This window comes from Mus musculus, chromosome X (genome assembly GCF_000001635.26).
Source record: "Mus musculus strain C57BL/6J chromosome X, GRCm38.p6 C57BL/6J".
In the NCBI taxonomy this organism is placed as follows: domain Eukaryota; kingdom Metazoa; phylum Chordata; class Mammalia; order Rodentia; family Muridae; genus Mus; species Mus musculus.
This window is the reverse complement of record NC_000086.7, coordinates 93,753,960-93,898,138: the sequence shown is the minus strand read 5'-3', so window position 1 is coordinate 93,898,138 and position 144,179 is coordinate 93,753,960. Positions and strand designations below refer to the sequence as shown.

The following is a 144,179-nucleotide window of genomic DNA, read 5'->3' as shown; positions in this document are numbered from 1 at the left end:
GTCTTCTCTGGTGGATACCCCAGAACAATGTAAGTGGAATCGTGTAGTTTGTCTTTCAGCAGCTGGCTTATTTTCCTCAGCACACTTCGTCCATGCTGTGGCACATGCCAGCCTCCTGTTCTTTCTCAAGGCTGCTTAGTATTCCTTCACGTCCGTCCACACACTGTTGCGATCAGGCCATGCCCTACTCCAAGTTCCTGCACATTTTATAAGCAACTTTTGACTTCATTTCAAGGGAGAAAGAAGGATGACTGTGGCCCTTGAAGGACCATCAACTGCGTTATGTGTCAAGCTGCACCCGCCCAGCACAAACTCACAAATGACTTCTTCTCGGGAAATAAAAAGGGAGCCACCTTATACATTTATTAGGAAAACCTAATCCCTGAGAGATGTGGACATCTTAAAATCATATCAGAAAAGCTAGGCCCAAGAATTTATCAGACATGTTGGGTGAAGGAAAGGGTATAACGTTCTTGCCTGGACTCTGAAGTGAGGGACACAAAACACTGCCATGTCACTGCCCCACACAAACTATTATCTGATGTATATTGTGTGTGTCAAGGAGTGACAACTCCCTGACTTGCACACATCTTCCTTGATGGAGCCCACGGGACTGCCTGCTTTTCCATTCCAAATGATGGAGCTGCTTTCCAGTCTGGACCTGGACCTGACCTATTGGCTCCTGCTTCTAACACAGTTTGGTCTTTTTTTCTTGAAGCTGAATTCAGCAGCTTCATGCTCAAACCTGAGTAGAGCAGCTCCCTCTCAGAACTACTCGGGTGAATTATCTTATCTACACAGACTCTTTATCAGCAGCTTTCTGAAGTCTCTTCAGCTCTGTTGCAGCCTTTATAACTTGTACTCATTCTGTAATGCACACACACACACACACACACACACACACACACACACACACGTTTACTGTTTGTGGTGTGCTGTGCAAGGTAAGAAATAACATTGGTAATTAAGAGTGGAATAAATAAAGACCTTGGATTTGCCTAGGCCAAGCTACCAAGTTTGGCAGGCTTTGTGGCAAAATGCTGTCACTAGTGGAAACATGATAGTTTTATGTCAGCTTGACAGAAGCTTACATCATCTGAGAGGATGGAACCTCAATTAAATGCCTCCAGAAGATGGGGCTATAAGCAAGCCTGTGAAACATTTTAAAAATGTATTCATTTTCCTTCTTTCTTTCTTTCTTTCTTTCTTTCTTTCTTTCTTTCTTTCTTTCTTTCTTTCTTCCTTTTCCTTTTCTTTTTTCTTTTTTTTCTTTCTTTTTTTTTTTTTTTTTTTTTTTTTGCTTTTCAAGACAAGGTTTCTGGCTGTCCTGGAACTCGCTCTGTAGACTTCAGTGATTCCTGAGTGCTGGGATTTAAGGCATGTGCCACCACACCCTTCAGTTTTATACATACAGTAAGGCATTTTCTTTCTTTTTTAAAAAAAAAGATCTATTTATTTTATGTATATGAGTACACTGTTGCTGTCTTCAGACACACCAGAAGAGGGAGTTGGATCCCATTACAGATGGTTGTGTGTGGTTGCTGGGAATTGAACTCAGGACCTCTGGAAGAGCAGTTGGTGCTCTTAACCACTGAGCCATCTCTCCAGCCCCGTAAGGCAGTTTCTTTCTCTCTTTTTTTTTAAATATTTTTTATTATTATGTGTTTTCCTCAATTACATTTCCAATGCTATCCCAAAAGTCCCCCACACCCTCCCCCCCACTTCCCTACCCACCCATTCCCATTTTTTGGCCCTGGCATTCCCCTGTACTGGGGCATATAAAGTTTGCGTGTCCAATGGGCCTCTCTTTCAAGTGATGGCCGACTAGGCCATCTTTTGATACATATGCAGCTAGAGTCAAGAGCTCCAGGTACTGGTTAGTTCATAATGTTGTTGCACCTACAGGGTTGCAGATCTCTTTAGCTCCTTGGATATGTTCTCTACCTCCTCCATTGGGGGCCCTGTGTTTCATCCAATGGCTGACTGTGAGCATCCAGTTATGTGTTTGCTAGGCCCCGGCCTAGTCTCACAGAGACAGCTATATCAGGGTCCTTTCAGCCAACGCTTGCTAGTGTATGCAATGGTGTCATCGTTTGGAGGCTAATTATGGGATGGATCCCTGGATATGGCAGTCTCTAGATGGTCCATCCTTTTGTCTCAGCTCCAAACTTTGTCTCTGTAACTCTTTCCATGGGTGATTGTTTCCAATTCTAAGAAGGGGCAAAGTGTCCACACTTTGGTCTTTGTTCTTCTTCAGTTTCATGTGTTTTGCAAATTGTATCTTATATCTTGGGTATACTAAGTTTCTGGGCTAATATCCACTTATCAGTGAATACATATCATTTGAGTTCTTTTGTGATTGTGTTACCTCACTCAAGATGATGCCCTCCAGGTCCATCCATTTGCCTAGGAATTTCATAAATTCATTCTTTTTAATAGCTGAGTAGTACTCCATTGTGTAAATGTACCACATTTTTTGTATCCATTCCTCTGTTGAGGGGCATCTGGGTTCTTTCCAGCTTCTGGCTATTATAAATAAGGCTGCTATGAACATAGTGGAGCATGTGTCCTTCTTACCGGTTGGGACATCTTCTGGATATATGCCCAGGAGAGGTATTGCAGGATCCTCTGGTAGTACTATGTCCAATTTTCTAAGGAACAGCCAGACTGATTTCCAGAGTGGTTGTACAAGCTTGCAATCCCACCAACAATGAAGGAGTGTTCCTCTTTCTCCACATCCTCACCAGCATCTGCTGTCACCTGAATTTTTGATCTTAGCCATTCTGACTGGTGTGAGGTGGAATCTCAGGGCTGTTTTGATTTGCATTTCCCTGATGATTAAGGATGCTGAACATTTTTTCAGGTCCTTCTCAGCCATACGGTATTCCTCAGGTGAGAATTCTTTGTTTAGCTCTGAGCCCCATTTTTTAATGGGGTTATTTGATTTTCTGGAGTCTACCTTCTTGAGTTCTTTTTATATATTGGATATTAGTCCCCTATCTGATTTAGGATAGGTAAAGATCCTTTCCCAATCTGTTGGTGGCCTTTTTGTCTTATTGATGGTGTCTTTTGCCCGTAAGGCAGTTTCTTAATTAGTGGTTGATTAGGAAGGCCTCAGCACATTGTGGGTGTTGCTACCCTTGGGCTGGTAGTCCTGAGTTCTATAAGATATTGGATGGAACACAGGGCCCCCAATGGAGGAGCTAGAGAAAGTACCCAAGGAGCTAAAGGGATCTGCAACCCTATAGGTGGAACAACAATATGAACTAATCAGTACCCCCAGAGCTCGTATCTCTAGCTGCATATGTAGCAGAAGATGGCCTAGTCGGCCATCAGTGGAAAGAGAGGCCCATTGGTCGTGCAAACTTTATATGCCTCAGTACAGGGGAACTAGGGCCAAGAAGTGGGAGTGGGTGGCGGAGCGTGTGGCGGACTTTTGGGATAGCATTGGAAAAATAAATGAAATAAATATCCAATTAAAAAAATAAAAGTTGAAAAAAAAAAAGATAAATAGGTTGAGTAAGCCAGTAAGCAACACTCCTCCATGGCCGCTACATCAGCTCCTACCTCCAAGTTCCCGCCCTGCTTAAGGTCCTGCCCTGACTTCCCTCAGTGATAGACTGTCACCTGGAAGTGTAGGCAGAAATAAACCCTTTCCTCCCCAGCTTGCTTTTTAGTCATGCTGTTTCATCAGAGCAATAGAAACACTAAGACAATATGTATGTATGTATGTGTGTGTATGTATGTATGCATGTATGTATTATGTATTATAGTCTTACTATGTAACCCTAGCTTCGAACTGAGAAATCTGCTTACATTTGCCTCCCAAGTGGTGGGAGTGAAGGCAAGCACCTTCATGTTTGTTCGACCTTGCTATGATTTGGGCTTTTATTTCTCTCATAATTTATGATTTGGGAAATGTCTATTTAAGTCCTTTGGATATTTTTTACTTAGTTTGCTTGATTTTTTTAAATAGTTGAGCTGCTTTATTTTGAATTTTAGCTAGTCAGTGCAATACTGAAAGAGAAAACCTCCATCACTTAGTTTTGTGGCAAAACCTAGTGCAATTCCCATGGCCTTTAAGGCCTGGGAATGAGGAGAATGCATTGTGCTAGGAGATGAGGGAGAAGGCTTTATGCTCTAGAACAGCAGTTCTCATGTCAGTCACAAATCTTCTGGGGGTTGAACAATCCTTTCACAGGGGTCACCTAAGACCATCAGAAAACACAGATTTTTACATTACAATCATAACAGTAGCAAAATTACAGTCACGAAGTAACAATGAAAACAGTGTTGTAGTTGGGGGATCAGCATGAGACAACACGAGGAACTGTAGTAAGGGTCACAGCATTAGGGAAGTTGGGACATATTGAAGGTTTCTGAAAGTAAAGAAGCAGAGCTATAGGCTGGTCTCAAACTACACCTCAAAAACTCTTCAAGATTCTCTGCTTACTTCTACCTCCCGAGTGCTTGGATTAAAGGCATGTGCCACCACTGCCTGGCTCTGTAGTACTTACAGTGTAATTAACCACATTCAAGTTGTCACAAAGGTCAAAAATTGAAGCAAACTAGATCCTTATGTAAGTGTTCCCAGAAGCAGAGCCTGAGATGAAGACCATCATGCAAATGGTTTACTAAGGATGTGTTCCCAGAGGAAGCAGGGAAGAAGGGAAGGGAAGGGGAGGGGAGGGGAGGGGAGGGGAGGGGAGGGGAGGGAAGGGAGATACAGGACAGAGAAAGGGAGAAAGCCAGGCAAAGTCCCTTCCCAACCTTCTGCAAGGGACTTTGTTCATTTGTGAGATTGGATCTCATGTCATCCGGGGTGACCTAGAACTCACTATGTAGTCTAGACCAGCCTTGAACTCCTGATCTTCTTGCTTACATCTCCCAAGTGTTGGGAGCTCTCCCTTGAGGGTCACTCAGATCCCAGAGAAGGAAGCTGATCCTTTACATGCTCATATATGTCATCTCTACCTCTCATGGGCTAAACTCCAGTCCTAAGCCCAGGCACCCATGCCCTCTGTACAGTTAAAGCATCGTCAGAAGCTGGAAAGGACAGGAGGATCCCCACTGAACTAAAGGGGGGCAGGATGGAAACAGGAAAGGGAACTATTGGATGAAACCCCCAACACTGAATTTTGTGTTTGGCCGAATGTATCTGGGCAGATAACTAATGGGCTAAATTGATTCTGCTGGTTGTTGACTATACAAACTTCAAATCAGTACACTGAAAATGTCAGGCTGATTAAGATTCCCCCCCAAAAACTGTTTAAAGTATCTATTCCTCATGTCTAGTATGCACAGAGGTTGACTTCCAGCACTAAAAGTAAACTAAAAAAAATGTTTTGTGTTCCCTGGCTTCATTTCTGGAATGCCAGGTATACTTGGCAAGACTGAAACAATCTTATTTTCCATATACATCGCAGGTAATTTGGAATATGGTGACCCTTGGGCAGTATCCTGAGACCTGATGCTTAGAGAGCCTGTAGAAGCTAACAGAGACGTGGAGAAAAGGAGTCAGAGTACCTTGTAAGCAGGGTCTTCCAAAAGCTCTAGTTATGAGCCAACATAGAAAATGAAAACTCTTCATGCTTGCCCTCCTGAGGAGGCACAAAACCAGCTAGCTAGTTAGCCTGGGGGTAGAGTACAGAATGACAGCTTCCCTGGAGCTGTCACGGTGCCTGTCTTCCAGGGAAGAGTGATCAAGGAATGGACCTTAAAGAGTTATAGGCACAAGAGTCTTTTACACTGAGCCCCCTTCCCCAGCTACCAATGGCCCTGAGAGTGGCTCTGAGAGCAAGCAGATTACTAGTGGTCATGCACACAGCAAGCATGGATGCAGGGGAGGCAGGATCAGGCCAAGCTGTCAATCAATGCCGAGTGATGGTGGCACCTGTGAACAGTGCTGTTGGCATCTATGAGTGGCTCAGCACACGGGGCAACAGGGATTCAGTCCTGCTGGGCTCATTTGGGGGAATACAGAGCACATGCCTCCAAGTTGTTCCATGTGGGTGTATTTTGACATCAAATCACTTTTGCTAATGGCCCAAGGCTGTTTGCATACCCTGGGTACGTAGGAAGTTCCAGGCAGAGCTGAGGTTGTTTGCAATGCACAGCTGTTAGCACTGTGTGGCTGGTAAAGCGCAGGGCGCATGCAGCCAGGACTTTGACAGCCAGTGCTTGCCAGGTGAGTGGGAATTGTTCATCTGGCAAATAAAGACAATGGCTGCCGACTGTAGGTGGCTGCTGACTGCAGGACTTTTGTTAGGTGGGGTACTTGGCTGCAGCTCTGCTCAGGCCTTTAGCTGATGCCTTCAGATTATATGTTCAGAATCCTCTGGTTCCTGAATACTCATGGCAGAGGAATAGTATAAGATCCAGTTTATGAAGTCCCAGAAGACATGTGGTGCTACTGGGTCAGGAATTAGTATACACAAGGTAAGAACCAGGAAAGACCTTCCACCCATTGTGATCTCATGTATTTCTGTTCAGTCTATTGGATTTGGCCTGAGCCCAAGAGAAAAATTATGAAACACACTCAGGCCTCCTGGAGTCCTTTCTACATCTGCTTTACGCATTTCGTCCTAGCCTCATCTCTGGCTTTAATCATTTGTCATGTCTCTTTTGTTTATCTCTCATTACCTTACAGTGTTGTTAACGCCCAGAGGAGAGTTGATAGACCAATCCTAATTATCGTCCATGAGGTGACAGGCAGGGGCGATGAGACGATGAGACGAGATGTAGAAGGACAAACATAATTGGGCATGCCTAAGAAAAGGATCTCCAGGAATGTGTGTGGAGTTAGGAAAGAAGATTGCAAAACTTCACCAAAATATACAGGCAAGAGATCATGGCCACGGAATCCAAGAGGTAGATGTGAGCAAAAGAGAATGGTGTCTTCGAGAAGAAACTGCAGAAGAGACGAACCGGCAGGCTAAAGCACCTTAAAGCCTGTGGTGCTACAATATCTCTGCTTTTAAAGGGCTGCACACCAAAAACAGGAATCTGACATCAGGAGACGCTAGACACAAAGTGTACTCTACACTTCGCAGAACAAAAGTCATAATGCTAGAAAAGGTTCGAGTTTGAGGCAAATTCAATTTAGCCACGAGAAGGCGTGTATGTTACATTTAAATCAGAAATACAGGAGGAATAGGCATGCTGGTATAAAGGGTGGGGTGGGGAAGAATTCCACACAGCTCAGAGTTTGCTTGCCCCCTCCCCCATCTTATTGTTGGTTGTTGCTCTTTAAACCGGAAAAGTTGAAAGTTTAACTAGAGAGAGGCAGACATATGAGTGTCTGTGTGTTTTGAATAAGTTCAAGTGAGGCAATCTGTAGGTGGAATAGGCTGTCACGGGGGAACGTGCATTTGGTTTTGTGTGCCAGATTTTCAAAGAAGCATTGTCTCCAGGGGGTGGGAGGGGAACCTGGGAACGAAGGCTCTAAGTACTATGGCAAATGAAAGCTTGTGGTGGCAAAGGAGATGTGTGGAAGAAGGGCACTGAGCTACTGTGGAAGCTATGTGAGGAAGGCCCTTGGAAGAAGGCTGTGCTGGGGCCAGTGTAGACAGTCCGCAGAATTACAGTCTGAGCTTCTGTATGCTTAGAACCAAATTGTCTTGAAAACCTGTTTCAGCATCGTAGGTTTCCTCACTAAAGCGAAGGCTGAACTCAGAGTGACTGATCTGCCAAGGCTATGGGAGACAGAATTTTTGTACAGGATATGAAGCTCTGCTAGGGTTCATATCAAATACTTGTACTGATATTTTAAAGTGTTTTGATCACTGTGTGTGTGTGTGTGTGTGTACCTAAAGTCCTTTTGCCAGAAGATGCGCTTTCAGAATTCTTTTCTCAGTAGTCCTTTGTAAATCTTTTCATGACTTGATACAGAAGAAATGAAGAAAAAGAAAACGTCCTGGATATAATGATTCATAAAACCAGCCAAGTGCACGAGCAGACCTGTTTCCCCGATGCATGCTTTCTGCCTTGTGGACTCACCTTAACATTTTAACCACATCATGACACCTATGTGTTTGATACTCAAAACACACCATTCCAATGCCAAGTCCCAAAGGTTCAACTTTGTAATCATGGAGGGACTTGATCCCAAGTTATTTGCTTTTGGCATCCTGAATCCTCAGCAGGGCCAAGCTATGTTGCAATACACAGAGGTACCACTAGGTGGCACCCTTGGGAAAGTCTTGCTTCTGCGAGTTGGTTTCCGAGCTCTGACGTCTATTCTAAACATAGCCTTGTAAACTGCTTGTGGAAGGGAGAAGAGGATCTATTATGGGGGAGGAGAAACAGCGCTGACAATACAGCCCTGGATCTTTCCTGTGCTTTGGTACACAGAGTCAAGCCTTGATTGCTTTCCTCCTCTTCTTAATTATCAGCTTTTGGAGGCAGACGCAAAGCTTTGCATAATACGTCAGCACATTTTTCATATACGCACATCCATTTTCCGCCTTTGCTGATTCTCCATGTGATTTAGAAGCTGCTCCTGATTTGGGGGAGGAGCCTGTTCTTCGGTGCTATGAGAGTGCACACTCGTTTTTGCATCGCTTCTGTCCCCTACTTCACTTCCAGTAAGCATAGTGGGTTCGCAGGGGAACATTGCAAAATGTGTTTCTAGAAAGGAAGAGTTTGATTGGCCCAGTGCTCTCTGCTTTGGCCCTCAGGCCAACTGGAAAGAAGATCAGAGGAAAGTTGGGGCGCAGCACAGTAGGGAGGCTGGAAGCAGAATTAGCCACTGAAATGGACGTCTGTCCAATCTTCTCTATTGCTCCCTCCACTTTACGTTTTCTTTAAAACACAATTTTAGAAGTGGCCGTTTCATGTGACAGTAAGCGTCACATTGCCCTGCTGCACTTCTCTTCGCTCGGCTGTCACTTGGTATGCCTCTTTGATAGAGAGAGGAACTTGTGTCAATTAGGGTACTGTTATGTGTGCTGAGAAAGAGCCCTCCATTGACTTGTGGGTTTTGGCAGGCAGCTAGCAAAAATAATAAGCTGCGAACAGATGCTATGTTTTCATGGGGTGCAGCTCTGGCCAGCCCTATTCATTTATGTACCCGTGAGTGGGAACGGGTGGCTTTAATGAGCCATGTACCCTGCAACACAAATGTCTGAGGTTGCTGAGTAGATGAAAGCAGCCATTAAACAACAACAGCAGCAACAACAAAACACACAGAAACACAAACACACATACACACATACACAAACACACACACACACACACCTGTAAGAAGAATCTCATTAAACTCCACTGAAAAATTCTTGTCTCCTTATATTTATTTCTGCTACAAACTGGCATTTGTGAGCAGAGGACATTGAAACAGAGTCATAGCCTGCTTACAGCTGTGGCAAGCAAGGCCCATAGCCGTTCAGGGCATTTGGCAAAGTCTGGCTTAGTGCTGTTGCTTCCTGAAGAATGCCCAAATGGGAGTGACTGTTCCTCTCCTCTGGGAACTTTCCAAGTAGGAAAGACATACCCACAGAGAGCAGAGACGCAGTGTTAGGCCTGGAATTATGGTTGAGTGTTAAGAACACAATAAAAACACAAGTCTAGTCCTGCTTGGCTGTGCATGGCCGCAGTAATCCGAAATGTGCTCAAATGCCAAATTGAGCAAAGTCAAATTGCCTTTTGTCCTGGAAATGTAAGTAACTGGCTAGATGTGGGATTTTTTTTTTAAAAAGTAGACTTATTTTCCTTGTAAAATTTCTAAAATAAGCATGTTTTGTCATTTGGCCTCATTGTAAAAGTGAGTGGGACTCTGAAGAGGAAAATGTAAACTTTTTTGGCAACAGTCATAATAATGTTGACAAAGGCAATCAGTTCCACAATGGTTACCATGGTGCCAGGTACTGCTGGAAGGGCCTTTATTTTAAGACAAGGTAGATAGACCAGGTTGAACCCAAAGTCTCAGAGATCTGAATGCCTCTGCCTCCCAAGTGCCACTTACCCAGCAAGGTCATTGTTATTGTAGTTTTTAACAACAGTGAAGACAACTACTGTAGTACATCTACAGCATGAAAGACAAGGGTCCTGGAATCGTATCTCAGAGTAGAGCTTCCCAGTGTATATGGCTATGCTGTACATGGTGATGTGTCAGAGTAGTTTCTTCTTTGTTTCATTGTTGTTCAGCTGTTACTGATTTGGCCATTTTTTATCTGCTTATTTTCTCTGCCATACACACCTGGAATCCATTTTTTCCCACTGCTATGGATGCTACCACGTTCATTCCAAAGGACAAAGGAGATCAGGGTACAGTGAACACAGACAAGCTTAGCAGGTAACCTGATCAGGACTGAAAAATCCCAACTTCTTACGAGCCACATGAGTGTGCAGAAATCCTCTGATGATTTCTCATTCACAATGTACTGATCACTAGTCACATTTCAAACAGTATTGTGCGGTTTAATTGACCAAGGTCTGAGCCAGCCTGTTTTATTTATACCAACTTGATACAAACCTGAAGTCATTTGGCCTCGAGGAGGGAGCCTCAATTGAGAAAATCTTCCCACCAGAATGGCCTGTGGCAAGACTGTGGAGCATTTTCTTAATTAGTGATCAATCAGGGAAGGCCCAAACCATCATGAGTGAGGCCATCCAGGGTTGGTGGTCCTGAGTTTCATAAGAAAGCAGGCTAAGCAAGCCATGATGAATAAGCTAATAAGCAGCACCCCTCCATAGCCTCTGCATCAGCTCCTGCCTCCAGGTTCCTGTCCTGTTTCAGTTCCTGTCCTGACTTCCTTTGATGAACTGTGATGTAGAAGTGTAAGCCAAATAAACCCTTTCCTCCCCAACTTGCTTTTGGTCACGGTGTTTTATCACAGCAATAGAAACAAACAATTAGACGAGGTTGTTAAAGCTCAATGTCATGCTGAACAGATAGAATACATTTAGTAGATTTTCTGGTTGGAAGACAATGTCAGCACATAATACTTTCTCTTGGATGGATTTTAGACCATTACTTTGAAATCAGAAAAGATGTATTAAAATCTGAGCTTGTTGATAATTCTGTTTTCTAGGAAGGTACAAGGTATCAGTCAACATCTCTTGAATTACCCTGTGGGAGAATCCAAACTAGTTCCTCTGAACCTGGAGGCCACCTATATTGTCCCACAACTACCCTGGGACTCAGCTTCTACTAGATCGTTTTTTAAAAATCATTTTATTCATTTACATTTCAAATGATACCCCCTTCCTGGTTACATCTCCCCATCCTGTCCTTCCTCTCCCCCTTCCTCTTTGTCTCTATGAGGGTGCTCCCCCACTCACTCCCCCACTCCAGCCTCACTGCTCTAGCATCCCCCTATGCTGGGGCATCAAGCCTCCATAGGACCAAGGGCCTCTCCTCCCATTGATGCCCAACAAGGCCATCGGCCATGGGTCCCTCCAAGTGTACTCTTTGGTTGGTGGTTTAGTCCCTGGGAACTCTGGGGGGGGGTCTGGTTAGTTCAAATTGTTGTTCTTCCTATGGGGCTGCAATCCCCTGCAGCTCCTTCAGTCCTTCCCCTAGCTCTTCCTTTGGGGTCCCCATGCTCAGTCCAAAGGTTGGCTGTGAGCATCCTCATCTGTATCAGTCAGGTGTTGGCAGAGCCTCTCAGGGAAGAGACCAGGCTCGCGTCAGCAAGCACTTCTTGGCATCAGCAATAGTGTCTGGGTTTGGTGTCTGCAGATGGGATGGATCCCCAGGTGAGGGAGTCTCTGGAAGGCTTTTCCTTCAGTCTCTGCTCCACTCTTTGTCCCTGTATTTTATTTAGACAGGAACAATTCTGGGTTAAGATTTTTGAGATGCATGGGTGGTCCCATTCCTCCACTGGGGGGGGGGACTGGGGGGGTGCCTACTGGATATGGGCTCTACAGGTTCTCTCTCCCCTTTGTTGGGTATTTCGGCTAAAGTCATCATCATTGGGTCCTGGGAGCCTCTTGCTTTCCTGGCATCTGGGACTTTCTAGTGACTACCCCCAGTTCCTCTTCCCCCACTGCTACATTCAATTTCCCAACTCTCTGTACTTCTCTCTTGTCTCTCCCCATACCTGATCCTGCCCCCCTTTTGACTCTCCCCCCTCTCTCCCTCCCAGTTCCCTCCCTCCCTTTACCTTCTGTGATTATTTTGTTCCCCATTTTATGTAGGATTGAAGTAACTACATTTTGATCTTCCTTCTTCTTGAGCTGCATGTGGTCTGTGAATTCTATCTTGGATATTCTGAGCTTTTGGGTGAGTAAATACCATGTGTGTTCCTTTGTGTCTGGATTACCTCATTCAGGTTGATATTTTTCTAGTTCCATCCTTTTGCCTAAGAATTTCTTTTTTGTTGTTGTTTTTGTTGTTGTTGTTGTTTTCCAATACAAAAGTAAGAGGTTTATTTTCCAGTGCATCGGGGTCGATTCTCAATTAGTCCCTCAAGGTGAGTGATGAGACAGCAACCCTGAATGGCTATTATAAGCAGTTTTTATACTTTTTAGGGGCACAAGTTACATCAGCAAGGTTACAGTTTAAACTTAATGGCCTTTAAATCTATTGCCTAGCAAGCACGACACGAATTTGAACTCTACCTGGGATTTTCCAGAGGGTCAGGTGACTGTCAGTACATTCTGAGATTTTTTTTTTTTACTCAAGAATGTTCCTGTGGGTGGAGAATAGAACTTGGTCTAGCCTTGACTCCAGGCAGGAGGCAGAAGCTGTAAGGATGGTGTGGGACTGGAAAAAGCCCTTAGGGTCATTCCCCCTTTTTCTTGTACAAGCTCCAATCCTGGAGCTACTACAATCATAGGTCTTGGGTAACTAACTCATATTCTTCAGGTCTCATTTTGTTGGTGCAGGACCATCAGCTGCACTGCTCCTAGTCTCTCTTTTATGAAGGCTATAAGCTTGTTCAATATTCAGGGTCCAAAGGTCAACAATAGCAGAAGAACAATTAGGGGTCCTAACAAGGTGGATATGAGGATGGTTAACCAAGGGGAGAAGTTAAACCAAGACTCAAACTAGCCCCGACTGTTCTCTTTCTCTCTTCCTCTTGGCTAGCCCTTCTCTCACCTTGGCCATTGAATCCTTAACTACCCTTGGAATGGTCTCTATATGTGCTTCCCAGTGTTTCACACGGCTAGGTAGCACAGAAAAAGTGGTTGGTCCCCTAACACTGATAGGCCTGCTGCTGGCTTCTCTCATCTTGGGGGCATAAATATATAGGGGTTTCTCGTAGGATGCTACTCAAATTTAGGTGTTCACAACCTAAGCCCCACCCTCCAAGTCCATTTCTGGAACACGATTTAGATTCAAAAGTTCCTTGTCCCCCACATTCCAGTAATCCTTTCCCCTGTGTCTTTAGAGTGGGGATATCTCAGGAGTCAAGGCCGACCACTAACTTACAGAGATCAAAGACAAGGTCCGGCCATGAGTTATAAGGTGAGTGTTCCACTGTAGTGGACCAAGCTACATCCCCAGTGCCTGAGAGTACCTGCCAAGTCATTTTGGTAGGGTTGTGGGGGGTGCTGAGGCTCAGCGGGAAGGAAGATACACCATAGCCATCTCATGGTTTCTCTGGCCTTGCTGAAGGGTGGGTGATCTTGAGCTTGAGGGGGTTGCTCAGGTGTCTGGCTGCTATCCAGTTGGTGTCAGACACAGGTACTGGTCTAGGGTAAATGACATGAACCCAGGGAGTTACTCCACCCACTTTAATGGTGGTCATGGTGGTCAACAATACCAGGAACAGTCCTTCCCACTTCCAAGTTTTTAGCACAATGCCTCTTTTTTAAAAGATTTATTTATTTTATGTATGTGAGTACACTGTAGCTGTGCAGATGGTTGTGAGCCTCCATATGGTTGTGGAATTGAATTCAGGAGTTCTGCTTGCTCTAGTCAGCCCCACTCGCTCCGGCCCAAAAATTATTATTAATAAGTACACTGTTGCTGTCTTCAGACACACCAGAAGAGGGTGTCAGATCTCATTACGGGTGGTTGTGAGCCACCATGTGGTTGCTGGGATTTGAACTCAGGACCTTCAGAAGAGCAGTCAGTGCTCTTACTGCTGAGCCATTTCATCAGCCCACAATGCCTCTTAACATATACCCAATCTTCAACTTAGTACTTGTGTGGAACCTCTGGGGTACCTGCGTTATACAGGGCGCACTAAATTTAGGCCACAATTCCTGGTGGCCCATCTGAAAAACTTGCAATCAAACCATAAGATCCTTGTCAGCCTGAAAAGTCACTCTGGGGGGCATCAAGAGCCGGGGTCAAGGGAGTGGGGTCCCATGCAGGATCTCAAAGGGGTCAGGTTAAATATTAGGGGATGTTCCAGGCTCGGAACAGGGCCAGGGGAAGGATCACCACCCAGTCAGCACCAGTCTCCAAGGACAATTTAGTTAGGCCTCTTTTAAGGTTCTATTTATTCTCTCTACCTGCCCTAAGCTCTGGGGATGGTATGCACAGTGGGGCTTCCAATTAGTCCCCAATGTGTCTGCCAATCCCTGACTTGCCTTAGAGACAAAAACAGGACCGTTGTCCTATCCTGGGGCACTCTGAACCTCTGGAAAATTTCCTCTAACATCTTCTTAGCTACCATGGTAGCTGTTTCCTGCTTGGTGGGGAAAGCCTCAACCCATCCAGAGAAAGTATCCACAAACACTAGAAGGTATTTGTAGCCATATTTTCCTGGTTTAACTTCTGTAAAATTGACCTCCCAATATACTCCAGGCCCTTCTCCCCTAGGTCTTTTGCCCTGTTTAGTCTTGGCCGCATAAGCATTTACTTGCTGGCATACCTTACACTGTCTTTCTGGCCCAAAACTTGAGGTCCATTATATATACTTTAAATACCCTAACTGCTTGGACAAGCTTTTTATCCCCGAAATAAGTTCATCTGTGCATTGGCCTAGTAAGTCTTTCGCTTGTTTTCTGGGGAGTATAGTTTTTCTTTCTTGTTGGTAGGGTGGCTAGCAATGTGAGTTCTTTCTTCTTCAGTATATTCTAAGTGAGGCTATCCCTTAGTCCAGTCCCATTCCCTAGCAGGTGTCTCTTGCAGGCCCATAACCAGGATAGGTTCCTGCATAGCCACTTCTCTAGCAAAACACCAACATGAATCAGCAGCTACAGTCTAGTCTACTCAGCAATTACCACTCATGAATCAGCAATGGCAGTTGGATCCAGAAGAAATTGAGAGGCTCCGCCAGTTGGCTGGAGTCCGCAGAAGCCACTGGAATATCATGAGAAGTTCTTTGGCCAGTTACTCTCTACAAAGTCACGACAAGTGAAGACCAGCGACACAGTGCAAGGACCAGTACCAGAGCGTCATCCATGAAGACAAAGCAAGGCCAGAGCCTCCTCCCACTGTCTGTAGGCTCATATTTACGTTCTTTCAACCATCTCGTGTCCTCTTATGTGTCTGCTACAGCAAAACATTCTTTCACCTGTATGCCCCAGCAAAACATCATATGACATAACTGAGTTTCCAAAGAAATCAAAATTTTCCACTTCATTCCTTTCTGCTCATTATTATGTGATTCCACTCAACACACACACACACACACACACACACACACACACACACACACACACCCCTACCTTTTAGATGGCAACATCTCCAAAATGGAGCACATTCTCTACCAAAGGAGTTGTCTTAGTCAGGGTTTCTATTCCTGCACAAACATCATGACCAAGAAGCAAGTTGGGGAGGAAAGGGTTTATTCGGCTTACATTTCCATACTGCTGTTGATCACCAAAGGATGCAGGACTGGAATTCAAGCAGGTCAGAAAGCAGGAGCTGATGCAGAGGCCATGGAGGGATGTTCTTTACTGGCTTGCTTCACCTGGCTTGCTCAGCCTGCTCTCTTATAGAACCCAAGACTATCAGCCCAGAGATGGTCCCACCCACAAGGGGCCTTTCCCCCTTGATCACTAATTGAGAAAATGCCTTACAATTGGATCTCATAGAGGCATTTCCTCAACTGAAGCTCCTTTCTCTGTGATAACTCCAGCTGTGTCAAGTTGACACAAAACTAGCCAGTACAGGAGTAAATAGTTGGTTTTTGGGGGGGGGGGCGGGAGGGGGAGGTGTGGGAAAGGATACTTGTTTTCTGGTTGAGCTAAGGTTTGAAACCCCAGTGACCCCGCAGGGGATAACCCTGCAAGGAATAGTAGGCGTTTTGCCGTGCTCCTGAACACCAGGCTCCTGACACGAGGCCACAGCTCCCCATAGGTCTGTAGCCATCAGTCACATAAGGGTAACGCCCCAAGCCCCTCCACAGGCATAGGACCTGACCATAGGTCATGCAGCCTCAAGACATATCTCCATTTTAGTGAGGTACCTAAAGGCCTGGAGGCTTAGCCAATAAACTCCCCTTCCCAGACACTCCTCCCTGCAAAAGGTATTTAACTTCAGGCCCACCCTGAGAAAGTGGGATACAGTTTTACTCATTGTCACTCTCTGCCATGACAATAAGTGCCTTAAAACCATGGACTATCTCTTTTCATCTGGATCCTCCATGGGGAGCAATGGAGTAGGTCTTTGCCTAGAGCCATTCTAATCTCCCATAGAAGGCCTCTCAGCACTCCCAGCCATGGCCTCCACTAAGTCCCTCAAACAAGCCAAGGACTCTCCTCCCTGTGGGGACCCAGCCGGAGCTCCTCTTTTCCCCCTTGGCCCTGGGCTAGATGCAGCCCGCCGGCCCCCACTTTGTTCTCACCTTTTTCACAGCATCCAGCTGCACCTAGGGTGCCCAAAAGCCTGAGAACCAGATGGTCACAGCCTTCATGTAGGCCCAGGGACCCCCTGAGCCCGCACAGGCTGTACCTGGAGACCTCAGACTACACTCTCCACCCCCAGAGTGGTATCCCGTGGCTTCACATAGCCTGACACCTGCCCAGTGCTGGCGTGCAGTAAGTGCAGTCAAATTTTCTAAGACTTAAGAGTGACCACTTACTACTGAATCTGTAGTAAACTCACCTTCTACTGTTTTAAAGAGATAATCCTGTCTTACTAAAATGTATTGCTCATTGCTCTGAAGCCCAGGGAGTGGGCCTGTTTGAAATAACCCGTGTCTTTCTACTTTCCTGCAGTATAAATCAATGAACAGTTAATAGGAGATCTTCACAGACAAAGTTGCGGGGTTCAAAGAGAAACAAGAGGGGTGAAGAAGCTGTAAAACACCAGCTCTAGGGTTAAAAATAAATGTGATCCAGAATGTTCTTTGAGTCTTCCCACCTTGATGCTACGATCTCCATCCCACTCACCCACTAAAAGAGAGAGAGAGAGAGAGAGAGAGAGAGAGAGAGAGAGAGATTATAGCTGGGAAATTTCCCTTCTTGTGCATTGTCTAGAAAATTTGTGACATGCAGGGTTTAAATATTGCTGATGGCAGGGGGAAGATGGGAAAACTTGCACAAAAAGGCCAAGGGCCTTCTGAAAGGAAATGCACGCCAATACCAAATCTCTCTGAGATTTAGAAATTTCGTCTGTTGCAGTAAATCTTGGGTGACAGAGAACAAATGCCAGGGGTAAGGATTAGCTCTAAGGATCCTGAAATGCCATCTCAATAGTGATGAGGGGCTGCAGCAGGAGGCCAGATGTGGCTTTGTATCAGGAGCATTGTTCCTAGTCTGTGTGGGGCACTAAATAACTTGTCCCATTATAGCTCACCTGGGGATGAGCTTAGGCTGGTGAAGTAGCCAAGTGGTTAGGCTCAAAGAGAATGTCCACTAGATTTTTTTTCTTTTCTCACATGTGGTGGTTTGAGTAGATATGGCCCTCATATATACTCATGTGTTTGAACACTTGGCCCATGTGGAGTGGCGCTATTAGGAGGTGTGGCCTTGTTAGACTGGGTGTGGCCTTGTTGGAGGAAGTGTGTCATTGTGGGAGGAGGTTTTGAGGTCTCCTATGCTCAAACTATGTCCAGTAAGACAGTCTCCTTCTGCTGCTTACAGATCAAGATGTAAAACTCTCATCTCCTTCTCCAGCACTGTCTGCCTGGGTGCTACCATGCTTCCTGCCATGATGATAATGGACTGAACCTCTGAAGCTGTAAGCCAGCCCCAATTAAATGTTGTCCTTTATAAGAATTGCCATGGTCATGGTGTGTCTTCACAGCAATGGAACCCTAACTAAGAAAACCTGGCTTCTTAATATTTATCTGCACTTTGGTACCCATGAGTGAGCTGGGTAGTCTTTTCAGTTGTTTTACTGTTCCTCTGATCTAATGTTCTGGCACACAACTGGATTATAGCATCTTCCAAAACTCCTCTAAGAGGAGTTCTGATTCCCTCAATGAAAAACAAGAATTTTTAGTTTCAGAATGGTAAAACTCTCAAGAGATTCTTAGCATATAAAACAATACAACACATAAGTGGATGCTCACAGTCAGCTATTGGATGGATCACAGGGCCCCCAATGGAGGAGCTAGAGAAAGTATCCAAGGAGCTAAAGAGATCTGCAACCCTGTAGGTGCAACAACATTATGAACTAACCAGTACCCCAGAGCTCTTGACTCTAGCTGCATATGTATCAAAAGATGGCCTAGTCGGCCATCATTGGAAAGAGAGGCCCATTGGACTTACAAACTTTATATGCCCCAGTACAGGGGAACGCCAGGGCCAAAAAGTGGGAATGGGAGGGGAGGGGAGTGGGGGGGGAGGGTAGGGGGGACTTTTGGGATAGCATTGGAAATGTAATTGAGGAAAATACGTAATAAAAAAAACAATACCAAGAGGGAACATGGAGGTATAGTAATGTAGACAATATTTAAGAGCCTCATTTGAATTGAGCACCAAAGTCCAACACTCCAGTTGTGCAAGGGGCAAGGGGCAAAGTCAGTATCGAATGTATTTGTTATATTCTCAGATGCCTTTGTCTCTAGGTTTGATGTATACCTTCGTGTTTTCCTTCCCTGCTCTCATCTGTCTGTCTTTCATACACACACACACAAACACACACACACACACACACACACACACACACACACACACATATATATATGTGTATATATACATGTATATATATATATATATATATATATATATATATATATATATATATTCTTTCCTATACTATATTCTAAGCTAGTCTGGAACTTACTATGTAACCTAGGCTGGCTTTAAGCTTATGACAATTGTTCTATGTCTGCTTCCCAAGTGCTGGCGTCACAGGTATAAGCCACCAGGTCTGGCTTATTATTATTATCATCATCATCATCATCATTTGAAGTACAGGAGTTTTTGTTCCTTTTATTGTGGTAAATTTTACCATCTTAAGTGTCTACAAAAATAACTCAGCAGTTAAAAACATTTAATACTTTTGCAGATGACTTAGGTTTAGTTCTAAACACCCACATTGGGTACTTATTACCATGTATAACTCTAGTCCGAGTGGATCTGATGCCCTCTTTTAGCTCCATGGGCACCTGCATATATGCAGTGCAGGCACACACACTCACACACACACACAAACACAAACACACACACACATTAAATAAATGATCCCTTTAAAAGTGCCACCTTAGTGGGGCAGTGGTGGCGCACGCCTTTAATCCCAGCACTTGGGAGGCAGAGGCAGGCAGATTTCTGAGTTCAAGGCCAGCCTGGTCTACAGAGTGAATTCCAGGATAGCCAAGTAGCCAGGGATACACAGAGAAACCCTGTCTTGAAAAACCAAAACCAAACCAAACCAAACCAAACCAAACCAAACCAAACCAAACCAAACAAACAAACAAAACCAAACAACAACAAAAAAACCCATAGTGCCACCACCTTAGTGATTTGTAAGTGTTCAAGAAAGAACGCTTTAGAACATTTTCAGCTTGCAAAATTGAAATTCTATAAACAACATCAATACCATTCCCAGCCTCTGAAATAACGAGTTTACTCTTTGTCTCTATAAATTTGACTAGTTCAGATAATCTATATAAGAGCAATCGTATGGTATTTGTCTTTTTGTGGTTGACCTATTTCACCTAGCATAATGTCCTTAAGGTTAATCCACATTGTACTATGTAATGGGATTTCTCTACTTTTTAATGCTGAACCATATTGCATTGTATGTTTATATCACATGTCATTTACCCACTGGCTCATTGATTGTTATCTGGGTTACTTTACCTTCTTAACTATTGTAAATAATACTGCCTTGTGCAATTTTCAATTTCCTTGAGGTCCTACTTTCAATTCTTCTGCATATATCCAGAAGTGAGATTGTTGGATAATATGAGAGCTGTATTTTTTATTTTTTTAGAGAAACCTACTGCTAGTGTTGGCAGTCAATAGCACACAAAGAACCCAAAATTTCCACATACTCTGGTTTTTGTGTTGTTCCCTCGTTGCTAGAGGCCATCCCAGTGGCCAAGGAAGGGGTAGTTCTCCTGCTTTCACTTCTCGTTTCTCTGATGGTGGATATCTTTTCACACGCATGCTGGGCCTTTACTTACCATCTTTAGAAATAATGGTTAAGTTCTTTGCCCACATTTTAGTAGGCTTGTTTGCTATTTTGTTGTTAAAGTTCTTAATCACATTTAGCAGATGATCCCCCTTCTCAGATGTTGTATTTGTACACACTCCCATTCTTTACGTTGTCTTTTCATTACATTGATTATTTCTTGGATAGACAGGAAATTATAAATATGATACTCCATCTGTTTATTTTAGTTTTATTGCCTGTAATCTTTGTGTTAGAGCTACATAGCATTAGCTTAATCATTAACAATCTCAATGTCATGAAGCCTGTCCGGGATATTCTAGGAGTTTTGTAGGCTGGGGCCTTTTTGAGTTTTTTTCATATATTTTATTCTTAACAGTATCTGAGGAGGTTTTTGTATTAATTTAGTCCCCAATTCACCACCAGTGCTTCCATTGGAGCAGCTAGAACTAAGAGGGACCCACTGAATGAGCATGAGCAAGGAGGAGGGCCCTTTCAACTGAAGCGCTCTCAGACCTCATGGAGGCTCTAAAAGATGTCTTAATGGGTAGTTATGAGAGTGAAGTGAAGGCACACAGAACGTGCTGAGCACAGGGCTGGCGGACTTGAAATCCACCGTGCCTGAAGGCTCCTGTTTAATACAAGGTGTTGAGAGCGCTAAGCTGTGAAGAAGGAGCAGCCTCTTGGCAGGTCCTAAATGTTGAACTCATTTTTTAATGACACAAATTAAGCTTCAAACTTCCTTCCTTTGCATGTGGGCATCCATCTTCCTAGCACCATTTATTGGTGAGACTATCCTTTGCCAGTTGAGTTGGTCATGGCATTCAATTCAAAAGCCGTTTGACTATGCATGCATGAGTTTATTTCTGGCTCTCTGTTTTGTTTGTCCATATGTCTGTCTGTATGCTAGTACCATTGTCTGGATTTTAGCTGTGTAAGAAATCAGGAAGTGGGAATCATACAAATTTGTTCTTTTTCAAATTTGTTTTGGATACCTGGGGTTCCCCAAGATTTCATATAAATTTTAGGATATTTTTCTGTTTCTGCAAAAAGAAAAAAAAGCCAATAGGGTTTTGGTAAGGATTGCACTGAGTTGAGAGACTGATTTGAGCAACACCAATGTATTACCAGTAGTAAATGTTTTAATCCATGAACACAAGAATAAGTTGTCTTTTCATTTATTTATGTCATCTTGAACTTCTTTCTTCAATAGCTTGAATTTTCCATGAAAAATCTTTCATCTCCTTAATTAGGTTGACTCCTAAAGATTTTTTCATAAATCCATTATAAATAGAATTGATTTCTTAATTTCCTTTTCAGGTATTTTAGTGTTAGTGTATAGAAACACATATAGAAAACTTGTATGTTTGTTTTTTACCCTACGAACTTGCTGAATTAATATTTATTATAAGAGTTTTTGGTGTATTATCCTTAAAGTTAGGGGGAGGCACAGAGTTCTTAGAAGAGCAAGGCAGTGTCAACTGGAGTTAGAAGTCTATAGGAGTGAGTGCCTATAAAAATGACCCAAAACTCGATTGGGGGGAATTTGTACAAGTTTCAGGAATCCTGAAATTCATGGCGTCATCTATTTCTCCCCCTTGAAGTTTAAAAAAGCGGGGGATACTGTATAATAGTTACCATTGTCTATTGTATAATAGGCGGAAGCAGGCAGACAGTGTTGGTCAGTTTTGTTGTAATACTCATGTATGTGACATCTTTGTTTTCAGTGACATTTCTAGCCCTTGAACCTTTTCTGATAACCATAACTAGGTTTTACTATGCTAGTGGAGGACCCAATGGGCTGTACCAGGGGTTCTGACTGCAGCGAGCAGACCGCATGGCAGACTGCATGTTGTTTCAGTCTCACGGTTACTGAGTTCACAGTGAGAGACGACGAGACCAGCTTGGAGGCTTGCAGTCATTTGGAGAGGTAAGTGCATGTGTGAAAGAACCAATGGTATTCTTATTTTCCTACAAATTGAGTCAAACTTTGAAAAAACCAAATCTTCTGAGATTGCTTTTTCCCCCAGTCCTTTGGGAATTGTGGTCTTCCAACGTCCATCTCAGCGTGGAGGAATGTGGGAGAGATAGGCTGCTGTACTGGACCAAGGCAAGTAGAAGGAAAGAGGCACTGGTGGGTGGCACATAGAGCATTGCTGGGCTCTCTTTGTTCATCATCACAGAAAGGATGAGGAGTACATTGTCTCCTCTACCCTTGCCTGACACTAACTAACTTGGGAACCCTGGGCAAACTGCATAGCCTCCATGGCTTCAGTAGACTGATTTTGTTGGTAAAATCCCCAGGGAAATGGGTATGGGCTAATAACCAATGCACCATCAGTCCTCTGTATCTGCAGGGTCTGCATATGTGGATTCAATGAAGGAGGTTGAAAATACTTTTAAGACTTTATGCCTTCGCTGAACACAGCCTCCTTTTTCTTGTCCTTATGCCCTATAATCTGTGCTTTATTTACATAACATTTATAATTGTTTTAGGTGTTCTAACTCATCTAAAGATGATTTAAAATATACAAGAGGATGCATAGAGTCCCATTGAAAAATTCTGTGCCACTTTATTTAGCCCAATTGTTTTTAGGTACACTAATTTAAACATATGTCTGCATGTGAAGGTCAAAGAAAGCTTATGGAAGTCAGCTCTTTCTTTCTACCAAATGGGTCCTGGGATTGAACACAAGTGCCCCAACCTGCTGAGCCTCCAATTTATATAAGGTACTTGAGCAGCCTCGGCTGTTGGTATCCCAGGAAGTGCTGGGTTCAGTCCCCTGCAGGTACTGAGGGACAGTGGTGTTCAGTGTTCCTTTAAATGCTTCCTGTACAGCAGCTCAGGCAGACAACTTTATTTGCTCTGTTTTATAGCTGAGGAGACTGGGTGGAACATCGCAGTGTGGATATGCTATTAATCGGGATCCAACCCTGATACTTCAGTGGGAATTGAGGGACCCACATGCTCCAGTAAGACCCATAATTGCCCACTGAACTCCATTCTGTTTGGTCTTGGCTCCATGTGGTGTAATGACACTTGTCCCTGTTTAACAAGGAAGAGTGTGAGAATGAGTGCAGGGATGATTGGCATGTACTTTGAATCTGTTTCATGAAAGCTTTGTCTCATAGGTTTCCACACACGGAAAGAATGACTTAGGAGGCAGAAGCTGATGCTCACTCTGAGCAAGGAGCATTTTGCTTTTAGACAGTGGTCTCATCAACCAAGAGCTATCATTTTGTTTAATGAGATCCAACCTGAATAAGCAGCATAACAAATGAGTCTCAAAATCAGTTAGTCAACCAAAAGGTAAACATTTTGTAACCGGGAGATAGGTTTTCTTTATAGCCTTTAAACAGTATAATCTTAGAGCACCCCTGCCATCTTCCCAACTGGCAGCATAAAATACATGGGTTTTAATCATTGTACTGCAATAGTTGGAGCAGCCAGCTGATAGGAAGCTTAAACCTGGTTTATTCCTGGGGGAGAAAATGAGCTTAGAACCATGCGGTGTGTTTATTTTATTTGTATGTTCTCAAAGCAACTTCGAGGGATTAAGAATTCAAACACTATAAACATGACAGTCAATAACACCTTATGCTTAAAATGATATGCTAAGCCCACTGGAGTATACAAACTCGGCCTGAGGAAGAGAATTCCAAAGTGAGGACCCGTTTCTTTACAGTTCTATGCTTAAAAGAGCCATCAAATGCACACTGGTCTGGACTTTGGTCCACTAAGACCAATGTCACCCATTCTTGAGATATTCACTGCTTTGGAGATTTTGATATATTTTCTCATATACTTCTCTATAATTTTTCATGATTGTTCTTAACATAGGCTACTCCCAGCATGCTATCACTTCCATGTAATAGCTCTAGTACCTAATCCAGAGTCAAAGTCGTAAATAATATTTGTGGATTTGTGTGCTTTTGTGTGAAGTGGGTGGCACAGAAAAAAAAATGAATGGGGTTTAAACTATCCTTTAACCTTTCATGCCTCCCTCTTCAGAAAATTGACATTGTCCAGTTTGATTTTATCTATCTATCTATCTATCTATCTATCTATCTATCTATCTATCTATCTATCTATCTATCATGTCTGTCTGTCTGTCTGTCTGTGCACATGTACATACCATGGCTGGCAACATATGGAGGTTAAAGGACAACTTACAGGGTCTGTTTTCTCCTTCCAGCATGTAGGCTGAAGGAATTAAACTCAGGGTTGGCAGCAGGTGCCCTTACTGTGCCAGTCTGAGTTTGACTTTTGAATTTAGCAATCTATGCTGTGGGAGTCTGCACAGTCTATAGAGAAAGTTCAACAAAAGTTGTCAGTACTTCATTCCTTGGCAAGAAGCCTTTTAGTGCGACTAGAAAGTCTGTAAACTTGGTCTTCCCTAAACCATAGGTTCATAGTTCAATGACAAGCTGGGATTTAGAGACAGCGAGAACCCAGTTCAAACCCAACTCCAGTTTCATTATGGGCTTCACAGTTTGAGGCGCTTGTGACAGCCTTGACAGCCTGTCACTCAGACCTCTTGTTTAGGAAAACTCCTGTGAACTCGTCTGAGTTGAGCTTTAGCTGAGACACTGGGGTGCTCCATCCCTAGCTCTGTTTCCTTCCTTGTCTTCCTCATAGGGGTGATTGACATTCAACATCAGATGACATCACTATCTGTGGCCTTACCCTGCATTCCCCTGTCCTCTCTAGAGACTCTGAGCCCTCCAAGGACCTTTCTCCTGTATATCCTCCCCAGCCTTTGCTTCATGCAGGGCCTGAAGAACTAGCATGGCTAGCCACTTAACTTCTGTGTGACCCAGTTTCCTCACCTGTAAATCAGGGCTATGATAGATAATCTGTTTTGATTGCACTGAATCAATGTAAATCATTTCAGAAAAATGCCTCATCCCTGTCGCATACAAGCTATCATTAATTTCTGGCTTTTTGCCTCCTCGTTGCCTACACACAGATAGTGTCTCTTTTTGAAATATTATGAGGTTGTTTTCTTCAGACTCTGCTTTACTTAAGGTTTTATTGCTATGAAGAGACATGGCAACTGAGGCAAGTCTTAAAAAGGACATTTAAGAGGGGCTAACTTACAGATTCAGAGCATTAGTCCATTGTCAGCATGGTGAGAAGCATGGCAGCATGTAGGCCACCATGGTGCTGGAGACAGAGCTGAGAGCTTTGCATCTTGATCCAATGGCAGCAAAGAAGAGACTGTGATCTAGACTGGGCAGAGCCTGAGCAAAGGAAACCTCAAAGCCTACTGTCACAGTGACACTTACCCAACAAAGCTACACCTTCTAATAGTGCTACTCCCCATTTGTCAAGCATTCAAACACTTTATGTCTATGGGGTACATACCTATTCAAACCACCACAGGCCCCAAGGTATTAATTAGTTTGATAAGCTCCCTACCCCATCTTGCCTATCAACCAGTGTAAATAAACTGACCACAAAGTATTTTTTTCCAACAGGGTTTCTCTATGTAGCTCTGGCTGTCCCTGTTTCACTCTGTAGACCAGGCTGGTTTCCAACTCAGAGATCCACCTGCCTCTGCCTCTGCCTCTGCCTCTGCCTCTGCCTCTGCCTCTGCCTCTGCCTCTGCCTCTGCCTCTGCCTCTGCCTCTGCCTCTGCCTCTGCCTCTGCCTCTCTGCCTCTCTGCCTCTGCCCCCCTGCCCCTGCCCCTGCCCCTTCGATGAAAGGTGTGTGTCACCACTACCAGGTGGCAAGCTGCTGAATACACATGCCCTATATGGTTTTCGTTTTTGTTTCCCATCTCCACTTCTCTTTCAGAACCTCCTCACCCAGCTCTCAAACTACTTGTACTCAAGTCTCTGTTATCAGATCTGCTTCTGGGAAAACTTAACCTGCAATTGCTCATATAAGAATAATGATCACTAAAGAATGTACTAGTCAGAAAATGTGCTACATTTACACAATGGAATACTACTCAGCTATTAAAAACAATGAATTTATGACATTCTTAGCAAATGGATGGAACTAGAAAATATTATCCTGAGTGAGGTAACCCAATCACAAAAGAATACACATGATATTCACTCACTGATAAGTGGCTATTAGCCCAGAAACTTAGAATACCCAAGATACAATTTGCAAAACACATGAAACTCAAGAAGAAGGAAGACCAAAGTGGATACTTCAATCCTTCTTAGAAGGGGGAGCAAAATACCCATGGAAGGAGTTACAGGGACAGTTCAGAGCTGAGACAGAAGGAAGGACCATTCAGAGATTGTCCCACCCGGGGATCCATCCCATAAACAACCACCAAACCCAGACACTATTTCATATGCCAGCAAGATTTTGCTGACAGGACCCTGACATAGCTCTCTCTTGTGAGGCTATGCCAGTGTCTGGCAAATACAGAAGTGGATGCTCACAGTCATCTATTGGATGGAATACAGGGCCCCCAATGAAGGAGCTAGAGAAAGTACCCAAGGAACTAAAGGGATCTGCAACCCTATAGGAGGATCAACAATATGAACTAACCAGTACCCCCAGATCTTGTGTCTCTAGCTGCATATGTAGCAGAAGATGGCATAGTCGGCCATCACTGGGAAGAGAGGCCCCTTGGTCTTTCGAAGATTCTATGCCCCAGTACAGAGGAATGCCAGGGCCAAGAAGTGGGAGTGGGTGGGTAGGGGAGCAGGGTGGGGGAGGGGATAGGGGATTTTCAGAGAGGAAACTCTAGGAAAGGGGATAGCATTTGAAATATAAATGAAGAAAATATTTAATAAAAAAAGAATGTACTAGTCTTTGGAGGGGGACTAGTCTTTGAAGGGGGGACTCTTCCTACTGCTTATAGGAATGAACTGTTTTTTAATTTTGTTTTTGTTTTGTTTATTTTTTGCTTGTGTATCTTCATTAGTACATTTCCCATTTTATGCACACTTGGTATGATTTGTATGGTTCTGTGGATGGAACCCAAAGGTTTGGATGTGCTAGGAAGCTGATCTATCACTAAGCTACTCTAGTGCTGTGATAAAACACCATGACCAAAAGCAACTTGGGAAGGCAAGGGTAATTTCATCTTACATCTTACAGACCAGCATCCATGGAAGTCAGGGCAGGATCTCAAGGCAGGAACCTAGAGGTAGGAACTGACACAGAGACCGTGGAGGAGCGATGCTTACTGACTTTCTTAGCTTTTTTTCTTACATTTCCTAGGACTACCTGCATGCATTAATCACTAATTAAGAAAATGCCCCACAGGCCAATCTTAGGGATTTTGGGGGTATTTTCTCAATTTTGGTTCCTTCTTCTTAGATAACTCTAGCTTGGGTCAAGTTAACGAAAACAACAATTAAAAAACCCTAAAACAAACAAACAAAAGCAAAACAAAAAGCCTACAAGATGGCTACATTCTTAGTCCTATGTGCAATCATTCATAAATGCTGTATAAAGGCTGTACCTTGGCTGTGATATAGCTATATTCCCAATAGATACTGGAATAATTTTAAATTCTTGAAAAAATATCTTTTCAGATTGGAGTAGATGGCCATTGTACATTTTTCTTCCTCTCACTTTAGTTCTGGCAAGGGCTTATTAAGAGAGGACCTGGTCCTGGCTAGCTATTTGCCCGGTGGTTGTCAGGATGTTGATTACCTCTTTCCCCTTTTCTCTTGTATTTAAGAACCCACTTGTACTTAACAATCTTACATAGCTTCATGGGGCACTGTCTATGTGTGGGAAAGCTACCACGTCTCAGATCATGTCTTGCATGAACTTGCTATGTCGACGAGGCAGGAACAAGTGTACCCTGCTTTCTTTATGTTTTTGATCACTTAATACCTCTGTTGAGGCCTGTGAACAGGAAGTGTCATACAGCCATCATTGCTTTGGGAAGGGCATTTTGCCATTGTTTTAATTGTAGTAGATCAAGAATGGCCTAGAAGAAGGAGAAGAAATACAACATTTATTGCATTATCAAAGGAGAAATCTAATGGGTTTTTTTTTGTTGTTGTTGTTGGTGGTGGTGGTGGTGGTGTTTGGTTATTTTTGCCCCATCAATTTTTTTTCAAATGAGGATTTCTTTGGGAGATGTCTTTAGACACTAAGGTTTCTAGGAACACTTTAGCCTTACATTTCCACATCACTGTCCGTTATTGAAGGAAATCAGAACAGGAACTCAAATAGGGCAGAAAACTGGAGGCAGGATGGTACAGAGGCCATGGAGGGGTGCTATTTTCTGGCTTGCTCCCTCTGGTTTGCTCAGCCTACTTTCTTATAGAACCCAGGACCACCAGCCCAGGGATGACACCACCCACAGTGGGCTAGATCCTACCCCATTGATCACTAACTAAGAAAATGCCTTACAGCCAGACGTCATGGAGGCATTTTCTCACTTGAGGCTCCTTCATCTCTGGTGACTCTAGCTTGTGTCTAGTTGACATAAAACTAGCCAGCACACTGCTCCTTCAAAACACTCAAGTTCAGTTCCTGCATCCACATCACATGGCTCACAACTACCCATAATTCTAGCTCCAGGAGATCATACACCTTTGGTTTCTGTGGGTACCCACACTTCTGTGCACATGTTCTCCCTCCAATTAAAACCAATAAAAAGAAATACCATATGGATCAAAGTACAGCTCAAATTAAATTGTGTTATAACCACTTAGAAAGCAACATATTGTTGTATACCTTAAATATATAAATAAATAAAATGTATAGAGAAATATACAATAAATAAAATGTATACACTTTATAAATAAATAAATATGTATAGAATATACATGTATATACATGTATATATGTATAGACAATAAATAAAATGTATAGAAAAGAGAAATTTCAAAATGAAATCCACAATGAAACATTTCACATCAATTAGAGTAACTATACTAAAAATACAAAGAGTAGCATGTACTGATGAAGATGTGGAAAAGCAGAGCTCTCATACACTCAAGGAGAGTGGATGTAAAAGTAGTGCAGGTACTTTGGAAAACAGTGTGGCCATTCCTCAAAAGGTTAAACATAGTTATTACATGATCCAGCAGTTACACTCTTAGGTATATACCAAAGACGCACAAAAGCAGGCATCTGTACAAAAATTCACACGTGAATGTTGATACCAGAATTATTTATAATGGCCCCCAAATGGAAGCAATACAAATGTCCATTAACTGGTGAATGGATAAGCAAAATGTTCTGCATGCACACAAGCATATATTGTTTGATATTAATATATGCTTCAGTGTGGATGACTTTCAAAACCTTATGTTAAGGGAAAAACTCCAGACCCATAAAAGAATATTGCATTTATTTGAAGTATCCAGATGGCATGGCCATTGTGCACATGAACTCACTGTAGCTATGATTCCCTGCATCAAACATGCACAAGATTGGGTCTGTCAACATTCTGTCATGGAAGGGTAAGGGGGGCAGGCTCCTGAGGCCAGAACCCTCCCTGTGGAACAACTGGCAGTTAATGGTTGGTAGGGGAGAGTGTGTTGTTTTCTTTCTTCTTTTTAAAAATTGCTTCATAGGCTCACTTTTTTATATTTATTTATTTCTATGTGTATGGGTGGGTTTTTTTTGCATGAAAGTCTGTATATCATGTATACATGGTCCCTTTAAAGGTCAGAAGAAGGGGTCAGATCCCTTGGAACTGGAGGTACAAACAGGTTGTGTGTGAGCCATCATGTGGATGATGGCGTTTGAACTTGGGTCCTTTGGAAGAATACACATTGCTATTATTATTATTATATAAGTACACTGTAGTTGTCTTCAGACACACCAGAAGAGGGCATCAGATCTCATTACAGATGGTTGTGAGCCACCATGTGGTTGCTGGGATTTTAACTCATGACCTCTGGAAGAGCAGTCAATGCTCTTAACTGCTGAGCCATCTCTCCAGCCCCACAACTTACTTTAAAAAACAAATATGTAATTAACACCATTTCTCCTTTCCCCTCCTACCTCCCTTATCCTTCCCACTCCTTTTCAAATTCATGTTTTTTAAAAAAAATTATTGTTGATTATATGCATGCATATATGCATAAATATATAAATGCGTCCTGTTGAGTCCATTCACCATTGCTTGTAAGTTTATGTTTTCAGGGCTGCCTGTTTGATACCGGACAAGCAATTAGTGGATCCTCCAGCAGATTTATGGCTCTTATATCTTTCACCTGTTCTGCAATATTCCTTGAGCCCTAGGTGTAGGAGTTGTGTTGTAGATCTATCAACTGGGGGCTGGGTATCCCATGTTCCAGTCAATACTCTCTCACTCATGCTCGTGTGAGCAACCATAATTAAACTCAGCAGATCACCAAGATATCAAAGTAGGAGGTAAAGTTCTTGGAAAGGATATCAGTGGGAGATGGGGAGTGAATAAATTATAATCTGTCATGTATATGTATGAAATTGTCAAATATTTTTAAAATGAATGTCCAGATTAGACAGAGACAGAGAGTAAATTAGTGGCCATCAGGGGGTAGAGAGTTGAGAGAATGAGGCGACCAATAATGAACACAACGGATTCTTTTTGGAGTGATAAATATGTTCTAAAATTGGACTGTGGTGATGGGTTGCTCAACTCTGTGAAGATACTAAAAAAAAAAGAGCAAGTCATATATTATAAGTAGGTGAATGCTGTGTGGCTTATGATATAGCTCAGCAAGACTATTTTTACTATGTTCTGCTTATTGGCCACAAGCCAACAAATACTAGCAAATGCCTGAGGTCCAACTTGCCCCTTTGTGTACTTTCCATCTAAAATGATTAATGTATTTATTTCAAGAGACAATGTAATATGAGGGTATGTAGTGCCCCCCTCCATGGGCATTATATGTGTGTGGTGCACATACAAACATGCAGGCAAAACACACATACACAAAATAAAAGAAAAAAAATTTTTTAGTAAAACATGCGGACAAGCACATCCTTCCTAATGTGCAGGTGGACATACTTCAGAAAGTGACTATACCATGTAACAAGCACCCAGCTCCAGGAACAACATGCCTGGCATTTCAGATGCCCTGTTCATGCCCCCTGTGTAACATGGGTGCTTTCATTTGAGCATCAGTTGACAGTGTATCAGACTGGTGAATTTGGAGCAGGGCCAGTGGCGATGACATACCACTGAATGTGAATTGAGGTCTCTCTGTTCTCTGTGCCTCGACTCTCCTGCTTTAAGTGTTCTGCTGTGTGGTAACCTTAACCTTCACCTGAGTGGCAACCCTATCTTGTACCTAGTTTCAATAACTGAGAGGCAACGGGAGGGTGCAATTGTGCTGGTCTGGCTGAGGGTTTGTTTCAGGCAAGTGAAGATCTTTCCCAGCCCTACACATCTGACAAAGATTGGAATAGAGGGCCTACCGAAGCAGTTGCAAACAAATGCCAGGTGTTCAAAACTAGTGACCATTCCCGAGGTTAGTGCCATGTTGAAATCCTTAGAGACCTAAAAATGTAATCATGCCTCGGACCCACTCTAGAGATTTTGAGTTAGTTATCCTTCTACATAACAATGGGCATTGAGATTCTTTTAAATATCCAAGTGATTCCAGTTTAGAGTCTTTCTTGTTTTTTGGTTTTTTTTTTTTTTGGTCAGGATGTTGCTCAGTGCCAACATTAGCTTAGTGTTAAATGTCACAATACAGTGACTCCATAACATCAGTATAACCCATGCATTTTTTGTTTCATTTTCCTTAGAAGGCCTGCACAACAATGTTGTAACCACATCCCTGTGTCATTTAGCTTAATAAGAATTAAGATGTTTTAAAAACAACAGTGAGCCATGAAAGTCAAATATTTGAGATGTTTTCCCATCGTTTCTGCAGATAGAATGCCTTGACCAAATATTGTTCATATTGGAAGAAATGATTGTTTCAGATGTGTAAATTACATGAGATATTTGCACAGCCACCATTTCTGACCTGTCTGAATTGGTCCCATATTTCCTACAGAGAACACGAGCCTGTGAAAGGGTGTCCAGGATATGAGGCTAACACCCAATAGAGGGTATAATTAGCTAGTTTACCAGTGAAGCAGTTAGCACATAGAAGTAGAGCCTTTGTGGGCATCAAAACACAGGAAATATGGACAAATGTGTTAGAGTAATAAATAATAGGCAGAGACACAGGGCCTTACCTCCTGATTCCCAGGAGATGATCAAGTACTCCTCAGTGTTCTCCTGGGAGTTCTCCTGGGAATTCTGATGCATGAGCTGGAGTTTCCAGACGCCCCATCTTCTCACAAGGCATGCCAGTGGATCCTTCTGTTCCGGCAGAGCTCAAAACTGATGATACATTTCCCCACGTGATATCAAAGCAGTGGTGGGTTCTGCCTTATATTTTTATAACCAACAGAAAGAACCTATTTTAGAGAAAACAGGCAAAGAAGGGAGCCGAGGGTAGCAATTTCTTAGCCTGCTCTGTAATTTAGTCTAGTATTCTCTGTTGAAGGAGAAAATCATCCCCATGTTAACAGACAGTAGAGGATGAGAGAAGGAAAGATCAGAAAGTTTGGTCCCAGAATTCTCAATTGAGTGCTGAGTAGGGAGGAAAATCTCTTTATATTTCAGTATCACACGAAGGCATTTGCCATTTATGGAGAAAAAACCAGATGCACAATTAAAATATCAGTCAACGGATGGATAGATGGATGAATGGATAACTGGTGAGAAGTACGGTAACAAAAGGTGAGAAGAAATGAGAGTTTTGATTAAGAACATGAAATTTGAAGCTTGACTATTATCTAGAAAGGCTCTCGGTTGGGTTAGACAACCTTTCTATGCTCCAGTGCTTGCCTCTGTAAAATGTGTGCACCTCATGATGCCTGGCACAAAGTAAGCCCCTAAAAGTTAGCTTTCATTCATGTTATGGTAGTATCCTTGTGATAGCTTCCCAAGATATTGCAAGGGGATAGAAGAGAGTTCTCTCTGCTAACTTGAAGTCATCATAGAGAATAATCCTTCCCCCACCCCAGGCCAGGGGACTTCTGGCCTAGGATGAAGCAGGAGTGCGAACAAGAGAGGAAGGAGACAGAATCACCATTAGTGGCAGAATAAAGGAGTTTGTGGGTGACAATCTGGGTCTAAGGAAGATTTTAAAAGGGATTTGGAGTTTTAGGTATTTATTTTAACATTGCTTTTTATGTATTATGAGTATTTTGTCACATGTATGTATGCATATTAGATGTGTGCCTGGTACCCATGGAAGCTGGTTACAGATGGTTGTGAGCTGCCATGTGAATGCTAGGAACCAAATCCAGGTCCTCTGCAAGAGCAAGTGCCCTTATTCTCTGAGTTGTCTCTCTATAACTATGATTTGTATTTTTGATCATAATTGCTTCCATGTTTGAAAGATAGACAACATGCTAGAAAGATATGTAGAAGGTGCAATTTTATTTTCAATCCACAGAAAATGACCACAATGGAATGAGGCTACAAAGATTTTGTGCTATCTTCAAGTCCACCTGGAAATTTAGAGATCACAATTTGGAAAGCACTAGCCTGTTTTCTGTTGGTATAACAAAATATCCGAGACTGAATAATTTATAAAGAATAGAGGCTGCTGTAGCTCACACTTTTAGAGATCTAAGAACTTCTGGTTGGCTCTAGGCTCCCCCTTACTGTATCATAGCATATTGGATAATATCATGATGGGAATACATGTAAAGGGAGGGATCACAGGAAACCAGAGAGTGATTCAGGGTCCAGGATTTCCTTCTTTCTATTTGAAATAAAACTAACTTTCCCCAAACTAACTTACTCCATAAAACCAGCACTAGTCCTTTCTAGGAGTAGTGCCCCCAATGATCTCATTTCAGCAGCCTTATCTCTAAATGCTCCACCACTTCAACACTACCACTTTGAAGAACAAGCTTCCAGAACATGAACATTTGAGTGTTACCAGAAAGCTGGTGGAGCCCCACACTGGCTGCAATATGCTAACAGGGAAATCGGAGTTGACTCTTTTGGTTCTCAGTCCCTTTAAGTGAAATAGCAGACTCACGAGGAAGTTTGAGGGACAGTTTAGTTTGTTATAGTTTAATAGAAAAACAACAGGGTGGGCAAGCTGTTTATCTTGGAAGAGAGGAAGCCAAGTTCCTTTGTAAGCAGCCACAAGGTAGACCAGCAGCCACATGGTCAAAAGGAGGGGTAGCTTCAGAGAAAAATGAGGAAGCTAAAAGAACTAGGGGAAGCATGATTAGGAAATGAATAGAAAGCAATGAAAAGGGAAACTTAGGCTTTTCTGAGAAAAACAGGCAGGCTCTTCAGTGCTATATAATGGAAGCTCAGTAAGTGACTGCACTGAAGGTGGGGCTCCTCGGGGGTGGAGTATACTATCTCATTAAGGGAGACAATTATTCCTCCCATCTCCTTAGCACCACAGCCTTCCTGAGATACTCCATTGGCCAGGTGATTGACAGTCTCAGATGGACTAACACTTAAGGGAGAAGACAACAGTATGTAATGTTCTAATCTTTGGAGTAAATCAGAATGTCCACACATGGTCAGAGGTAGATTTCATCAGGGAGCAAGTTATCAGTCACAGCCTTTAAAGATCCTAAAACATTCCCTACTTAGGAATGGGGACCCTAAAATCATTTAGGAGGTGTGTTGAAATTGAAAAAATTGGGACAAGCCACATTTAAATCACAGCAAAAATAATTGCTGTTGTCTCTGTATCTTAGATCCAGGCCTTTTTCCTTCAGCAGTGCTATCCAGATAGACAGATTTCTAACTGGCACCCTGGTAAAAATGACTGTTTAGCATCTATTCCCACCTCTTTACAGTGTACTTTGATATATATATGTATCAGAGTCTAGAAATAGAAAAACTACATTTCCCAGACTCTATTGCAGCTGTGCCATTTCAGTTCCACCAATTAGATGTGGTCGTGTGAGGTGAATTCAGAACCTGTTTTATTGAAGTGGACTAAGAGTCAAGGTAGGAAGCTTCCATTTGTAAGTACAGGTTACAACAGGTCTTGCGTAACTCCAAAGCCAATGGTTATCGCAGTGTGTTCCTCATCCCCAGATTACATCTGCAGGCAGTAATGCTGGAGCCAGACAATGACAGAGCACGTTCTTGATTTGCTTACACAAGTCCTTTCTGAGGGAGGAGACTTGCTATCAGGAAAACTGAGTTAGCATGTGTGTGCTGTCTACCTGCCATATTCTAGGTCCAGATGGGCAGGCTCTTTCTCAACTGCCCTACCCAGTACAGGGGTCATCTTCTCTTCTCTGACACTTAATCTATTATCTCTAGCCCTCTATTAGGTAGCTGAATTGCAGAATAGAAGTCTCTCTTACCTTTTACCCAGAAGATACCTGAGATTTTCCTTGCAAACCACGTACTCTCTCTGTACTAATGCAGATCTGGCTGTCCTTCTGCCCGTAGGCTTTATTTTTAGTTATGTTCATGTACATAGCAGGGTGGGGCTGCTAAGTGCATCTGAGTGCATTTTGTCTGCAGAAGGCAGAAGTGTGGGATACCCCAGGAGCTAGGGTTACAAGTGGTTGTGAGACACCTGCTGTGGGTACTGTGACTTGCACCAGGGTCCCCTGGAAGAAAACCACATGAGCCTCACCTCTGAGGCTTTTCTCCGCCCCCCCCCCCCTCTTGCTCTTAACTGGAGCATTTACCTGAGATGCCTCCATATGCAGTATGTAGGTGTGACCTGCACACAGACACTTGAGATCTAACTCATGTGCACTTGCCAATCTGGAGGCCCCATCACTGGGGTATATGTTCCTGGAGGAAGGAGTGCCTTTGAAAATCCTCTATAAGTCCAAGCATAATGGTGTATGACTATAATGTCAGCACTGGAAAAGAAACAGGAAGATCATGGGGTGCTGACATTATAGTCATACACCATTATGCTTGAACTTATAGAGGATTTTCAAAGGCACTCCTTCCTCCAGGAACATATACCCCAGTGATGGGGCCTCCAGATTGGCAAGTGCACATGAGTTAGATCTCAAGTGTCTGTGAACAGCCTAGTGCGGCCCTGTTTACAAAAAGGAACCCTAATGAAGGATTCACAGGAAAGCCCTGGTTCCAGGTGATGGGACAGAGAGGAGAGGCTAGAAAGCAGCCAGTGTCAAAGCCTCCTGGCACCCAGAGGGTGTGCCTTCCAACTCCCTCCAAGCCACAGAGGGCACAATTATGTGGAGAGCTGCTGGCCCAAGCTCTCCCAGCTCTAGTTTGACCTCTTATTACCAAACTGCACAGAAAGGCTAAGATGGCATCAACTCTGTTGCTGTTTCCTTGGCCAAGCATTTGCATGCCATAAACTGTGCGCAACAAACTCAGCAATTACCTCTTGGACTTTGAAAATTGCATAGGAAAGAATACCTCATCTCAAGAGAGGATGCAGTGTGAGAAGGGGAAGGGGACAAAAGTAGGAGACAATGTCCTCTGGGAACACAAACCACGGGTTTCCCTTCCAGAGTGACTAACAGCAGTTAGTCTTTTGTTCCTTGTCCAAGGAACACGTTGAACAAGTATAAAACCTGACCAGGCTGTTTATAGAAAGATTCTGAAGGCACCAGGCATGTTGGGCGGCGATCATGATCCACACCTTTAATCCTAGCACTCAGGAGGCAGAAGTAGGTTGATTGCTGTGAGTTCCAGGCCAGCTTGGTCTACAGAGTGAGTTCCAGGACAGCTAGGGCTATACAGAGAAACCCTGTCTCAAAACAAAACAAAACAAAACAAAACAAAACAAAACAAAACTGACAAAAAATAAATAAGGGCATCAACCCCTCCGGCTGTTATAGAAGCCCAGGGCACGTTTTCTTTTCTCCTGATCCCCATCCACAAAGAGCAGATACCATTAAAACAAGAGATGGTGATACAGGCCAGGATCCCAGCATTCAGGAGGTGGAGTCAGGAAGACCGCAAGTTCAAGATCATCTTTTGCTATATAGTGAGTTCAAATTCAAAGATGGTTTAAGCCATACAAGACTCTACGTCAACAAATACACGAAGAGAACTGCAAACAGTGCCTACCAAGGCAAGTCAGAAGCTCCTTTGGCCTCACCCCACTACTCACTGTGCATAGCCTCCAGGCAAAAGCTGAAGAGAAGTCTGTGTTGCCTGTAGCACAGGCCCAGCCTCTGTGCATGCACAGGCAAGAACAATGAATATCATGTCAGAGAAGACTGTAGTAAAAAGGCAGCTTTTGGTTTGCTTTGCTTTTTTTGACACTGGGCCTCAGTATGAAGTCCAGGCTGACATTCATTCGCAGTCTTCCAGCCCCAGTCTCCTGAGTTTTACAGGCATGGACCACTAAGCCTCCTTGAAGGAAGTTCAACCTCAAATATGAGTCATGAAAACCATTTTAAAAAAAAAAGCATCAGGGCTCAGTTTGTAAAGTGTGTGCAATGCAAACACACGGTCCTGAGTTCAAATCCCAGAACCTATGTGAAAAAGGTAGGTGTGGTGGCACATGCTTGCTATCCCAACAACAGGGCAAGAAGAGGCAAGAGCATCTCTATTGCTCACTGGCCTTCCTGTCTAGCCTAACTTGTGAGCCCCAGGGAGAGACCTTATCTTGAAGAGCAAGGTGGGTGACTACTGAAGAATGACACCCAAGGTTGTTTACTGATATCCATATACATGCATGCACACATACAGAGAGAAGAAAGAAAAGAAAAAAGACAGACAGACAGACAGACAAAGAGGGAAAGAAAGAAGGAAAGAAAGAAAGGAAGGAAGGAAGGAAGGAAGGAAGGAAGGAAGAAAGAAAGAAAGAAAGAAAGAAAGAAAGAAAGAAAGAAAGAAAGAAAGAAAGAAAGAAAAGAGAGAGAGAAAGAAAGAAAGTCAGAAAGAGGAAGGTAGGAAGGAAAGAAGGAAAAAGGAAGTCAGCAAATTAAACTCAAGTCTGTCCCCTCAAACTTAAAACCTTTAGTATGTCGGTACAAACTAACTCAAGCTCTTACAATCAAGGAACAACCTTTTCCGCCAAGAGAGCAGGCCTCAGGTAGTTCCCCTTTTCTTAGGTAGGGTTCTCACTTGTCACCTGAGCGAGCCGCACCTGACCATGGCGGTAGCTTACAAGACAACAAACAGTGAGGTAGGTCCTTCCCTTTCCTTCCTTGTCTCACTCTTCCACTGCCCTGCTAATATTTCCAAACCTCTCCCAAAGAAACTACTCACAGCCATTGGACATGCCTGCTAGGCCCTTCCATATAATTAAGGCACTTGGTGTAAAGTCTTAAAAATCTTTTTGTATCTGAAGAAACTTTCCCAGATCTTTGATTTTTATCATATTACATGTTTGCTCTGGTACTAGAATCATACCTGGACCACAGCAAGTGACCAAGGCGACTTCTAGGAAGAAGAGTTGATTTGGGTTGTGGTTCCAGAGGGTTAAAGTCTATCTTGGTGGGGAAGCATGGTTGAAGTGTGGCCAGAGCAGGAGAACAGGGCACAAGTGGCATGAGGCCTTCGATCCCAAAGTCCACCCCCAGTGACATACAGCAAGGCTGAACCCCCCTCCCTAACAGGGCTACCAAGTGTTCAAATGCCCAAGACTATGGGGACGTTTTTCATCAAAACCACCACTGCAAGCTTTCATTTGATAAATATATTTTCTGATAACTTAAATACCAGTAGGGAGGAGATATTTTAAATATATTAGAAAGAGTTCTAATTTGGAATCTTGGTATGTTTTTTGATACTTGACTACAAACCAGGGGCTCAGATCTATGATCTCCCATCCCACCCTTCTGAGTATGCGATTGCAGTAGCATACCATGACTAGCTGGGATTGTCTTCCTCTATCCCCTCCCTTCCCTCTTTCCATTATATATATCATATGTACCCATGGATGTCAAAAAAGAGCATTCGATTTCCTGGAGCTACAGTTACAGACAGTATGAGTCACTGTGTGGGTGCTGGGAACCAAACCTGGCTCCTCTGCAAGAGCAACAACTGCTCTTAACTGCTGAACTAGCTCTCTAGCTCCAATACCATTATATTAATAGGTATTATAAATAAAACTTAGCATAATTTTGTGTTATAACATATTTCCTCACTGGTCTTTCCCAATACTTGTCTTTGGATAATGGGTTTACCCCTCACTTCCATCTATCTATCTATCTATCTATCTATCTATTCCATATATTCATATATGTGTGTATATATTCCATATATATTCATATATATTCCCTATATTCCATATATATATATATATACTTTCTCTGTGCAGGGCATTGAGGGGACAGGAAGAGCTTAGACTCTGGAAGGTGAGAAACACATTACAGATAAGTAAGAAATCAAGGCAATGTTACAGCGGTACAAAGAACGGTTAGCGGTTCAGTAATAGAGCAATTGCCTACTATGTACAAGTTCCAGGTCCCCTATCCCACGTTAGAAAAGAAAAGTTCCAGAGCATTAAAGATGTCTGAAAGTACAGCTAAGCAGGGTAAGTGTGCAGCTGAGGCAAAACAGTAACGGCAGCATCTACCCCTGAGGAGTACCTTCTTTCATTAAATTACATTTTAAAAATGAAATATGCAAAATGGTGTTCTCCCTGCTTCCTGCATCAATCTATTCTTTTAATGTCTAAAATATTAAGAACTATTGTCAAGAAAAAGTGCGATTTAATTTTGTTTTTGTTTTGTTTTGTTTTGTTTTTGTCCCCATGATTCTACAGAATTGTATGTTGGGGAATTCATTTTTGGCGTGACAGTAACAAGAAAGATAATTTTCTTAATTCAAAGGATTGGGCCTGGAGAGATGGCTCAGCCATTCTGAATACTTGTTCCTCTGGCAGAGAACCCAGGTTCAATGTCCAGCACCCACATGGCAGCTTCCAACCATGTGTAACACCAGTTTCAGGGAATCCGGGGCTTTTTTTTTTTTTTTTTTGCCTCTGCAGGCATCAGGCAGTCATGTGGTGCAAGATATGCATGCAGGGGAAACACCCATACACATACAAATAAAAAGAAAAAATTAAAATGCAAAGGAATGTGAATCACAAACAGTCATTCTTTTATCAATGTTATGTTTTAAGATCTGTAATACGGTTTTGGAAGGACAGCTCACTGTACTTCTAGAGGACTGAACTTCTATTCCCATCAACCGATTTAAGAAGGCTTAAAAGCTTCCTGTAATTCCTGCTCCAAGGAGATCTGAACCCTCTGATCTCTGCCCCCATTCACTCACTTGGACATGTCTCTCCCACATACAGATAGTAAAAATAAAATATATCTTTAAAACTTGCTACATCTAGGTAGTGGTGGTGCATGTCTTTAATCCTAACACTACGGAGGCAGAGGCAGAGATAGAGAGATCTCGGAGTTTTCAAGGTGGGGTTCCAGGAAAGACAGGGCTATACAGAGAAACCCCATTTCAAAAAAAACAAAATGAGGCAGGGGGGAGGGGGGGGAGAGGTCACCCAGAGGCCAGCCTACTGCTACTCCAAGCAACAGAGGTGAGCAGAAAACATCTAGAAGCCAACCAGTTGTCATATGGCACCGGTGAGCCGTAGATGCCCAGAGACTTCTCACCACCATGCCACAGAGCGTGAGCAGGGGAAGACACCCAGAGGCCTGCCTGCCTGCTGCATGGCCTGCCTGCAGTGGGAGCCACTACTATGTGCAGGTATGTAGTAGACGGATGAGAGAGAAAGAAAAGTGGAGCAGTTTAAGAATTATAAAGCGAAATGGAACTGGAGGTGCAAGGGCGGTGAGAGATAGCCTGTGGTGAGTAGCCTGCCCTGCCACCTAAGGCCATGGTGAAGTCCCAGCCCATGCTGCTGCGGAGGACCATGTCTGTGCCCACGGCCTGGCAGCAGCAGGGGTCTGTGTCCATGTACCTGGCTCACATTACCACTAAAGACCTTGTGGATCGCTGCTCTGCACTGCCACCTGGGACCGTGTTGATATCCAAGGATTGTGCAGAGCTGACCCCACCCCTCAGCTGCTGTAGCACTCAGGAGTGTAGGCATGTGCCTCACCTAAGCAGCACAGTAGGGCTGGCCCTGGTGGCAGAGGTATGGGAGAGCTGCCCCTGCCACTTGTCTGCTGGGAGGTGCTGTGGGCACAGGGGAGATACCCTCCTCCCTGCCTCTAGTTCCTTGCCACCTGTGGCAGGTTGTAGACCTGACACTGAGGTCTCGAAAGCAGAGTGGGAGAGCTGGCCCTGTCCCTCACTGGCTGCAGCACCCTGGAAAATGCACCTCAACTGAGCAGCACAGTAGAGCCAGTACTGGTGGTATGGGTGCAGGTAAGCTGGCCCTGAGGGTATAAGAGCAGGGGCACTGGTCCTGCCCCTTGCCAGCTGCAGCATTGGGAGAGCTAGCCAGGGCTCACCCTGGTAGTGTGTACATAGGAGACCTGACCGGCTGACTAACTCAGCTACCACCCAGGCCCAAATCCAGGGCTTTGAGTTGGTCCAACATCTACACCATCTATAAACTGCTAGGGCAGGTGAAATAGCCAGTCCTGCAGATCCAAAGCTGCATGATCTCCATGACACAGGGCAACAACAGGGTAGCCAGAGGAGTTAAAACAGATCAGTGCTTCATTGCAGTGAACCTTTGCAAGTAACAGTGTGTGGACAAAGGGTATATTGTGGGACACACTGACAAACTGCAGCTTCTGCATCGATGGCGTGTTTTCTATGCTTTGTTTTGTTGTTTGTTTGTTTGTTTAATTTTTGATGGGGGAAGGTTGCAAGGGCGGAGGGTGGATGTGTAGGGATGGGGAAATGAGCGGGATTAGTGTGTGTGATGTGAAACTGAAAAAGAATCAAAAATAAAAGCAACATATTCCATTAAGATGTAGATGCAACAATTTTGAGATTATTTTGGTTGTTTTTAATTCTTTGACTGGTACAAATAAAGTTGTTTTTGTCAGTTGTGAATAAAAACAAAAACCAAAAACCTTTCAAATTCTACTTTTATTACTGTGTTGCATAGGACTGAAAGTAATATACTTTGAACAACCCCCAACCCAGGCCCTGACATCTTCTTTTCTTCTCTCTTGCTCCATTATTCCTTTTGTTCCTTCACACACTTGTACTTCTACATTCACATCATCTGTATGTGATGTTATGTATCCATGTAGAATCTTAGAGAGACAAGGACTCACTATGTGGCCCAGGCTGGCTTCAAACAATCCTCCTGCTTCTATCTCACAAATGCTGGACTTATAGGCCTGGGTCATCCCATCTGACTGTAATTTCTTTTTTAACTTTAAATTGTAGCTTCTAAATGAGAGGTGATGCCATTTATGTTTGAAAGAATTTTAGAAATCTATGATGGCATCAAAAAAAGTCATAACTGAAGAAAACTGTTGTAAAAGTGTGAGGCCAAAAGTTGGAAAGCATCCTACTAAACTTTCACACAGGTGACACTTGGCACTCAGTATTCCACCAGCACAGACACCATACAAATTGAAGGATGCTTGTACTTCCTTCTGGTTAGAATTTTCCCAGAGTTGTTCAGCATGTCGGGAAATCTCAACAACAGGGGCAGTAGTATTTTTTGTGATCAAAGCTGCCACTGAGCCTCACCTACATCAGTCTACATCTTGAGCTGTCACTTATAGTGATGCTATGATAAAGCGATGGAATACTTTATTATGTTCTCTGATATTGCTATACCTGAAGGTTTGTAACATCAAACTGTGAAACTCTTGTTATTTTATTAGGTATTTCTTTTAGTTGTCCTTTCTATTAATCATACCACTTATTACAACTATGTGCAGAGGTATATGGTATCACCTATAAATTTCATTTCAAGCTGGTACAGGAGGCTACTAAATACATTAAAAAGAGACCGTCGGGTCTTAGACTTCAGTTTTAAATAACTAAGCCTTAGCATATGATAATATATCTTTTCCAGTCCCAAAGCAGTTATTCTGTCTGCCTACTATGTGATAAAAGAATGATTATAATATTCACGTGGCTTCAAGACTAAAAAGGTTGTTCAACCCTGCCTTAGTCTCTGCCATCTGTGGTCTACAATAACAATTTCATCCATTTTCACGATAACAGTGCTGAGAGCTTGGTCGTTCATTCTGTGGAATATTTGATGCCCTCTTAGAAAAAAATAATCAAAAAGGCCAGTGAATCAAATCTTGAAGAGAATTTCAAAGAGAAGAGAATCCAAGTTGCCTTGAGTTTAGAATTTTCCCTGGAGGAACTTGGAAGCAAGCATTAACAAGCATACCTATTTAGTGCTAAGTCATACACACTAAATCATTAAACATCTCAGTAGGAAAAGAAGCAGTTACTGGGATGCATACAGTACCAAAGAAATAAATATGTGGTTTAAGCTTGTTTCAAATATGAACCTACATATCATGTTGTCAGCACAGTCAAAAAGGAAAATTGTGTCATCAGAGAGAAACCCTATAATAAACACACAGGGTTGACCGTTGGCAAGATTGCAAAGTAGCTGGTGTTTGTTTCTAGTGCTTCCATCTTTCTCTGGTGGCCTTTTCTATCCATAACACCCCTCACAACTGCAAGCCAGAGGCCCTCAGTCAACATGGAAGTAGCAAGCTGGTTTTGAGATGAGAGGCAGAGATAGAAGAATGGCCTAGAGTCTTACAGGACAGCAAAGCTGTAATACACAGCTTCAGAGACATCCTCCCTCCAAAACAAAGTAGAAGGAAATAATTGACTCCTGAGAAGTTTTCACACATACATCATAAACAGAAAGACAGATGGACACACACACACACACACACACACACACAAAGTAAAACAAACAAAAACTATAACAGTTCTTGTATGGGAAAACAAATTTGTAAACCACAGGCCTTCTCATTAATCAAAGCAAAAGTATCCAAGATTTAGTGGAGGCAGTAGTTCAGCAGTGAGCCTCAATCACATAATTTCTTACTTTTTGGGAGCCCTCCAGTTAATTCTCAGTTACTAAAAGGCATGATCAGGCCAGAACAATAAAAAGCCTGAAGATTATTTCTTAAATAACAAATTTTATTGAAAGTATATCATGAGGATAAGTATCTAACAAGATGATTCTAGATTAAGTTTTACAATGTCTGTTTTAAGAGTTTATTTTATAATCAGAAGATGCCTATAACCTCTGTATTCACAAGGGTGAGGCAGGAGGATTGCTGAGTGCTTGTGGTCAGTTTGGGAATAGAGAAGTAAGGACCACCCTAGGCTATGTAGCAAACTCCCATCTCAAAAAGAGTCAGAATGGTTGCATATAAAGGCAAATGACCTTTCAACATTTTACTTTGGAAACTTGCCTAAAACATTAAGAGATTGTATTAGTTATTTGTCGCTGTGCTGTGGCAAAATACCTGAAAAACACAACTTAAGGGAGAAAGGTTTTATTTTGATGCACAGTGCAGAGGTTGCACTATTATGGCAGGGAAGGGAAGATGGCAGGAACAGGAGATGGCTGGTCACAATTGCATCCACAGTAAGGAAGCAGAGAGCAATAAATGTTGATGCCTATCCAGCTTTCTCTTTTTTTATGCAGTTCAAAACCCCAGCCCGTAGAATTCTGTCACCTACAGTTAAGGTGGGTCTTCCCACTTCAATCGATATAATCAAGAAAATCCTTTATAAGCATGCCCAGAGATTTGTCTCCTAGGTGATTCTGGATCCCATCAACTTGGCAACCAGGATGCACTATTGCTGAAATTCTATTTATTTAATTTTTAGAAGATACTTGGCGTGTGTCTTTTGTTGTTTTGTTTTGACACAGAGTCTCTGGGATGAGATAGAATCTGTGTAGCCCTGGTTGGCCTTGAACTCACCTTGTAGGCCAGGCTGGCTCTGAACTCAGAGATCCACCTGCCTCTGTTCCAGGATGCTGAAATTAAAGACACGCACCATTACATAGGGCCTCTGATTTTATTTTTATTTTTTACATTTTCATTTATTTTATTATTATGTATGGGTGTTTTGCCTGCATGTAAATCTCTGCAAAATGTATGTGCAGTGCCCACAGAAGTCAAAAACTGGTGGCAAAATACAGAGTCCCTGCTGCGGTCACGGTGCCTTCATGTGTGTGCTGAGAATTAAACCTAGGTAGCGTGGAAGAGCAACCAGTACCCCTAACCACTGAACCATCGTTCCAGTCCCCTTTTAACTCTCTTGTAATTTGATTTTGTGGTCCTTGAGCAAAAACTTTCTTTTTACAATAGTATTTGACAAACTTTTCTTTCATGGAGGGTTTCAAATAAACTTTGGTTAGCTCAGGCTAAGTAATTACAAAACCTTAAGGCAGTGAGGAATATGTATATTCTGTGTAAACATGTGTAATTCTTACTGGCTGGACAGGCAGACTCTTGGTTTACTTTTTTATGTTCTACCAAGGCTGGCAACAGCCCTAAGGTGTCCACTCAGCAGCATCGGCTTCTATTTCATCATCATCTCCAAAGAAGAAGGCAGACCAGCTGATCTCCAACCCCTTCCTGAGGTCTAAATTGCCAAAGTAGATTTTAATATAGGTATGTTCCCTATCTCTGGATTAGAGGACGCAAAATACCCTATGTAGAGTTTTCCTTGACATTAATGTTTTTACTTTAATAATTATAAACAAGAGGACAGTAGAAAATGTTTCTGTTTTTTTTTCTCTTCCCATAGGAAATCTTTTGTGGGTAAAATATTCACCAGGTAGGTAAAGCTCAGAATATCCACAAATTGATAAGTTCTTGGGAAGAGCAAGGATTAAGGCATTGAGAGTTGGTTATTGGAAGGAGAGTGTATGCAATGAAAGGCACATTTGTCTCTGCCTCCACAAATATCTAGAGTGTGTCTGTTGGGAACAGGAGTTGTTCCCAGTCAGTATACTCAGTGCTATCTGAAGTGGTGCCTTCTATTTGATTTCAGGAACTGTCAGGAAAGTGTGTAACGGCAATTGTGACAATTGTGACGTGAAATGAGAGTATTCCTAAGCTTGACTCTTCCCATCCATGCAAATTTGAGGTGGATGCACATTTTGACCCATAGGTAGCACTTTGAGAACCAGAGTACTTTAATTGTCATGCTGACTAAATGAAGTTTTCAAAATGCAGATCATTTGCGTAGTGAACACCTTTGGCTAAAGAAGTAGTATACTTTCTGAACATTGCCCAACAATTATTAATGTATCATCTAAAATGGTTCAACTACAGTTTCTTGATAAAAATCCTGTAGCCTAAGACGTCTTGGGACCACTCCCTTAGCAGTTTTTGTTTTTGAGAAAATGACATCTTAGATGGGAAACTCGGGGCTATTAAAGGTACACAGGCAGGTCCCTTCAACTGCGTGACTGGATCTCGTTTGTGCCTTTTGTGCCTTTGTCTCCCTGTCTTATTTCATTTTTTGCTGCTACGAGAAAGTAGCCAAAGCTGGGTAAATTAGAAAGAATAGAAGTTTAATCTGCTCCCAGTGCTGGAAACTGGAAAACCCAAGAACATGGTGCTGGCATCGGTTCTGTAACTGGTGTGCTGTGTCAGAACACAGTGGAAAGTGAAAGGACAAGGGCATGTGGACCCGAGGAAGAGGCAAAACAAGGAGAGCCTTGATTTATAGCAGCCCACTCTCCGGGTAATTAATCTAGTTCTTCAAGACTGGGAATTCACTCCCATAAGAATCACCCACTCAGACCTCTCAGAGCTTGTTACACTGCAGACCACATTTCAACATGAGTTTTGAAGGGGGACAGACTACAGCAAATCCTGGTTAAGAGGGCATGAGTCTGGAAGGATATTCTAAATATACCTGAAGGCTGTATTTATGTGGTCACTATGGAGTATATGTATACTTTCAAGGAAGGACTAATGGAAATAACATACAAGAGAGCCTAAAAGACCCAGTAAATCAGTACCATCATACATATGAAGTGCACATGGTAGCTAAATTCAGAAATCATTCTGGAAAACTGCAAAGAATCTACCCTCTGGAACATGGGAGGTGACACAGACTAAATAATGTCCCTCCTCCATCTTAATCTATTTTGTGCTGCTATAACAAATTATGTGGGACTGGACAATGTATAAATAATGGAAATGTATTCCTTATAGCCCTGGAGGCTGAGAAGTCTAAGATTAAAGCACTGGTGTCTGGCTCCTGGTGAGAAACCTGTACATGAATCCTCCTTTGCTGCAGACCTGAGGCAGAGCAGCAATGTCATGACAGAGGATAGCTGCTCACATCAGAGCATCTAAGAACCAAAGATACTGAATGACGGGTCTGAGGCAAGCTCTAGCTCCTAAGACACACCTCCAACAATCTGCGTCTTTCACTCAGGGCTCATCTCCTAGTTTGTATGCTCTCCCAATAATGCCATCAACTAGAGAATACTTCTATGGATTGATCCACTGATGAAGGCAGAGTTCATGGCTGTGTCTTTGACTTATTAACTTAGGGACCAAGTCTTCAACACTTGAGCCTTTGGGGAGACACTTCTTATGCAAACTACAATAGCCAACTTGCTGTGCTGAGTTCCAGTGAAGCAGAAGGTGAAAAGTGAAAAAAGAAACAATGTACTGATATGGAAGAAGAGCTGAAGAAAGTACGCTCCTTTTATGCTGACATTATTAGTCCATTTACAAGACTGGAGGTAAAGAATTTTCAGGAGACCACACTTTGCAATACCATTGTAATGAGGATTAAATTTTGGAACCAGGTATTGGCCTGTGGGCTATGGGAACACGCAGACCACAGCAATCCTTCCAGATATTCTTTTCCTACTGCCACAAACCTGTCTCTGCATTCTCTTAAGGTGGCAGGAGACTTTGCAGATATGATCAAGTTGGTGATCTGGAGATGGGAAGATGTTCCTGGATCACGTGGATGGACTCCAAGTCCTTATAAGAGGGAGGCAGGAAAGTAAGGGTGGGAGAAGCTGTGACATGGTGGTGGCTGTTGGAGTGGCGCTGGTCTGAAAGGAACACAGGCAGCCTCAAGAAGGCTGCAGTCTTAAGGTTCTGCCCCCTTCTTCGGCAGCATTTGATGGAGGATTTTTTACACATCTGTGAAATAAACCCAATTGCTTTTTTTTTAAAGTTGTATACCATGTTCCAAGTTTCTGGCCAAAATTATGTAGAATAGCTTAACCATCATTGCATTCTATTAACTAATATGAATACATTTCTTATGCACAATTATGTTGAAATAACGTTCTAACAGTAAACAAAAAACGAAACAAGTAAAAGAAGTCTGCAGTTATAAAGGTGGAAACCCCTCAGCTGGTTAGCTGTCAACCTGACACAAATTAGAGCCATCTGAGAGGAAACAATCTCAGCTGAGAAAATGCCTCCATCACATTGGCCTATAGGCAAGCCTGAGGGGCATCTTCTTGACTGAGTATTGATACAGAAGGGCCCAGCCCTGGGCTGAAGTCATTGTTTGTATAAGAAAGCAGGCTCAAGAGCCACAAGCACCAAGCCAGTAAGCAGCACCCCTGTGTGGCCTCCCGGTTCCTGCCTTGTTTGAATTCCTGTCCTGGCTTCCCACAGTGATGTGGTTGTGAACTGAAATAAATTCTTCCTTTCCCAATTTGCTTTTGGGCATTTTTATTATTATTATTATTACTGCAATAGAGCCCTAACTAAGACATTCCCCAGAACTTCTAGAATGAATAAGGTCCTTTGTATTCCTCGATATATTTTTAAGTTTATTTTATTTTTATTTAATGGTAATTGTATTATAGGTACAGTGTGATGTTTTGATATGTGTATGTACCATAAAATGATCAAATCAGAAATTTAACATTTCTTCTAGTTAAAACATTCAAAATATTTATTCCCTCAAAATATGTATCTATTTTGACTTGCTCCATTTCTGACCTGAGCTAGTTCACAACCTCTTTAGGGAACCTGGTACAGCCCCCCCCCACACACACTCTAAGGAGGTCACCATCAGGATGCCAAACATAGTGCAGACACATAGTGCCCTGCAGCCTAGAACTACTGGATTCAAGTGAGCCTCTTACCTCAGCCTCCCTAGGACCTGGAATGCCATCATGGCTGGTTCCTTTAGCTCCTTTGAAATGTAAAATTTATTATTATTATTATGCCCACTGTGCAGTAGACCATCAGAAAATACCTACACTATGTAACTGGCATGTAACTGGCACTGTGTGCCTATTGGCCGTTTTCCATATGCTTGTTCACAACCTTTGATTTTAGGTCTTCTGACCTTCAGAACTGTGAGATAATAAATGTCTTGATTTATAAAAGCCATCAAGTTTGTGGCCATGTGTTATAACAGCTATCAGAAACTAACACAGGAGGAGTAAACAGCGGCTTCCTGAGACCACTGTAGATAATGGTTGGTAGAAGTGTTCAAAGACTCAGCCACCTACTTTCCTACTATTGGCTGGAAGTGATCCTAGGACTGACTCCCTGGTGAGCAAATGGGCAAGAGCTCTTCCAATATGGAATTTATAGGCATAAGAGAAAGACTGGCACTAAGCCAAAAGAATATTCTCTTGAAGGTCTCAATGTGCTGGAGAGGAGGAATATATAGTGCTACGAAAGGAATTAGAAGGAGACCCAGTTCAATCAGGTAGTTAGGAGAATTCTGAGATGTGATGTTTAATTCTAAGTATGAATAGGGATTACCAATTTTGTGATTGAAGGTGGAAAGAGTATTTATGTTTCTGACAGAATGAAGATCATGTCACTGATAAGTGGATATTAGCCCAGAAGATCAGAATCCTTCTTAGAAGGGGGAACAAAATACCCATGGAAGGAGTTACAGAGACAAAGTTTGGAGCAGAGACTGAAGGAGTGACCATCCAGAGACTGCCCCACCCAGGAATCCATCCCATAAACAACCACCAAACCCAGACACTATGGCAGAAGCCAACAAGAGCTTACTGACAGGAGCCTGATATAGCTGTCTCCTGAGAGGCTCTGCCATTGCCTGGCAAATACAGAAGTGGATGCTCACAGCCATCCATTGGACAGAGCACAGAGTCCACAATGAAGGAGCTAGAGAAAGGACCCAAGGAGCTGAAGGGGAATGAAGCCCCATAGAAGGAACATCAATATGAATTAACCAGTAACCTCAGAGCTCCCTGGGACTAAACCACCAACCAAAGAAAACACATGGTGGGAATCATGGCTCTAGCTGCATATGTAGCCGAGGATGGCCTAATCGGTCATCAATGGGAGGAGAGGCCCTTGGTCCTGTGAAGGCTGGATGCCCCAGTACAGGGGAATGCCAGGGCCAGGAATGGGAGTGGGTGGGTTGGGGAGCAGGGGAAGGGGAGGGGATAGGGGATTTACAGAGGGGAAACTAGGAAAGGGGATAACATTTGAAATGTAAATAAAAATCTAATATATATTTTATATTCATATATTATATAATCATATTATTATTATATTTATATATATGAATGAAGTGATCTAATTAAAAAAAAAAGAATGACGATCATGGCCAAAGGCTGCAGGTGGGAAAAGCAGACGAGAAGAATTGGAGCCATGAGCAGGATGATGACAATTGGGATGAGGAGAAGCAGAGGACTCAGGAGAGGGACAGGAAAGAGAATTGGGAGCTCTGATGGTGGGTAGAATGCAAGGAAGTGACAAGTGAGGTTCCAGGAGTAATGTGTTGGTTCTTATTTTACATGCCTGGTCAGCAGAGCCCCGGTTCTTGGGAAAGGAGCTGTCCTGCAAGAGAAGGACATAAGGAGGAGCACAAGAGCACAATTTTGGTCATGAATAGCTTAAGGGAATCACTGAGGCATTGGCAAGGAAGTAGCCCGAAGTATTTGGAAGTCTACGAATCAGCAAATGGCAAAATGGAGTTGGAGGAATAGTAGGGATGGTCCTAACTGCCTATGGAAGTCAGTTCCCTCCTGGCTGCCTTCTGATTAGGATGCAGAACTCTTCCAGCACCATGTCTGCCTGGACCCTTCCATGCTTCTTGCCATGATGATAATGGACTGAACCTCTGAACATGTAAGCCAGCCTCAGTTAAATTTTGTCCTTTGTAAGAGTTGCCTTGGTCATGGGGTCTCTTCACAGTAATGGAAATCCAAACTAAGACAGCATCTACAAGGAAGAGCAGCACAACCACGGAAGGACTGCACATGTGTGCTAACCCCATCAAGAACATTCTGTCTGTCTCCATCTCCGTCTCTGTCTCTGTCTCCTTTTGGGCTACTGGGACAGAATACTAGTGACTGCATTGCTTATAAACAACAGCATTCACTTCTCATAGTTCTGGAGGTTACAAGCCCAATGTAAATGTGGCTTTTATTTCTTCAGATGAAGTGATGAGATAAAAGCCAGTTGAGCCCAGAGCATTTCTTTCTCTGTTCTAACTATCCATAGGCCTAGGTCTGGAAGCTTCTAGCCTCTGAACAACCTAATTTTCTTCAAGCTAGGACCTTGATGGCTTTGGCTATCAGACTCTATCTACTAACATAGGCCTAGAATGTTTCAATCTCTGACACTACTAAATAAGTTAATTCTTTCTAGCTTTCTGAACTCTGCCTGACTGCTTCAGCTCAGCTGTTTAGGCTCAAACTTCTCTCCAATCTGACTGGTTTAATCTGGTTTCTCTCTGGGCCTCTGACTGAATTGCTGTTTAGAAAGACTACCTCTGAACTCCACAAACTGAACTGCTCTGACCCCACTGACTGCATGAATTCAAGTGAACTCAACTCCCCATCTCTCCCCGCAGTGCTCTTAAGTAGCCTCTCTTTCCTGTGTGTTCTTGTGAGAGTTGGGTATATCCTATTTCTGACTCATTCTGTCAAATCTTTCTCTGATTTGTCTCTTTGTCTGCCCCTCAATTAGAGATCATTGTTTAGGATTAAAGGTGTGTACTAAAGGTGTGTTTGTATTTCATCCAGGGCAATGAAAGATCTTTACAAGGGTTTGTCTATATTCTAGCTGGATCACAGAGACCTAGATTGTTGGATGTGATCCCTTGCCAGGGTAGCCATGTTGCTGGATTAAAATTCCTCTACCTCCAAGATCAAGGTGCCAGTAAATCTGGTGTTTGAGGAGGCCCTGGTTTTTCACAGGGTTGGGTTTCACAGACAGAGCTAAGTTTACTCATGGTGAAAGGGAACTAGTAGCTGTCTAGGGTCTCTTTTACATGAACACTAATTACAGTCATGAGAATTCAGACTCTGCATTACACTGCAGGTGGAGACTTCAGCATATGTACTGGGGTAAAGGCACAGCCGTTCAGACCATAGCACCATGCCTCCCTATATACTTGTCTTTTTCCAGACCATACCTGGTTTTTCTACTCCTCTCTTGCTGCCATGTCTGCCAGGTCTTGGTTGTTCTAAGCTGTGTTATGAACTTACTTGCTCTGTTGCTGTCCTTTTTTCATTCTCTTGGTATTGGTGGAGAGACTGTGTCTCTGGGGAGTCTGAAGTAATAAAAATTCCCTGCTATTCATTGGGAACATGGCCACACCTGTGCAGACAAAGGACAATTGGATGTTCATGGAGAAGTGTAATAAAGGTTAGCCTCCTACCTGTGAGAGGCCAAGAAGGCTGTCAGAAAAGTCCTGGGTTAAAGGTTAAGGGAAATAGACAGTGTTGTTGGTTTTTTTTTTCCCACTGAAATTCAGCTTGTGTTTGGTCCAAACCGTGCATATGAAGTACAGGAGTGAAACGTTTCTGTGCTAAAGATAGCATAATATAAGAATGGGAGCAGGTTCAGCTTGGGTTATGATGTCAAACAAAACTTACGAAAGTGACTTTCTTCTCACTGGAAGCAGTGACAACAGAAGTGCTCAGAAGAAAGGAAGAAAGGGTCAGAACAACAGGCTATGCTTTGTGTCAGTGAAAAAGAGCTGGAGGAATTGCAGAGTAATATTCCAGTAATGTTCCAGACTTGGCTTAGAATAAGAGCTTCAATGCAAACATAGCTTTTCTTTGTGCATTTTGCAGCAGGTATTTCACCTGCCCATTACTTTCTTTCTCCTCTGTGTTTGGAATTTAATCCCTCAGATAAAATAAAATGACTTCTTCCTATTCCCTTGGACTTTACCAAAGTCTTCCCTCTGGATCTGTTGAATAAGTTATTGCCTAAGGAACAATAGCCTCAGGTGACACCACTGGCACCAGTAAATAATTTATTATTGCAGTCAGTGCCCTGCTAATAGACCCACGATCTCCTCTTCAGGGGTCAGCTGAGGGTCAACCTTCTCACTTTACAAGTGAGGATAGATGGAGGAAGTGTTCCAAACTTAGAGCCAGGGTGGCAGATCTATAAGGGGCACAGCAAGGTCAGATGTTTGTCTACGGTTTGTCTATGGTTTGCTGCTTGGATATGAAATCTGGCTGACCGCTGACTTTAAACTCAGAATAAAGAATTCATTTCTCCAATATCCCATTTCCAGATGAGAGAGTTAAGACTCAGAGAAGTTATTAACATATCTGTTGCTGCAGCATCAGTAAATGGTAGAGCTGCTTAACCTTGTAGGACATGTAGGGATTATGTGTATTTAGGGCTGGTCCTACTCACTACCAGTGGGGCTCACTAGCAGCCTACAACATGGACAAAGGTCCGTCCAACCAAAATTATCAACCTGACTCCTTCCTTGTAGTGGCTAACAGCTGCACCCAGAGTCACTGCTAGAAAGAACTAATATGTGGCAATGGGGCTCTGAAAGGTTTTTTTGTTTTTTTGTTTTGTTTTTTTGTTTTTTGGGATTTTTTTTGTTTTTTGTTTTTGTTTTTGTTTTTGTTTTTTGTTTTTTGACTTTTTTTTCTTTTTCTTTTTTTTTTTTTTTTTTTTTTTTGAGCAGTGGAAAGGGAAATGATCAGAACTATTGGATGGCTCAATAGGATGATACTAATCAGGTAGAGACCAAAACCTAATCTCTGAAGAATGAAATGATACAATGAAAATACATACTGCCCAGCTTAGAATTGTCTATAGAATGAGGGCTGGAGGGACAGTTCAGTCAGTAAAGAACTTGCCTTGTGGGCATGAGGGCCTGAGTTTGATCCCCCAGAACCCACATAATAGAGCCTGGTATGGTAATGTACACTTGGAATCTCAGCACTGGGAAGGTGGAAACAAGTGGGTCTCTGGAGATTGCTAACCAGTTAGCCTAACTTATTTGGTGGGTTTTAGGCAAATGAGAGAATGTGTGTGTGTATATATATTTGAGGAACAACACCTGACGTTCACATTGTCTGTAGAATGGGTGGGTCTGCATCTTCATTGGGCTGTGATGTTTTTGAAACTTGATCAGCATGCATTTATAAACCTGGATCAGTATGCCGTGACTGTATTAATTGGGAAATGAGACGATAGCTGAATAGAATTGATTCCATAATAATCTTAGACTTGGGATACACAGGTTCATGCCTGGCCTGCCTTAAAATAATGTGTGGTGGTGGTGGTGATGATGGTGGTGGTGGTGGTGGTGGTGGGTATACCCTTAGAGGCAGAAGGTGATGTTGGGTGCCCTGGAACTGGAGTTATAGGAGGTCATGAGACACCTAATATAGGTACTAGGAACCAAACTCTGGTTCTCTGTAAGAGCAGCAAGTGCTCTTAACTGCCAAGCCATCTCTCCAGTGCCTGCTTTAATAAATGAATGTGTTGTAGCACCTGGGCGGACAGATCCCTATGAGATACAACCCCTAATCTATATAGTGAGTTCTAGGCCAGCCAGGGCTACACAGTGAGACCCCATCTCAGAATAAGATAGATCATAGATAAGTATGAATATCCATGAAACCAACATCTAACCAAAAACTAAAAGTATTTGATGAAGTGGCCTGACAGCATCAAGCCTTTATAAACATGATACAAACAGATTAATGAAATCTCATATTGACCTTAGCAGAAGGTAGTTTGATGAATTTGTAGATCTAAACATTTTCATATCTTTTGATCTAACCATTCCATTTCTTTAGAAACAATATTCATGGTACCGCTGTCTACTATTTGTAGTAGCAAAAGGATAGAAGATGAATAGATGATAGATTAAAAAGAGGATGGGAGGAAGAAAGAAATGGAGGGAAGGAGATAGGGAGAAAGGAAAAGAAGGAGAGAGCTAAACCAGAAACAAACGAAATGAGCCTGTATTTACACAGGTAACATGGCATGACCCTTTGTAATGCTGAGTGCATACGCTAGTTTCAGAAGTCTTCTGACAGTAGTACTCTTTTGTGTGTGTGGCAGTACCAGAGATTAAACCTAGGACCTTGTACATGCTAGGCAAGAGCTCTACTACTGAGCCATACCCCTAGCCATTTTGTTTCTTTGGTTTTGTTCTTTGAGACAGGGTCTCACTATGTAGCCTTGGCTGGCATGGGACTTGCTACATAGACCAAGCTGACCTTGAACTCACAAAAATCTGCCTGCTTCTGCCTTTCTAATGCTGCAATTAAAGGCATGCACCGTTTTAAAATTTTTTATCTTGGGACAAGGTTTCATGAAGTTGCTCAGGTGGGCATCAAATTCATTCTGTAGGTTGAGCAGGCCTCAGGCATGTAATCTTCCTGTCTCAGCCTCCTGGAGTAGCTATAATTGTAGGCCTGCACCACAACCTTCATTTATCCAGTCCAATTACTTAAATCAAATTACATAATCATATATATGTGTGTTACAAAATTGTATTGCAGAAGATTTAAAGAAAGGGGAAAATTCAGAAATGCTTGGGAATTGCCTTCCTCTTTGAGGGCCTGGCCTCTCATGTGGGATATGATATTCCAAGTTACCCAAAAGGATGAAGTCCCAGTGACCTATGGGAGCTTATACGGATATACGCCATTGGACTGCCCTCCTACTCTACCAGCAGTGTGTTTTACCACCATCTCTTAAGCAAATCTCACAGAGGGTTTATATCACTCAGTTTTCTCCTACTGCAACAAAATAGCCTAATAACTGAAAAAAAGAAAGTTTTTTTCTGGCCATATAGATCTGTGGTGGGGCACAAGGCTCTGGGTTCAATTCTCCACCCTGTAAAAATGATAAAAGAATAGAGGAAGGAAGGCTTATAGCAGGAGTGGGGAGGCAGATTTAAAGCAAGGGCACCGTGTCTACTAAGAGGACACTTACCACTGAGCTATACCCCTAGCTCAGGAAAAGATTCTTTTGTCTCACAACTACGGAGTGGTCAATCTATGGTCAGTTGGCCTGTTACTTGTGGGCCAGTGGTGAATCAGTTCTTCATGGTCATGGTAGTGAATGGTGAAGGAGACCTCATTCATGGCTAAGAGTGAAGAAAGGAAAAGACCAGTATCCTCCAATCCCCTGTGAGAACTCGCCTGCTTGTTACCTAAACCCTCCCCCTTGACCTCACTTCTGAAAGGTTTCACCAAGCTCAGACTGGGGGTGGTCTTTACTATGTGGGCCTTTGGAGACCACTTATAAACCTATAGTAATCTGCTTCAGGGAAAAATCAAGGCACTTTCTCCTACCACAGAACCCAATGATGACACTTTCCATCTAGACACATGGAACTCCAAGCAAACTACAGAGCCAGTATTAAGTATTTAAAATTGAAGCTCAATGCTGCCAACATGGCTCAGTAAGTACAGAGTTTGCCATGCAAGTGTGAGGTGACATAGTTCAGACCCCTAGCACCCATATAAATGTTGGGTGGATATGGTGGCCTGCCTGTAAAGCTAAAGCTTAGGAGATGGACACAAGGGCTGACAAGTTAGCCTAGTTGTATCAAATTGGTGAGCTCTGAGTTCAAGTGAGAGATTCTGCCTTATTATATAAAGGAGACATGGATTAGAGAAGACTGATGACAACCTCTGGTCTCCACATGCAAAAAAGACAAATAGAGGCTTTCATTAACAATTCAGTATTATATATCATCGAAATGTTAGCTAGGGGCCCTTGATGGACCAAGGTGAAAGTATCCCTCCCCAATTTCATTCATTTGCCTTTTCCTGCTCTCCCCAAATCTCAAAGCACACAATACAAAACACACGCAGTGTGATATGCTTATAGGCTCCTGCACTGCCTGGCTCTTTGTCTTCTACTGAAAGATTCTTAAAGCCCAGCCCCTTTTACCCTCTTCCACGATTACTCTGAGAGGCTCCAAATTCTGTCCACGATTCCAAATCCTGACTTGCATATCTAAACCTATCAAGTCATCCTTTGAGGAACAAGGAAATCAAAAGGTAACTGAGTAAACATTACTTACTGCCACACTCAAAACTAAAACAAACCTATCTTCAGCCAGGTGCTGGTAATACAACCTTTAATCCTAGCCCTTGGGAGACAGAGACTGGCTATATCTTTAAGCTCCAGGCTAGCTTGGTCTACAAAGCAAGTTGCAGGTTAGCCAGGGCTATACAGGAAACCCTGTTTCAAAAAACAAAACAAAACCAAACCAAAAGCAATACCAAAAACTATCTTAGTCTCCTCTTCTTTTGCTACTTCCTCCTCCTTTTTGTTTTTTTAAAATTAGGATTTTACAGCTGGGGCTAGCCTGGAACTTGTTTCATATCTAAGGTTAGCCATGAATTCTTGGTCTGCCTGCTTCCACCTCCCAAGTGCAGGAGTTATAGGTGTACATCTTCGTGCCTAGCTCAGGAATCTTACTTGAATGGGGAGAGTTAGGGTTTTTCCCAGTACTCACTCTGAAATCCTAAGGTGTGTTAGATAAAGGAAAAGTAAGACCCTGTCACTTGTCACCAGTCATGTGTTTGTAAACTTAGCATCAAGGATGAGGGCGCTGGAGTTATAATTTTCCCATGAGGCTCCTCTGTGCAAAGACATTGGAATTCTATAGAACATGCCCACTCTCTCTCTTTCCACTTAGTTTGGCATCCTCTCCCCTCCACACACAAGTCTTCAGATCATTCCTGGCACACAGAAAATCCTTGGCAACTGGCTGAGACCTTGAACAACAATCCAGTGTTGAATTTATTGGCAAGGTTAATGTAAGGATTAAAAGCACACCTACCACATTCTCAGCACAAAGAAGTCCAGTGCAACGCCAGTTACCTCCCTATTTCAGAGAATAGCAGGTAGTACATTTTGGCACACTTTATGTAGCACTGTCCCATAGAAATCTAATGTGAGCTCTAATGTGAGTTGCAGATATAATTTAACATTTTCTAGAAGCCCCACACTTAAAAGTGTAAAAGAAACAGATGAAATCAGTTTAATAACATATTTGCTTAAACTAACAGATCCAAAAGCTTATCATTTCCACTTATAGGTGACATAAAAATTAACAAGAAGTATCTTATTGTTTTCATTCTTTTTCATATTAAGTCTTTGGAATCCTTGTGACAATTACACATATAAGACATCTCATTTTTGATCAGCCTCATTTCAAAGCCTGAGTACCCCCTTGTGGGTGACGGTCTTGTACTGGGCAGAGCAATTGTGGCCTTCCTAATGACACTGCATCTACTTACATTTTGAAATCTGGCCCTTTATGGTCTATTTTATATCCCACGTCAAACTGGGAATGACTCAGCCCTGGTCCTGTTCCATTCATATCATTCATGTATAGTAGTTTCACAATACAAAGTATAGACTATTCTACAATAGGAATTACCAGATTTATTGTATGGAATGACTTTGTTTTCATAAAAAATTTCAAATATCCAGAAAATTAGAGTAAGTGGAGGGTTCAGCATAGTGAAGAAATGAGAAGGACAATAAGTGTCTAGTCTCCTGAGACCCTCCTGGTATCCGAGTAACCCTCCTTGATGGAAATCAGAGAGACTTGGCAATTAAGTTCAGTTCCTTCCTTCCTTCCTTCCTTCCTTCCTTCCTTCCTTCCTTCCTTCCTTCCTTTCTTTCTTTCTTTCTTTCTTTCTTTCTTTCTTTCTTTCTGGTTTTGTTTGTTTGAGGCAGGTTTTCTCTATGTAGCCCTGGCTGTCCTGGCACTCACTCGATAACCAGGCTGGCCTCAAACTCAGAGATCTGCCTGCCTCTGCCTCTCAAGTGCTGGGATTAAAAGTATACATCAATACTGTCTTGTCTAAAGTTCAATTTTAATGGTCAGGGATAGGAGTGGTGGCAGTATCTAACAAAATTAGGTGGATGAAGATATCATTAGGTGGTTGCCAAGTTTTTCAAGTAGCAGGTGACAGAAACACCCATTTACAGGTAAGAAAGCAGAGGCTCAAGAAAGTTAAGGACTTGTGTTGTGGCCATTTTGCTCTGTATCTTTCTATACCTTTCCCTATGAAAAGCTATGTGCTTTCTTCATAGATGAGCTCAAATGAAAATTAATGCATAATTTTGTACCTTGCTTTTTCTGCTCTTAAAAAGGCTGTGTTTTATACAATGAATCGTTAAGATATTTTTAAAAATTATGCATATATGTATATGTGAGTGTCTGCGCATGTGAATGAGGTGTCCCCGGAGGCCAGAAGAGGATGTAGGATCCCCTGGAGCTGGAGTGACCGATGGTTGTGAGCCACCTAACACAGGTGCTGGGAGTCAAGCTCCAGTGCACTGCAACATCAGTATGTACTCTTAACTGTGAAGCTATCTCTACAGCCCATACAGTGAATCTTTGGTGATAACTAACTGTTATTGAGTGTGTGTGTCATGATTTATTTAACCAATCTTTTATTGTTTTTTACATTTTAAATTTATTTTGTGTGTATGAGTATTTTGCTTACACGCGTGTAAGAGTTCCAGTGCGTGTGGAGGCCAGAAGAGGGTGTAGGGTCCTCCAAAATGGGGGTTTTATAGGTGGTTATGAGCCTTCAAGTGGTTGCTGGGAGTTGAACTAAGGTTCGAGAGCAGCCAGTGTTCTTAACTGCTGAGCCATCTCTCAAGTACCCTCTCTTATAATTTTTCTTTTTGTGGATATTACAGGATATGATTTTGTTCTATAGCTCAGGCACAAGAAGCATTATAGTACTTTATTTTTAATCAAATTAAACCTGATTTAAATTCTTATGTGCAAAGTAGGAATAGAGAAGGCTTCTGTGACAACCTCTACCACCACCTCAACCCCCACTCTCCCACCAAAAGTTAACAGCCAAAAATGGAAGCCATCAAGGAGAACTCTTAAAAACCGTGATAAGGATGCTAAAGTGTAGCTCTCCACAACTGATGGCTTCTGGTGGGGGTGGAGGTGAGGAAGGACCCAGTTTTCTTTGTTTCTTTCTCTCTTTCTGTTTTGTTTTGAGACAGGGTTTCTCTGTGTATCCCTAGCTATCCTGGAAGTCACTCTGTAGATCAGGCTGGCCTCAAGTTCAAAAATCTGTCTGCCTCTGCCTCCTAAGTGCTGGGATTAAAGGTATATGCCATCACCACCCTGAAAAAAATTTATTTATGTGCAGTTGATGTTTGCCTGTATATATGTCTGTATGAAGGCATTGGATCCCCTGGAACTGGAATTACAGACAATTGTGAGCTGTTATGTGGATGCTGGGAATTGAACCCAAGTCCTCTGGAAGAGCAGTTGGTGCCCTTAACTGTTGAGTCCTCTCTCCAGCCCCTCCAGTTTTATTTAGGCTGACCCCTGGGTATATGGACAACACAAATTTGACATGGGTTGGTTTTTTTTGTTTTTGTTTTTTTTTTAAATCTTGTTGAGGGGGTGAAGTGGAAATCATAAAGGAAATGAACTGGCCTTTATATCTGAAAGTTCAGAGAAAGTTTGATAGTAGCCTTACATCACCATTTCAGACATTTTTTCTTCCTGCTTCTGTACTATTTTCTGGAATGTCAGCTTCCTTCTAGTCTCAAGATAGATGCAAACTGCTACTACCTGCTTCTTTGTTGGCACTCAGATATGTAAAGAAGGTAGAAAGAGGGAGAGTGGAAAGTAACTGGACTGTTTCAGAAGCTCCAAAGCCTTAGAAAGTATTTCCTCCTTTCACATTGGCTTGACTTTCAGTAGGTGTTGTGACAGGGCAAGGGGTACAGAGGTTCCTCCACCTTCTATTCTTCTTGAGGGGATTTACAGAGGTTCCTCCATCTTCTATTCTTGTTGAGGGCATTTGAGTTTAACTAGAATTTGATCTGTTTGATTGGAAGCCTCAAGGAAAATTACCCAACCTGAGATAGAGACGCTCCAGCTCACTTCTTTTAGCTTCTGTTAAGCAACTTGCTTGTGCAGAACCCCCACATCCTCTAGCTCACTGCTTGTCTAAGTTTCTGTTAAACTGTCTGCTTGTACAGGCACCCCCTGCCCCCAGCTAACTGCTTAGCTTCTGTTAACCTGCTTGCTTGCACAGAACCACCCCTGCAGCTGCCAATAAAGATATTAGAATGTGGTTTTGCCTTTTAAAACCTCTTACTTGATCTAGGTGTGATGGTGCAGACCTTTAGTCTCAGCACTTGGGAGGCAGAGGCATGTGGCTCTCTGGGTTCAAAAACAGAACAAAAACTCAACTGACTAGATAGACTGTGTCTATATGGTCTTCTCCAGTGTGTATCTCATAACAATGTCTTATCTTAAACCAAGAACTACAGCAAAGAATTAGACTGAAGCTCATCAGTTTTCAAATTGGCCCATATTTCTTATTATTGCAACTAATATGGGCTATTTTCCCTCCAAACGCAATTTATGGAGAAGTGAACTAAAGTGAGAATAATTACCAATAAAGGAGACAAATTTTTATAGAGATTATCAAAAATGTGTGTTCAGTTACCCATAGAGGCCAGACGAAGGCATCTAATCCTCTGGAACTGAAGTTACAGGTGTTTGTGGGCCCTCTGATGTATAGATAGTCGGAATTGAAATTGGGTCCTCTCGAAGATCAGGAAGTGCTCTTTTTTTTAAAATACATTTTTAAAGATTTTATTTTATGTATGTGAATACACAGTCATTATCCTCAGACACATCAGAAGAGGGCATCAGATCTCATTAAAGATGTTTGTGAACCACCATGTGGTTGCTGGGAATTGAACTCATGACCTCTGGAAGAGCAATTAGTGTTCTTAGCTGCTGAGATATCTCTCCACCCCCAGGAAGTGCTCTTAACCACTGAGCCATCTCTCCAGCTCCAGTTTTGTTAATTTTATCGATACATATTTGTTGTGACTTTAAATAGTGACAGGTACTTATGCAGAACACTGTCCAGTGTGGAAGAGGACATTAATCATTGTATAGGACAGTGTTAGGAAAGTTAAATTGGAAGTACTATTTATTACGGAATCATGTAGCAAGGGAAATGGATGGACTTCTAAGACAGAGAAGGCTTCTGTTCACGTTTAAGTGTTTAATTGCAATCTGAGGCATTTGGTAGGAGAAGTGTAGAGTTAGCGTTCACACATCAGAATCCTGGAAGGCTTGTATATGAATAACTTTTTGTTGCATCACAGATCATCACCAGCTTAGAAGCTGGAAACAAGGAGCATTTATGGCAACAAGCTCTGAGGATTTGGGAGCTTATCTCCCTTGGCTGAATAGTTTTGATACAGAGTCTTTTAAAAAATACAGGGGGGCTTGAATCAAGGCCTCAGGCCAGAGCTATGCAGCTTCCAGTTTATATGGTGTGAGGATCCGCTTCTAAGCTTTGAGGGGGAGGAGAGAAAGGGGTAGGTGGAGGAAGAAAAAGCAGAGAGGGAGGAGAGGGTGGGAAGGAGGGGAGGAGATGGGAGAAAGAGAAGAAGGGGTGGGGGAAGAGTGTTAGAACATGTATTCCAACTCATTTGGTCCGAAGTCCAGAATACCTTAGTGTTTAATCTAATATTTCCTTTTCTGTCCCAGAATCCCATCCAGTACATTATGTTAAGTTGTCATAGCTTTTCAGGTTTCTCGATGCTATGCCAGCATCTTTGGTTTCCCTGCTTGGGTTATTTAGTGAGACACAATAGCTTTCTAAACTAACCTCTGAATGTAATCTCATCACTTGTGACCATAATCTGTTAGGAGCTAATGCTAAAGCTAACCCACATCCAGTAGGAGGGGAATTAAGCTGTAGCTTTTGAAGACAGAAGTATAAAAGAATTTGTGGTCAAGTCCTTGGGCCCTACCTCCAAAGTGTTGGTTTTAGTAGGGCTGTAGTGGAATTCAAGAGTTTGCATTTCTAACAAGCTTCCAGGTACTGCTTCTGTGAATGAGCTAGAGATTTATCTTAGGGTTCTTTTGCTATGAAGAGACACCATGACCAAGGCAACTCTTATAAAGGAAAACATTTAATTGGGGCTGGCTTACAGTGTCAGAGGTTTAGTCCATTATCATCATGATGGGAAGCATGGCAGCATCCAGGCAGGCATGGTGCTGGAGGAGCCGAGAGTTCTACATACAGATCTACAGGCAGCAGGAAAAGACAGTGAGCCACTGAGCCTGACTTGACCATCTAAAATCTCAAAGCCCATCTCCAGTAACACACTTCCTCCAATAAAACCACACTTACTGCAAGGCCACACCTCCTAATAGTGCCACTCCCTGAGAGTCTTAAAGAGGCCATTTTCATTCAGACCACCACAAGATTTCAAGAACCACAGAGAGGCCTATATAAAACCTTATGTGCATAACAAGCTGGAAAACCTTTGAGAAGATTTAAACTCAAGAGATCTAATAATAACTACTACTGAAATCAGCTGACTTTAATTTCTAGGCTAACCATTATCATGTACAAAATAGGACCAAATGTGCCTTATATTAGGTATATTTATTTTATTTTATTGTCACAAGTAAAGGGAGAGAAGTCATACATTTTCACCTGACATTAAAATAACTGAGACACAGAAAGGCTAGTAGACTAGTCTTAGGTCACACAGCTTGCTAATGATAGGGTCAAGTTTAGAGCTGTGTCCTTTGAGTCGTGGTCCAGCACAAGTTTTCATCACACAGGCCTCTTTCACATTTCCTCGACTGTTAGGACTGTGCCACTTTTTAGGAAAGCATAAAATTAGGCATATTAATTTGAAGTAATGAAAACATCAGAATAAAAGAATTTAAAGTAGGAGTTTGTGCAGCAGGAAAGGAAATTATGAAAAAGTTGATGGGTGAGTTTGGAAGGTTCAGCAGTGCTGTGCCACATAGGTGGAAAAAGTCTCTCCCCACCAACTCTCGGGGATCTTCATCCATAACTGCTACCAGTAAAACTCCACCTGTGGGCAGCACCCAAGAAAATGAGTAGACAACCTTAGGCCACTCCTTTTTGTCTGCCCACACACTCCCAACTGCAGTCAGTGTTCTGCTGTGTTGGTAAAACTGCCCTTTCCAAAGGGTGTTGCTAAGTCTCTTTAGGCTTTGCTTCGAATGGAAAAGGCAAAGTAGCCCAGGTATGTTATGTTGTACCTAAAAATCTGGAAATGTGGGAAGAGCACAGGACGTCTCTGAAGGCACGTGCTGTTTTTCTTTCAATTCAAAGAGCAGAAGCCCAACAGTTTCATAAAGCAAAGAGGCGCTACATAGCCAAATGAAGGCATGAAACTTTCCACTAATAATCAGACCAAGAAGAACTTTTACCTTTTTTTTTTCTAGTTGAGCTTTACACATTAACAAAAATTAATGTTTTGTGGTAACAGTTAAAAGCAAGCAGTAGTTCCTATATCCACATTAGGAAATACTGATTTCATATACTGAGCCATGAATTTAAGCTCACTGTCATAGAAAGACAATCTAGCACAATGTAATATATAGATTCCTGCACCAAAGTGGTAGTAGTGGTGAAACTGAGTCAGGGTTTTGTGATGGGGAGGGGTTGTGAAAGACACTGGTCAGTGGCTCTAATTTTTTTCCCTTCGTTGTTTTTTTTTGTTTGTTTGTTTTTTGGTTTTTTTGTTGTTGTTTTTTTTTTGTTTTTTTTTTTTTTTTTTTTTTGAGACAGGGTTTCTCTGTGTAGCCCTGGCTGTCCTGGAACTCACTTTGTAGACCAGGCTGGCCTCGAACTCAGAAATCTGCCTGCCTCTGCCTCGTGAGTGCTGGGATTAAAGGTGTGTGCCACCACGTCCGGCTCAGTGGCTCTAATTTGAGCCTTTCCAATGGATGTGTATGTTTGGGCAATTAAATATTTGTTACTAATCCCGACAACTGTCTCGGGGCAAGTGGATCTAGGTTCATGGAAACCAAGTGTTAATGACCTTCGTTTGTAATGGATTCCTTCAAAGGTCTTAGTGGTGAGAGAGGCATGAAACAGTGATCTAAGGATGCTGTTATTGGCCCAGTTGGTAAAGAGGGGTCTAGGACCAGGAACCACAGCCAGTGACGTAACAATACTGTTTTGTAACAATCCTGTCCAAAGGTATTCACCCGGAGTGAAGGTGGGCAGTCAGTGAGTAGAGCTTCCGAGGACAGGTTAATTGCTAATATACTGAATCCTGTCGCGTGTAATGTTTGTGTGTGTAGGGGGAGGTGGGGGTGGGACCAGTAGCTTCCACTTAATTCTGTAATTAATTGTTGGAAGCGTAGGACCACATGGAACAACTTAAAGCTGAGGAGTCAGCAGATCTGAGGAGGGCCTTCCGGAAGAGGGGCCTCGGGTTGGGGAGGTCTAGAGCCCCTAAAAATAGCTCAGGCGTGGGCTCCCAATGGCCTTCAAGTCTCGGAGCACTTCTCAAGACTTGATCCGGGGCGGGACCTGCAGGAACGGAGCTGGCTGGTACCAGCCCGAGACCCAGGAGGTTTGTGTGCGTGTTACCGGGGCTTTAAGGAAGCTTAGGCGGCGGCGGCAGCCAATCAGCAGCGCGCGCGTGCAGCCGCGTACCCCTTAGCGCCCCTCACATCCCACGCGCGCCGCGTACGTGCGGCGGCAGATCCCGCCTTTTTCAGGCGGGGCTTGGGAAGCCGCGGGCAGCCGGCCACGGCCGCCCAACTGCTGCCCGGTACTTGTGTAGGTGTCGCGGCAGGCGAGCAGCTGCTGGCGCCAAGGCCGAGCCCCAGGTAGAGGTAAAGCCCCGCCGGCGCCGCCTCCTCCTCGCGGCTAGGCGGCGGTGACCGCCTCGGCTCCGGTCCCGGACGGCTCGGCGGATCTGCACACTGCTCTAGTGAGGATGCGGCTCTTCTACCGGCTGCTCAAGCAGCCGGTCCCCAAGCAGATCGAGCGCTACTCCCGCTTCTCCCCGTCGCCACTGTCTATCAAACAGTTCCTGGACTTCGGTAAGTCTGACTCCTTGGAGCCACCTCCAAGGCCCCACGGGAGTGAGGGAGACGCCATCCTTGTCCTGCCCGTAGTTGGGGCTCTTACTTAAGCTTCTGGGCAAATTCCGTGAGAAGCTCCGGGAGGGGTGATGGGGATGCATGCCTGAGGGCCCTCCTGGGGCATAGGTTTCGGGTTTCGGGAAGTGGAGGGGCAGGGCCTGACACCCTCACGCCCAGCTTCGTCCAAGGACCCTCATTCCACTCAGAACTCTCCAGCTATTCATTACGAGCTTCAAATCTACTTGACTCAAACCGCACTCTCCTGAAAACTTCAGAAAGAGAACTCGTAAACGTTTTTATTTTTAGGCGTTTTTAATGGTTGTGTAAGATGTGTTTAGAAACACCTTGAGGTTGAGTAAATCACGTAGTGGCGTTTTGTTCAAAATTTTCTGCTGAAAGGTGTTGGGTAGCCTTGAGTGGCAGGACCTGAACGCCATCATTATGATTCTGACTTCAAAGCAGTCAGAGTCTTGGGTAAGAGCTGACCTGTGGGCTCCTGGCTACAAAGCAGGGGTTCTAGGACAACTCCAGCCTAAGTGTGAGCACCTTTCCTTACACCCTTTTGGCAGCTGGGCTAGTACTTCATTTTACATGGATTGGGATGGGAATGGAGAGGACCCCCAATAAAGTCTGAGGCCTACTTAGATGGGAATAGGTTCTGCCACCTTCCATGAACTGATCAATTATGTTTCCCCCAGAGAATGTCATTCTAACTCCAGCAGGCCGAATGCGGTTATGAAACACCTGAAATAAAACAAATATGGAACTCAGCATCCCCCCAAGGAAACTCAAGATGACTTAGGCTCTCAAAGCCTAGATCTGTTGAATTCATATGATTTAAATGTCATGGGATGGTATCAGTTGGATATAAAAATGCAAAATAGGTACAACCTTCTGGGAGGACCAGATATGCAAAATATGGTGTTGTCTATATTTGGGGGAGCAACACAGGGGATGGAAAGAGGTACAGGTTAGAGGTTGAAGCTGATGCCAAATTAAGTTTTAGAAGCTAAGTTACCAAAGATAGATGATGAAAATCTAAGGTGAGGGTGAAGTTGGCCTTTGCATCTTAAGTTTCATTTTCAAAAGCTTTTCAGTAGTTGGACTCTACTCCCTCTGGCTATGTGTAGAATTTATGTATTTATTCTTAAACATTTTATCTATGCACGAACTTGTTTGTGTGGCCACACGTATCATGGTGTATCTGTAGGATCAGAGGGGAACTTGGGGGAGTTGGTTCTCTCCTCCTGGCATGTGGGTCCCAGAGATGAGACAGGTCCTGACTTCACAGCTTAGAATGAAAACGTTGCTATTGCTATCAATAGGCATGTTTTCCTAACTTAGGGTTAGAGATGATTGTGAACACAGGAACCTTTTGTTAGGGTAAACAGACAGATTCACTCTTAATTGAAAGAACAAACGAAATGGCTCACTCCCACCTGCAAAGTTTGTGAAAGTTTGAATAGTAAACCTGAAATTTCAGTTACTTTATTTCTATGGCAGTATCTCCCATGTTTATAGGCAAGGATGTTATTTGAATAGGGAAACTGCTGTAAGGATATTGTTATGGTGGGTAATCTTATGTGGTGAGTATCTAGAAACAAATGTTTACTCTTTTAAAGCGTTGAGGTCAGGGCTTGGGGCTTGGGGCATGGAGTCGCGGGCACCCCGAGTCCTTCCAAAGCATCATCAGGGCTAGAAGCCATTAAGTAGGTGTACTTCTGGTTAGTCTGCTGCCTCCCTTTGTTCTGTATGGAATACTTGTTTAAGCCCTTTAAAAAGAATAATTTCTTGAATCATCTTTACTGGAAATGAGGTCTGCAAGAATACCAAGTATTCTAAATGGAATATCAATTTACAAAGATAGTATTGTAGCACCATTCCCAAGGGCAAGATTAAAAAAAAAAAACAGCAACAACATAAAAATTTATATTTTCTCTTTTGGCTCAAGATTACAGTTACATGATTCCAAATTCAAAAGATGTAAAAGGACCTATGCAGAAAATGTCTATGTCCTACTTCTGTTGGCTACTCTTTTTGCATAAGTTGCACCATATAGTTTTATTTCTATCTTGCTTTTTAAGCTTAATATGAAAGAACTTACTGTGTATGTACTTGTAAACTTCCTTTCCCTTTTTCTGACGGCTGAGGGTTCATATGGGTGTAGTGTAATTAGATACCTCACAAGTGACAGCTAGTGGGATATTTGAAGACTTTGCACAGTACTGCAGTGAAGTATTGTGTACATTGTAATTTCACATATGTCTGGGTATAGATAGGAATTCCTGACGGTGACCCTTTTTTTGTTTCTTGTTTGTTTGTTTGTTTGTTTTTTGTTTTTCCAAACAGGGTTTCTCTGTATAGCCCTGGCTGTCCTGGAACTCACTTTGTAGAACAGGCTGGCCTCCAACTCAGAAATCCGCCTGCCTCTGCCTCCCAAGTGCTGGGATTAAAGGCATGCGCTACCACCGCCTGGCTGATGGTGACCTTTTACATCAAGGAAGATACGCATTTGTAATTTTGATAATTGTTAACAAATTCCTTTCCATCAGAGGAATCTATTCACCCACCTATGGGGAGTTTCTGAGATAGAGTGCCTGCTTTTCTGTACTCTTGCTACATGGTTATCTGGTTATCCCATTTTAATGGGTGAAGTCATGTTTACATAGAAAGGTTTTTTTTTCCTCAAGTAAACTTTATCTTGGCTTTTTATTTTGGAAAATTGTATAGCAGTAGAAGAGATAGTTTGATAAACTCTTGGGTCGTTATACTGAGACCCTTGCGTTATTTGTAGATGTTTGCATATGCAGGCTGTTAGGTTTTATTTGGCTTTCTTTTTTTCAAAAGTTAGGCTTGTTTCAGAAAGATAATTTTTTTCTCCATTAATACTGATTTATTCTTTTGCATTAACTGCTCTTTAAAGATTTGGTCTAACACTCCTATGAAACCTTCCACAAGTTTCTATATTCTATGGTATTGGTCTGTGTAGATTTTCTGAGTCATTTGGAGTCCATTTGGATATATTTTTTTCTACAAAATACTCATTTTCATTGATTTTTTTTTTGGCAAGTTTGAATAGATTCCCCTCTCTCCCATCTCTTGTTCCATTTAGGTGCTCACTTTTTATTTTGTGCTTTAAAAAAATTTGCTTGTCTTTTGGCAGGTTTCTTACGTATATAATCCATTCTCACTACTTTCTCCTGCACTCCTCTCTTACCCATTTCCCATCCCTATCAACACACACACACACACACACACACACCACACACACACACACCCCGACCCTTCCTAGATTCATGGCTTTAGGTTTAGTTTTATGACCTTGTCTGACCATTGGATTGGAGCATTGTAGGGCCTTACTTATTTACTAAAACAGGGTCTGGAAAACCCTCTGTACACTAGGCTGGCCTCCAACTCAGAGTTCTGCCTGCCTCTGCCTCCTCAGTGCTAGGATTAAAGACATACAACATATCCAGTTGTATTTATGTATTTTTTTTGAAACAGTCTTGCTATGTAGCCTAAGTGAGCCTCTAACTCCCAGTCTTCATCTAGTCTTCTGAATGCTACAAGTAGAGGTATATACCACTGCATGCAGCTTTAATAGTATTGTCTTAACAGTCTTTTTTTTGTCTTTTTTCTCCATCCCTCTCTCCACCTTTATTTTAGATAGGGGTTCGTTCTTCTGGAACTCACTGTGTAGCCCAAATTGACTTCAAACTCTTGTTGATCCCTTTCTCTCAACTTTTTGGAGTTCTGGACTTACAGGCATGAGGCACCACTGTCTTCTTGATTCAGTTAGTAGGTGGTTTATTTGCTTATATTTATTTCTTAGTATGATGGCTTTTATGTGTGGTTCATGTTTACCTTGACCTTTCTGAGTCTCTCTGATATCCTTAGATTAATTTTGTTTTTTCTTTTTTTTTTAAGTTGGATACCGATTTCTTTTTTGCCACTCCCTTTTACTTCATGTTTTTTTTCTATTTTAATTTTAATTTTATTTTATGTATATAGGCGGTTTTTCTACGTGTATTTCTGTTGACCACTTGCTTGCCTGGTGTATGTAGAGGCCAGAAGAGGAAGTCAGCTCTCCCAGTTACAGACTGTTGTGAGCTACCATGTAGGTGCTGAGAATTGAACCCAGGTCCTCTGGAAGTGTAATGAGTGCACTTAACTGCTGAGCCATATCTCCCACCCCTTTCAGTTTTAAGGCTATTAGCTGTGCCTCTGATCATTTGACCCTTACCCCCATCTCTTCTATATCCTGGAAGATGTTTATTCTCTTATGAATTAAGGTTAGCTTGAGAGTGCTGAAACTTCCATTGCAGGTTTATTATGTCTATTAAGTATCTTTAGTTTTGTTGCATGAGCACAAAATGTTCATTTGTTTTTGTTTTGTTTTTTTGAGACAGGGTTTCTCTGTGTAGCCCTGGCTGTCCTGGAACTCATTCTGTAGACCAGGCTAGCCTCAAACTCAGAAATCCATCTGCCTCTGCCTCCTGAGTGCTGTGACTAAAGGTGTGCGCCACCACTGCCCGGCCACAAAAATGTCCTTTATCTTCAAAGACAAAAATTGATGTATGTGATTGTTTATACCTTGCTAAGGTATAAAAACACTTAATTGGGTGTGGATCAAACATGAGAGATATTAAAGTATTTCAATATAATTCTGTTTTCCCATATGTCTCCAGTTTTTGTCATGTGACCCTTGATACATATTAGCTGTCATGTCCTCATGGTGAGTTGTCGCCTTTACCATTACTAGTTTAATGCTTTTTGGTCTGGATTCAGCCTTATTTGATGCTGAGATCTGTATTCTATCTTCTCATTGGCTTTCTTATTTTCAGTTTTTCTGAATTACTTTGATTTAAATATTTCTTCAAATGTAAAGCTGGTTTTGCTTTGTAATAATTGTTTTCTTTTATATGGTAGGTTTAGCCTGAATATACTTACTGGTATAAATCAATTGATCTGTCATACATAATGGTAAGCATGTATAATTGTTCCCTTTTGTTGTTAATGCTTTAATTTTTAACCTTGTCACATAATTTATTGCTTTATTTTACCACATTTATTTTGGTTAGTACTTAGGCTTGAATTTTTATTTCATTTGTTATAATTTTGACTTCCTTTCTATATTTTTATTTTATATGTATAAGTGTTTCGCCTGCGTGGCATGCATGCGCATTGTGTGTGCACTTGGTGCCTTCAGAAGTCAGATGAGGGGGCCAGATTTCCTGGGACTAGAGTTAAGGTAGGTTGTGAGCCACTGTGTGGGGGCTGAAAATGGAAAATGGGTTCCTCTGCAAGAACAACAATTACTCTGATCTTCCAAGTCATGCAGCCCCACTTTATTTCTTTAGACCAGACCTTCCTTTGTCTGATTGTGGTCACTGCCTTGCTAGCTCATGGGCCTTTTGAGGAGTAGAAATGTGGCTAGCATGGCTGAGAAACTGAATTGATTTAATTTGAATTCGGAACAGATTTGATTTGGTTCATTTTAAAATTGTGTTACATGTAGGTATTCGGATGTATGTGTGTATATGGTGTGGAGGCCAAAAGATAACCTTGGCTGTCCTTCCTTAGAACTGTCTTATTTTGTTTTCTTAGATAGTCTCTCACTTACTGTGGGGCTCATCAAGTAGATCAGAGAGCCACAGGGATCTGACTTGTGTCTGCTCCACCAGCAGGAGAATTATAAGTCTAAGCCAGCATGCCTGAGTTTTGGTGCTTGTTTTTTGAGACAGGATTTCTCTGTGATTAGCTCTGGCTGTCCTGGAATGTGCTTTGTTGAGTGGGCTGTCCTTGAACTCAGAGATCCACATGCCTTTGCCTTCTGAGTGCTGGTCTGGAAGGTGTGAGTCACCACTGCCCAGCTGGCTTGCTGACATGTTTATATCTGTTCTGGGAATGTAACTCGGGTTCTCATGTTTGAGAGGCAAGTACTTCACTCACCGACCTATCTCTGTATTCCTCAGTTCATTTAGAATAATTTGGAAAGAATTTACCTTAACAACCATAAACTTTATGGACTTAGTTATAGGCCATTTCTTCATGATAGAAATTCAGCTTCTAAACTGTGATGTGTGGTACATGTAAGATACATAGCAGATAACAAGGAATTCATCTAAAACCAGCATAATGTCTTTTCACATTTTTGAGGTGCTGAGGATTGAATCTAGAGCTTTGTATATAGTAAGCCAGTGCTCTATGACTGAGCTATACTCTCCATCTTTCATATTGATTGTATATTGAAATGATATTTTACATATGTCAGGATAAACAAAATTAAAAATCTTATCTATTTTTGCTAATGTGACTAAGAAGTTATAAATTATATATATAATTCATATTCCATTGGCATATTCAATGTGGCTTCAAATAGTAATTTCTTAGTGGAAACACTAATATTACATTTTATGTACAAAAGAAGCTTATTGATTTTTGTTAACATTATGGTGGCTCTTATACCATTTGGGCAACCCTTCAGTTCTGTCTCCTAAGTATTGTTTCTTTGAGTTAATAATTCTCTTAGTGATTTTACCTTATGATTTTTCTTTTAGCTTTTGATTAAGAAAAGGCCAACTTGGACTATTACACAGTAATTAAAGATACATTCTTGTGCAAGTTGAGTGAGTTTGTGGGAACACCGTTTTCATTTTCATCAGTATTTGCGTTTTCTTTTGGCCTCACTGCCTGTTTCTGATCTTCTCGCTAGCCATTTTTGTCCCTTTCTATTTGTTTCTCATTTACAAGCTTCACTTGTAATTAAGATCTTTTCGTTCCTTTTTCTCTTTATTTCATCCTGTCCTCTTTCCAGAGTGTGGATGCTTGCTCCTTTGTAGCCGCCTGGCTCCTCAGCTCAGTTTTCTCTGCACAGCGAGAGTGGGAACTCCACAAATGCCATAGAGGTCATCACAGATTGCTCACTTTAGTCAGTTACAGACGTTTAAACTTGCAGAAAAATACAGCGTCTCCCAAATAAAATTGCCGGAAAGCAGACTGTTGTACACACCTCCTCTGTCTTTTCACGGAATTCCATGCTTTGATTTCTACCCTCAACATGCTGGCTCTGTGAATCTTCCAGGTGTTAGCTGTTAGACAGCAGCAGCCAGTCCCCTTGTTCTTGCTAGTCTTGAGGTTTTAAGGGCCCAGCTGCCTTCAGTTTTGCTTTTGCAAATATTTTAAGACTCCATTAGCCACTGAGACATTGACTTCAGTGCCAAGTGCTTGCTCTCTGCAAAGTCTCAGGTTTTTAAGTCATCTCGTTCGTTCTTTGACACTTGGTTTCCAATGGATAGAGCTGTGATTTCACTCGTGGAGAAGTTGAAAGGTGTTATTTAAAGATTGTGTTAGGAAAGGGGAACCAGTCTCACCCTTCTTCCTGAGCATGTTTATTCTGCCACTTTACATGTGCACAACAGGTCTATTCTATGAGTAGAAAAGGTCCAGCATTGGGAGGGATTGTCAAGAATTAGAGCAGCCTGTCTAGAGACAGAAGCCGGCTATTTACAGTTAAAAGGGGGGAGAGCAATTTAGTTTAAGGTCTGAATCTCATACTTAGCTTTTTGCATCTTTGCTCAGTAAAGAGAACTAGCTGTTAGGCCTTTATGATCTGATAGGGCTGGGTTTCCATGGAACTCATTTATTGGGCTCTGGGAAACCTTGAGGCATCTAGAGTTGAAGTTCTGGCTTTGTTCCTTTTAGAGCACTTGAGTGTCTTTCATGAGCTTTATTAGTTTTTTTTATTATTATCATACAAGTTAAATTTCACTGTAGCATTTTCATATATATTTTCATAAATATATTCTGTTGTGTTGGTTTCCTCTTCCCACTGCCCTCCTCCTGCTAGCCCTCCTCCTCTTCCCATCTGCTTTCATGCCACATCTGTCCTGTTACCCATTTTTTTTCTCTGTCCTCCACTAACATGGCCTTCCTCCTCATAGTCACCTTTCTAGTTTCATGACTAACACATGTGTAACACACACATATCCCTAGCATCTGCCTACAAAGTAAATGTGGGGTTTTGTTTTGTTTTTGCTTAGTGTCATTTCCAGTTCTGTCCATGAATATCATGATCTATTTTTTCTTTATGGATGATTAAAATTCATTTGCATATGCATACATTTATCCATTAATTCTTTGTGTCCCTTTCCCTTCTTGTTTGGCTGTTTATAACAGTGCAGCAATAAACTTGTGTGTGTAGCTATTTCTGTGGACTTGAGGTTCTTTGGCTATACCCAGGAGTGGACTAGCTAGGTTATATGCTAATTCTATTTTTACTTTTTGAGGCACTTCCATACTGTTTATCATGGTGGTTGGCCTCCTTTGAATGCACACTAGCAGTGAATAAGCTCTTTGAAGAGGACATGGTGTCACTTGCTGACCTTGTTCATGGCTGGCTGCTTTCCTCCTGGTAAGCTTTTGGAAATTGATTAAACTGTTGGCAAGAATTAGGAAACCTTAGCTTTGTTGCTGGATGCAATTACAAAATATTACCACTTTCATTTTTTATATTGTATATACAATTAAATTGTTGTACTTCAGTGGTAGTTCTGTCTTAGAGTTGGGTAGATCTCTCCTTTTTTGAATACCTTTATCTATCTCTGATCAGAGCCTATGCTTTTCCTCATTTTTAAAATGAGTACATGTTTAAGAGTATCTTTCGATGCACAGCAAAATTCTGCAAGTGCAGAAAGTACAGACTTCCCTTGAGCATCCCAAATGCAGCCTAAACTGCCTTCAACATCCTGTACCATGTGAGACCTTGAGGAGCTGCCAGTAACCATTGTTGCAACTAAGAAACCATCATCAGCACCAAAAGTCCATTGTTTATACTAGAAATGGTTCTTTGTGTGTACTCTGAGTTTTGATACCCACAAATAATGCTTTACTGGATCGTACACATGCTCATTTGTTACATACAGTCTGTAGCTTTGGGTTCCTCCCCAACAGCAGAGTTGCCTTGTTGCCAGAAACTGTATGTATGGTTCACAAAGCCAAAAGTGCTTATTGTCTGGTCATCTAAAACAAGTTCACCAACCCCTGATCTAAGGCAGTTATGTCCCCTCTTTAAAGAGTGAGCACTATTTTTCTGAAGTTGCAGTAAGTATAAAGTTGTCTGTCTCTTGCTAACACTCAGCACTGCTTATGTGGAATGTGATTTATTGGGTGGCTTAGACTTTTCCAGAGAATCTGGTATTTACTTATAGTGTCTTATTTCTGAATAGGATCTCCATATGAATGGCTTTGAAAGATTTTATAGGTTCAGTTTACAAAACTGACAGTACTTGTTTCTCTACAGGGTTGCCAAAATGAGGTTTTGGGATTAATTGTAATGCCTAACATAGGCACTACAAGGTTTTTTTGCCTGATTAGGTATATTGCCTGGAGTTTTGTTCTGCATGCAGTGTCTTTGAACACGTAGTACCTGGAATCTGGAGTTTGAATCATTTGCATACATTCCGTGTATGTTTCTGTGTTGGTAGTCAGTGAAGAACATGTTGACTAACATAGTCTCAAAAATATGTCAGTGGGACTGTGGCTGGGCCACCTGATAGTTGAAGGCGTTCCATCTTTGTCGTGGAAGATGGCATTGAAACTAGCATTAAAGTATCTATACGCTTTTAGGGCAGGGAGGGCTAATTTCCCTTTATAGTTCTTTAACTGGCCGAACAGAACTTGGTCATGGCTCATGTTAGGTTCCCTTCATATCCCCTTTGTTTGTTTGTTTGCTTGTTTGTTTGTTTTTTTCACCGGCGACAAGGTTTCTCTGTACAACACCCATGGCTATCATGGAACTTTGTAAACTAGCCTGGCCTCAAACTCAGAGAGATCTGCCTGGCTTTGCCTCCCCAGTGCTGGGATTATAGATGTGTGCCATCATATCTCTTTAAGAACCCTGCTCCTGATCATTGGTTCATCTTCTCGCTAAGATTGTATCTTCTGCCATAATGAATACCATACAATTGTAGTAAGTGATTATATTTCACAAGTCAATATTGATATATTCTCTCTAACTGAACACTTTGGGTTCTAACACAATGGTGCTTTATTTCCCTAAACATCATTCTGGCAGCAACAGTTGAATTTCATTCTTAGAGTTGATCTGGGACTCCGCCATAACATTTGCTTTGCCCCTGTAATATCTTTGGAGACCAGTATATAGTAGTCTCAGTATAAGTGATCAACTCTTCCATGTTTCTCCACACCATGAAGTTTAATACTGTCCCATGTGGTATTAGAAAACAATAGGGCCTTATGTGGTATACCTATCTTTCTGCAATAACTTATATTTTGATAGACATGAGTATGTATAAACTCCTTGTAAGTGTAGGAATTACAGGACTGTGCCACCACACTGTATATGAACTCTTTCTTGGATAAGCTCTAGTAACATGAAATATTTCCTTAAGTTTGGTAGCAGGTATTTCTTGATCCATGACTTTGGTTTTATACGGGTTAATTTGTTTCCTGATTCAGCCAGTTAAATAGAAAGTGAAGTGGTCATTGTTCTGTTACTAATCGTGTACTTGTCACATAATGTGCTGAAGGAGAGACACTTTTTGGAGTAACCCCTTCTGGAGAAGGCTTCACACTGAATCCCCTACTCTGTAGCAATTGTCCTTCTGGGCACTACTCATCTTTGGCTAGTGCTCGTTACACATTGTAATGTCTTGTACATTGTAGATGTCTCTGTGCAGTATACTCAAGTCTTTCTGTTTTAATCTGAAACTATTCCAGTAGGAAATCAGGCTTTATATTGCAGTTGGAAGAGAAGCTGTTGATGCCACGAGTATTTAGAGAGCACTTACCCAAACTCAGTGTAACATGTGGTACCATTTGGTTCTCAGCAGCTGTACCCACTTTACAAGTGAGGAGACTGAAATTCTGAGCAGGGGAGAATTACACTTGCAGTAGGCAGCAGCTAGGTTTCTGCTCACCTGCCCATCCTACCATTTTGTTTGTTTGTTTGTTTGTTTGGTTTTGGCTTTTTGAGACAGGGTTTCTCTGTGTAGCTATCCTGGAACTCACTCTGTAGACCAGGCTGGCCTCGAACTCAGAAATCCGCCTGCCTCTGCCTCCCAAGTGCTGGGATCAAAGGCATGCGCCACCACTGCCCGGCTCCTACCATTCTTTATAGCTTAGAACAGAGGTGCTGCATGATCGAAATGGGGGAAAGTTCAACAAGTGCATGGTCCTCCCTTGTCAGACATTACCACATTGTCAAGTACAGCTCATTTCCTTAATGAATTTGTTCAGCTTTCATCTTCCATTTGGGGTCTCCTAATAGCGAAAGGGGAGAAAAAAAGAGGCATACAGATTGAAGGTATCCGTGGTCAGTTTTCTATGAGGCTGAAATAAAAAAAAGACTTCAAACCTGAAAATAAAGACTAAAATGTGTAGGTAGCTAAAATGCTTTCAAATGCTCCATGTCTGCCATTTGAGCCTGAGGGATTCTTTGACTCACGTTTCCTCACTTAGTTGTACGTGATTAGATGCTAGCGTATGGTTCATGGTTCTTGGGAGTGCCTATGAGCTGATAGTGTTCCCCCACCTAAGCCACTTAATATTCAGTCTCTCAGAGCGGTGTCTAGGTGCTCGGACTTTTGAGTTAACCGGTGAGTATACTGTTCTTCAGGAGCTAAGAACTACAGTTAGGAAGTAGCAATGGAAGTAATCTTACGGGCAGGGGTCACCACAGCCTGAGGAACTGTGTGTGCTAAAGCTTTAGGAAGGCTGAGAAGCTCTAGAGTCTAGCTGATCACAGCTCCTGGGGCTTCCATATTTCTTCATACTCTCTGATGCATCCGACGCACTGTGTGGCCTTATTGCCACTGTATTATTCAGAAGAGGGTTACTAGGTCATCTGATAGCTCTGTACTTGTGCATGCATGTGTGTCCATGAGTTCAGAGGCCATAAGACAGCTTCGGGCTGTTGTCTCTCTGGTGCAATCCATTTTGTTTTGCTCACCAGGGAGGCCCCTGCCTCCTGTGCTTGGATTGCAAGTGTGTGTTATCATATTCTGAGATTAAAGTCTTATAAATATTACTAGAGAAAAGAACATGTCAAAGAGCTACCCTAAACCTATATCCTGGTAAAATTTATCCACTTTAACGTGGTTAATGGAAAAAAATACATCATCAACTCCAACTTTTACTAGACAGTCCTGGGAAAACGCAACCTCTCATGGCTGAGCAGGGTCATTCACACTAGGGTTTCAGGCCTCACTAGGACTTTCCCTTTGTTCTCCTTTTTCACTCACTTGTCCCTCCCCCTGCTACTCTGTAACCGACCCACACCAAGTGGTAGAAAGGTGGAGATGGAGATAGCCTTTAAGAATCCAGTGAGATAGATCATGGAAGATATCCTCAACATTCTTCTTCAATTATAAAATGCTCATTATCAGGCCATTTCATTAACAGAATATTTTTTTCTCTCTCACCTGTAAATTATTTGAAAACAGGGTTAAAGACACCAGCTACTATGGAAAAGTCTTGTCTGGGAACCCTTGCTCTCAGGTGGCTGGACAAATACTTCTTGATTCCTCCACAAGAGGACTCCCCAAATTTTAATTTTTATGCCTATTCTTCCGATACCTTGGTAAACAGAAAGCTATAAGGAGCCATCCTAGACCAGGGAAACTGTAGGGCTTTCTGCACATGAATAGTTGTCTCAAACTTTCCAGTGAAAGACAGAGTATAAAAACACAAAGACACTGAGTGGGAGAGGACGTGGACCTCTAACTTTAAATCCCCAGCATTGAAATGAAGCAGAAACAAGAGACTCAGAGGCTTATGAAACCAGGAGAAAAGCAACCCCTGGGACTAGGGTTTGCTGAGTCAATTCTTCTCCAAGATCCTCATGGTTTCCTCTCTGTCATCTTCTAAATGGGTATTAGGAAAACTTTAACTGGCACATCCAAATAATAGGAAGCATATAGAGAAATGTAGAAATAATACTGTTGTTCATAAATAGAAAATAAGAAGCAGGGAATGTAGAGAAGCCAAGTGTGTGGGGGAGGGAGGAATGGAATCAAAGAACTGGAAAGAATAGCTGGAAAAGACTTGTGGAAGTGACTCCTTTGAGAGGACAGCTATTAAAAACCAAGGAGGTTCTGATACATTTATTATAAAAGTGGCTAATATAACCCCTTGATAAGTATTCAACATCTAGGATAAAATATCTTTAATGTATATGAAGAAAGCCACAGAAAAGTTGTAAAAATCAGACATTTATTTTTAGATCGGCTAATTAACTAACTAAAAAGACTTATGCTCCTGTTTAAGCTGATGTATAATTAAGGTAGCTAAGTACAAAGAATTTGTTCTTGGAGCTAAATTAGAATGTAGGAGGAAAAACCTGGGAATTTTTAGCTATTCTGCATTAAAAATGTAAACCTTTGAAAGCATGATCGCATCTTCCAAAAAGTCATTGAGCAGCTATAATAGGCAAGGTGCTGTGATAGGTGTTCTGGGGGGGGGGGATATAAGACAAATTTCTCTCCACGGGTTTTAACAATCTGACAATCCAGTTCCACGAGAGTCCAATAGTTTCTGACACCGGTTCTCTTAGATCCTACCGACAGGTGATAGTGCAGAGTTGCCTGCAGTGCCATCTAGGACTTTTATTTTAAAATAGTGGGTCCTAGGAACAGTGAACACACCTTCATGGTTTTTAAAGTGATGTAGAGTCGTCAGATGAGCTGGGGAATCACACCAGTCTAGAATAGAGTCGTGCTCTGAGGACCGACGGGGCATGTAGCAGACAGTTTGATGTCGCTCCCCATGGCTTTGAACTGTTCTGCTTGGTTATCACCAATCATTTTTGTTTGCTCTTTAATGAACTCTACTTCTAAGATTAAAGAATGTGTCAATGTTCAGTGTTAAACACCAGCCTTCACTAAACCTCTATGAAGAAGGTGCTCATATTTTATGGATGGTTGAAGTATATGAGATAGAGAAGACTGAAGAAGTCTGTGAGCGCTTAAGATTCAGACCCAAGTACATTATTGCCGTTCTGTAGGGCCATACACTTTTATTGGAATCGTGAAGTTCAAAAGTTCTGAAAATAGAATTTTAAGTTTTAGTGCCCCACTTATTCTTTGGTAGAATCTAATTTGAGCTGATTTAAAGAATAGACTTTAATCTATTTAATGTAAATGTTCATATATTTCACTGTAACTATATTATATCTGTATAGCATTCCATATAACATCAGAATAGCATAGATTCTTTAATTTTTAAAAGGTGGAAAACCTTTCAATTCTGGACCATCTAGTCCCATGGGTTTTAGAGGAGAGACATGGACCTGGTGGTTAGCTCTTGCTTATTATAGCCTTTACTTCATCCTACCCTGTTCTTCTAATCTGTTGCTCCTAACCAGCTAGAGACTAGGAAATTTTAGCATGTAAACTTTTACTACCCTCCCCCCAAAGCTCCTCAGGGTTTTAAAGTTTTTAGTTCTACAGATAGTCATAATTCCAGCTATCAATACAGGGATGTTTTATTTCTTCCCCATTCCAGAGCTTTCTTCCCCTTGTGAAGGAATTATTAATAATCTTTGTTAAAGATGGTATGGTTTGAATGGAACTAGAATGGCCCTGCTGGAGGTAGTATGTCACTAGGGGCATACTTTGGAGTTTTAAAAGCCCATGCTGTTCCCAGTGGCTCCCTCATCTTAGCTGCCTGGAAGTCAGTATTCTGCTAGCAGCCCTCAGATGAAGATGTAGAACTCTTAGCTCCTCCTGCACCATGCCTGCCTAGATACTGCCATGTGCTGCCTTAATGATATTGGACTGAACCTCTGAACCTGTAAGCCAGCCCCATAGAAGTAAGTACAGCAGCAGGCACACATGGCACTGGAACAGAAACTGAGACTCACATCTTGATCCACAAACCCAAGGCAGAATGAGGGTCTTAAAGCTCACACCCACAGGGACACACCTACTCCAACAGGGCCACACCTTCTAATAGTGCCACTACCTGGGTGGAGGATATACAAACCATCACAAACCATAAGCCCCAAATTAAATGCTTTCATTTAGAAGTTGCTTTGGTCATGCCATTTTTATCATAGCAATGCAAAAGTAACTAAGACAGATGGTAGGGAACTCTGTTCATGAGTGACCACTGCAGGGCGATTTTATAGTAGGAGAGAGAGATTGGGCTCAGCTCTCGATGCACCATGGACAAATGGAGATTTATAGCTCAGGAACAGTGTTATGTGTGTGTGCCTGGGCAAAGGGCCCCTGGCCAGGAAATTAGTAGCAGGGATCAGTGCTTGGGGAGGCTCTTACTAGAGCAACTAGAGCCCTGCTGAAAACTGTCTGGAATGTTTAGATACTTAGAATAGGGAGTGAGGAATTTGATCAGTACCAAGGGAAACCAGACTTTTGCTAAAGGCAAAGGACTTTTGCTAAGATGGCATGCAGATTCTTGTTACAATGTTCTAAGCAAGTCAACCTAGAGCGCAAGGTTGAGCTGTTCAGAGAGAGGTTTCAGAGGAAGCTTGATTGAAAGCTGGTCTTCAGTAGCCCACAGTGACATTTTGTGTGTCTGTGTGTGCTTAAACCAGTGTATTTTTACCAGAATCTAGAGTATTTCTTCTGTCCTGTAAAAACCCAGATTTATATTTTAACTTAAAATAGATTAAAGTATTATTTAAATCAGCTCAAATTAGATTCTACCAAAGAATAAGTGGGGCACCAAAACTTAAAATTCTTAATAGTCCAATATAATTATAATTATAATATATATGTAATATATATTAACCAATATAATTAACTATGGCAATACTAGTATCTTTGTGCATATGAAATTAAAATTATATGCATCAATAGGAGCAATATATTTTTGAAGCAAAACTACCAAAATCAGCTTGGTGAAGTAGCTGTTGGCTGCTGTTTCTGGAGTATTATACCCCTTCCCCTCTTACCTGGGAACTAATGTCAGAGGGCTAAGGGTGAGTGAAAGAATCAATCGTTAGGGATTTTCCTACCAAAGACCTTCAGTATACTCATGGTGAATGAAGAAAACAATGATTTGAGAGCAATCTTTCATTCTAATTTGTTTAAATATGGAAATGGGGTCCAGGTTGGTGAGGAAGAAAAGAGCCACAGATGACTTTCAAGAATGACTCTTTTTTTTCCCAAGCTTTATTTTGTAGAAAGGAAAGGGAGAAGTCAGAAAGTGGATGGAAGCATTAGAAATACCATGTGTGTAAACCTTTCAGTTGCTGCCTTTTTTATACAGGGAAAGCTTAAGAGAGTTTGGAAGGCAAAGTGTTTAGAAAGCTTCCCTCCCTTGTGTCTGGTCTTGACTCATTCCAGAACAGCTTCCAGGGAGTGGAGCATCAGGGAGGCCTAGCCAGTGCCAGGGAGACAGGATAGACCCACGAGGATCACAGAGTGGAGGACCACGGTTATGTGTGGGTTACATGTTGCCTTTACAAAGATTGACCCCCCGCCTTCAAGATTAGGGTAGCTAAAGTTAAGAGGCGTAGTAAGCCTTAACCAATGTTTCACACGCACAGGATGGCTGACTCCGGTCCAGAGGGTGTTTCTCACCCCAAAGCTCATATACTTTATTTCACACCTCTCCCCAGCCATAAGTTTGTAACAGGTTTGGGAAAGTGTTCTGGCCACAGTGAAGTTGGGAAAAGGTATCCGCATGCCTTTTCTGTCATCCTGCTATTCATGTGAATGGACACCCATCTCCAGAAGATTTCCTCGACCACGTCTTGTCTTTTACTTTTGGGAAAATCTGATAGGTGATAACCTACTCTTGTTTATATTAATCATAATGGAGTGGTATAAAATGTTCAGTACATGATAATAGTTTTATAATGTTAACATCAGGTTAAACATAGTTACCTCATTAAAAATTTGGTCCTTTCTCTGTGTCAAACTTTCAATTTTCTTCTAGTTTTGGGGAAAATGCGGTATATAATTGTTAGCCATATTGTACAGCATTACACCAGAACTTACTTCTTCTAACTTCAGCTAGGAGCTCTTAATAAAGCCCCACCCCATCCCCACTGACCCCGAGCTCAGAGCCATTGTTCAGGTCTCGATTTCTGCTGTTCCACATGCTCACGTGCTGCCTGATTTCTATGCCTGCCTTAGCTCACTGACCACCTATAGGGTAGCTTTTTCCTTCTTGGACTTGTCACAGTGGGTCATTCACTGGGAGTACATTGTAAGCTTTTTGAGACGTATTAGTTGTGTGACTTAGAGCTGCTCGTTTGGAATCACAGAGTTTCTGCTTCCAGGATGGCAGAGCCATGCGTTTCTTTACATTGGAAGAAAACTCGTAACAAGTGGTTGGCATGCAATAGGCGCATTTACAGAAGGAACGGATCATGCTGCCTCCCCGAAAACCACTATGAACAATAGTAGATTTCAATATCATATTGTTCTGTACTTGGCAGTTTCCATACAGTGTTTATTTGAAAGCAAACTCAAATTATATCCCAGGTCACTTTTATGTTGTGGCCAGCAACACTAGGTACCTATTTGTGTTAAGAAAAAAACTGCTTTCAAAGTTGCCTCTTGGAATAAATGTTCTTTTTCGCTTCTAATTAAGCTGTTTTCTTAAACTTGTTATTTTGGAGAATGAAAATTTAACTAGACATCATTATATTACTTAATTTCCTTTTTCTTTTTCTAATTCTGTGAACATGAGAGCATTTTATGTCTCTAGATGTTAATTTTATGGAATTTTTTCATCTCTTAATAGGAAGGGATAATGCATGTGAAAAAACTTCCTATATGTTTCTGCGCAAGGAACTTCCTGTGCGACTGGCTAACACCATGAGAGAGGTTAATCTCTTGCCGGATAACTTGTTGAACCGCCCTTCCGTGGGATTAGTTCAGAGCTGGTAAGTAAGTGCTGCGAACAGTTCTGCACTGGAAGCATTTTGCACAGAAGTGTACAAACTGTCTGTCTGGGAATGAGGCTTTCAGGAGAGCTAGGCTTTCCGTGCACTTAAGCTTTCAACTATTCGTTTAAAAATTTTAATGTAACTATTTTGAACCATAAGACACTTCCTGAACCTTTCATTTTTTCTTGTTAGAGACATGATTGCTTACTGAAAAAAAATAGAGAATAAAATGAAGGAATGACATTACAGTGACCAGTATCAGTGGACCTACTTTGATAAAGAAAGAAATTGAGGCAGTGTCTCTTGCATCCCAGACTGGCCATGAGTTCCATTTGTAGCCTAGGTATCCTTTGCACATCTGATCCTCTTGCCTCCTGAGTGCTGAGGGCACACTGTGTGCCACCATGTCCAGTTACTGGGGACTGAAGCAGGGCTTTGACAACAGAGGCAAAGCAAGCACTCCTAATTGAGCTACGTGCCTAGCCCATTTGCCCTCCTTTGGATAGAGAGATGTTTTCAACCTTTAGTAAGTCTCAGCCTTGCCTCTTTTATTTTTGTTTTAAAGATCTTTCATGAAGGAAATACTTTTTAGACTAAGTCCTTTATAGGGGAACCTCATGTGGAAAAACCAATCATGTCCCTGCTGTGCTGTGCCTGCTCTATGCAAGATCTTAAAGCAAAGTTAAATCAGTCAGAGCTCTGACTGTAAAGCCTGCATTCTCTGTCAGAGGAAGTGGAGTCTGCGATGATCCCCCACCCGCCGTGAGGTCACTGAGTGGGAGGCTGGAAGAAAAGGTGGCATGTTTTTAGACAGAGATTTGCATGTTTGGTCTACTCTGCTATAAAAAGCATGGCGGAAGCATGTGGAGAAACCTGGAGGACTGTAAGGACCAGGAGGCACACTGTTGCTAATCAGGAACAGTGTTGAGAACAAAAAAGGGGCAGAAAACGCTAGCCATGGCCTTGTACTGTTCCTTGATGGGTGGGTGGAGTTGACTAGTGTAGAGGACCATCTTAAGAAATCACCAGCTTAAGAAAACTAGCTCGAATTCAGAGGGTTTGTGGTGGCTTGGCTTCTGATAAAGAATGAAGAATTCAATGGCCATTCCTGAAGAATACGTTTTTGTGAAAAGCACTGTTTTATGCAATAACCTTGCATGGATTAGGGGTTGACCTAATTCAGATGACAGGGAATGAAGAAGTGATAGCTCACATATAGAAAAGCTGGAGTTGCCGGGCGGTGGTGGCACATGCCTTTAATCCCAGCACTTGGGAGGCAGGGGCAGGCGGATTTCTGAGTTCAAGGCCAGCCTGGTCTACAAAGTGAGTTCCAGGACAGCCAGGGCTACACAGAGAAACCCTGGCTTGAAAACAAAACAAAACAAAAAGGAAAAGGAAAAAGAAAGAAAAAGAAAAAAAAAGAAAAGCTGGAGTCGAGTGAGCCATGCATTTTGATGGACTTGCACCATCAGAATTAAAGACACAGATTTATGGTATATAGCTGAATAAGGTGGTAAGTTTAGCTGTTCTAGGTAGGGAGACTCTGTAGGCAAACAGTCTCAGGCTGTACATACCTGGGAGGAGGAAACTTGAGCTGTAGATAGTATAAGCACTGTCAGGGACACTATGATGAAGGTCCTCGGTAGGCAAAGTCATGTCCTTTGATCCATTAGGTTGCAGCAATTAACCAGTTTCCATTGCTTATGCAGCAGTTACTTCAGGAACTTCAAAGTAAATTACTGCCTCCGAACTGTTTTCCAACATGAGCCAACTCTGATTCTCCAGACACCAGCTGAGTGTTCAGCAACTGTTCAGTCCTGATACTAAGTATCTGAAGTCAGCAGAGGCCCCACAATTTCAGAGCTCAGTCTCCAGAGACTGACACCATACATTATGTGTCAACTGCAGGTCCTGGATCTATCCATGCCTTTGACTGACTGATGCAATTGACTGGCTGTACATTGAGTTTCCATGGCCCTCTTCTGAGGTTTGATAATTGGCTAAAGTGGATCACAGAATTCAGGAAGGCACTTTGTTTATATTTGCAGGTGGATAGGAAAAGAAACAGCAAAATGGAAGAAATATATCAGACAAGGTGTTGGTGTAACTTTGCAGCATCCATACCCTCCCTGTGTGTGCTCTGTTGGCACCTCCAGGGGTTCAGTACAAAGCCTTCAGCATCTCTTCATTCAGGAGTTTTTATAGAGCTTCATTTTCAGTCCTCATGCCTCCACAGAGGTTGGGAGTAGACTAAAAGTTTGAGCTCTCTAGTTACTTGCTCATTGTTTTGATCAAGATCATGTTGACACTGTCTAGAGCCCCACTCTAAGTGACCTTATTAGAATAACTCAAATGTGAGCGATAGGTGCTTCTTCTGAGTAACAAGAGATACTCCTGTCATTCTGGAACTTTAAGGCTTAGGAACTGTACCAGGAAGCAGGAGTGAATACTAAATTTATTTTTGTGTTATGCATATAACACTGGCAAAGTGAAGTATAGACTCAGATTACAGTGTTAAACCTTCCTTTGTATCCTCTGCATTGTCCGTGTCTACTTCAGACTGTGCATGCCATTTCTTTTTGTTCATATACATTCTATTTTGAAAAAAATAATTTCCTACTTAAGAATTACAAGACTAGTAGAAAGAATTGTCATATACCTTCATCTAGCTTCACTGATAACATTTGACTATATTTGCTCTTTCATAATTCATGTTTATCTCCTCTCCCACATTGAATGGGGAGAGATAATATGAATATATGTGTGCATGTATATATGTATATAATATGACATACACATATGCATGAAAGAAATGTAAACATTGTCAGGATCAAAATGGAATTGGTAGAGCTAGGGAGTTACTAAGGACAATTTCTTTTGCATGGTTGTTACTATTAGTGACTAGCATGAGATTCTAGGTCTACACGTTCATACGGAGGCTCTTGCAACCTTATGACATCTGTAAGACCATCCGGTCAGCAAGTCTTCAACCTCCAGAACATTCTACCCTTGGTATTAATCATTAGAATCGACAGTTCTTGATTTCAACTATCTGGTATGATCATTTTTCTTTAGAAGTCCCCTTGCCTTGGGCCTTTTCTTTTCCTTCTTTAATCATATATTACTAACCATGCCTTAGGTATTAAAGAAGCAGCAAGATGAATAAAACAACATCCCTGTTTAACAAGGAACCATTAGAAAAGAAAGGACAAGCTGGTAAGGGGAGTCGAAAAGGAAGTGTGTTGACACAGGAGGGATTTTAGAAGTGTAGTCAGGGAATCTACAAGGAGGTGCTCTTTTGAACACATGTGTGGCTTCCTGTAGCATGAACACATGTGTGGCTTCCTGTAGCATGTCCTTTTTCTTTGAAAATGCTCTTTCCAAATAAATATCAGTAGTATTTGAGGATATAGTTCAGATTGTTCCTTTTACTGGTTGACATCATACAAAAATTCATTGCTTTTCCTGAAACATTTGAATTGATGTTGACATTATGTTTGTTCCTTTGCCCCCAAATAACTTTAACACGCATCTCTGGGGATAACTCTTAGAAAACCATGATATAAATATTCACATTTAGAAGTTTGTCATTGATCTAGTAAATGTTTCCTAATAGGTAGTGCTTGTTATTATTTTACTAATTGTCTTAATAATGATCCTTTAAAAAAATTGTCAGGCATGGTGGCGCACACCTTTAATCCCAGCACTTGGGAGGCAAAGGCAGGCAAATTTCTGAGTTCAAGGCCAGCCTGGTCTACAGAGTGAGCTCCAGGACAGCCAGAGCTACACAGAGAAACCCTGTCTCAAAAACAAACCAAAAAAAATTGTCTTGATTTAAGAATCCATATTAGGATCATGTATTTATTTATGTGATCCTGTCATTTGCTTTTACAAGTGACTTGCATGTGAAACAGGGACTCCACTGTTCTCTTAGTCACCCTGTAGTCTTCCCGTTTTCTTTTCATGCTACAAATCTTAGTATGATCTTGGATTCTTCTGCATTTATAACTTTTCTCTTTAAAGGATTACTGCTTTGGGAAAAGGCTGGAGGCCCACCTAACTTGCTCATGTGTGGCACATCTTATTAAGACTTAAGGATTTTATAATATACACAGTTTTTTCTTGTATTGGCCTTTATTGAAAACTATCGTGATCAATTTAGAATCTTTTCCTGATGTGCATTTCTCTAGTACATACTGATGAAGTTAATTTTACTGTAAGAAATAGCCTTCTTGTATTCTTGGTGTATGCTTCAGGATCAAACCAGAGTGCTTCTTAAAATTTTGTGATCTTTTTGCCAAATGTGGTGTGTATGCCTTTAATCCCCGAATTTAGGAGTTAGTAGCTGATAGATTTCTATGAGTGTAAGGTAATCCTGGTCCTCATATTGACTTCTAGGCCAGCCAAGGCTATCTAGTGAGACCTTGTTTCAAGAAAAATTTATGTGCTTTTAGAGTAATCAAATTGTAGACTTGGAGTATGAGTTAGGATGCTGAACCTGGCTTGTACAACCAGAAGGGTCAGTCATTGGATGAGTTCTTCCTATTAGTTTGAATCAGAGACACACAAAGCTATCAGAGCTATGCTTTTTGGCAGTGTTGGCTTTGTTTTCAGGTGAGCTTCCTTCCAGGCGGAAGACTGGTTGTAGAAGTTGCAGATTTCATACACTGTACCAAAGCAGAGAAGGCAGTATGCTTAGAAACCTCCAGCAAGTCTTCTATGTATTTCTTTCCGTTTGAATTGAAGCCCTAGACCTGTTCCTGAGTCAGTGCCTGTTTCAGGGATGCATTTGGTTCTTAGTCTTAGCTATGGACTGTGGGACTAGAGAGTAAGTATTGATGAGAGAGAAGGGCTCTTCCTACATGCTCTGGAGGAGTCACCTCGGCCTGAAGCCCTGAAGCTGCAGATAGGAGTGGGGTAAAGGCTGAGTGAGGAGGGAGGGAGCAGGCAGGTAGCTCACGTGCTGACTTGTGTTTTCTAGGTACATGCAGAGCTTCCTTGAACTTTTAGAATATGAAAACAAGAGCCCAGAAGACCCACGAGTTTTGGATAAGTAAGTATGATGCCAATTACATGAAAGTAAAAATACCTCGGCAAGAGAACATTTCAGTGAAATGGAACTCATGTTAAGACTAGAGAGTTATAATTCAGGGCTACGAGATGGCTCAGTAGTTAAAGTGCTTACTGAACAAGTGTGCAGACCTGAGTTTGGATGTGCAGTTGTCAAGTGGGTACTGGGCAGGCATGACAGCCTGCCTGTAATCCTAGTGGTTGGAAGTCACCCTGGGGATCCCCAGAGAAGCTGCCTAGCTAAATGTCCTGAGTAAGCGAGCTCTAGGTTCAAATGAGAGACCCTGTTTTGATAAATGAGGTAGAGAGTGACTGAGGAAGACAACTGATACTAACCTGGAATCCTCATGTGTGTGTACATTTGTGTGCTCAAGTTTTAACACGAATACTCCCACATACACTACACACACTTTTGAGAACATAAATAACTGGAATTTAGACAAAGGTTTTAATTTTCTTGTGGGTAATAACATAGTTGTTGTTTTTTTTAACTTAAGAATTTAGCATAATTCACAAAGAACAATGAAACTTCAATTAATGCTTCATGACCCAGTTCTTAATATATGTGGTCAAGGTAAAATAGACAGCAGCTTACTATAAGCATTGTTGGGAATGTTCCATCTAGTGGTAGTTTTAAGAATGCAATAGCCTCCATATATACAGCAAGTATCTCCCTAATCCATCAACTTAAAATACTTTCTAAAGTAAAATACTTTTTGAGCTTAGAAAATTGTAGTGATTTTGTTTTGGAGAAGCGTAAAAGTGTTTTTTTTTTAAATATATATATATATATATATATACATACACACACACACAACTGTTGGATTCTATTGCTGTCACTGTGCACAAAGACTATGGAATTCTCATGTTACCAGAAAGTATTTCTGTTTTCTATTTTTGTTCTCCAGTAAACCATAACCTCATCTGTGAGTAGAGCTTTTTCCCCCCAAGAGAAATTAAGTATCTCCTTTAGCCTGATTTCTTCCTGTTGGGGATCTACACAGTGAATACTCACGGCATCCAGTTGTGCTGAGGACTTTCTTTTATCATAGGCTTAATCCTCATAATCATGAGACAAACACTTGGCTTGGATGAGCTCCGTGAATAGAAGTAGGGAAACACTACACCACACAACCAACCTTGGAGAGTTTTAACCCAGGAAATCTGGAGGTCAGAGGTGTGGAAGGATGTGCTCAAGGTTGTGACAGAGCTAGACCCGTGAGTCATTGTTCCTTTTCCATAGTATGCTGGTCCTCTGCAGTGTACCATACAGCCAGAAATGCTGCTTTCAGGCAGGAGAAGGGAGCTCAGGGTCAGTTGTATCTTATTGAATGGATCTGGTGAATGTGAAAAGTACAAGCATTGGGTTAGAGCCACACATATAGTTGTTTCCTTGATACTAGCTAGCCACTGCTGTCTGTAACTCTTATTTTTTCAAACTCTATTTTTAATGATGGTCCTTAAACACTTTAACCTCCCTTATAGCCCACCACCCACCAGAGGTAGTGGGAAAGAAAGGATATGGGGGAAGTAAGCCTGCTTAGAAAGGTTCTTTGGAGCAACTCTCATCAGTGTTGTCTGGAAATCAGCAGTTCAGTTTACAGGTCAGCAGGCGGTGGAAGCTCATACACTCGAAAACACTTCATGGATACACCGGTAGTCCATGAAGTCCATGAGTTGGGTCAGCAACAGCAGTGACATGACCTAGCAGAGACAGCCAGGCCTCAGCCTCGGCTCCAGTCAGCAGGAGGGACCAACAGGAACACCAGGAGAAGTTCTCAGCTGTGCCTCTCTCAGGGAAGCGAACTGGTGGTGCACAAGTGCTGCACAGCAAGCTCAGCCTCCCTCTGTCACTGTCCATTGAGTTCTTTTTATAACCTCCAAACATCACGTGTCTTCTAAGGGTTGTGCCTCAACACGTGCACCCGTCTCAGCTGACAATCAGCCTGAGTCCAAGGAAGCAGGAAGCTGCAAGAAACTGCAGCACACCACCAGAAGGGTTTTTTGCTTTTGTTTTTGTCTTTGTCTTTGTTTTTGATTTTGTTTTTGTCTTTGTTTTTGTTTTTTGTTTTGGCTCATTTCTCTCTGTGGAGTCTTGACAAATGCAGCTCAACTACTCAGTATATGGTGAACCGATGCATTTGTGTCATTAGCAAAAATTCCTTTCACGTGTTTGGTTTAGCAGAACATCCTTTCTCCTGTGTCTGCTTCAGCTAAACATGCCTTCGTGAGTCGGCTTTAGTCTTTCACACCTGTGTCCGCTTCAGGACACACCTTCACATGTTTGCCCCAGCAAAACACAATATAGCATAATTCACTTTCCAACAAACCCGTAAGGTTCCACATCAACTGTTATTTAACGTGTTGACATTAAATGGATTGAATCTAGGAGCTTTGTTTTCTTACGTCATTAGTTGAGGACATTTGAAATTCTCAAAATGGAGCTAGCCTCTAGGTGTACACTTGAAGATAAAGATTTGGAGAAGTACACAATTATTAATTAATTGCTATGGTTTTTGTAGAGTCCAAACTCTAACATTATTTTCATCAGGACCAATTTAAGTGAATGGACAGTGCTGAATCGAGTGTGTGCTAGGTCTTCATGGCAGTAGCTCTTACTCAGTGAATTTCGATAACTTGCTGGCTTTATGCAGCGGTTGGAAAGTTGAGATTTGAGTTGCCTCGTGCTGTTAGTAAAGGGAGGGGTGCGAGATGAGTGTGTATCCTGGTAACAGCCTTCTCTGTTCAGTGAGAACATAAATTCTGCCATACGTGGGGCCACTAGCTGGAGAGTCATTTATGTCAATCACATTGGTCCTCATGATGGAGATAGAAAAGCCCAGGAGAGTAGGGAGGTGTTCTGAGAATTCATCCATTTAAATAAGCCTCTTTCCTTCAGGTGAAGATGTTTCTGCACTATAATGAATTGTTTCATTTTACAGATACTTAATTGATAAATACATTGGAAAGAGGTACATGAAAATTTACCCATTGTAAAAATTTCTTGTGCATAATTGCAAACTTGGGCTTTTTTTGTTTTGTTTTGAAGAAGGGCTTCACTGTGGATTAGCCTGCCTATGCTTCCTGAGGGCTGTGATTAAAGGTGTGTGCCTCCAAGCCTGGCTAATTGTGAGCTTCTAGTTTCAGAGTTTATTCATCTTTGCTTTCATTGTACGTACATATTTGTTACAGAAAATTTTCATTGAGGAAAAAATAAGACGAGATAAGTAAAAGAAACTTATTCCAAAATCTCATTACTAGAGGACAGCCTCAGCTAACATTTTCTTCTGCCGTTATTTTCCCCTAAGCATTCATATTGTATGAGTGTGAAGTTTTTTGAGACAAGGATTCTCTATATAGCCCTCATTGTCCTATAATTCACTCTGTAGACCAGGCTGGCCTCCAACTCACAGAGATCCACTTGCCTCTGCCTCTGCCTCCCAAGTGCTGGGATTTAAAGGTGAACACCACTGCTCAGCAATTTTTGTGTTTACAATACAGTTCTTGGCCACTTAATAGTGGCCAGTAATTTTATAATACAGTCATGGATCACTCAATGACAGATACCTTAGAGAAATGCTTTATGAGGAAAAATTGTTTATGTGAACACTGTAGAGTATCCTCATAGAAACATAAGAGGACTACAACCTTACCAGGTGACATAATCTTTTAGGGACACTATTGTGTACAGTCTGTCACTGAAATGTTATTGTGTAGCATGTAGCTGTCAGTACTCTCTCACACACATACATGCACACACACACACATGCAAATTGTCTTGTTGGGTTGTTTGTTTTTGTTTTTTTGACACAGGGTTCCTGTGTAGCCCTGGCTGTCCTGGAACTCACTCTGTAGACCAGGCTGACTTCAAACTCAGATCCGCCTGCCTCTGCCTCCTGAGTGCTGGGATCAAAGGCCTGTGCCGCCACCACTTGGCACTTACTTATACACCACTTGGCACTTACTTATATTATTAATTCTACAGATAGGTCATGCTATTTGACCCACTAATGTTGGCTTTTATCCTGGTTTGTAGTTTTCAGTACCTTCTCCTGTGTGTGAGTCTATGATCCATTGCATAGGTGTTTGTGTCTGAGAGTACCGTGTCATGCTGTGGATGTGGAGATCTGATGACAGTGTTGGGTGCTGCTCTTTGCCTTCCGTTTCCAGGGATCCACAGTCAGGTCAGCAAGCTTACACAGCACTGCATTTACGCAGCAAGTCACCTTACTAGCACAGAGTGCTCTAAAAACAGCTTTTGTTTTCTCTTTCTCTTCCCACACTTGCATTCTCTGGGTATGATGTATGCGTTTGCGTGTGTGGAAAGCAGTTTTTAAAAACAGCTATTTACCTTGTCCACTTGTTTCCCTAGCGTTGATCCTAGAAGTGGAATTATCTTCTTTGGACTTCAGATATATTTGGTTAAATTGCCCTTAGAAAATGTTCCATTTAGCGCCCACACGCAACCTTCACTGGTTATTATTTGCCATTCTAATAAATAATGTTTTCCTTTGCTTTTGTGCTGGTAAATTGATTGGCACTGTGCTTGAGTTTTTCATAGATTTTCCCACTAAGATCCTTTCCCTAGTTTCCAGTGGGATGTTCATCTTCACTAAGTGTATGGGCTTTTATTTCTTCACTTACTCATCAATTCCCCAGTTATGTTCTTTGTTTCTTTGCATTGTGTGTTTCTGCCCTTGGTAATAAGCCGAGAACAGCCGCCTTTATCCCAAAGGTATAGACTTAATTCAGCTGATTTTCTTTTATTATTTCTGTGATTTCACTCTTAACATTTTTGTCTTTTTAAAAAGAAATTAATTTTGTGTATGTTTATATGGCTTATGTGTACATGTGTATGTATGTGTGTGCACTGATGTGTACATGTGTATATATGTGTGTGCACTGATGTGTATATGTGTGTGTGCACTGATGTGTACATGTGTATGTGTGTGCACTGATGTGTACATGTGTATGTATGTATGTGCACTGATGTGTACATGTATATGTATGTGTGTGCACTGATGTGTACATGTGTAGTGTATGTGTGTGCACTGATGTGTACATGTGTATGTATGTATGTATGTGTGAGCACTGATGTGTACATGTGTATGTATGTGTGTGCACTGATGTGTACATGTGTATGTACGTGTGTGCACTGATGTGTATATATGTGTGTGTGCACTGATGTGTACATGTGTATGTGTGTATGTGCACTGATATATACGTGTGTGTATGTGTGTGCACTGATGTGTACATGTGTGTGTATGTGTGTGCACTGATGTGTACATGTGTATGTGTGTGTACTGATGTGTACATGTATATGTATGTGTGTGCACTGATGTGTACATGTGTATGTATGTATGTATGTGTGAGCACTGATGTGTACATGTGTATGTATGTGTGTGCACTGATGTGTACATGTGTATGTACGTGTGTGCACTGATGTGTATATATGTGTGTGTGCACTGATGTGTACATGTGTATGTGTGTATGTGCACTGATATATACGTGTGTGTATGTGTGTGCACTGATGTGTACATGTGTGTGTATGTGTGTGCACTGATGTGTACATGTGTATGTGTGTGTACTGATGTGTACATGTATATGTATGTGTGTGCACTGATGTGTACATGTGCATGTGTGTGTATGTGCACTGATGTGTATATGTGTGTGTGCACTGATGTGTACATGTGTATGCCTGTGTGCACTGATGTGTGCATGTGTGTATGTGCACTGATATATACATGTGTGTGTATGTGTGTGTACTGATGTGTACGTGTGTGTATGTGTGTGCATTTTCATGTGCCTATCAGAGGTTGATGTCAGATGTTTTCTGGATCACTCTCACCTGATTTTTTCAGACAGACTCGCTCACTAACCAGGGACCTTGATGTTTTGACTAGACTGGCTAGCCAGTACTCCCCGGGGATCCACCTGTGTCTGCTCCCCTGGCTCTGGGCTTACAGAGATGTGCTACCATACCTGGCTTATATGTGGCTACAGATCCTCGTCACTTTACCACCCCCCCAAGCCAGCTCCTCACTATTATTCTTACATTTCTCATTCTCTTGGGGCTTAAGGCTTGAAATTGGTATATATGGTTTAAATTGTTAGCCCTCTGGCCCCATCAGTTCAATTATTTCCTTATTTCCTTACTGATTTACATTCTTTTAGTAAAAAATAAAAAAAAAATATAGAACCTCCAAGTGTCAGCACATTCCTAAAAAAGGATTTGAACTGTTTTTTAACTTCACTAGACCCTTTTACTTTGTGTGTCTCCGAAAGAATGCCAGTTGTAAGTTTCACTAGGTTTTAGCGTTTATGCTTACTTCCTTTTACTATCTAGTGAGAGGAATGTTTCTACTTATAAAGAATACCAGCAGGTAACTAGATAGAGGTGGGGGATGGCTTTCAGCCCGTGAAATGTAAACTTACCACATTGTATTTCCTTCCCACACAGCTTTCTCAACGTTCTGATAAATATCAGAAACAGACACAATGATGTTGTTCCTACAATGGCCCAAGGCGTGATTGAGTACAAGGAAAAGTTCGGGTTTGATCCGTTCATTAGCAGTAACATTCAATATTTCCTGGATCGGTTTTATACCAACCGCATTTCTTTCCGCATGCTTATTAACCAGCACAGTAAGTTGGGTTGTTTTCGGTCTAGTTTTGAACAGGTAACCATATTGATTTTTCTGAAAAGTTTTCCTTTTGCTTCACTTTAAGTTTACTGACTTAGACTTTGGCTATAGAAATTTCATTTCTAGTTCAGTTTTTTTTGTTAAGGGAATCCTTCCTATTATAAAAATCTGTTTGGCTGGGTTGGCGAGCAGGGGGAGGGATAGGGGTTTTCAGAGGGGAAACCAGGAAAGGGGATAACATTTAAAATGTAAATAAAGTAAATATCTAATAAAAAAAATAAATAAATAAAATCCATTAATCGATATTCTTGCATAAAAGTTGTCCTTGGAAGGCTTTGTGATGCTTATATTATAGGCAGGGCCACTGCCTGCCTTTCAAAGGCTCTGCTGTTACCTTTCTGTGGAGTCAAGGGACTGGCTTGAATGGCAGCCACATTAATTTCTCAATGGTTTTAAAAGCACCAATATGGGAATATTGAATGAGCATGTTAGATATATAAGCAATTTCCTTGATTGCACAGTGATAGGTAAAATCTGATTTTTAATTAGTCCATGATGCTGCACTGAGAGTTTAGTATATTCAGTTCTTTCAACACAATGAACTTCTTCACTGATTTCCAGTACTGTCACCTTGGTTGATTTTTTTTTTAATTCTAAGGAAAAGCATGTACATATTTGGAGTTGTCCTTGCTGAATCAGAGAGGGAGCAAAACTTTATTTATTTATTTATTTATTTATTTTGGTTTTTCGAGACAGGATTTCTCTGTATAGCCCTGGCTGTCCTGGAATTCACTTTGTAGACCAGGCTAGCCTCAAACTCAGAAATCTGCCTGCCTCTGCCTCCCAAGTGCTGGGATCAAAGGCATAAGCCACCACTGCCCGGCAAGCATTTTTAATTCATTTGATTTACTTAGATAAGCAAATGTTATGGAACTGTTAATATGTACTTATAGCCGGGCAGTGACAGCACATGCCTTAATCTGAGTACTCGAGAAGCAAGAGACAGGGAATTTCTAGGTTTGAGGCCAGCCTGGTCTACAGAGTGAGTTTCAAGATAGCCATAAACCCTGTCTTTTAAAACAATGTATGTATTTATTTATATTTTTTAGAAACATGTATGATAATTTATAGAAAAAAAAAAAGGAACCTAAATACAAGCCAGCTAATTTACTGACATAGTGGCAATTTCCTTATCTAAGCATATTTGTGTTCACATAGATATGCATATGTTTTGTTGTTGATTAAACTCATGCACCTCTGTTTTTTTTTCTATTTTTAATAAGTTAGAACTTTATGTACTGGCATACACCTATATTTGTCGTTTTTATAATCTCAAGTCATTCCTATTTTGTTTAGATATTTATTCTCCTGTTGTGGAGTCTAAGTTAGTCCCCAGGTTTGATTGATAGGTTTGATAAAGTATACCTATAAAAATTTAGCTTGCGTTGCTTTTTTTCTTTTCAGCTTCTTTAGGCTTTTATTTGGGAATAAAAATCTGCAACTATTGTGTAGAGTAAAGTGGAATAGCTTTCTAAAGATATTTGAACAAATACGGTTTGTGTACATAGAACTGCAAAAGATCCTGCATGGTGGAGGCGATTGCAGTGCTACCTGTGAGGGTTCTTCACCAATGGCCCATGCTGCATGTCGGAAATACTTAGTGACTGCAGTAAATGGCTGCAAGTGTTGAGCCCTCAGGGAGATAGCCTGTCAATCATTAAGTGTCTTGGTCTAGTTATCATCAGAAGAGGAAGAAAGGCCTGGGCCCCTGACATGCACTGCTGCTATAGGATCTACTACCTGTGCCTGATGGGACTTAAAGTACACCCCTCCCCCTTTTGCCTGATGTATGTGCTCCCTCATAGAGTATTGCATTGCTCAAAGTCATTGTGGATCCCGAAATGATTCTAAAAAGATCGTTTTGACAGTTAGGACTTTATTTCTGTGCTTGACCATATCAGCTGACTGTGTTTCAATCCCTTTCCTTCTCTTTTGTGTTCATTTAGCACTTCTGTTTGGTGGTGACACTAACCCTGCACATCCGAAACATATAGGGAGTATCGACCCCACCTGTAATGTAGCTGATGTGGTTAAAGGTAAGGATGCCAGGCCAGCGGCACTGACCGTGGCAGAAATAGCATTGGGGTTTATTTGAGGCAGCTCAGCTGTGGGGTCATGTTGCTGTGTAGTCTGTGGTTCATCACAGACCATGTTAGGCCTAAACCAATTAATCCAAATATGAAATCTTTCTAGTTCAGGGAAAAACGAATAATTTCTAATGCTCAAACACCAGTTTCTACTTTGTTGGTTAGGGTTGTACTTGTATTGCTTTCTTAAAGAGTAAACATTTCAGGAACGTCTAGATTTGACTTGCCATCATTTTTAATAAGAATTATACGTTATTAAATGAGTCTGCATTTACAGTTGCCAAAGCTACATTTCTTTCTCTTACATAGCCCTAGTGTTAGAAGCTATCCAGCCAGTGGGCTTAGCTGCGTGGATACTAGTCAGTATTCCCAGAGTAGAGGAGGTCAGGTACTCATAGATAGATCCCTGGTCCACGGGGGACTTGGCGTTTGAATAGGTGGATCTCATTATCTGATTAAAATAAATGCTGAATGCTATGTCAAGAAAGCTTGACTGCCTGTGACCCACCAGGTTCCAGCACTTCTCAGTTTTGACTTTGTGCAGATTCATGTTCCGAACCTGTCTCCTTCCCCAGATGGCATTTCCGGCTCTGCTTCTCATCTAGCTTTAAACACTTAGCTGGCAAGCTTTGCGTGATCATACTTTGTCCCTGGTTTTCATCAGGGACCTTGGTTGTTCTTAAGCGACCACGGCTAAGGACAGCCTGTGCAGTATATTTTCCAGGTCTGCACGTGACTCTCTTTGGCGAGAAGACATTTCCTCACATCATTTCACTTTTAAGGCAACTGGGTCTAGCTGATATGTATGTGCCTTTTCTGTTGAGCTATACTTGGTGTAAGGCCAGGGAATATGTCTTTTCTTGCTTGATAACTTTTATAGAACCCTGAGTGTCTGTAGAAATAGAAGATCTGTAAATAATCTGTGGCTTGATAAATTTTAGACATTTAAAGTTGTTAAATTTTATTATTAAAAAATGTGGATGTCTGGTCATGGCAGCACACACCTTCAATCCCATCACTCAAGGAGGCAGAGGCAAATGGATCTCTGTGAATTTGAGGCCAACCTGTTCTACAGAGCAAGTTCCAGGACAGCCAAGGTTACACAAAGAAACGCTGTCTGGAATAACCAAACCAAACCACACTAATAAACAAAAACAGCACCACAACAAAAGAAGCCAAACAAACCAAAAATGGGCTGGAGAGACAGCTCAGCTGTTAAGAGTATTCACTGTTCTTGCAGAGGACCCACATTCTCTTCCTGGCTCCCACATAGCAGTTCATAACTGTCCAGTTTCAGTGCCCTTTTCTGACCACCTCTTCTGACCACATGTGTTGTATGTGCATAAACATCCATGCAGGCAAAACACTCATATACATGAAGTAAAGTTTAAAAGGTATTTAAGAAGTTGTAGGGGGCTGGAGAGATGGCACAGTGGTTAGGAGCATTCTATCTTCCAAAGGACCCAGGTTCAATTCCCAGTGCCCACATGGCAGCTCACAACCTGTAACTCCAGTTCCAGGGGATCCAACATCCGTGCATACATGCAGACAAACCAGCAATGCACATGGGATAAGAATAGTTACATTTTTAAAAATAAAAATAATTTCAAATAAAAAATACCACACACTGGAATGAATTAGTCCCAAAGTCTAGTTTCTTAGGTGTGATATTGATGTGGTGGCTACTTTTTACTCATAGCTTTAGAGATAGAGCTTCAAGGGATATTTTTAAATGTCTGTACATGGTATGAAATAAGGGTCTGCTTCAAAATCAGAAGTTGGGGAATAGCAAAAGACACGGCCTGTGTAAAGAATCGTTGAGGCTTTGGTGAGTATGTGCGGTTCGTTATACTGTGCTTGACACTGGTACGTGCTTGAAATTCTCGTGATAAAGTTTTGAAAATTACTTTGTTCTGTTATCTCATTATTTCTTTACAATATAAAGTCTTTGGCTAATTTTTAGGGAGGATATATCGGAGGACCAGTGGAATTTGATAAGTATTAGGAGTTTTATGAAACTTAACAATTTATACCGTACAGAGAGATTAAACATTGCTACAATGCATCAAAGATCTGTGTCATTCAAGGCGAACTTCTCCTGTGGCTCGACTCTTAAAGCTGAAAGAACTTAGTTTATGACCGTTACTGTCAACATTATTCTGTTATTTAGTGTGTATTAACTACTGATATTGTTAGGTGATCTCTAACCTATGCTGTAAACGTCTGCATCATTCTTAGTGACAACTTTTATACCAAAAACTTACTGGAAGATTATTCAGGATAGTGTAACACGTGTGTGAAAGGAAATGAAAAGCCCGAAAATTTATGCCTGAGTCTCCTCATCTTGCTCTGTCAGCCATCTTTCTATTGCTGGGAAGCAAAGCCTGAGGAAATCAATCTACTTATGGGAGAAACGATTTATGTGGATTCAGTTTCAAAAGTTTCAGTATACTGTTGCTTGGCCCCATCCCTGTGGGCCTGTGACAGTGTGTAATATCATGGCAGTGAGTGTGTATGCCAGAGCAAAGCTACTTGTTTCATGGAAGCTGGGAAACAAAAGAGAAAGGGGCCAGAGCCCCAATATCTCCTTCAAGATCAGTGACCTAACCTCCTCCCTCTTGTCCCCGGCCCTCCTAGGTTCTGTCCAACAGTACCACAAGTGAGAGGCCATTTAATGTCCTTTAGGGGACGTTTAGGATTCAAAAATGTAAAATATCAGTTTTCTTTGTTTATTTTATTTACAGTTCCCGTCTCTCCTTTTTCTTCATCCTTCCAATACTCACAGCTTATTTTTGCTGTGCTGGGGATTGACCCGTGGCCCTTCAACATGGTGGGCAAGCACTTTACCATTGACCATTATTCCCAGCCTTCTGTTTACTTTTTATTTCAGAATAGGGTTTAACCATGTCTACCAGACTGGCCTTGAACTCACTCTACATGGACTACAGAACTTGTTGTGATCCTTCTGCCTTGACTTTCTTAGTGGCTGAGATTATAGATCTACCTACACCACCAGGCACAGCCCACTCAGCTTCATCTTTGGTCTTTTCAAATAGAATTCTTTTCTTACATCCTGACCTCGGTTTTCTCCCCGCCCACTCCTCCCAGTGATCCCCACACCTCCCCTCTCCCCCGGACCCTGTCCTCCTCCATTTCCCTTTAGAAAAGAGCAGGCCTCCCAGAGATATCAACGGAACATGGCGTATCAAGGTACAGGAAGACCAGGCACAAACCCTCATTAAAGCTGGATAAAGCAACCCACAAGGAGTCAGAGACAGCATCGACTCCCACTGTTAGGAGTCCCATAAAATGCCAAGCTGCACAGCCATAACATATAGGCAGAGGACTTAAGTCAGACCCATGCAGGCTCTGAGCCTCTATGAGCCCAGCTTAGGTGATTCGGTGGGACTCGTTCTCATGGTGTCCTTGACTTCTCTGGCCTTTACAGTTTGTTCTCACCACTCTGCCACAGGATCCTCCGAGCTCCACCTAGTGTTTGGCTGTGGGTGTCTGCATCTGCTCCCATCAGTTGCTTGATGAAGCCTTTCTAGGCATCGGTCTATGAGTATAGTGGAATACCATTAGGAATAACTTCATTGATTGTGTTTTGTTTTGTTTTGTTTTGTTTTGTTTTACCAATCAGTTTTGGGTCTCTGAGCTATCTAGCCTTGGGTTCCTGCCCATTGAGGCCGTCTACCCCTCCCTTTAACTTTCTGCCTAGTATGTTGCCAATAAGTTTACTATATTCACTTGTGTGATTTGGGAAGAGGCATAACTAACTAAAGCCCAGATTCTTGGGGAAAGTCTATGTTGTGACTGGGACTCCCCATGTTCCTCTCTCATTCCACTTCCCCCAGCACACACACACATATGCACACAGACATGCACACATACACACATACACTCACACACACATGCACACAGACATACACACATACACACATACATACACAGACATGCACACATACACACATACATACACACACACACATATGCACACAGACATGCACACATACACACATACATACACACACACATGCACACAGACATGCACACATACATACACAGACATGCACACATACACACATACATACACACACACATACATACACACACTCTACCACCATACTTATGAGGTGAGGCCGGAAGACTAACACAGTCTCTGCTCCTCTGTAAATCTTTCAACAGTTTTCATCTTTCAATAGTCTCTTTCCTAAAGTTAAATGGCATTGGAGGGTGGTTTCAGATCCTAAAGGGTACACTGCTGCAAAGTCACATCCACAGAAACCTTTATAGCAACCTCCCTTCACATCAAGTGCTTTCCAAGTATCTACATCTAGAGAACTTTGTTTTATAATACTAGAGACTGAACCCAGGTCCTCACATGAAAACACTCCACAAGTGAACTATATTCCAACCCTCTTCTTGTTTTTGATTTTGGAACAGACCTTGTTAAGTTGCCAGACTTGCTCTGCCCTCAGCTCTATAGCCCAAGCAGGCCTCAAGCTTGTCCTTGTGTAGGAGCCTCCAGAGTAGCTGCTGTTAGAGGCCTGTGCCACCAAAATGCTTTTTTTTTTTTTTTTGCTTCCTTAGCTGTGAAGAGCTTGCATGGTTTAAGTGTACTTATATGTCCATCCCAAATGACCCTGTGTGTGTGTGTGTGTGTGTGTGTGTGTGTGTGTGCCTGTGCATTCAAGTCCTTGTGTGTGTACACGTGTGTTTTACAGCCTTCACAAGTCTTAACTAAAACTGATCTCATATTTAGGCCCTTTGAGACAGACTACAGACAATTTTTATGTAGAAGGGTAGGAACACTATTTTTTTTTTACTAGAAAGTTGTATAAATGTGTAGAACTAGGGTTCACCCAGCATAATAGTAACTGAATACATAGACCTCTCTGAATGCATGCCTCCTCAAGGCAGGCATAGTCAGAACATTGATTTCTACCTTTATACATCTATAAAATACAGTCAGTAGTGAATGCTAGAATTACTGTTTGGAGGCAACTCCTGTTGTCCTTTGGGAGGGACATTCTGTACTGTCCCTTCTTCCTCCTTTCTATGTTAGAAACAAGACAATCAAATGGACAATCCTGTAATGAGAGTATTTTAAAGATACAAACTTATAGCTTTCCTATGGTACAAAAGTTAACTTTTGCAGTCTTGCTAAGTTTTCTATGTCACTTTTATATGTTATTATTGCTTAGTATGATAGCATACAAATGACCTCCTGAGTGTATGGTATTATTTTGGATTAGAAATAATATCCTATGCTCTCAATGTGACCTCCTTAGATTGCAAGTAACAGACTCATTCTAGCTCCAGAAATAGGTTTATTAAAATAACTGAGTAGGTCAGGACATGAAACACTTTACAGTCAGTGCTATAGATACTGGAATTGGGAAACAAAATACCAGGCTATTTTCTTAGGTATCTGGAGTTGTCAAGTTATGACCTCTCTGCTTGCCTTTTTTTTTTTTTTAATGCTCTGGTTAACTTGACTGAACCCACTTAAGACAATGCCAAGCACTCTATGCCTTCTTACATTATGATACTTCTCAGTGCCCTTTTGACTTATGGTCATTCCAAATAACCTATCTTGAGTTTCCAAAAAGTAGGTTTTCTTGCCTCAGTTCATCTTGGTTTTACCCGTGACTACAAGTTTTAATAGTCTGGGTTGCCTGGGGATTCATTATGTTAGATGTTTTGCCTGCACTTCTGCAGCTTGGTTTATGACATTGGAGAATCTACTGCTTTGGAATGGATTTTGGGTAGGAAAGCTAATAACATATATTGCTTTATATTTCTTTGTAACTTAAAGAATTTCTAAAAAGTACCATATTGGTTCTGGAAATTTCTTTCTAAGGGAGCACAGGGGTCAGTGTGGTCTATTGTGAACATTCACCATAGGTGGCCAGGCTCCAAACAGTGCAGCCGGTGAGGTATATGTAACGCATCAGCCTCATCTTAGGATACTTACAAAGTGGGTTCCAGTTGAGGTGTGGCTCAGGGAGGAGGTGCATATGCAGTAGGAGAGCCAAATTGTGTTTACTTTGGTTTTTGTTCAGGTTTTTCAAGAAAGGATCTCATGTAGCCCAGGATCGCCTCAAACTTGGTATAGCCTAGGATAATCTTCAATTCCTGATCCCCTTTACTTCACTTTCTAAGAGCCGGTATTCCAGCTGTGTTCCACCACTCTCAGCTCACATGGGAGCATACAGAACAAAATTCATTTTACATTCGTAAATTATTGTTCTTTTCTGTGTGTGGGTATATTATACATTTCTGTGCATCACATGAGTGCCTGGTGCCCACAGAGGCCGGAAGAGGTTATTCGATCTCCTGGAACTGGAGTTACAGATAGTGACGAGCTGCTATGTGGGGTGCCAGGAATTCTAAAGGAGCATCAGTTAAGAAGTTGGCCGTTTTAGGTGACTTTGCTTTGGCAAGGAAGTTTGAAAATGCCTGCTTATGTTGTTTTGCTTACCTTATATTATTACACATGAAAATAATGGTGTGGTATTGTTTTTGTTTTAAAAAAAAAAAAGAAAAGAATCTTGAGTCTGGGAGGCTGGAGAGATAGCTCAGCAGTTTAAAGCACTGAGTGCTCTTCCAGAGGCCCTGCTGGGTACAACTCCTAGCACCCACATGCTAGCAACCATTTGTAAAGCAAGTTTCAGGGGATCTGATGCCCTCTTCTGGCCTCTGTGGGTACTGCATCACAGCATGCCCACAGTACACTAGACATACATGCAAAATAGCCATTCACATAAAATAAAATAATAAATAAAACATCAGAGCTGGAGAGATTGCACAGTTTATAAAAGTGCTTGCCATGCAAGTATGAAGGCCCTAAGTTCATGTTCCCAGAACCTGTGTAAAGCATCTGTCTCAAACAAGGTAGAAGGCAAGGACTGACCCTTGAGATTGTCCCCAGACTTTCCTTTGTACTGAGGCATGTGTGTTTGCACCCGCACACACACACCACACATAAGATATAAATAAAAATGTTATTTTATGACTTTGTAATCTTTTATGGCTATTTGTGAGTACTTTGTTCTGATAGGAATTTTAAACTTGAGTTTCTAAGATTTTTCTTTATTCTGTCAGACTTAAAGTTATTGTCTTTGACATGTTTATTTCAAAACTCTATTTCTTTATGCCTGTAAATAAATAATCTATTCTTTTGGATCACTCTTTTCGGAAAAGAATGAAAAAATGTCAGCACTCCAATTCTAGCTCCATATGCCTGTGAACGAGTGAGTTCACATAAAATCTGGGAGACTAATTTGGTAGATCTGGACTAGAGAAGTCTAATCAAATAACCCTGTAATCTGTTAACTTTCCCTATGCGATATTTCTGAAAACTACGCCATGGATGCATGGATGGATCTCCTGAAAACACTCCATTACCATTGCAACTGTTCTTAATGCAATGACTATCACTTATGTTTACTGGCAATAAGAATAACAATTTTCCATGTTTTCTTTTCAAGATTAGCCATAAATCTAACTGAAATATAGTACAGGTAAAACTAGTTTGGCAATAGCTTTTCAAAAAAATTTCTAGTTTTAAAATAGAAAGTTTTGGGCTGGTGAGATGGCTCAGTGGGTAAGAGCACCCGACTGCTCTTCCGAAGGTCCGGAGTTCAAATCCCAGCAACCACATGGTGGCTCACAACCATCCGTAACGAGATCTGACTCCCTCTTCTGGAGTGTCCTAAGACAGCTACAGTGTACTTACATATAATCAATAAATAAATCTTTAAAAAAAAATAAAATAAAATAGAAAGTTTTTTATTAGAGAACTTACTATAAGGTAAGCTTATCAAAATTCTAGGTGTAAAGGAAGCGTCCAGACCAGTAGCTGTAGTATGGTTGTTGGGAATTTTGAAGTGATTGTAGTTTACGTTAAGTTACTTTAGATCCTCTCCATAATTACATGGTTAGTCTGGAACTCACTATGTAGACCAGGCTGGCCCCAAACTTAGGGCGCTCCACCTGCTTCTGCCTTCTAACCCTGAGTTCCGAGATTAAAGGCATATGTCACCACATCAGGCCTACTTGGTAGCATAATTGAGTGAATAGTAAAAACTTTATCATTGGGCAGAGGATTGTTCCATTTAGCAAATGCTTTATTTTTTGCTTTTATAGTGTTTGGGGTTGAACCAGGGCTTTTTATATGCTAAGCAAGAACTCTACTCCAGAGCTATAGACCCAATCCCTTAGTCAGATGCTTATTATATATGTATTTTATCCAAAGCATTTTAGTATCCTCTTAGAATTTGTGCATAGTAATAAATTTTTATTAGTAATACTTCCAACATCTGTTGGTGGGCCAATGTATGTGAGTCTACATTGCAATGTCTTGAGATTTTCAGGAAAAATGAGATAATTCTTAATTAAGCATTGATCCACTACATAGTATAATGAAACTAAAAGTATTTCTTTCATATATGGTCTTTAGAGCCATACTAAGTTTGAAGTTGGCTGTCCTCCACACACTGTATTTGCCTAGCATGTTTTCAACGTTACTATGCTCATAGTAATGGCAAAGCTAATGCCATGGATAATTAGAATATTTATTAAGTTTAGTTTCTGTCTCTATTTTATAGTAAAAGAAGTTCAATATTTAAACATTATTATATATTTGGAAGAGTTGTGGTATATAGACTTTGTATATAGATAATGAAGCATTATAAATTTCAGTATTTGGGGTCTTAAAAGTTCATGGTCAGCTTTTGTGCTATCACGTCACTAGGTGGAGATGTAGCATTGTTTGGTAGACTAGCCAAAGCAAAAAGACCTGGCCCGTCCGTGTCTCTCTCTCTCTCTCTCTCTCTCTCTCTCTCTCTCTCTCTCTCTTTCTCCCTCTCAAAACAAGTATTTTATATACAATTAATGAGGTTTATTATGTCCTAGAGAAAATTTGCAAATTTAGTGTAGTTTAAAATTCTTTTTTCAGTGTGAAAATTCAACCCCACTTTAATGTCTGTTTTCACACTTCTAATTTTTTAAGAGTTATTTTCTGTTCTTACTGCTATTTGCTTTTTGTTTTCTATATTTGTTGTATCTTGTCAGAATTAGTCTGATGTCTCTGTGTCTGGTGTCTCTAGTTTAACTAGATGTGATTTTTTTAAATGTGTGGACAGATAATATTATATGATTAGAATATGAAATTCTGATTTGGTAGCAATGCATGATAAGTGAACTTAAGAGTCTGAACATACCCTGTTCTTACCTTTGTATTATTTTACGGTGTTTACTGTCAAATTTTAACATTGAAATTCTCTGGAGCTTATTTCTCTCCCTTTCTATCTTTCCTTCTGTCACCTGTTGAATCTTAAGTGAATACATTCTCTATGCGCAGTGTTGACCATCTCCATGAAGCTGATATGGTGCTGAGAACATTGCAGATGTGCCCATGAAATATGATAAAGTAATTTGAAATTGCAAAGGTGAAACTGAAAAGTCTTGTTCTGGTAAACAGTTGGGCAGCTCTCAAGTGCTTACATGGAGTTACCTTATAGTTCAGTGCTTTCGTATTCCTAAGTACATGAGAAGCAAAAGTATGTACTAGGAACTTTAAATCTCTGGAATGACTACTGGTTCATGTTACAACATAGATGACCCTTGAAAACACTGTCTTAGTTTCTTTTCCTATTGCTACAATAAAGTGCCCCAACAAGAGCAACTTAGGGGAGAAGGGGTTTATTTGGCTCTCAATTCCAGGTTACATTCCATCATGGCAGGGAAATGTAGTGGAAGGAGGTTGATAGAATTAGTCACATGACATCTGCAACCAATGCAAAAGAATAATGAAGTAATGCATGCATGCTCGTGTTTGCCTTGCTTTCTCCACTTACTTTAGAATTCCCTTCCTAGGGAATGGTGAAACTCAAATTAGGCAGATATTCCCACCTCAGTTAATATAATCAAAATAATCCCCCCAGGTATGTGTATAGACCAGTGTCCCTCATTGAGACTCCTTTTCTGGGTGACCCTAGATATGTCAAATGGACAGAAATAGCCATCGCAAATACTATGCTGAGGGAAAGAAACAAGTCATGAAACGCCACATATTACAGGATTCACTTCATTTGATCTGTCCAGAATGATCATCAGATGAAGTAGAAGGGTGGTCACCAAGGGCAGGGCACGGTAGAGCAGAGAGGAATAGCTGCCAATAGTGTGGGACTTCTGCAGTGATATTCTTTTACAGGTCACCCATTTATAGTAAGCATGCAATTCAGTCATATTTAGTACTGTCTGAGGTTGTACACCCCTTATCACAATGAACATTTTTATCACACTCTTGCACCTTAAACTTTATATCAGCTCTAAGCTGTTATTCTTAAACAACTTAACAGACATTTTAAAGACAATGAGTGGTTCAAATAATGTAAATTCTGTACCTCATGAAAACCTGATTACTAAATTTATTATTGGGGTTTCATTTGCTAGTAAAGGGAAGATCATAACTTTTGGCACTTTTTAACTTATATTTTATGTATATGAATATTTTGCCTCCATGTATATATGTATACCATGTACACGCCTGGTGCCTATAGAAGCCATAGAGGGCATCAGGTCTCCTGGAACTTGAGTTATGGGTGGCTATGAGCCACCATTGGATGCTGGAAATTGAACCTAGGTCCTCCACAAGAGCACAAAGTGCTCAAAACTGCTGAGCTATCTCTCCAGGCCTAACAGTTGTCAATATTTTAAATTATAGAAAGAATTGTCTTGCTACAATTTACTCAGATTCTGTGGTGCTTAAAAGTACAGTCCTGGGTTTATAAATTTGCATGAAGAATATCTTTTAGCGGTACTTAGAAGTTAAACAGTTGTGTACTTAGCATAAACCTAACTTTATTGTTACTAGTCTATGATTATGATATGGATGTAGTTGTTAAAACATAGAAAAGAGAAATATTTTAGTCATAGTAAGTATTGAAATCAAGAGATTGTTTTAAAAGATGGTATTTGATTCATTTGAAGTCCCTTTAGAGAAATTCTTTATTTCTATGTATATACCCACATGTTTATATCTGTCATTAATGCAACAATTAAATTTTTCTTTCTTAACAGATGCATATGAAACAGCCAAGATGCTTTGTGAACAGTATTACCTGGTAGCTCCAGAGCTAGAAGTTGAAGAATTCAATGGTAAAAGACAAAGCAATTTAGATGAGATCAGGCTGGGTCAGGGCAGTGTAGCCATAGCAAGAAAAAGTATTTTAATGTTAAGTACAAAGGGGACTTAAATGCTAATATCCAAGCTGTCTGTCCAAGAAGTCCTAAAATAGGGCTGGCTGCCTTGCCATCTTTATGTTGTTTCAAAATGGCTCGTATCCACTTAGTCAACAGGGGATGTAATGAGTCCCTTTTGAAAAGGACTGTGCAGTGTACCCTGTGCTCATTAGTAGCCTTTTCCTCTCACCCAATTGGGGGTTAATCTTGTGTTGCCACCTTTCCTTTTATATGTGAGGTTTTTTTTCTGCTTAGCCTCCAGTTTCTATTTTTCGTTCTTACAGGAAAGCTATCTGAAAGTAAAATTCCTTATGTCTGTATAGAATTCTGTTGACATTTATTAAGTGCTGCTTCAACTAATGGTGTTTCAGGCAATGACTGTGCAAAATAGATTTTATTATTTCGTGAGTCTCAAGCATAAAAAAACCCAGACCATTTTTTTTTTCATTGACTTTTAGAAATGTACTATTAGGGAATATTCATATTCTGCTCATCTTATTTTAGAAAGCCAACAAGCCTCTATTAATCATCCACTATAGCCACTAGGCCCAGGAGAAGGGAGGAATCATAGCCAAACACATTTTACATGGTTCTAAAAGGAAGAAAAGAAATGTCAACTGTAATATTCCCAAAGAAAAGTACACATAATTGAGCAAGCCTTTCGATGACTCCTAGAGAATGTTGTTTAAACTTAAGAGAAGAAAACAAACTGTAAAATGTTTTTCATTTCCTTGAAATTTGGACTGAAAAGGTTGAATTGAATTCTGAGGCTGTTTATATAACTAATGATGCTGTTTGCCACAAGATAAACTAAGCCCTCAGCTTGCTTCTCAGGCCCCATTACAACCACAATAAAAGAATCCCATAAAACGAGCAAAGGGAGCCAAGGACTCTTATAAGTGGACCACTGTATTAGTCCCTTCAGGCTGGTAAAACAGAACCATCAGAGACTGGGTGGATTAAATAACAGACATTTGTTTCCCATGAGTCTGGAAGCTGAGAAGTACAAGATCATGGTGCTAACAGATTTGGTGTCTGCTGAGGGCCTATTTTCTGACTTACAGATGACTTCTTGGTGTGCCTTTACATTGTAGGAAAGGGCCAAGGAGCTCTCTGGGGTTGGGGTGTCTTTTATAAGAGTGCTAATCCCATTCATAAGGTTCCACACTCATGAACTAATGAACTCCAAAGGGCCCACCTCCAAGTGCCATCATTTTAGAAATTAAGTTTTAAGGTCTGACTTGAGAAGGACATAGACAGTGAGTCCATGGCAACCCATTAGTGCCAACGTGTGGAAGAATACAGCCAGATAGAGGTATGCTGAGTGATACACCAGGCCAGGACTGAGCAAAAAGGAGTAAGCTGCTGCAGACATGGCAGCCATTTCTCCAGTGATCCACGAGAGAGGGACCGTGGGAGCAGAGCTGAGTGGTACAAACAACTAGAACAGGAAAGAAGCCAAAAGATTGGCATTAGTTTGCTGAAAGCTGGTCTAAGGGAAGCCTGCAGAGATGGCAGGGAGTAGCTTTACACTGTCTAGGCTCCGCTACCAACAGTCACATAAGTGTGTTATCCGAGAACAACTTACCCGATGCGATAGTGAATAACATTACTCTGAAGTGAAACCTTCATTTTAGCATTTGAAGGTCTCTCTGGTTGTCATCTTCCTTACTAAAGGCTTATTCTAAAGCCGGTGGAGTCTTGATTTTAAAACACTCCAAGTCAGCCTTCTCCCTCTAGGCAATATCCAAAGGGAAAGGAACACTGTCACATTCAACTCCATTTCTGTGTCTATCCAAACCCTCAACTGAGACAGGGTTATCAGGATTGTCTTCCCATGCGCACTTCTGTAAGGGAGGTTATATAACTAGGTCAATGGGCTGTATAATATAGATGTAAGAAATATATGCAACAGTCTACAAGCCCAGAGATGGCCATGTAGCATGTTTTAAAAAGCAACTGAATCTAATTTAAAGATTCCTAAAGAATAGTATGCATACCGTGCAAAAGAAGCTAGAAGATTTGGTGATACAGTAAGGCTACCCAAGAGGAGAGTGATTCGACCCAGTAGGAAAAATGCATAGCACATAAGAAAGACATACACTGTGCAGTGATTACCTTTGTGTCATCATAAGATACCATGACCAAAAGCAATTTAAGAAGGAAAGAGTTCACTTTGTCTTATAGTTCCAGAAGAGTAGTGTCCTTCGTGGTGGGGAAGGCATGTCATGGCAGTAAGAGAAGGAAGCTGGCTAGTCACATTCTCATTACCACATAGGAAAGAGATAGGAGAAAGAAGGATGAAAGCAAGCAGGAAATAAAATACTTCCTCCAGCAAAGTGTCACCTCTTAAATATCCCATAGCCTTCCTAAATAGTGTCACCAAGTGTCCAAATACATGAGTTTTCGAGGATGTTTCCAATACAAACCTCCAAACTGTTTGTGATACATTCTAGAAGGGGTGATGATGAGCAATTGGAAGAATATAGACAGAATCCATTCCACTGTAAGGCTGAAAGTATTTCCTCCAAGCAACACATGGATTGACTCCCAGGGAAGGAAATACTACTTTTGTGGCTGTTCTATAGTGATTGGTACTACATAGAATAATACCAACATTACTGATTTTTAACTTTCTTAACAGAGCCTCTAGGGAACAAATAAAATGGTCAAGTTTATAGAACAGAATGTAACTAGCCTTTAAAAGACGACAGCAGAAATGAAGAGGGCAGAGAGGGGAGGTAAAAGGACTTTGGCTTTCTGTTTTTAGAAGATTTTCAACCATTTAAACACATCAATAAATATTACAAATAATTTATCAAAGGCCTTGGGACCTTAAAGCGTAACTCCTTGGTAGAGTACTTTTTTAAGGTACATGAAGTTCTAGGTCTGATCCCCCTACCTGGTAAAAATGTTCTTAGGGCAGTTGTATTAGGTACAGTCAGTTAGCATGATAAAATAGCTGAGATAACACCCTAAAAGAGGACAGATTTAAAAAAGAAAAAAGAAAAGCCGGGTGTGGTGGCGCACGCCTTTGATCCCAGCATTCGGGAGACAGAGGCAGGCGGATTTCTGAGTTCGAGGCCAGCCTGGTCTACAAAGTGAGTTCTAGGACAGCCAGGGCTATACAGAGAAACCTTGTCTCGAAAAACAGCAACAAAGAGGAGAGATTTATTTTAATACATGGTTTTAGAGGTTTCCATCCATGATAGTTTGGCTCTATTGTTACAAATGTGAGTCTGACCCACAATCTAGAGCACCATGTGTGTAGCTCAGTACAAAACCATAAACTACTTAAATACTTAAAACAGTTAGGGTCCCTCCCTCCTCTCCCCCCCCCTTGTGTGTGTGTGTGTGTGTGTGTGTGTGTATCAAGTCAAATTGTATGGTTCTATGGTTCTCAATTTTGTAGGTGCCAAACTGTTGTACATGCCTGTAGGGCCCATGGCAGGCTGCAGCATTATGGCAGGGAGTATATGATGGGCTAAAGTTGTTTACTTCATGGATGCCAGGAAGCAAGAAAGGGAGGAAGTACTAGAGTCAACCGACATTGATTTTGGAGACATGCCTTTGATGTCTTCGTCACACTAGGCTTTACCTCGGAATGGTTCTAGCACCTCCTATTTGTACCACAGACTAGCAGCCAAGTCTTTAACATATGGCCTTGGATGACACATGAGATGTAAACCAACAGCACTGTGTGTCCAATTTCAGCATCCCTTTTGTTACCACGGTCACACCAGCTTTCCAAGGCTTGTTTACTCATCTGTAACTGATAGCACCTACTCTAAGATCAGTACATATTACATAAGGATACAATTACATGGTGACTAGAGAGGCTCATAATAAATTACTTAGAACCAATGATTCTTACCTCTAATTGGTATTATTAATGACTTTATTAGAGGAAATACTGAGTTCTAAGCTATCTGTTCTAATTGAGAAAGTTTGTTTTAGTGTCTTACCTGCTTGCATGTCATGAGGAAGGAGGAGGACTTTTCATGCTGAGCATCTCTCTCCCACATACTGCCCTTAGTGCTTTGCATTAGGTTCCTTAGAAGATCCCTGGTTCAAGGAGAATACTATAGATGCTCAAGGATTTCATTGTAGTAGAAAAGTTCGTGAACCTCGTAGTCTAGTCTATACCATGCTCTGTTTATAATAATATAGTACATTTTAATTACTTTTTGTCTCTGTAATAAGGGTTGGTTTAGGCTCACAATTTGAAAGGTGTCAATCCATGTCTCTTGGTTCCATTGCTTTGGACTTGAGGCAAGGCAAACTATCATGGCAGCAGGAGAATGTGGCAGATGAAGCTGCTTCCCTCACAGTAGCCAGGAAAGAACAAAGAACATGCCAGGGACGAGATAGCTTCTTCAAGGACATGCTCTAAGAACTGACTCCAACCAGGCCCTGCCTGATATTTTCTACCATTTCTCATCCTATCAGAGCCTTCTTGCTTGCTACATTTCCCTGAAGCTTATCATCTGGCAGCTAGTTGAGCCTTTAACATGAATGTTTCAGTGAATAGTTGAATTCAAACCATGGTGCTTTTAAGTCCAAACTTACTACCCCTTTCATTTGGCTCTGCTCTGTTGATAGCAGATCTGTACTTCTGATTTGAAAAGTTCCAAGTGATCTTTGTATGTCCTCGTGTGATGCTCAGAATACCATGGCACAGGTGATCCTCGTCCAGTTTTGCTCGACAAAGTTTGAAAGAGGTTGGCTGGTTTCTCAGGGTCATTGAGCTGCAGCAAAGGAGGTGGAGTTAGTCACTGCGGTTTTGCGTGATCCGGAAGCTTTGCTCAGTTATGGCATTCAGTGTGGGAATCTGTATTATTTGTCGTTTATGGATATTTGTTTGATGTGCTTGGAAAATAGAATAGAAGCATCATTTTTTACTTTCTCCTACTTTAGGTCCTTATTCATTGATGGTTTTGTCTCTGTTTTCAGCCAAAGCGCCAAACAAACCCATTCAGGTAGTTTATGTGCCGTCACATCTGTTTCACATGCTATTTGAGCTGTTCAAGGTAAGTGGAATTTTAAAACATGGGAAGAAGTCTTCATTTTAAATGGCTTTGATTCTGGGCATAATGGATTCATTAGATTAGCATAAGAAAAAGATTTTGCATAACCATTTTAAGAAGTCTATTTCTGATATCCTGTGGGCTTTATAATCTGTACACTGTGAGATGAAAAATTGCTGTGTACACTATAGTTTTGTGAATATTAGTACATATTGATTTCAAAACTTAATTATACTTTGGTGACTTCACATCAAATCTGTACTGTTTTTCTTTCAGTTAGGAGGTTAGAGATGCTTTTTAGATTTTCAAGCCTAACAGAGTTTTATTGGTGATTGCCAGACCAAAATAAAAACCTGCTGCTGTGTGGCTATGATTCCGGAGCGTTAGCTGTGCTCATGCATTAGTGCTTCCCGTCCTGGGAGATCCTGTAGCCGTTTTATAATTTGAATCATTTCAGAAGACCTGATAGAGGCAGGGGAGGGAAAATGTGGAGTCTGGATGTAAAAGGAAAGAAAACCAAATCTTTTTCAGACTCTCTATGGCCTAAGCTGTTGCTTTTGTTATCCAGTTGCCAGTTATATTTACAGTAGCAGTGTTATGAGTACAGGGTATTTGAGCTAACATTTCATCACTTTAATGTATAAAACACTAAATTGAATACCTAAAGAAGCAGTTGTGCTGGTTTCTTCCCAAGAACACGAATGCTCCTGCTCTAACACTAGGATGGGCATGCAGTTGTGAGCGTTCTCTTTGTCAGTTGGAACTTTGCAGAACTCCTTTTTGATGGATATTATCCTTTTTTCATTCCAGAGATTAATTTTTATGAGAAGTATGAATCCCTTCAGTTTTTCTGCCTGCATATTAGAGGATAGGTGCCTTATAAATGCAAGTGATAAATAGCATTTAAAATGCACAAACCAGCTTCTGTAGCCACATTACATTTAATAAAAACATTCTTTCTGGGTTGAGATGAATACTTTTAAAACCCTAAAGCCACCAGGCATGATGGCACATGCCTTTAACCCCACCAGTGGGCAGATAAAAACAGATGTATCCCAATGAATTCAAGGCCAGCCCAGTCTTCTTAGTGAGACCCTGTCCCAACAACTCTCATTCCCACAAAAAAAAAAAAAATCCCTAAGTCTCCTCACCCCCACCCCACCCCCCGCAAAGGAAACAAAACTGTTTAACATGTGGAATGGGGCTACAATTCAATGCAAAAGAGAAGCTCAGGGAAAATATGTCCTTGACAGGAATCCGTGGATAGCCAAGCTCAGTGGAGAAAAAAAAATCCACATAAATCTTATTAATAGTAGCTATGCAAAGTAATTATCATATAAAAGTAATCTTGTGCTTGTTTCGTTTTTGAAATCGTGGTTTTCGGGGCTGAGGGTGTAGCTCAGTGGTAGAGTACATGCTTAGCATGTGTGTGGCTCTAGGTTCTACCTCCAGCACCAAGAATAATCAGTACCTTTAATATAATTGTACTTTGCAAGTCAGCAGCATGGTTTTTCAGAAAGAACTTATTGTTTTAGAACTCAATGAGGGCAACAGTTGAACTACATGAAGATAAAAAAGAAGGCTACCCAGCTGTTAAAACTCTCGTTACTCTGGGTAAAGAAGACTTGTCCATTAAGGTAATCTTTTGTTTGCATTTTGACTTTATCAGTTGATTGAATAGTATGTATTTAATACTATGAGAGGGAAGGCAAGGGACCTGGCAGTTCTTGAGTGTGTTTGTTATTTGTAAGTAAAGCCATGTTTTAGTGCTTCCTCAGCAATGAACTGACCACATATATAGTGGTGGTCCCATAAGATGCTATTGTCTAGTGACATTGTAGTCATCTTGTTCTGTATAAGCACCTTCTATGGTATTTGCACAATGACACTACCTAATGGTACATTTCTCAGAGTGTGTCCCTCTCATTTATAGAAACATGACTATATTGTGCTGGATTTTTGGCTTAAGTTACTTCATTGTATGTTCATTAGCAGGACCTCGGTCCCAAGCCTGTCAAATTTTGCTGCACTACTCTGTCCCCTTTGTTTACACTGGCCCCAGAGGAACCACTTTTCAGTGGGAGTTCAAAGCCCTTGCTCATTTTAGAGCCTTCCTAGCGTGTACTTTATTTAATGAGCTCTTGTTACCTCCTTCTTAAGCACAAATTGATTCCCCTTTTATTTTTAACATGTTGTGCACTGCAGATAAGTGACCTAGGTGGTGGAGTCCCACTTCGAAAAATAGACCGTCTTTTTAACTACATGTACTCAACTGCTCCTCGTCCCAGCCTGGAGCCTACAAGAGCGGCGCCCTTGGTAAGCATGGCAAACTGCTGCAGAAGAAATGGTCTTTAATATAGGCGTAGGGAGCTGCCCATCTCCTCAGGTGGTTGTACTAGCCTTGCCTAAAACTGAGGATGTTTCCAGCGGGTTTGGGAGCAGAGGCACCTTTCTGCCTTAGCTATTTAGTCTGTGAGGTCTTTGGACTGAGAGTGCTTTTCTAATTTATCCAAGAAACACTCCAAGCTGAGTGTTTCCCTCCCAAATACAGTGGGAAAAAGCTTTTCTCTGTGGTAAGACTGCTGCTGGAGAGCCACTTACACTCTGCACTGCCCTCAGAGAGCTGGACATTACCCATGGCTGAGCAAAGGGCCCGTGGGAACGTATGGCTTCCGCTTAGTAGGAGAGATTTTAGTGCTGCCCTCCCTTGGAGGCCCAAGTCACCCACAGCTTTTGGGTCACCACTGTCCAATTTGTTCATATAATTAAAATATTTAATTATAAAGTCATTGGAATTTTCACATTGAATAATGTAAGCACAAAATATGTAGTGATGTATGTATTTTCAGAGGTCTCTCTGTAGCACTCTAGAAATAACCTTGAGCCTTAATTCAGGCAGTGAGCATAGCCTCTGGTTACCATGGCAGCATTTCTTCCTGGGAGGGCCACACTTTCTTCCCCTGCTGAGTGTTTCTAATTGACAAACAACAATTGAACCCTTTGTTATTAAACACAGCAATGTATCTATCAGTCTGCAAAATGGCTCAGGGTATAAATTAAGTTTCATTTTAAAGTCCTACCTGACTGATAAGCACATAAGATTATATTTTATTTGTATGAATAAAATCAAACACTTTACATTGTTATTTGAGGCAGAGTTTGTTAACTCAGCATGTGGAAGACTGAGGAAGTCATTTATACAGGATTCAAGAAAATTCATAAAAGATCAATTTGAAATAGTATTACCCTGACCGGGGTCTGGTACAAATTTTGCATCTTCCTCAGTTGTTTAAAAAGAATATGGATTGTCTATTGCACGTCTTTTTAAAAGAGCATCCTGAGGGTAGCTCTTTATGCCATGGTTTTCTTTGTGAAACAGAGGACTCCAGGAGACTGGTATTTATCCACCTTCCCATGAGGGAGAAAGGGTCAAAGCAAATGAATGGTAGAGCAGTCTGTGAGCTTTCTGGTATACTATTATAGCTGCTTTGGAAGAAATGCTTCCATCCACATCGCTCCCACTTAATATACTATCCTCAACTTTTAAGTAGGTACACAGCTGTGCAGTTCTAGAAACAGTTTCCTTTGCAAATCGCTTAGGGTTTTATGAATCTGGGCCTTCCTTCATATATTTTTAGTTGAACAAATTTTAAACTTTTATGTGTGTAAGTATTTTGCATGTATGTATGTATGTATGTATGTATGTATGTTTGTGCACCATTGTATGCCTAGTACCAGCAGAGATCAGAAGGGGACATTGGATCCTCTAGAACAGGAGTTACACATGGTTGTAACCACATGGGTGCTGGGAACGGAGCCTGGGTCTTCTGCAAGAGCAACAAGTGCCCTTAACTGCTAAGCCACCTTTCTAGCTGATATGACAGATTTAAACAATTGTAACTATTTGTATGAGAGAAGGAATGAGTTAGTCTGTGTGCATGCATTTTTATGAAGTTGAATTCTGTCCCTTTACCTGTTTGTTGGTCCAAGGACTGAATTCAGATTGTCAGGGTTGCCAGCAAGTACTTTGATCCACTCCACCGTCTCACCAGCACAAGATCTAGTCTGTGGTGGTGGTTTCGAGACATCGTCTGATGTCATCCAGGTGGGCTGATAGCTGGCCGAAGCTACAGTGACCCTGAACTCTTGATCTTCCTGCTTGAAGAACAGAGCTGTGTGCCTCCTCAGTTTAGGAGATGTTGGGGAATCGAATTGATGACCTTTAGTGTGGTCAGCTGGCACTCTACCCACCAAGCTACACCCCCAGCACTTGAAATGATCTTACTATACTCATGTAGTTATATGTTCCCAGTTTACCTAGATAAGTTTATAGGTGGTACCTTTTTACATTAGAAATGTTACTAGCCTATGTCCTATTTATGATACTGGACACATGATGTCTGTGTGCACTGTAAGGTGAGGAGCCATCCATCCACCCAGCCTATACATCTGTGCAGTAGAGACAAATGATACTTTTCCATGATGAGGTACAGCCTGAAAGTCACTGTTTTACACAGTAGGAAACGACTTATCGCATGGCACAACCTCATCTCCATAGATCTGAATTTCATTTTTTGGGAGTATCTATTATGCCTGTCAGCTCATGCTTTAGAAGGTCAGAAGACAACTCTGTGGGGTCGATCATCACTTCTGCCTTTATGTGGACCCCAGATATTGACCTCAGATTTGTCAGCAAATTGAACCATCCTACTAAGTTTGACTGTATGGTAGATACTGCATAGATATGGCATTTCTATTATATCATCATCTTTATTCTTGTCTGTGACCTTTTGTTTAAAAATGTATATTGGCTGACAGTTTGAAAATTCAATTTTTTCTAAAAATACCCATTCACTGTATCACCATACTGTAGCTTTTCTAGATCCTTAGGAAGGACCTAAGAAGTATTTTCAGTGCTTTAATCTTATTGGTAAATCTCAACTCTTGCCTGGCGCACGCCTTTAATCCCAGCACTCGGGAGGCAGAGGCAGGCAAATCTCTGTGAGTTTGAGGCCAGCCAAGACTACACAGAGAGACCCTGTCCCACAAAAAAATTTCAATTCTTTTGCTATTAATTCTTACTTTAGTCACGAGGGAAATCTGATAATGAAACTTGAAAGTGAATGTGGTTTTGTGTTGTCATCAGATCAAATTCCTCTTGATGGATGTTTGCTTTTTAGTATACTATTTTTAGTCTTTGAAAACTTGATACAACATACTTACTCTGTATTTCGATCATTTTCTTTTTTTAAAAAAGATATATTTATTTATTATATGTAAGTACACTGTAGCTGTCTTCAGACACTCCAGAAGAAGGAGTCAGATCTCGTTACAGATGTTTGTGAGCCACCGTGTGGTTGCTGGGACTTGAACTCTGGACCTTTGGAAGAGCAGTCGGGTGCTCTTACCCACTGAGCCATCTCACCAGCCCCTATTTTGATAATTTTCACTCGCCATTGCTCCTCACAGATCTCCTTCCTATTCCCTCTCCCTCTACTTCCCATCTTGTATCCTAGAAAGGAAGGAAGGAAGGAAGGAAGGAAGGAAGGAAGGAAGGAAGGAAGGAAGGAAGGAAGGATGGATGGATGGAAGGAAGACACTGTCTTGCAGCAGACACCCTGATCTCTCAGCAGTCCATCTACCCACCTTTCCAAGATGCTCCCTGATCCTTAAGTATAGGAATTGAGTTACAGGTTTGTCAACTGAGGCCAGGCACCCAATGGCCAGTTGCTCTCTGCATTATGGCCAGTGTAAGCTTCCATAATGGTCTCTTTGTAAGGGACGAGAGCTACTTATCGACAGATGTAATACGTACACTTGAAAAGTAACACTTGGAGCTCAGGGTATTGTTCAGTTGGTGGAATCCTTGCCTGGTATGCATTAAGCTCTTGACTCTAAACCCCACTACTGCGTAAACCAGGCATGGTGGTTCTATGCTTATAATCCCAGTACTTAGGAGGTAAAGGCAAGAAGATCAGGAGCTCAAGGTCAATCTTAGATCATAACGAGTTAGTTCAAGGTCAGCCTAGTTACATGAAACCCTGTCTCAAAAAAAGATACCCTGATTTTATGCTCATACATAGCTAAAATTTTACTTTAAAATGCTAAAAAATAAAAATAAAAAATGACATTTTTAACCCAAACTTGACAAGTGTTTTTTGCTTTTTGTTGTTGTTGTTATTGGCTTTTTTTTTTTAACTAGGGAATTTCGGTTATAGATTATAGATGCAGCATTAAAGAGATTGAGTTACTAATTCATTTGATTTAAATCCAAATCAGGGATTCATTTTAATCTTCTGTAAGTGGTCCCCTATGAAGCTTTGTACTGGTCTCATTTTATTCATTTTCTTTTCTTAATAGGCTGGATTTGGTTATGGCTTGCCAATTTCTCGTCTGTATGCCAGATATTTTCAGGGAGATCTAAAACTGTATTCCATGGAAGGAGTGGGTACCGATGCAGTCATTTATTTGAAGGTACTGTGTTTTGTTTCTGTTAGTATAAAGGCCTCTTGACTTTATAAATCTGGAAGTGCCCATAACTAGTCAAGAAGAATACTGTATCAATCTCTTACCTAGACATCAGAATTATGAAGCCATGGTATGTCTCACCCTGATTTTATGACCAGACATAACAAATCATGTAGCATGGAAATATGAACTTAAATTTTTACAACCATAGATGTAGTTTTTCAAAATTATATGTCCATTGAAAAACCTAGTTGCTGGAGAGATGGCTCGGAGGTTAAGAGCATTGGCTGCTCTTCCACAGGTCCTGAGTTCAATTCCCAGCAACTACATGGTGGCTCACAACCATCTGTAATGGGATCCAATACCCTCTCCTGGTATGAAGGCATACATGTAAGCAGAACAATGGATACATAGTAAATAGTTTAAAAGTAGGCAGATACCAATAATCTGAAGCCTTCTCGTCTTTTGCTTTAATTTCTCAAGTGGTAAGAAGTCAGCAATAATAATATGCTTATATAAAATTATCTATAGATCTTGAAATAAGTGAGGTAAACCAGACTCAGACAAATACCAAATGCTTGCTCTCATGAAGATCTTAGCTTTTTTAAAATTGTACTTTACATCCCACTCAAAAGTTTTGTGGGTGAGTGGTATCTCAATCCCTCACTGAGGTTCCTGCCTGGCTACAGGAGGTGGCCTCTTTAGGTTCCATACCCCACTGCTAGGAATCTCAGGTAAGGTTACCCTCATTGATTTGGGGGAGCTTCCCTTATCCAAAATCTCTGGCACTTACTCTGTATGTCCCCTAACCCCCAACCATCAGTTGCAGATTTCCATTCATTCTCATGGCCATCAGGCCATCTCTCCTGTCCCTCCCCACACCTGATCCTGATCCCTCCCCAGCCTCTCTCCCATGCAGTTCCCTTCCTCCATCTGCCTCTTATGACTATTTCATTCCTCCTCCTAAGTGAATTCAAGCTTCCTCACATAGGCCTTCCTTCTTTTTTAAAGTTCTTTGGGTCTGTGGAGTGTGACTATGGGTATCCTGTATTTTATGGCTAATATCCACATATAAGTGAGTATATACCATGCTGGTGCTTTTGGGTCTGGGTTACCTCACTCAGGTTCCTCTCAAGTTCCATCCATTTGCCTGAAAAATTCATGATGCCTTTGTTTTTAGTAGCTGAATAGTATCCCATTTTGTAGGTGTACCTCATTTTCTGTATCCATTCTTCAGTTGAGGGACATCTGGGTTGTTTCCAGTTTCTGGCTATTATGAATAAAACTACTATGAACATAGTTGAACAAGTGTCCCTGTGGTATAGTGGGGCATCTTTTGGGTATATGCCCAGGAGTGGTATAGCTGGGTCTTGAGGTAGAACTATTCCTAATCTTCTGAGAAACCACCAAATTGATTTCCAAAGTGGTTGTACAAGTTTGTACTTCCACCAGCAATAAAGCAATGTTCCCCTTGCTCTGCATCCTCGTCCTCACCAGCACGTGCTATCTCTTGAGCTTTTTATCTTAGCCATTCTGACTGCTGTAAAATGAAATCTCAAGGTTGTTTTGATTTGCATTTTCCTGATAACTAAGGACTCTGGGCATTTCTTTAAGTGCTTCTCAGTCATTTCAGATTCCTCTGTTGAGAATTCTTTCTTTATTGGAGTCTAACTTCTTACGTTCATTATATACTTTGGATATTAGCCCTCTGTCAGATGTAGGGTTGGTGAAGATCCTTCACCAATCTGTAGACTGCTGTTTTGTCCTATTGACAGTGTCCTTTACCTTACAGAAACTTTATACAGTTTCATAGGGTTCTATTTATCAATTGTTGATCTTAGAGCCTGAGCCGTTGGTATTCTGTTTTTGAAATTTTCTCCCAAACCACTGAGTTCAAGGCTATTCCTCACTTTCTCTATGAGATTTAGTGTATCCATTTTATGTTGAAGTCCTTGATCCACTTGGACTTGAGTTTTGTTCAGGGTGATGACTGTGGATCAAGTTGCATTCTTCTATGTGTAGACATGCTGTTAGACCAGCACCATTTGTTGAAGATGTTTTCTTTTTTCCATTGTATGGTTTTGGCTTCTTTATCAAAAATCATGTGTCCAAGTATGTAGACTTATTTCTGGGTCTTCGATTCCATTGGTCAAAGTGTCTGTTTCTGTACCAATACCATGCAGTTTTTATCATTATTGCTTTGTAGTACAGCTTGAAATCAGGGATGGTGATTCCTCCCAAAGTTCTTTTATTATTCAGGAATGTTTTGGCTATCCTGGGTTTTTTTGTTTTTTCCATATCAAGTTGAGAATTGCTCTTTCAAGACCTATAAGATGTAGTGTTGGAATTTTGATAGGGATTGCATTGAATCTGTAGATTGCTTTTGGTAAGATTGCTATTTTTGCTACATTAATTCTACCTATCCATGAGCATGGGAGATCTTTCCATCTTCTGGTATCTTCTTCAATTTCTTTCTTACTTGTTCTTGTCATACAGATCTTTCACTTGTTTGGTTAGAGTTATGAAGTGGGAACAAAACACCCATGGAAGGAGTTACAGAAACAAAGTTTGGAGCTGAGATGAAAGGATGGACCATGTAGAGACTGCCATATCCAGGGATCCACCCCATAATCAGCATCCAAACGCTGACACCATTGCATATACTAGCAAGATTTTATCGAAAGGACCCAGATGTAGCTGTCTCTTGTGAGACTATGCCGGGGCCTAGCAAACACAGAAGTGGATGCTCACAGTCAGCTAATGGATGGATCACAGGGCTCCCAATGGAGGAGCTAGAGAAAGTACCCAAGGAGCTAAAGGGATCTTCAACCCTATAGGTGGAACAACATTATGAACTAACCAGTACCCCTGAGCTCTTGACTCTAGCTGCATATGTATCAAAAGATGGCCTAGTCGGCCATCACTGGAAAGAGAGGCCCATTGGACACGCAGACTTTGTGTGCCCCGGTACAGGGGAACGCCAGGGCCAAAGGGGGGGAGTGGGTGGGTAGGGGAGTGGGGGTGGGTGGGTAAGGGGGACTTTTGGTATAGCATTGGAAATGTAAATGAGCTAAATACCTAATAAAAAATGGAAAAAAAAAAAAAGTCCCCAAATACAGAAGTATTTAGGAATATTCAAAGTATTTAGGAATATTCAAAATAAACTTTTCTTTCCTGGAAAAAAAAAAAAAAACAAGCTTGTGTATCTGTGTTCGTAAGGGAAATTTGATCTAAAGTTCTCTTTCAGTCTTAATCTTTGTGTGGTTTAGGTATTAGGGTGACTGTGGCCTCATAGAATGAGCTTGGCAGTGTTCCTTCTGTTTCTATTTTGTAGAATAGTTTGAGGAATATTGGCTCTTCTTTGAAAGTCTGGTAGAATTGGACACTAAAACCATCTAGCCCTGGGTTTTTTTTGTTTTTTTGGTTTTTTGGTTTTTTTGTTTTTTGTTTTTTTTTTTGGTGGGAGACTTTTAATGCTTTCATTTCTTTAGGGGGCCTATGGCTGTTTAAAATGCTTACCTGATTTTGACTTAACTTAGTTAAATGGTACCTGTCTAGAAAATTGTCCATTTTCAAATTTTGTGGAGTAGAGGCTTTTGAAGTAAGACCTAGTGGGGTTCTTTGAGTTTCCTCAAAGTCTGTTGTTATGTCTCCCTTTTCATTTCTGATTTTGTTTATTTGGATACTATCTCTCTGCCTTTTGTTTAGTTTGGCTAAGGGTTTATCTATCTTGTTGATTGTCTCTAAGAACCAGCTCTTGGTTTCATTGATTCTTTGTATTGTTTTCTTTGTTTCTAACCAATTGATTTTAGCACTGATTTTGATTATTTCCTGTCTTCTACTCCTCTTTGGTGTGCTTGCCTCTTTTTTTTTTTTTCTAGAGCTTTCAGGTATGCTTTTAAATTTCTGGCATGAGAACTTTCTAATTTGTATATGGAGGCACTTAATGCTTTGAACTTTCCTCTTAGCACTGCTTTCATTGTGTCCCATAAATTGGGGTATGTTGTACCTTCATTTTCATTAAATTCTAGAAAGTCTAATTTCTTTATTGAGTAGAAAGTTGTTCCATTTTCATGAGTGTGTAGGTTTTCTGGTGTTTCTAGAGGTTTTGAAGTCTAGCTTTAGCTTTAATTTATGGTGGTCTGATAAGATACAAGGCATTATTTCAATTTTCTTGGATCTGTTGAGACTTGCTTTGTGACTGACTGTATGGTCAGTTTTGGAGAAGGATGCAGGAGATGCTGAGAAGAAGGTGTATTCTTTTTGGGGGGGATGAAATATTCTATAGATGTCTGTTAGGTCCCTTTGATTCATAATGTCTGTTAGTTTCATTATTTCTCGGTTTAGTTTTTGTCCAGATGACCTGTCAGTTGGTGAGAGTAGGGTGTTGAAGTCCGCCACTATTAATGTGTGGGGCTCAATGTGTGATTTAAGCTCTAGCAACATTTCTTTTATAAATGTGGGTGCCCTTGTGTTTGGGACAGGATTAAGTTGTCATCTTGGTGAATTTTTCCTTTGTGAAATGTCCTTCCCTGTCTCTTTTGATTAATTTTGGTTGAAAATATTTTGTTAGATATTAGAATGGCTACTCCAGCTTGTTTGCTTGGAAAACTTTTTCCCATCCCTTTACTCAGAGGTAATGTCTATCATTATATTTCTTGTATGCAGCAGAAAGATGGATACTGTTTTTTCATCCATTCTGATAGCCTGTGCTTTTTTATTGGGGAATTGACTCCATTGATGTTGAGAGATATTAATGACCACAGGTTGTTATTTCCTGTTATTTTGATGTTGGTGTGGTGTTTGTAGTGTGTGTGTGTGTGTGTGTGTGTGTGTGTGTGTGTGTGTGTGTGTGACATGTATGCTTCCCTTGTTTTTGCTGGTATGTAATTACTTATTTCCTGTGTTTTCTTGCATATAGTTAACCTCCTTGTGTTGGAGTTTTCCTTCTTGTATTTTCTGTGAGGCTGGATTTGTGGATAAATATTGTTTGAATTTGGATTTGTCTTGAAATATTTTTTTCTCCATAATCTATGGTGATTAAGTATTTTGCTGGGTACAGTAGTCTTAGGTTGGGACCTGTGTTTGTGTGTGTGTGTGTGTTTTAAAGAGGTTTCAAGATAACTGACCAGGCCTTTCTAGCTTTTAGAGTCTCTGTTGGAAAAATCAGGTATAATTCTGATAGTTCTACCTTCGTATGTTACCTGGCCTTTTCCCCTTGCAGCTTTTAATATTCTTTCTTTGTTCTATAGAAAATATAATAATCTGTTTTGATTATTATGTGCAGGGAGGATTTTCTTTTCTGGTCCAGTCTAATTGGTGTTCTGTAAGCTTCTTGTATGTTTAGATATATCTCTTTCTTTAGGTTGGAAACATTTTCTTCTATGATTTTGTTGAGAATATTTTCTGGGCCTTGGAGCTGGGACTTTTAACCTTCTTCTATTTCTAATATTCTTAGGTTAGGTCTTTTTTTTTAATTGGGTATTTATTTCATTTACATTTTTAATGGTATCCCAAAAGTCCCCCACATGCCCCCACACACACTACAAAAGTCCCCTACCCACCCACTCCCCCTTTTTGGCCCTGGCGTTCCCCTGTACTGGGGCATATAAAGTTTGCATGTCCAATGGGCCTCTCTTTCCAGTGATGGCCGACTAGGCCATCTTTTGATACATATGCAGCTAGAGTTAAGAGCTCCGGGGTACTGGTTAGTTCATAATGTTGTTCCACCTATAGGGTTGCAGATCTCTTTAGCTCCTTGGATACTTTCTCTAGCTCCTCCATTGGGGGCTGTGTGACCCATCTAATAGCTGACTGTGATCATCCACTTCTGTGTTTGCTAGACCCCGGCATAGTCTCGAGGTTAGGTCTTTTCATGGTAGCCCAGATTTCCAGGGTGTTTTGTGTCAGGAATTTTTTATCTTTAACATTTTCTTTGACTTATGTATCAATTTTTTCTATTGTATCTTCTACATCTGAGATTCTCGCTTCCATCTTCTGTTGGCAGTGCTTGTGTCTGTAGTTCCTGTCCTCTTCCCTAGGTTTTCCATCTCCAGAATTCCCTCTGTTGTGCTTTTTTTTATTGCTTCTATTTCTACTTTCAGGTCTTACACAGTTTTATTTATTTCCTTTACCTGTTTAATTTTATTTTTCTTTATGTCTTTAAGGGACTTGTTTCCTCTTTAAAAACCTGTACCTTTTTATTGTATTTTCCTGTATTTCTTGAAGGGGTTTATTCATTTTCTTTTTAAAGGCCTCTATCATCTTTATAAGATTGGATTTAAGGCCATTTTCTTGAGTTTCCATTGCATTAGGATATCCAGGGCTTGCTGTAGTACAATAGCTGTGCTCCAGAGGTATCAAATTGCCCTGACTCTTGTTGATTATTTTCTTTCTAGGACCTTTAGCCATCTGGATGGTTTTGGTCCCTAGATGTTCTTGTAGTAGGTATTAGGAGGGGGGTGATCCTCAGCAGTCCTGGTATGGCAGGCCTCTGATGGATAGCCTTGGGCTGTGTAGTTCCAGATCAGCAGGTCTGCGTGGTTCAGGATTTGCAGGTATGGTGAAGGTATACAGAGAGGTGGTGGGAGAATGGAGGTCCACTCGATGTAATAGACTGTTCAGGGCAGCTTGGGTGTCTCCGAGGACTCAACAGAGATGGGTGGGGGAAGGGAAGCTAATCTGCAGACTCCAGGATCCTCAGGTCTGTTGAAGGTGGGGGGAGAATCAGACCTTGGCTTTTAATTTGTGTATATATGTACATATGTGGCAATGAGCATCCAGACAGGTCACAAAACTATAAAGAGTTCCACAAGATAAAAGAAAGGCTTTGGAGGATGGAGGAAGAGAAGAGAATAGCACATAAAAGCAGAAACTACTAGAGTTGAAAGGAGGGGATGCAGGGGACAGATGTTGGGATGGAAGAGAAGAGCTGGAGGGGAGAGGAATCAGCAAAAACACATTATAGATAAAAGTTCCTTAATGGAACATATTACATTGTACATTCATTTTTTAAAATCATACTAATAGCCATTTAAAATGTCTATCTAGTAACTAAGGTCTGTATAAACTCAGTTTTTCTCATTTGTTGGTAGTGTTAGACTTCTATTTCTGAATTCTAGAATCTTGGTATACTTACTATTTCAATAGTTAAGAGAGCATAGTGATATTTAAAAGCTTCAAAGGGGAAAATGCAATGTTTCACTTATGGCACTAAGCTATCCTTCTCTTCACGAGGTACTGGGGTTTTGTTTCTTACGGATCCTCCTAAAGTTGATTCTATATTTATAGGGGCTTGGGATGTAGCTCCGTCATACAGATTGTGCCTAACATGTACAAGGCTTTAGGTTCCATTCCCAGTATCACAAAGGCAAACCAGACAAGCAGAAATCTAATAGAGGAGCCGAGTGTGGCAGCACACACCCTTAAGGGTGCTCAACACGTGGAAGACAGAAGCAGGCTAGCCTGCTCTGTATAGAAAGTTCCAGGCCAGCCAGGGATACATAGTGAGACCCTGTCTCAAAAGCATAGCAACATAGAAAAATCTGTAATAGAGTTTATTCTACACTTATAAAATAGATTTAAAATCTAATTCGAAAGACATTTCAGCAGGTCAGTTTTGTTTCCTAAGTTTGGAATATACCCTGCAGAACTTTCCACATTGAGTCATGTGGAAGTGGCTCATTCTTTTTACCTGAGGCATAGTTGATTACTGGAAATGAAATCACAGCTTTACTAGTCATTTAGATGTATATCTCAGTGATGGGCTGTGTTTGCTTGCTGTGGTGCTGGAGATGAAGGCCAGAGCCTGCTGCATGGTACTACGCATGCTCTCTACTACCACTGAGCTACATCCCCAGCCCATAAATGATGTGATGTTTAATGGCACTTGATGGCAAATGTTTATAAGTCTAGTGTGAATAAGACTATTTCTTCTTGGGCTCTTTTTGGGCAACAATTGCCTCTTGAACAAAAATGATTGATCTTAACACACACTGTCAACACTATTGAGTATCTCAAAGCAGTAGTAAGTGAATTACAATATATTGTGTTCCTGTCATATTGTTTCAGTATTGATTCTGAGTGAGTGAGTGAGTAAATGATTTCACTCATTTACAAAGGGTTCAGGATATTTTTCCTGGTTAGTCTAAGTAAATCTATAAAATAAATGTTAATATTTCAAAAGTAAAGATATGGTTACTGGTTTTTAAAGGGGTAAAATCTGTGAGTTTCATGTGAGAAAAATAGTATCCTAGATCTTTGGTGTATGTATTTTTTTTGTAATAGGCCCTTTCAAGTGAATCCTTTGAGAGGCTGCCAGTTTTCAATAAGTCTGCATGGCGCCATTACAAGACCACTCCTGAAGCTGATGACTGGAGCAATCCCAGCAGTGAACCAAGGGATGCATCAAAATACAAGGCTAAACAGTAAGAAACCACTTCGATTTCCATTATAAAATATCTGATTTGTCTCCAGAAAGTACCAGGCAGACAATTGAACAGTATTTTACACCATGCATTCTCTGTGGCTTCATCATTGGGAAAGCAAAGTGATCCTTAGAAAAAAGAATGCTCGGAGAAGGACTTTTATGTTGAAAAGGAGAACAAGAATTGGGTAGCTAGAATAATCGTGTAAGTGGAATTCCCTCGGTCCTAGGAATCCTTGCACTTCAGAGGGATTGACAGTAAATAAGGGTTTATTCTATTGTGAATGTTTTAAAACAATTAAGTTTTCAGTTTATTGTCAGTCTTAGAAATATGGTGAGAATTTTTGTGGGTTAAAACTGGAAAATGAAACTAAATTTAATCAAAATGTAGTTAATTCACACAGCAAAATATTATTTAGTCTTTAAAAAGGAGATTCTGATGCATGCTTCAATGTAGATGGATCTTGAAGTCTTATTTGATGTGGAACAGGCCATACTTGGATAGCAAATGATTACATTGCACTTTTATAAGATACCTAAAGTGACCATTTCAGAGTCTGAACATAGACGGATGGATGCCATGGCTTCATGGGAGGCAGAGCAGGGAATTGTTAATGAATACAGACTTTCTGTTTGTGGTGATGAGAAAGGTCTTGGTATAGGTAATGGTGATGCTCGTGCAATGGTATGAATATGCCCAAGTCACCAAACTTTTCACTTAGAAGTAGCTGATGGTAGGCTCTCTATAATGTATCGTTTATCACAGTAAAATATTAAAAATGAAAAGTTGCTGCTTACAGAATAGCTTCCACTGTTTTATGTTAGTTCATTTCTGAAATACCATTTAGTTTATTCCTTCTTACCATATTTGGTAGAAATCAGAAGTTGTTAAAAAGGCTCTCAGTGGAGCTTTTTAATGCTATTTTGCTGGAACACTCCATCAGTACTGTTGCAGAATTACATGTTTAGAGTCATGATTTCTGCTTGAACCAGAAATTATTAGTGATGGTATGGATAGCCCATAATTTAGGTGATGTCTGGTCCCTGTTGCAGACGTTCTCAAGCTTCCTAATGCTCTGACCCTCACGCTTGGTGACCTCCGCCTGTAAAGTTATTTTTGTTTATACTTCATAACTATTTTGCTACTGTTATGAAACATAAATATCTGTGTTTTCTGATGGTCCTAGGTGACCCCTGTGAAAGGGTCATTCAATCCCCTGGGGGCCGTGATCCTCAGGTTGAAAACCTCTGCCTTAAAGGATAGGACACAAGTTTCTTGCATTGTGTTTTTAAGCATTGTAGATTTAAATGTATTTTATTATTTTACACATTATACTCACTGAGCACTTTTTTATTGAAGTATATAACATATAGTAGGAATGTCTATGAATCTTAAGTCTATAACTTGATATACGTTTACATCTCTACTTTTGATACCCTGGAAGACTCATTTCTAGCCAGATTGTTCTCTTTTCTCTACCATAGATGTTTTCTGACCTTCACTGGAGGTGTTTTTAAAAGACAAAACAAAAACCACATGTAAATATGTCCCCTTGTCATCTTTGCCCACTGTGAAATCCATTCATGATATTGATTATGGCAGTCACTGTACTTTTTGTTGCTTAAGATGGCACACTTTTAGATGGAGTTATTTTTGAACTTGATTTTCTGTGTTCCATTGACCACAGTGTGTTAATTTTTTGAAAGTTGTCCTACTTTATTGTCCAGCATTTATCCTAAGATCAGCCGGGCGTGGTGGCACACACCTTTGATCCCAGCACTTGGGAGGCAGAGGCAGGTGGATTTCTGAGTTCAAAGCCAGCCTGGTCTAGACAGTGAGTTCCAGGACAGCCAGGGCTACACAGAGAAACCCTGTCTCGAAAAACAAGCAAGACAAAATTATCCTAAGATGATCTTCCACCCTCTGTGCTCCTACCCCGGAATCAGCCATTTTAGAGTTCTTTTTAACGGGTATTAGAGACTAATCTTGGCGGATAGGGGTGCACATTTTGCCTCTTCTAAGCCCCTTTTCTGGATAGAGGTTCTGAATACAGACATACATGGGTGCATTGTATATACCCATATACCTAAGTTCATATTGATAGTGTCATTCTATTTTAACATTGATTATTTCTCTCTAATGTTTTTCTTATATAGTTTTTCTTTATATATAATGTTTTTTATATACTTCTTAACATACAAACCTTGATTCTTAAAATCTTTAAAATGACAGAACAGTAATATTTATGGGCAAATATACTTTATATACCTTTGCAATTTTATAACATTATAGTAAATGCTGGTGTTTTCTAATGAGTGGTGTAAAGAGTCAAACAGATAAAAGAGATAAAAGGGTTATCCACACTGCTGCTTTACCTTCCTGCAGAAGAAAGCCATGGTAGAGCTCCATGCAACTCATCTCAAAGCAGGAAATGTAAAGGGATTAAGTCATTCACCATCAGTCAGATGATAGGATCAGGACCATTATCCCCACTGTCCACAGTGGCTGCTTCTTTTTTCCCAAGGAAGAGTTGTGCTCTGAACACCTACACAAGGCTTGATTGTATCACTTTCTCTTGGACACACATGCATACAGGCACACATGCACACATACAGAGAGAGGGAGAGGGGAGTGTTGTCAGTGTTACCATTCTCAGCCAGTGACAAGCAGATTAGCTTGAAAGCCATATCAGATCAGTTTACTCCAGTCCCATTTTCAGTCTGTATGTAAGCCAAGTATCTTGTTGGACATCAGTGGGAGGCAGAGGCAGATAGATAGATCTCTCTGACTTTTAGGCTACCCTGGTCTACTTAGCCAATCCCAGGACAAGTAGAGTTACATAGTGAGACCCATAGTAAATAGCTTAATGTATTGGGTGCTAATTAAAAATCAGTCCTACTTTCCAGCATGTTTTCAAACAAATTTTACAAAAAAACAAAACAAAACAAAACAAAACAAAAACCTAAAGTAGTGAGCTTGGTAGTTTAAAATTGTTAAGCTCTATAACCAGAACAAGCGAATACATGCTCAGGAAAGGTACACGAATGGGACTGTCGGGGTTTCTATGGAGAGATGGAGTCTCTAGCAAGTTTTTAAAGCAGCAGGTTCTTTTTGAAATATGATTCTCATACCACATAGTTTGCTCTTTTGAAGCATACAGCTAAGTTGCTGGGGCTATTCAACATTTACAGCCCTCACCACTGTTTCAAATTGAGACTTTCTCGGGCAAAGAAGAAGGCCCATATGCATTAGTAGCCACTTTATATTTTTAATACATTTTTCTTTGGTCTTTTGAAACAGTTTTTCTCTACATAACCCTGGCTGTCCCAGAACTCACTGTTATTCCAGGCTGGCCTCTAACTCAACAAAGATCCAGCTGTCTCTGTCTTCTGAGTGCGGAATTAAAGGCATATGCCATCACACCTGGCTTCTAATAAAAATTTTACTTGAGAGAACAAAACTTTTGTAAAGTTTACATAAATAATAGAATGCTACTTTTTCTGGAGTAACTATAGAAAACAATTCTGAGTCAAGGCAAAGGTTTTGGACTTATTACTGTAAATGTTCTGAATAAGTTTTGGTTAAAATAAAGGAGACTATACTCATGAGCTCTCTGGATCCTTTTCTTTATAGGGACAAGATCAAGAGTAATAGAACTTTCTAGAAAGCTGAGTGCTGTCTCTGAAGTCTCTGAAGAAAGAATACCTTCTGCAAGTCAACCAGAGACGCGTATTTCTACCAACTCTTAACCATGACGGCACTATTGTTATCCCAATGCTTAGTTGCTTTCTTTATAATGGCTCACTATGTCCATGGAGCCCTTCCCATAGTCTTTCCCATTGTATCTTCCACTAAAGCTTGAGCAATTTTTCATTGTGTCTTGCTGTGGCATCATTAGCACCCGTCACAAAAGAGCACAGAACCTCCTAGCGCTCTTGTACCCTATATTCTGTATCTTGTTATGGAGTTTAGTGTCTGAAGTCTTCCAGCATTCTGAGCTCATTTCTGATACAAACCTCCAGCTAGGGCTTGGGCAGTCGGATGCATCAGTGGAGCTCATCTTGAAAATTCAGTACCAGGGTTCTTCCTGTCCCATATACATCACCCTTCACTCTCTGATTTGGACCTTTGTGCCCCCTTCAGCTGACTGGGTTCTCATTGTGAGGTGTGGTACTTGGATGTTAGAACCTGTCCATCTGTATCAATTTTATTTTAAAGTTCATTTGCTTACTTCTGTTCCATTGATTAAAGCACTCTAAACGTTGTCTTGGAATTTCTCACTTAACACCTTGGTTTGAAAGATTTTTAAGTGAAAAGTCACCTGCTAATCTATTCAGACTACAGAGTGGGAAGTGCAGGGGTTTGTTTCCATGAAAGCTCCACTATGTTTGTTTGCCATATGAAATTCCTCTTGTAGTCATCTTAGGAACTAGAAGTTCCTGTGTCATGTAACAGATTCACTGTAACAGAGATTGTCACGTTTTCAAAAATGTTACAAACCTTGATAATTTTCATTGTCATTACTTTCACCAGTTTTAGAACTGTCCACTCAATCTGACTTTTTCTTTCTTTATTTTGTTTTGTTTTTCACCATCGGGTTTCACTGTGTAGCTCTGGCTGTCCTGGAACTCACTATGTAGACCAGACTGACCTCAGACACACAGAGATCATCTACCTCTGCCTCCTGAGTGCTGGGATTAAATTCGTGCTCCACTACCACCTGGCTCTCAATTTGTTAATCGTTAGAAGTAGGACTTAGCAGAGGTCTTGGGGTGAGAGAAGAGAAATGATGTGCTATTTATCCTTAACAATAGAGGCTATCTGAGAGTCTGGATTCATACCAATACCTAGCCTATTCAGCTCGCTGCTATGTGTTTCCCTCTTGGCTATATTTTTCCCTGTATATGCCATTCACGCTGACTTCTAGTATCATTTACTATATGTATGAATGTTTCTGTCCAGTCATCAGTGTTGAATCTAGATTTAGTTTTAGTTTGTAGCCAGGCATCTGGCAAACACCTGCAATCTCAGTTCTCCAGATCTTGAGACAGGAGGATCATGATCATAGCCTGAGCTATGTACCAAGACTCTGCTTAGAAAAGTTTGAACGTGTGTTCATCATTGCTCCTTTCTCATTAGTGCTGTAGCAATGTAGTCCTCCCCACCGCCTCCCCAGTGAGGGGCTCTGCCTCGGAGGCTTGCTCTGACTTAGCCAGACTTGGCTCACTTGTAGGTCTCTTTGAATTGCACACCATCTGATTTTCTTCCATTTCCTTGTATTACCTGAGTCCCTCGTGGCTCCTTTTGTCTTTATAAAGACCTCATTGCAAAGCTGACATGTAGTCAAAAAATGTTGATAAAATTCAAAGAGACTGAGACTCATAGGTCACAAGTCTAAGTCGTCTTAAGTCGGTGTCTTGAAGGTTAAGCTGTGTGACCATTTTCCTATGATGGAGAAGCTGTGAAAATACTTACATTTAAAGACATTGACTACCTTGTAAGCACCAGACAGTATGTCCATATCTTCCTGAGTCTCAGTTTCCAGCCATCCTTCTTTACACTTGCAAGTTTGACCATGGGAGAACAACAGGTTCATATTATGGTTACCTTGCTTCAGCACCGTTTTTATTGTTTAAGGACTGTCTGTTGATTGGTCTGCTTCCACAACAGATGCCACAGAAGGGTTGGGTATTGTGTAGAAAAACTTTATCATATTCTTTGTCCTTTTGAAAAGCCAGCTTTTGTTTAAAGGTCTTAAGATTTAATCCACAGTTCTCTAATATTCTTGGGCTTATACTCATGTCTGTCTAAGCCTGGTGCATTCCAGACATTCCTGTCTTTGTGTCATCAATAATTTAACCTCAGCCCCAAAACAGTCATAAGAGGAGTTTCAGGGACATCCTGTATTCTCAAAGTTTATTCTCCCCGTGACTAATTTACGTATCCTCTCTGCTGGCAGTGCATGAGCCTTTGAGCTCTATGAATTTCTACATATGTTACAGATTGATGCTGACCACTTTCCAGCTGAATTCTTCCCCATTTCTCTGTAATGCCCTTCCGTTTATACTTTCGTCCTATTTTACGTATTTGGGGAGCTGTGTATACAATTTGAAGCAGTACCTGGCACACAGTAGGTACTTAATATGTATGTGTTCAGTCAAAAGGGTGAAAACTAATAGAAGTTTACAATGGCTGGTGAGGAAGCCTCTTTCTGAGTTCTTCAGATATCCGCGACTTGAAATTGGTAATGATTCATGTCAAGAGCTGGAGCAGTACTGAATTTCTTTTTATAGTGCTAAAAGACGGCTTTAAAAATGTGGAGAAGTGACAGGAATCAGAAATGGATCCACATGAGCCGTCTGATTCTTTGCCTCTGAATATCTGGTCTCAGATTCCTTATAGAAGGGCTTCTTCCTATCTTGTGACATGGTTTTATAGCTTTCTTAAGGATTCCAAAGAACTCAACATTCAGCACCCGATGTGATCCTTACGATGGCAGGAGGTGGACTGTACAAAGTAGCTTTCCTTTTCCATGTGACTTCAGAGCACTTTAGTGGCTTGCCAAGGAGCCATGGAAAGTGAGTAGTAGAAGCTGTGTTCTATGCTTGGGTCTTCTTGTTCCTGGGCCAGTGCTCTGAACAATATGTCAAGTGCTTGGGATCCGCTTTTAAGATGAATTTCTTGAGCATATTAATCCTAAGTCAGAAGTTTTCTGTAATGCAAGACAGTTCTACTCAGGAAATGTTTCCTTTTGTGCTTTTCCATTCTGGCATGTTTAAAGGAGACAAGTGGACCAGGCGGCTTTTGCCTCACGAAACAGAACTTTAGACCAGTGTGGGTCATGACTAGAGTTTATATTTGAATGAGATCAGTGCCTGCTGCCAGCCTTTTTGTATAAAACTTCTACATTTGGAAGTTGATGGTTTTGTGTTTTGGTAGACTCAATTACAGCTTCAATTAAATGCTCTTGCACGTTCTTTCTGTTGCCATTACTTATAATAGCTCGGCTAGCTGTCGGAGCCTTGGATCTTTAGCGACTTTATGGTCTATAGCTGCTGGCGCTCTGAGGTCCTTAAGTACAAATGGATTTTTTTTTCCTTCAGTTTTGTAGATAACCTGCTTGCTTGGCACGGCTGCCTGTTTGTTCTTGGTATTTTGTCACTTCATTTCAGTATAGCTCAGGGTTGGCAGTTGTCTTTTGGCCTTTCCTGGCACACAGTAAGCTTCCGCTAGTCCCATATTAGGCCTTATTACATTTCATATAGTTTTGTACTGTTCTTCAGAAATGGGTCTCTCCATCAGCATGTGTTACCCATCTTTCCCATTTATCTTCCTTTATGGCTTTCTTTCATCTCCGTGTCTTCCTTCGTGTGTGATCTCTCCACGCCCGAGTCTCATCCCCCATGTCACCTGCTGGTTTTCTCTGCTGGTTTCCCCAGGCCCTGTGCTTGCTTTCACATCTTTCATGACCTTATCATTTAATTTACTTCTCGTGGCTTATTACTCTCCGATGCCTTATTTCTTTGAGGACCAAGCCTTTTAGTCTAAATGTAGTGGTTTCTGAAATCATTCCTTTTCCAGAATGGATTTGTGTATCTTTTGCTTTAATGTGTCAGGCACACTCCTGGAGCCTACGGCATGGGATTGTGGCTTTTATTAATTTCGTCATAGATGGCTTTTTGATTATTTTTCAGACATATGTGCTGGCCAGGAGGGAGAGAACGCTTATACAAACATACATTTATTCTGCCGCCTTTCCCAGTGGTCCAGATGCTTAAACATTGACTTTAAAGATAATGTCCTTCATAATCTATATGTTAGCAAACAGAAGAAGCCAATATTGCCAGCAGGAGAGCACCATTAACTATTTAATCAATGCAGGATTTTTGTTTGCTGTTCTGGGTGAAAAGATAACTTTTAACTCCAGTTCCTGTCACACTGATTAGAGCTATCAGTACCTCCTGGCTTGAAAACAGGGGACATGTGAAATTTTAATGAACTTGAGAGGTTATCAGCCACTGGCAGTGATTAATTAGTTAATTAAACATGGGAGAATACTTCAAACTAGGTGGACATAATCAGTTATCAAGAGAAGTATAAGCGTGTTTTATTAGCAGTTTGTAGACAGTCTCCCTGATGTCTGGTGTTGACCATTTTAAGAGCTTTGCTGTGACATATTTTCTTTTCAACCAAACATTTTCAAATGTGATTCACTAAAAGAAAGCTCTGTTGGTCCTGACCAGGTGCCCCTGCAATCCCAGCGTGCACGGAGTGAGAGCAGGGACAAATGAGAGGCCAGACTAGGGTACAAAGTGAGAGCTTGTGTGAAAAAGTAAAGGAGAAGATAACAGAGGGAAGGGAGGAAGAAAGGAAGAACAAAGGGCAAAGAAGGGAGGGAAGGATATAAGGAAAGAGGCGAGAAGTCTTTGTTGTGGCTTATTCTTAGTATTTACGAATATGCATTCAAATAGTTTGTAGGTCCGGGGCCTACTGTAGAAGAACATGAGATACTGTTCTGAAAGTGTATGTGCAGGTAGATCATGAGGCAAAGGCTTATTTGGAATGCTTGTAGGATTGAAACTTCAATCAGTAGCTGGAACATCCTAGTTGCCAGCCAGCAGCAAACTTATCACCTGCAGAATTCCCATTCAATGACCAAGGACCACATCCCCGGAACTGTGCATGGGACAGGGCATTTCCCCGAGGCCAGCCTTCACCTTGAGTTGTGCTGGTGTGAAGTAGATGACTGAACGCAGGTGTCCTTAGCTAAGCAAGACTGGGAATGAAGGTAGCAGACAGGAGTCATGGGAAGGAAGATGAAGTCCAGCCTTCAATTTCAATAATATGTTACCATATGCTAGAAACTATACTCACTGCTGGACATGTGACAGTGACCAAAGCAGAGTGAAATCCCTGCCTCAGGAGCTTCCCTTCCAGTGGGGACAAGATAGAGTGATTTTGTGCTTCACTTAGGAAACAAGAACTGTGGGGGTAAATGAGAGGCTTAAATGTCTTCAGGATTTCCCAAGTTTCTCGTTTTAAGATATCAGTCTGAATTGTGAAAGTCTGTCTTCTGTGCTTGGCTCTTCACTGGGCTCTATGGGGTCTCTGCTGAGGCCCTTGTTCTACAGCTTCAGTAGGTAACGGGCCTGCGCCCATGCCAGCCATTGTCCCCCTGGCCAACAGGGAGCAAGTGGTCTGCTGAGAGAGGAGTTCACAGTCAAATGTCATGGAATAATGAGGGTTGCCATTTGATTCTTTGTAACAGAAACTCAGCACAGGTTCGGATACATCTTTTTAGGGTTTCAGAAACAATCATTTAAGGGCCAGTGAGGTGGCTGAGCTGGTAACAGTGCTTGCCAAAGACTGGCAACCGAGTTCAATCTCCCATGTCCCACATGGTAGAAGGAAAGAGCTAAATGCGGGACATGGTCAGCTAACTTCTGCACATATGCTGTGTGTAACACTTGCACACACACTAAGTAAATGTAATGTTTTAATCCAAAGTTTAGACGTATCGAGATAATGAGTAAAAGTTGCCGCTTGTCAGGAGACCCTATTTAACACTTGAGCTCCTCAGAGAAAGCTTCCCTCTGAAGTCTACCAGTTGATATCAGCTGTGGTCACTTAACAAAATGAAGGCAGTGCCCCAGCCACAGAAGTCTGGAGAAATGGGTCCTGTGTTTCCATCTTTCTCTGAAGTAGGAGTGTGGATTCCCCCTAATCTCCATGATACAGTTTGAAGTAGCCAGAACCTGGGCTGTTACTTCGTGTGTGCCACCCGCAGCTTCCTGGCAGAAGATTCACTTTCCCTCAAAGGGAATGTTAGAGTGGACTCACCCTTCTCCATACCCGCCTCTCTGACTTCTTGGAGCAGATCTGAGGAGGAGCTTTAACTGGTAGGAGAAGGGGTGGGCATGTATTTAATAGCATCCATAGGTAGATCCAACTTCTCGCCCTTTATTTTATTTATTTTTTCGCCCTTTATTTTAAACAGCCAGCTTTTACATGAACAGAATCACCTTGGAACATCAGTACTGAAAGTTTGATAGTCTGATACCTGTATTAAAGAAAAGCACCCCTCGTCTCACACTATCCTTTGGTATTTTAATTCACTCATGATATCCTATACGTGCATTTTGCTGTACAAAACAATTTTACCCAAGTTGCAGAGCTGACCTCAGTTCTCCACCTGCTTGCTCCCTAAGTGTAGGTGACTACAGGCACAGTACCAACCAATTCCCAGTGGTGACAACCTTTGATGGAGGTCTGTCCTCAAGTCCCTTGGAAGTGAAAAGAAATAAAACTTGAGCTGTGCAATCTCTGATCCAGTTAGGCCTGTTGGGTTTTAGCTGAAACTTTCTAAAAGGGCTAGAGAGTTGACATTGTGAGGCTGAGGGCAAGCAGACCAGGATGGGGTCAGTGGAGAAAGGAGCATGAACTTCACCTGAAAAATACCTCTCTTCTATAAATCTCTCAGTGGCATTTGGATTAATCAAGCATAATTAAACATAGTTAGGTTTTTTGTCAGATTGTAGTTCAAAATAATATTCATCTATGGAGAGGGTAATATATTCTGTAGAAATTTTATTAAGCATTTTAGCTAAGCAAACAGTAAGGAGAACAAAATCAGCCTCAGGAAGGTTAATTACTAAAAACGATGGAGTATAGTAGATTATGTAAATCATTTTCCTTTTGAATACCATGGCTTGAGCTTTAATTTACATAGAGAGGTATCTTGGATTTGTTTTTTACATTCTGATTTTCAAAAGTACCAAATTATACTTGCATTCTTTAAAAGTTGTAATCACTCCAGGCTTCTATTAAACCTGCTCTAACTTCTTCCTATTAGAGTTTGCAAAACTGAACTGCAGTTTCCTTCCAACGAATTCTCGCAGGATTCCACCTCGTTTGTGGAAGTGATGAGAGCTACTGTTTTTATTTCTCTACCAAATGGTGGCTTTAAGTGCAGTATCTGGGGAGCAAGTGTATGAAAGCATTCAGCCCAGGCGAGCCTTTGCGGACAGTGTTCACTGAAAAGAGAAGAGAAAAGAGAGATGAAATTGATTTGAAATGCTATTTCTCCTTGAGTGGAGACTGCTCTCTCCCCTTGCCTGGCTCATGGGACAGGTTCTGATCAGATCTGGAACTGGTACGTTCAGATTTGGCACTTGCCCAAGTTTCACAGTGAGACTTTCGAAAGCATTGTCATCTCAGTAGTGGAAGCTTCCCGACGAAACCTGAACTTGCCCTTTTCATAAGAAGTGATGCCCAGATTTCCTCGGGGTAGGACAGAGACAGAGGTCTAAAGCCCTCTGAGATTTTCAGAGAAACTCCCTTCAGTTGGGTTCTGTTCGGCCATTTGTTTAGTGCCTTTTCAGTGAAGATCCTATGTTCCTGCAGAACTGCCTCCTTTTGAGATGGTGAACTTTCACCTACAAGAACATCCCAGTTAAGTAATCCTGACTTCCTTTAAACGTGGCCTATTAATGTAAACGCTCTCTCTGGCTAACTTTTGCAAACGTCAAAGATCCATATGTGTAGTAACTGAGCAATGCTGGCCAGCCCTGCAGTTTGCTCAGTAAAGAGGTGCAGAAGTGTGGCAGGTGGGGCTGGTCTAATTGCTCTCCCGCTCAGCCTGACATCACCAATTGATTGAAATTGGCCCAGTGCCAATAGAATTCATAGTGACAACAGAATTGCTTCATGTTTCAAATGATCTTACCCTCCAGTTCTTCTTGAGAAAGAAAAAGTGCAACCTTAGCACTCAGTGGGAACATCTCTTAGGCATTGACGCATGCTAGTCACAAGGAGATTGTGACAGTTAACCGTGACGACAAGGCAGTGGCAGTCACCACTTAGCTATGCTGAATGTCAGGTCCAGGAAGAGTCTATGAAGTCAGTCAGGGCAAGATTGAAATGTGATATTGTTTACATTGTGGAATCCATTTCACATAATGGCTTGCTTTCTCTTTGTCATTTGAATCATTTTTAGAAGCTTTAATCTTTATCTTAATTAAAAGCATATTTTTTTAAGAATAACTTCTACCTTTATGTTAAATGTTGAGCTTAATATCCCACATGTAATTAGGAGTTTTGAACACATTGACAACTGAAGCCTGTAACTTACAGGGAGATGAAAAGACTTGAGACTACCTGCCGCTCTAAAGGGACCAGGCTGGACCTTGCAGTCTCACTTGGCAAGTCCTTTCAGGAAGCAGAATTTTCCCAATTGTTTATCCAGCATGAAAAGGGAAATAGAAGGGCCAACCATGCCTGTTCCCTTTCTTGCTGGGTGTTATATAACTTCCTGGGGAAACATCACCAAGTCAATTGCTTTCTTTTCACATCAAAAAGGACCTCTTACGCAGGGTGGTGGTGGCTGCAGCGCACACCTTTAATCCCAGCACTTGGGAGACAGAGGCAGGCTGATCTCTGAGTCCAAGGCCAGCCAGGGCTATACACAGAAATCCAGTCTCAAAACAACATCAATAACAAAAAAGTTCCTCTTAGAGCTGAGATATTATTTAGACCAATAGACATTTGTGAGACTAATAAGTGTATCTTGACTCAGATGGCAGCAAAGTTTACTTATAGTGCTTTATAGCACTAAGTGATTTCAGATGTTCCGGGAACTTTGCTGGGGATTTAGCTCAATGGTTGAGCACTTCCCTGGCATATGTGGAGGCCTGGCTTCCACCCCTAGCACTGAAAACAGGAAACAAATTGCTGTGAATTGTCATCTCCACAGTTCCTTCTGTCCATTGTTCCAGCTGCTTCTCTCTTAACGCCGTACTCAGAATCGGAGCTCAAGTTGTGATTGCATCAGTCCTGGACAATAACACTATTAGAAAAAAGGGAAGGCTAACCCTAATCTCTGCTGAGTTCGTACTTTAACGTGCTTTGAAGTTATAATTGCTGCTTAAGGTTTATAAGCAGAGCATTTGCTCTTCCAAGTTCCCACCCAAGTGCTTGAAGTGGAACTGTTTCCCATATTTCGAGCCTGACCTTAGAAGGCCTGGGAAGCACTCGGGCTGTTCGAGAGGTGTGAGTGAAAAAGGTCAGTGCTTTGCCAAGTTCTCTTTGTAACTCCTTGACTAATTAGGGTTGTCTACATGAAATAATTGCTGCTTTGATAAGAGACAAATATTAACTTACACATGAAATGAATGTTCGTTGCAGAGTTTGTACCCATAGGTACAAGTCTGAGCTGATTCACTCTGTGCCTCTGTTGACTTAAATTACAGTGATGAATGTACACACACACACACACACACACACACATTTTCACAGTTCCCGAGCAACCTTGTGGTTTGTAAAATGAAGCTCAGCCCCATACGTTATGCTGTCATGAATGAAGGATGATTAGATTGGGTCATTTGTCACTCCACGTTCTACGGAGAGAAGTATGTTGTGACTGTTGGAAAACACAACCGAGACGTGCGTGGCTTGGACCGTGCTCCTTGAGTTGCTAAGCAATCTGTTGTTTGTCATAACCAAACCAATCCTGCCGCACACAGGCACTTCTGTACCCTGGTAACCAGAACAATAAAATGGCAGTTGATCTTCCCAGCTCATTAGTGTGCTGTTTTCTGTGCTCTCTGGTCTGTATTCTCATCACCGTCATGTAGATAAACTGTGCCTTCTGTTTCTGAAATTGAATCCATAAGCAGCACACTCTTTTGCAAGTTGCCTGGGATGCACAAGGGCCCTGACAAGGTTTTTTTTGATTGATTAGAAGGGAAAAACATCAATTATTTGGGTTCCCTGGAGCAGAGAACATTGAAATCACATTTTAGGGAATATCCATCCTATGGGTAAAACACCGGAAATGCATAGCAGTAATTGTTTCTGTGACATCTTTCTAAATACAGTTAATGTTTGGGGTTCAGTGGACCGTACAATGTCCAGTTGGGACACTTTTGGGTGAAATGAACACTATTATGCTGTAGACTGTGTAAACGGATATAAACTTGATTGTTCAGGCGAAGCACCTGCACCACAACTACCCGAAATGATTAAATACAAAGCCCCAAGTTTTTCCTCAGCTCTCTTGACTCAGATTTCCTGGGGTTAAAGGCTCAGAAATATTAAAAAAATAATAATATTAATCTCTCTTCGGGAGAGAGATTTTAGGAGTGTAAACTTGGGCGCATCTGAATATGACTCAGGGACTTCAATTGAAGGGTCATTTTTTCTATAGTACCAGTAGTAATGCCCTCAAATAGACTTAGGTGCAGCTCTGTACTTCCCAGATAAAAAGATGGAGCCTTTATTTTACTTAGCAGTGTGTCATTCATCCTAGGGACTCAGTAGTGAAGGGTTGCTGTTTTCAAATTTAACATGAAAGGCACATAGCCACTCCAGTGTGTGTTAATTGCTAGAAACCAACAGTCCCTGTTAGCTGTTGATTTCCCTCAATAAAATTATGGATGTGAACTCCAGAGGTCCTTAGGCCCTTACCAAGTCTGACGTTTTATGGTACTTAAAAAAAAAAAGACCCAAGTGATTTGTTATTGCCTACTTAAGCCAGGAATGGTGGTATACATCTGTAATCCCAGCACTTGGTGGGTAAAGGCTAGAGGATCAAGGGTCCAAGGTAGCCCTCAGCTGCAGAGTGAGTTCAAGGTCAGACTGAGCTCTCTGGGGTCCTGTCTCAAAATGCCAAATAAGAACCAACAACTTTCATGTTACCTGTTTTGCCTTAAGAATGCAAGACTCTTAGAAGTGAGTTTTGGTTTCAGAATTTTCCATCTATGTTTTCCCAAGCAGTTAGCCATTGTACTAGGAGTCATGTAGTTGGGAGCTGCATCCCCACAGCAGCTGCTCCTGTCTTCATTTGGAATTCATCAAAGTAGAGTTCAGCCTCACAAAGAGACTCTTTCACTTGAGCTTGCGTCCTTCCATGAGTTCTGTCCTTCCCTGACGC

General features: G+C 41.3%; 1 protein-coding gene and 1 long non-coding RNA gene across 2 annotated transcripts; both read left to right on the top strand.

Moving 5' to 3' along the window:
- Positions 1-65,988: 65,988 nt before the first annotated feature.
- On the top strand, positions 65,989-133,523 carry Pdk3 (pyruvate dehydrogenase kinase, isoenzyme 3). Its single transcript, NM_145630.3, has 12 exons — positions 65,989-66,292; positions 84,071-84,212; positions 89,197-89,268; positions 95,746-95,930; positions 97,936-98,025; positions 109,168-109,245; positions 114,283-114,359; positions 115,892-115,993; positions 116,562-116,672; positions 120,717-120,830; positions 129,111-129,250; positions 132,884-133,523. Exons 1-12 carry the CDS (start codon positions 66,187-66,189, stop codon positions 132,912-132,914), a joined length of 1,248 nt encoding a protein of 415 aa, NP_663605.1. The 5' UTR covers positions 65,989-66,186; the 3' UTR covers positions 132,915-133,523.
- Gm46689 lies at positions 70,831-80,420 on the top strand. Its single transcript, XR_001782843.2, has 3 exons — positions 70,831-71,069; positions 71,264-71,317; positions 71,491-80,420. It is a non-coding gene; the product is annotated as a predicted gene, 46689 (long non-coding RNA).
- Positions 133,524-144,179: the final 10,656 nt, after the last annotated feature.

Excerpts from the sequence above, each read along its gene's own strand:
- Pdk3 (NM_145630.3), top strand. The coding sequence starts at position 66,187 with ATGCGGCTCTTCTACCGGCTGCTCAAGCAGCCGGTCCCCAAGCAGATC. Across the intron at positions 89,269-95,745 it reads GACCCACGAGTTTTGGATAA|CTTTCTCAACGTTCTGATAA; the intron begins GTAAGTATGATG and ends CTTCCCACACAG. Across the intron at positions 129,251-132,883 it reads TCAAAATACAAGGCTAAACA|GGACAAGATCAAGAGTAATA; the intron begins GTAAGAAACCAC and ends TTTTCTTTATAG.